The sequence below is a fragment of the Chrysemys picta genome, chromosome 1, assembly GCF_011386835.1.
Source record: "Chrysemys picta bellii isolate R12L10 chromosome 1, ASM1138683v2, whole genome shotgun sequence".
NCBI lineage: Eukaryota > Metazoa > Chordata > Testudines > Emydidae > Chrysemys > Chrysemys picta.
This window is the reverse complement of record NC_088791.1, coordinates 169,286,335-169,394,101: the sequence shown is the minus strand read 5'-3', so window position 1 is coordinate 169,394,101 and position 107,767 is coordinate 169,286,335. Positions and strand designations below refer to the sequence as shown.

Genomic DNA, 107,767 nt, shown 5'->3' with positions numbered 1-107,767 from the left:
TTTCAAAGGGGCTTATGGGAATCAATGGCAGTTGGGCACGCAGGCTGCAATCCACAAAAGTACTTAGGCACCGAAGGCCTATTTTTAGGGATCACTGTGATCCACAGAACAGCAGCCTGGCTGCTGCCTAAGCCTGTAGGTGCCTAATCTCACTTGGTGCCTAATTTTTTTCCCTCTGGGGGTGTACACTGCAGCATCACTCCAGGCACCTATCTCCTGCCTCAGCATGTGCACTACTGCCTTGTGGTAGGCACCCAGACGCCATCTCCCGCCTAAGCCCCAGAGCGATTAACAAGCTGGGAAAGATGTTAAATAGGCATTCGACTGTCTAAGTCACCAGGGGGCAGATCCAGTTAGGCAGCCGCTAAGTATGCCCTACTGGATTGACCCCTTCAGGCTAGTCCACACAAAACAGCCAGGGGAGGGCCTCACCCAGGGTGAGGAAGAGCCTGGTTCAAGTCCCTCCCTCTTCCTGAGGGGGAGAAGGGGCTTGAACAGGCCTCAGTCAATCCTGAGGTGAATGCCCCAATCACTAGACTGTAGACTATTCTAATGGGGGCTTCCTCAACCTCTCTTATTGAGGTTGTTCCCTGTTAATTAAGCAAGAGAATACATAAATATTAACTGAGCCAAAAGTTAGAATAACTCTATAATCCTAGTGGTTAGGGTGCTGAGCTGAGAGGTGGCTGATCCCTATTCAAATCCCTTCTCCCCATCAGGAGGAGGGGGGCCTTGAACTGGGTCTCTCCCACATTGTGCGTGAGTATGTGAGGCTAAAGGTTATAAGGGAGCTCCTCCTCCTTTCTTTCCACCCCTAGCCATTTTGTTTCAAGCCCTGCATACACCTTAGGTGGCCAAATGTCTATCTTCTCCCTGTTGGTGGGTTTTTAGCAGACATGAGCACCACACTGCAGCCTGGACTTAGGTGCTTATCTTCAGGAGAAGGGTTGGGGCTTAGCACACACCTCTCTCATTAGCATCTCCATTAGCTAGCTTAGGGGGCTCCCCTCCTAGCATGCTGGCTTTGTGGATTGCATTCACTGCACAGGGAACCTAGGTGCCTAACTCAGGCTTTATAGATCCCAGCGTTGTTGCTGTGATTTTCTAGGAAACTAAAAGTTAGGCATCACGACACTCATCACCGTCCATTTGTGAATCTCACCCTAACGTCCCGTTAAAGCCCCAGCCCATATTCTGCATTCACTGTTACACTATGGTAGCTTGTTTGAAGTGTGAGTCCCTCCTAAGCACAATGCAGTTGTACAGGTGTAACTGAGGGCCCAATTTGAAGCCCGTTGGGCTATACAGGTGTGAGGGAGGAGATAATTTGGAGCTGATTGGATTGCACAGCTGTGACTAAGTGTATAAATGGGAGATAATGCACTAGCTTGACTGTTATTAAGGGCCTGATTTGGCCTGCAGGATCTTTATGATGGGGAAGGGGAGTGATGGTTGACTTTCAGAATACATGAAGCGTTTGCAGATGTGGTAGCTAGGGGGAAACAAATTTTTACTTATGAAGTGGGCAGATTTGACCTAAAATTGTTGAGAGACAATAAACATGAAGTCCCCTGCAGAGTTGCTTTTGTAGACCAGTACTGTACTTTTAAAAGGAACCTGTTAATTTAAAGTTCATCCTTTTTAAACCCATTACCTTCTCTGTTACTAATAACATCTTAGACTCTAGTTGCTTTCCATGGCATATGTCATTGGGTTTCTTTTTAATATATCTCTGTGTGGGTGATGAAAATCTATGAAGTGAATTTCCTTTTTTGTGTTTAGTTATTTTCACTTCAAGGTTCTTAGTGCAACAAGATGGGTTGCAAATGGTGCTGGAGAATGCTTATGTTTCAAAACTATGTTCTGCATGGATTTTTAAAGTATTAATGGAAAGTTTCCTATTTTGGTTGTTTTTTTTTTAACTGTTTTGGGGCCAAATCTAAGCTGACAGTGTTCCCTTAAGTGGAAGATTGAAGGTTTAACTAAGGATAGCAAAGAACAGAGGGGAGTGGGAAGAGAGAAGACAGGAACCAAAGAAGAGCTTGAACAAAAAGCTAGAACAGTAGAGGAGTGATGTAGGTGAATGCCTCTCAACCTGTCAAGGACCCAAAATGGGCCACTAAGCATAACAAGGGCCTATAATGAGGGTCACACAAAATTATTTATGCAGGAAACTTGAAAGGATGTGGGATTGATTCATTTAGTGTCAGCAACACTTTCTATCACCTCAACTTCATGATCCTTTATTTCTGATACCAGTAATTTTAAATAATAAAGGGGAAAGAATATAAGATGTGTGTGGAATGTAGGGAACTTTGAGCTGTCCTCCAGAATGAGGGACAGTTGAGAGAAAGTGGTGCATGAGACTTATGGGCTCAGGGGCGGAGATCTTCACCCCCATTCTATTGTTTACTACAAGGTAAAAGAATCAGAACAGTGGTAAGGGGCCCTAAAAACCCCATATCCAGCGGAGAGAAGATTCTCCTGGCCCAGCCACTGCAGAAGTCAGCCATAAGTCTGTCCTTCAAAGCCCCATTCAGATGTCCTGGCCTACCAGGAGTGGGGATTCAGCACTGCAGAGATTCTGGGTCATGCTGTAGCTTGCTGGGATTGTTACCCAGGGTTTTCAGAACCCAAAGCAGTGGTAATTTAACTGTTTCACTCCAGGTGGTGTCAGGAATAAATCAATGGGAATGCAGCAATTCCCTGTGATGAAAGATTAACACAAGTAAGTGAGTTAAAACTACAATTTATTAGATTCAAGCACACACAGACATAAGTAATAGGTTTAGAACATCCCATATAATTACCTAGAATCTGAGATGATATTGAATAATTTACAGCAGGTTCATGATGGCCGGTTGCTTCCCCGCCGGGGAGTATGGTGTCAGGAAAAAGTTTCTCAGGATAGCTTCAGAGAACTCCTCCAAAGTACACACTATTACCTAGTCTTTTGTAACTAACGTTTATGAAACACATAGCTCATGGTGACCCCTACCGGGTCATCACTTCTCCTAACTTCAATAAACTACTTGGCAACAAACATTCCTAACAATCTTAGTCATAAATAAGCTTCTATATCAAAGGCACCCAAAACTCAAGGTTTCAATCCACCTATTTTCTTTCAGTCTCAATTTGTTGACTCTTTTCTCCCCTCCTCCTATTCTGATTAGCAGAAACAGCAGGCATGCAGCTAGCATTTGACCTTGCCTCCCAAAGCCTTGCTTGTTCAAATTAACCCTTAACTATGTGGTGTTCTATTTTATTAATTCATGGTGGCTGAATGCACATAATATGGTTGCAATTAGTTTAATTGAATTCTGGAGTTCATACACCTCTCAAATCTAGAGCAACAGGATGGCTGCTGTAATTTCCACAGACCCCCGGCTGTCTAAATCATGCTAGGGGCCTCTCTGACCCCGTGGAACAATCCAGAATTGGGAGGATTCAAAAGTGGCTTAAAATCACTTTAGCCCCCCCCACCTCCTCCTGAGCTATGAGTTCTGTGCTGCACCTCTTAGAGGCACAGAGCAGAATTTCTTGAAATCTTGTAGGCATTCCCAGGAGAAAAAGGAATATTCATCCAGGTGGTTGTTTCTCAGGAAGATAATCTTCATGCTATGTGTTTGGTTTTCCCCTTCATGAATTTTCAGCATAACATATGTAGGGAAAATACACTTTATTGGTAGATTTAAAAATAATATAACAAAATTGATAATATTTTGTTTTAAAGTATCAATGGTCACCACTTGTCAGTTGGTTTGATTTTGATAGCCCAGAAACTATGCTGTGTCTCCTTGGAGAAAAAAGGTTTTAGAGTTCAAAGGGGTGCTAGAAAAATAATCACCACTGAGTTTGACACATAAAAAATTAATTTGTCTAGGACCAGCTGGAACTGCAGGAGCAAGCTAGAAAGGGAGAATTCCAGCTGCAGGGAAACTTCACCCAGCAAAACTCTCCAGCAGGATATCAAATATCGTACAAACTTTCATTGTCTGGTCACATACCCAGTGGGGAAAGCATGTGTGTGTTTGTAGCTAACTCCCCTAAACCTTAGTGACCAAAGGGCTTTTGCTCAACGTTCTTGAAAAATGTCCCCTCAGAAGGGATGAGTTAAGTTCCGATCCCCATTGCAGTGACTGTAAACTTTTTGTGCTCCCGCCATCCCTCTATCATTCTATCTGTGACTTAGCAACCTGCTGATATCACCAGCTTCCCCCAGAAAGATCTTGAAACCAATTTTACTATTTCTTTTAGTAACAGGCTGGGTTAAATTTTCTTGTGGTGCTGGGTTTGACTTACTACTGATCAAGGGCTTGATCCTGTGAGCTACTGAGAGTATCCCAGACTCCAACTGACAAAAGTAGAAATTTTGAGCATGGAAGGCCAAATGGATCGGACAAAGTGCCAAATACTTTCAGCCTAATACTGAGTGACATCAACACCAATTGAAATCAGTGGGAATTGAGAGTGCTCAGCTCTAGCATGATTGGGCTCTTATTAGGGAAAATATTTGAAGAGGGGTAGAAAATAATAAAAGGAAGGGTCACACTACCCTCTCCATTGACTCAAGTAGTCCAGGACAAGCATTAATGGGCTAGTTCTTAAGATCTAATACACCTCCATTAAGGAAAGAACCCCAGCCCATTGTGGTGTCTGGGAAACTCATAAAGCTGATGCAGCTTTTGAAAATGGAACAACTCAGCTCAACGTTGCTATTACCTGTCCTACAAGTTCAAGCAATGGGAAATTCCACTAGTTTAAATGTAACTGACTGTTGGTCTTGTGGTGGTGCCCTTGTCCAGCATGGGGCAGAAGTTGGATCCAGTCTCTATTTCTTCATTGCTTTAGGCGTGGGAATCAAGATTTTTTCAAATCTACAATATATTGGTTGGAAAAGGAAAGTGAAATGTAAACAAAATAGGCCTCTACAAAGCACCACCAGGGCTACGTGTGAACATTAAGTGGGGGCTGTGGACATATCCCATGCCAGCAAGTGTCCCCAGAGGCATTTGGCTGATTCACAGCCAGAATTCCTTGAGTCACTGGGAAAGCACAGGTCAGAGTGAGAGCTCTGATACCTTTTAAAAGGATGTGCCATGGTTCTGCTGACTGATACAGAAGGGGGAGTGGAGCTGTGGCACTGGATTGTCTGGCCCTTGCACTAAGGGCCATGATTGGCCTCTACACAGATGATCAAGGGACAGGAGGTTTATTTTAAAGTGCCAGTCCCTCTCCCTCAGTTACAATGTCAGCATAGGACCTGCCACAATCATAGATTATTAGGGTTGGAAGGGACCTCAGGAGATCATCTAGTCCAACCCCCTGCTCAAAGCAGGATCAATCCCCAACTAAATCCCCAGATGGCCCCCTCAAGGATTCAACTCACAACCCTGGGTTTAGCAGGCCAACGCTCAAACCACTGAGCTATCCCTCCCCCCATCTTTCAGGAGACACTCGCAACTGTTTCCCAAAGTTTGTAGATATTCAAATGCTTGATCTGTTAATTTTCAATTTCAGTTGTCTGGGAGGTTACTCATAAATCATCCCTGGACAGGTTTACAAAGTATTGCAGAGAAATGCTGATGATCACTGAGAAGTCATTTTCATTGCTAGCTAAAGTATATTTTCTCATTCCATTCCGTCAATCTCCCTCAGCAGCCCAGATCACATCTCTGTCAGAACGAGTGGATTGACTGCCTACAGTTGATCCAGCTGCTGCTCTAAAAGTTTAAACATTTTAAAAGTATTCTTCTATTGTGACTCTTGTCTTAGCTAGTCAACACAGTGATGCTTCTGTAGAGGGGCCTCTGAGCTTAATTGTGGGAGTGTTCCAGTCAGGAAGGCCCTGAGTAGTGCAAGCCAGCCTTGGAGACTACAACTTCCATTGGGAAAAAAGAGAGAGACTTCCATTTCCAGGGGATGCAGAGGGAGCATGCGCTGGGCTCTATTTTGGTGAAGAGCTGGGATGCTGGTCAGGGGAGCTGAGATTGCTTTGTGGAGCTCTGTCCAAACCAGGAGCTGCTGGCTCTTTGATCAAGCAGGAAGGCTCACGGAGGCAACTGCTGGGCTTCACAGCAACAGTCCAGTGCCCAGAACTGACTGAGGTTGGCCTTGAGTGAAGGCAGTATGAGTAACCACCACCTTTGTTGTTTGGGAAAGTGCTTGCAGGGGAAGGGGGATAGCAAAGAGACCTTAAGGGGTTTCCCTGAGTCTGAGAAGATATGAAGTGGTCGTATTGTCTAACCAGGATCTGGGGTTACTGACCTCTGGCTATAACAACTCCGATCTTCAGAGGGGTTGTGCAGCTTGAAATGATCCCAAGTTAGAATTGCTCTCCCCATGTTGCCGTGGCTGGACTGGTTTACTGGACCAACAGAGTGCTGTCCTCAGCTTCGACAGCAAGCACGCCCACGCAAGCGTCTAGAACTCCGAAATTCAGAGGAGTGCACACTCAGGGGGTGGGGAAATGATGGCAGTGTAAATGTAAATTGGTGAAGTGTCATTTACTGCTGTAAACTGCAGTTAACTGATTTATTGAAGTGCCCCCTGCTGATTTAAAGTGGTTGTGGCATTTTCATTCTCAGTGTGTTACATCATGTGTTTCTAAATTGTTGAGTAAAGGTTTGTTAACTCTAATCTAAGTGCATATTGGGTGTATATTATTTAAAATTGGTACTTTTGAGTTAGACTTTTTGCATAGATTAGCTCAGGGTTACTCCTGGAAGCTCCCAAGGCACACCTTTGAGTGTGTACAGGGCCCCAGCCAGGTGGAGGCATCTCCAAGATTAATTTCCTTTACAAGTAAAACGACTGCAGCAGAGGGGTGGATAGAGGATTCCCATCTGTCCAATATCACCACTGGGATACTCAAGATCTCCTTTACTGTTGACATCATCAGGCACCTGGGCACACAGGTGACTGTTGCCTGCTCCCAAATAATCTAGAAAGGAAGGGGGGGTACATTTCATGTTGTGATTATAAAATATCTGTGTCCTTGATATGACTCAGATATCGACATCCTGCTGGGAAAGGATCTTAATTTTATGCTAGCTATAAAATTGATCAATAGAGAATTTAGAATTTTAGATCCTTGTCACTCCCAGATTAAGTGGAATACTTAGGTTGGTTTATTTTACAGTGCTGGTCACTCTACAGATGTTCTGACAGATTAAGTGGATAAACACTTGCCATTTTTCCTCATCTGAAACAATGACAAGTGAATCTTCCCAGCACTGTATCAGCCCATGGGCTAGAATAGCACTGCTGATGCTGCTTTTCAGAGTTTATGGGACAATGGATCCTTGTAGCTATAGAAACCACAGTTCCCTTTCCCCCATCCATCCTATGAACTGTTCTATTTGGAGCTGGTGCAGAGATCCCCCTCCCTACTGGAGAAATAATCCAGTCTACAGCTTGTCTCAGTCACCAAGTGTATAGAACTTCATTTGCATACAGAAAATATTAAACAGCCAGGCGGGGTGTGTGTGTGTGTGTGATTATAGATTAAGAGTGGAATAGCATGGACTGTGCAGTGTCCTAATGTGGCTTTGGGAGCGTGGTCCTTTTTTGAGACTGGAATGTTGTGTGTCACCCAGGAAAAAAATGTGCCTGGACTCTAGTCCTGGTGCATTTCCAGGTATAATTATCCTGATCAGAAACATCAACACTTTTTTTTTTTTTTTACTTTCAACTCTTTCCCAGTCATTAAAGTTTGAGTGTAATGTAAGACACGTGGAGAGTCAGACAGAGAGGATATAAGTATGTTACCAGGATATCCTAAATCAGGGGTAGGCAACCTATGGCACGCGTGCCGAAGGCGGCACGCAAGCTGATTTTCAGTGGCACTCACACTGCCTGTATCCTGGCCACCGGGTCCTGGCCACCAACTCTGCATTTTAATTTAATTTAAAATGAAGCTTCTTAAACATTTTAAAAACCTTATTGACTTTACATACAACAATAGTTTAGTTATATATTATAGACTTATAGAAAGAGACCTTCTAAAAATGTTAAAATGTATTACTGGCACGCGAAACCTTAAATTAGAGTGAAAGAACTTCTGAAAGGTTGCCGACCCCTGTCCTAAATCTAAGAAATAGTCTATAAATCTGCATTTATCCCATTCACAACTGTGACTTCATCCTCATTAACTAAATGGCAACCTTATACAGCCAGTATTCAAATGTCCTAAAGCATCAGCCTCAGATGAGTAAAAGTGAACCAAATACATGGTGAGAGGTGTGTTATTTTTAATATATAGGTTAGATTCCTGAGGGTTTGATCAAATGAACCAGTGACTGATTTAAGGAGGAGACACAACTCTATTACAATTTCCAGAATGCTTTGGGAAATACAGATTTCCAAGACAACTTTAAATCCCTCTCTTTCCTCCCTCATGCTATGTTACTGGCTGACAGAGCTCTTTCAGATCTCCACATATAATGGTCTCTGGGGTTGTTGGATGCCACGTAGAAAGGACACAATGGGATGAGTTCCTTCAACCTCCTTAGCTCTTCTTTGGGAGGCTCTGGTGCTGGGACTTTCCAGGATCACACACTAATGAGGAGCAGAGTATGAATTTATTCTGTCTGTCTAACAATAACACAGAACAAACCCAGAAGGATGGTGTGTGCTCACAAGGTGATCTCTCTCTCTCTCTCTCTTGGATTTACAAAGATACACTCACTAGAGTGGTGAGGGAGAATGGGAATGGATCCTTCCTCTAACACAAGGATTCTCAACCTTTTTCTTTCGGAGCCCCCCGAACATGCCCTAAAAACTCCACAGCCCTGCCTGTGCCACAACTTTTTCTGCATATCCAGTAGATTAAAAGCCAGGGCCAGCATTAGGGGGTAGAGAGCAGGGTGGTAGAGCTCGGGCTTCAGCCCCGGGCCCCAGTTAGTCTAATGCCGGCCCTCCTCTCTGGTTTACTTTGGTGGCCCCCCTGAAACCTGCTTGTGGCCCCCCAGAGGGCCCCGGACTCCTGGTTGTGAATCACTGCTCTAACACATGGTCCATAATCCCCATTTCCCACTATGACTTCAAGTGACATCAGATTCTTGGGGATTGTCCCCCACCATTCTGAAGCAAAAATAGGGTACTGAGTAATTCCCGGTATATGGCAAGGAAAGTGCCAAGTTCAATGCAAATCCAAAGAGAAGTTTGTAACAGTCATGGAGCACTGCAGCTATGTTAATAAATAGGGACAGAGAATCATACTGCTGCAAGGTCCAATCCTGCACTAGCGCCCAAAATAGCATTGTTAGAGCATTTAGCAACAGATTTAAGACCAGATACTTTACTAATTTTTGGAATGGAAAGAAAGGCTGTATGTCACAGGGGAATGCTGGCTATCCCACTGATATAAGGTGCCCATTAATTTCTAGCCCTGGCAGGTGGAAGTTAAAACCATGTTCTGATCACCATCTTACTTTTTTCCCCCTCCACATGAATTCCAACATGATTTTAGCAGCTAAAAATTAAATTAGAGTGAGAAATGACTATATTATACTCTTTGAAAGCAGAAATGTCATGCTTCCAGATGGTGTGAAGCACGCATTTCTAAATTCAGCTGTTCCTGAGACATCAGCCACTAAAATCATGTCAAGATGGAAGTGGGCGACCTGGAAGTAACTGGAATGAGGTGATTTTTAAGCGTGAGTTTCAGCCAAGATATTATTTTTTTCAGTTTTTGTTGTTTCTCTATCGGATGTCCTGGACTGGTAACCAGAAAGGGATAATGCTGATCCTTGCAGAAGGAAGAGCCATGGCTTCTCTCTCACACCAAGATTTCTCCTTCTTGTTTCTTTAGAACAAAAAGCCCACTGTTCAGAGCAGTGTGATGACACCACAAGCAGAACAGTGATACGGTCGAGCTGTGTTTGTCATATGATCAAACAGATTACCCATCTGAAGCTTTATATGGTCATATCTCAGCCTCAAGGAAATGCACACATATCGAGACAAACAACAGTGAGAAGAACCATGTTATGTTCTCATTACAATAAAATCTACTTAGATCCACTTTTAAAACAGTACATAAAATCTCACTCGCAGTTCCCATCACTGAATGAACAGGACTAAAAATATCAAACAGACCAACCCACGCTTGTTTCTCTCCCTGCTCAGCCCTTAGCATAGTGACACGCTCAGCGGTTTTTTGTTAGAGATTTTCTTTCAGAACTTTCAGGGGATGGGGCCTTGCCATCTTGAGGAAACTTGCAGTTCTTAGAATGAGGCCTCCTCCCAGCATGGAAAAGATGGGACATGGAGACTCCTCAGTGTGATGAGTGTGAGAGGCAGTCCCCAACTCCTAAGGCGCTGAGTGCGAGAGGCGTGAAGACAACTTCCTTCCAAGTCTAGGCCATGGGAAACAGTGAGAGCAAGCAGTATGGAGAAAGGCCTATCCTAATGTGGGATGAGGCATTCTGGGGTGAGAGGCAAGAAGCCAGCCTCTCTTACAGTTTGGGACCCTTGGGACACAGAATATGGTGACAGCTGCCTTGCAATGTGGAACAGAGTTCCAAAGAGAGCCCTATCATAGATTTTCCTGGAGGACTCTCCCACAGCAAGTGGGATGAGAGCTATTCGTTGGAGTCTGCCTCTACAGATGGTCTTCACTCCCATGGTGAAACAGACAGTTGAAAGAGAATGTCCATGGCTGGTGGCTGCAAAGGTTCATTGGGACTTGTTTGCTCAGGGCTCTGTATCTCAGCCTCACGGCCATCTCATGGTACCCAGCCCATCAACACGACTCTTCTGTGACAACATCAAACCACAAGGGACATCCTGGTTGGGAAATCATTCTGAGGGAGAGAGAAGAAGAAATGTAAACATAAAATCACATGTGGAACCAGGAGAAAGAGGCAGCTTGGGCAGGGGGCCTGCACAACAGAATGAATGGCATTAGCTTCACCAGAGTGTGCTGAATGCACCTGCTGCCAAGGGGGCAGCCTCCACCTCCACACTAAGCTGCAGGGCCCCCCGTTCTCTCACACACACTAACTAAGCTCAGAGGGTATTGATCACACTACCCAAGTTGAGGGATGTATCCCACTAAGGGGACATGAAGGGACATTCAACACCCTGACCTACCAAGGCCTTTGAACAGATTCAGTGACCCCCACAAACCAAATTGGAGCAGGAATTTGCTCCTCCCCACTAACCAGTCTGAGGAGCAGCGCATTTGGCACATGCATGCACACACAGACACAGAGCAGTTCATCTCCACATAGACACACCTTTCCAAAACCATTCCTCTGAGGGCTGTTACACAAGCATTCGCCACTAAATACATCCCAGCCCACAAAATGGATACCCCACCCCTCATCTAGCATGGTTGCCATGGATATGGCCCGCAATTCCTCTAAGCCCCAGATAATGTCTCATCCCTACCATGTTTCCCCTGACCCTGATAACCTCCCCTCCCCCTCGCTCCATCCTGATCCTCCTATGCCCCTAACCTTCCCTCTTCACCTACTCCATCTGATCCCAAATATAACCTCCCCTCCCCAGTCACTCCACCCTGACTGCTGTATCCCAGATAACCTCCCCTTCCTGCCCCACCCACTCCAGGATGATTGGCTAAATGCAAAGATCACAACCCCTGCCTCTCCCCGTCATGATCCCCTAAAATTCCCCATAGCTGCCTCACCCTCAGGATCTCCTAAATCTACATGTACCATCTCTGGCAAGGTCCCTCACACTCTATCCCTTGCCTGGGGTTCCTCCACCAAGACCCTAAACTCCATCTCTTGTCTGGTGATCCCCCAGACCCTAGATAGCATCCCCTGCCTGGTGTTCCCCGCTCATCCCATTTGGATCAGGAGCGCCAGACACGGCCTCACTGTTTTCTTGGGCTCCTTTTTCCTCTTCTTGTCCGAGGCGTTGAGGTAAGCCTGCTCCCTGGTCCTGTACGAAGGGCCCCGGCTCAGCTCCCTCTCGCTGTATGGAGGAAGGGTGTCTTCTCCTTCCTCTTGCTTTGGCGGCTGCTGCTGCTGCTGCTGCTGCCCTGCTTTGTAGGTGGACGGCGGTGACCAGGCGTAATACGTTCCCCCTCGCTGGCTGGGCTGCGAGCTCAGCTTCGAGGGTGTCTCACTCCGTTCACCACTCTCCTCATAGCTCCGGGACTTCCTCTCTAGAACGCTGCTGAGGTAGGAGTGGTCATACTTCTGACTCCCTCCAGGCGTCCGGCTCACCAGCCTGGGCAGGTGCTTCTCATCATGGGCCCGTCTCCTGGGTGGGCTGTATGACCAGCCCCGATCCGAGTCTGTCAGCGGCTCGCGGTTTCCCCTGCGCTTGCCATAGTACTCCTCCGAGGAACTGTCCTGGTGCTGTGCCACCCCGCCACGTCCCCCTCGTGACTCCGACCTCTCGAAACGCCTGGGCTCCTGGCCAACATCTGTCCGGCGGGTGCGCTGGCTGTAGGACTCTGCAAAGGCCGCCAGCTCGTCCATGGAGACGGCCGGCACGCCCACAGAGAAGTTCTTCCTTGACAGCATTTCCGACTTCGATCTCTGCTGGCTGCAGGAGAGAGGAGGGCAGAATTGTGAGATGCAGTGTGTGCCCCCCATTGGAGCTGGGAGGAGGAAGCAAGAGCTACTCCCTAGCACTGAAGCCTGTTGGCACAAATATATGCCCTGATGGGGAAACTAAGAATCAGCCTGCAATAGTGCAGTCACCAGCAAGCTTTGAGTGAACAATGTACATTGTACCAACAGACCATCTGGGGAGGGGAACCCTTTAAGGGACTGAGCTGGACTTCCTACAGGCTGCTCCACCAGAGACACTAGGGTGAGATTCCCAGGCGATGAATGTGTGGATTAGTGTGCTTTAAGGAGTGGAGTGCCATTCCCTTGGGCCAGCACTGCAGACCGCATGGCACAGAGAGACTGGGGTGTGGTTCCTGCTAGAGTGCACTGTATTTCTTAATGCATCAGAGAGACTGGGGTGCCATTCCCAGGAGTCCCACTGAACACAGGGGAGGGGTGTGGGTTTCTTGGCCTTATAAATGACTATCAAATATTTCACATTATCTGGCTTTGCCTGAGTGGATGGGCTAAGGAGAGCTGTGGGAATCAGATCAATTCTATTTTTGTCCAAGACAGGCCCCATTTCCATCTTCCCCCATTCTGCATCCCCTCTGCTCTGCCAGCCGGGAACAGATCAGCAGGAAAGTGAGGACAGCTGTGATGTATAAGACCTTTCTTCCTTCACCATTCCCTGGCCAGGTACAGCTGTCTCCTGAGCACTGCGCTCACCTGTGCTTAAAGTTGTCCCTCTCCTCCCTGTAATCAGAAACTGCCTGTGTCCTTGATGCACCACCTCCGCTGATCACCCCTGCCCAGTACTCCGCATCACCATCCAGGTCCCCCGCAGGAGGGAGGGGTTTCCTTCGCACCTGCCGGTAAGGCTGACGGAAGTTCGAGTCCTCGTGCAGGGAGCTGAGTTCAGAGATGGTGTTGTTATCTGCCAGGACACAGGGGAGAGAAACAGATACTACAGAGGAGATGTGTATGTGTGTGAGAAGGGACAGTGAGACCATGGTGGGACTAGTTCTGATACATTCAGACAGAAGCCAAGTCCCCCTCTATTAAAAATAATCAGAAACAGAATCCAAACCCCTTCTCAGAATGCTGGCCTTGGGCCCCTCTTACCCCAGGAGGGTGAATTTTAGATCTCAACTCTCAACAGATTGGAGAATGCCTCTGGTGTGCAGCCCTGTCCAATTTCAGCCTTATATGGGTGTTCTGTTTTGTATAAGTGTGGCATAACACATAGGCACACACGTACCTCCTCTGGTGTCAGACTGGCTGGCCGTGGGTTTGGCCTGACTAGCCAAGCTAAAACAAGATCAACCCCCTCAAAAAATGATCTGCACGCTCCCTGCCATCTCTCGTCTGCTGAATCGCTGTCAATCACTACCCCGTCAAGCACAATGACATCTGGATTCCAGACGCTGCAATCTGGAGAGAGTCTTTTTATAGTAGATCTGGTGGGTGTAAATGGCAATGCGTTCCGTGATGACTGTTTTAGAACTACATGTAATTTGTTAGTTTCTCCTAATCAGTACAGAGCTGTGATTAATGCCATTCCCTAAACCTTTATCGTCATTGATTGAGGGAGCTCGTACATCTGTGACTGCCAGGATCTAAAGCCATCTTTATACAGACACCTACTCGTTGGACCTATTGGATGCACAGGCTAATGATAATGGGCACAAGTTTTTTGGAAAATGACCTGTATCCACCACATGAATGTCAAGACCCCTCATATCATTGGGTTGGATGAGTCAGTTACTAGGCTACCTCAGGCATTTGATCTCTCTTGTCTTCTTCACCAGCAACGTTTTTAGGTCTGTTCGTCTATTTTGAAGTGTGCTGGCAGAAGGCATCAGCGATGTGAACCCTGGCTTGGTGGGTAGAGCCCAGCAAAACAATGAAAGGCCTGGCCCTTCAGATGAGGGAGGGGCCAGAGAACCCACAGATTATGGGGTACAAGGAATGAAAAAACAGGGATGGGTGTGCAGGTTTTAGGGTCAAAATGAGGAATCCTCATGGGCCCATGGAGAAGAGAACCCTGCACAGCCCTCACCACTTCGAGAAGGTGTCCTAGAAGTCAGTGGAGGCCACTCAGAGGAACTCTGCCTTGATGTTTGCCAGCCCCACAGACTGATATCCTCTATATATGTCAACCAGCCCCTTGACCCCCAGTCAGTGTACTGCCATGCCATGATACCTCTTCCACACTGCCTGTGGGAATTCTATCCCGCACCCCCTAGACTGTAAATACCAATCTACAAAGTACCTCTGACCCATCCCATATTGTCCAGTGTCACAAACCTTCCTCCACTGTAACTGCCCACACATTGACAGCTAGAATCCCTGACATCTCTTCTCCTGGTAAATGCAAGAAACAACCGTACTGTTTCAGATCCACCATTTCACTGAGGTGGCCAATACAAACTACCTCTCCATCCCCCAAAGCATATTGGGGCTGTTATACCAATAACATAACATATACCTTAAGAGACTTATTACAGACCCACATTTCCTCCTAAAACTATACAGACACCACACTGTCTCATACACCCACAGTTATATCATAGCTATATGACAGAGAAGGCAGGAATGTGGGCCTAGATTTTCAAACATGGGTGTCAAAAGTTAGGGTCCTAACTCCTTATTTACGTTTTTACATAAACAGGGCTGATTTTTAAAAGTGTTGAACATCGAACGGCTCCTACTGACTTAAGTGAGAGCTGCTAGATTAGCCACACCTTTGAAAATCATGCCACAGATTTTGGTGCCTATTTATGTTCTGAGCCTAACTCTAGGCATCATACATTCTTGAAAAGCTAGGCCATGGGGTCTAAGTTCAATTTGTTTGTGGAACCTTCACTATGAATTTCCAGACTATTAATCATAGAATCATAGGACTGGAATGGACCTCGAGAGGTCATCTAGTCCAGGCCCCTTTGGGAAGGGTCATACAATGCCTGTTTCTCACATCGCTCTCGCATCCTCCTGGCTGGGTCAAACTGTGCCAGTTCTTTCTCGACGTAGTACAACACCTTCATGGAGTCCCTCTCCTTGTCGGCCTGGATCCTGTACCCCTTGCGCACTGCTGGGAGAAGAAAACATTCGGAGAACAGCACTTTCAAACCAAGCAGTGGCTTTTGGTGTACACAACTTCTGTAGCTAGTTGAGCCCACATCATCAGGCAGGTGGCCTACAATTCCCAAAGCCTGTGGATTGGTCATTTTGTCTTTGCTTCGGGTGAAATTCAAGAGCAACATGATATGAGGTTGAACAACTATGTTGTTTATAAAGTTTGCAGTAATAGCAAAATGGGTTTGGATGAGACCACTATATACAACAAAATAAGCTGACGTAGTGTCATTGTGACAGGGTGAATCTACCCCACCCAGAGACTGGCAAAGGGTAAAGTAACACCCTTGTCAACCTCAGGAGAACACCCCCCATTTCAAACCCTCAGGAAAGGATTTGTCAAGGCAGCAATGGGGTGAGTGGAGGCATGGCAGAGTGGAGTCCTGCTATGCCTGGCCCTCTACTAGCAGAAGGACCAGTGGCATAAGCTCCTGAACAGCACTATCTTGCACTGAAGCCAGGTGGCTGAGAATCAGGGAGCTGCAACTGGCCCGCTGCACTCTCCCACTCGCCTACTCAACCTGAGCTCTGCTCGGACGCGGTGAAGAGTATATTCCATGGGGTATCAGAAGTTCCAGGGAATACAGAGGGAAGCCCATTAAGTGTCTTCAGATTTAAGACCTTTAAGTGCCTTAAAAGTAAATAATAAAATTCTGACGTTTATACTGAAGGTACTGGTGAGCCAATGGCAGAATCTTAAAAGAGATCCCATCTGTTCTATTAGGTACCTGCAAAACTGCAGTCTGCTGCAGTCTGTACATACCGTATTTTATACAAAATGTAGGGCTCAGTCATAACTAGTAAGTTACCTCACCTGCAAGGGGAGTGTTATACCCCTTCGTGGCATATGGCATACTTCCCCACCTGTGTGCCTGGACAGCTCCATGCTTTTGCTTCCTCCCTGCTTGCTATACGTGCCTGGAGCCACAGGGACTGTAATTATGAGGGGCTCTTGCATAGGGTATATTGTGTGGAAGGCTCTTTGTGCATTTCCTCTCCGTACCCTCTAGCCCACAAAAGGGCCTATGCCAATGTGGCCCATACTCTGCAAACAGAGAATTACAGCACGCAGATCTTTGAAGAAACTAAAGCATTTACCAGAGATGGTTAAGCAAAGGCCCCAGTCTCATGCTATTCCAGAACTGGTCTGGTTGCAAAATGTGACTAACAATCTAACACCCAAACTCACCCCACTAGGAGAAAGGGGCTCAGGGAAACAAGCAAAGAAATCCAGCTGGGAACTCTTAAATCATCTAGAACTTGAAACCAACCAATCCATTTTGTTTGGATTTAATATGCTTGCTCATATTTGTGCATGCACCAGACATTGCTTGCACACTTATCTGATACTGTGGTTTTCAATAACGTGGGTTGGTGTTTTGTGGTGGAAGATTCTCAATTTATTCCACATCCTGATACAGTAGTGACTAACATATAGATTCCATGTTACGTTGCCTGGTGTGCACTGGTTGGACTATAAGGGCTTGTCTACACAGGACATTACTGCGCAGCAAGCCAGGTTGTGAATCTACAGCGCACAAGCTTGCCATGCAGTAACCTGCCACATGGATATGGCTACAGCACATGAAAGTCCTGCAGTGCAGCTTAGCCTACTGCTACTTGAAGATTTTCACTGCACTGTAGCCATGTCCACGTGGTGAGTTACTATGTGGCAAGCTGGTGCACTGCAGATTTATACCCTGGCTTGCTGCACAGTAACTTGCTGTGTAGACAAGTCCTGAGTCACCTTCTGTCCTAAACTGCTGTGCAGTGCTGCTATGCTCCACTCCAAAGATGGCTGCATTTCAGCTATGGGTAAATCAATTCCTATAATTAGTTTGTGAAGTACTTTGGTGTGAAAGGGCTTTATTGTATGTTGTTACTGTACATTTGTAAGGTAAATAACCCTATTAAACTATGACCTTGTATATGTGTACTCAGTAAAAACAATTAGATGCGTAAGATATAGTGTGGGGCTATTAGAATAGTGTCGGCAGTTTGTCTACCTTAAAAAAATCACTCTTAAATAGCTCAGCTGATGGAAGTCTAGAATTTTGTTCTTCCATTGTGCTTTGTTATTGTTAAAATTATGTGCATATAAGCCCTGCAAATGTGCAGATCACACAGAGGTACTATCCCTACCCTACAAAGCTTATTACATTATATCTCTATATGTGAATTTTGTGCCAGTGAAAGGTGCTGGATTGACAAATCTGGAAAGTAAATTCTTCCACTGCACTGACAGAGCAAGTACAGCAGTGTGCACTTCCTGCTCTGCCTTGCCAGTGTGCCTGAACTCTAGCCTGGACGCTGCCAACAGAAGTGCCAATTATGGATATTTTTTCTGACATATCTACTTGGTAGTGCTGGAACTAGGGTTGTTGGGGATGCTGCTGCACCCCTGGCTTGCAGCAGTAATACCAAATACATGGTTTCCGTCATCAGCAACCCCATTATACGCAAAAAGAACAGGAGTACTTGTGGCACCTTAGAGACTAACAAATTTAAGCTTATGCTCTAATCAATTTGTTAGTCTCTAAGGTGCCACAAGTACTCCTGTTCTTTTTGCGGATACAGACTAATACGGCTGCTACTCTGAAACCCCATTATAAAAATTGTTCCAGCACCCCGGTATCTACTAGGAATTGGATTAACCCCCGTCACGCTGGCAGGCCAGATGCCACCTCTTGCCCAGGCTACAGGCATTAGCTCAGAATTGACAACCTCGTAACTGGAGACCTGACCAGGTCACCTGTATGTTAGTTTTGCTCAAAATAGGTATTAGTCTTATAGGAAGATATTTAGTGTTTAGACTCTATGAAATGCTTGTATGTTGCTCCGTGCATTAATCTAATTGATAATAGCTATATCCCATGTTATAAGGTGATATTTACATGTTTGCTCTGTAACTGTAGAAGTGTTTGCTCTGAAACTTCAAGCCCCCAGAGTCAGGAGAGAAACATTACCAAGTGTGAAATACTAGTTTGCCACAGGAGGTGTTAGCGCCTGCTCAACAGAAGAAGGCCCATAGACACCAGACAAACCATTGTGGGACATCAGAAGACAAAATATTTTGTTGATTGCCCTCCACCCCCTCTTACCCCACCCATGAAGAGGAGATGTGCACTTTGACTCTGGGGGAAGGGAATAAAAATCACTGACAGGAAGAAATTGCACCTGCTGGCTGTTTGAACTCTGAAGGGCCAGAGATTCTAAGCTGCAGCCAGATATCCCCAGGGGTTGCCCCTTGGATCTGCCCTGAAAGACACTTCAGGCAGGCCCAGATCACTACAACTCTGTCACTCTTAGGATTTATATGGTAACTCATTGGTGTGTATATGTTTGCTTGCTTTAACCTGTAAATAACTCTCTTATTCCTTTGTTCTAATTAATAAACCTTTTGATAGTTTATTAGAGGATTGACTACAGGCGTTGTCTTTCGTGTAGGATCTAGAGTACCAATTGATCTGGTGTAAGTGACTGGTCTCATGGGACTGGAAGCAACCTAAATGTGGTGTGACTTTTGGTGTAAGTGACCACTTATCACTAAGTCCAGTTTGTCTGGGTGGCAAGATAGACTGGAGAGTCTAAGGGGATTGTCTGTGACTCAATGGTGTAAGACTGTTAGAACAGCGTTTCCCAAACTTTTTTGGCCACGGAACACTTTTTAGCCTATTACGGAACACTTATAATATTATTTTGTAGTCGTTTGGTTTTCAAATAAAAAATTTGTTATTTGTGCTCAAATATATTTTATTTTATAAAACAAAGCAAAAATACAAATTTAAAATAACTTGAACTAACAATTTCTAACTGGAAAGCGCGTATAAAGTAGTACAAAAATCAAGTGCAAGAGTCAAAATTAAAAACAGTGTTCTACTTAAAAAAATTGTTTTTATATATACACAAACACCAAACAAATTAGATTTTTACTAGGAAAATCTATTTTATAAACCGAAATACAAATTTGGATTTAATGGGATTGGTGTTTCTGTGTTTTTCTATCACAAATTCGCTTAATATTAGGAATAATGCTGGAAAGTTGAATCCCCATGTCAGGTGCAGCATCAAGTCTATTCCTATATTTGGTTTTTGTTGCAGTATAATATGAAAATCCCATTTTAAACAAATAAGTTGTAGCAAAAGGAAGGAGCACTCAAACTGCACGTTTAGCCACATTAGGGTACTCTTCTATTAGGCTGCTCCAAAAATTATTCAGCGGAAGATCCTTAAACTTTTGTTTCAAATCAGAGTCAGAATTTAAATCAATTAGCCTTTCATATTCGTGCGCAGTAAAGCCGACTGGTTTGGCTGTAATTACAAACGGATTTTGAACCCAAGCATTATCATTAGTAGTTGTATGAAAATATTCTAATAAAGAGGCCTGCAAGTCATGTAAGTGCTGGAAAATGGTGCTGGAAAATTCTTCATGGACTGTAGAATTTATTTCAGTCAAAAATTCATGTACTGTAGGGAAGCAGTCGAAGTTATTCTGTTCAACAGAAGATGCCCAGAATTCCAGTTTCTTTTTTAACGACAAAATTTTATCCATTGTAGTAAAAATGGTCATATTCTTTCCTTGCAGCAACAGATTAATTTCATTTAATTTTGCAAAAATATCTGCAAGATGCGCAAGTCTCATTAGCCATGAGGAATTTGTCAGACAGTCATTAAATTTTCATCCTGAATTATCTGAAGTGAAGAATACCAGTAGTTCACTACGAAGCTCAAAAAGCCTCACAAGCACTTTTCCTCTGGATAGCCACCTCACTTCCGTATGTAAAAGAAGCATTTTGTGCTGACTACCCATTTCCTCGCACAAAATTTTAAATAACCTGGATTGAAGTGGTTGAGATTTGACAAAATTGATACTTTGTACTGCTTCATCGAGCACAATTTTCAGATATGCTGGTATTTTTTTAACTGCAAGTGCTTGTCTGTGTAGAACACAATGGCTCTCAGTGCTTTCTGGTGCCACACTTATGATTCGCATTACAGCTCCCTTCATCTTCCCGATTATTGCCCGAGCACTGTCAGTACATACATCAATACATTTTCCCCAACTAATTTCATGCTTTCTGATAAAATTGTTGATGCAGTTGAATATTTCTTCTCCAGTCATGTTGCTTTGCAGAGATTCACATAAGAGCAGGTCCTCTTCAATAATATTATTAAATCTATATCGGACAAATACTAATAGCACAGCAAGTCCTGAAATGTCAGTGGACTCATCTAGCTCCAATGAATACTCATGGCAAATTTTCAGTCGGCAAACTAGCTCTTTTTCTATGTTATCAGCAAGATCTTTAATACGGTGTGCCACAGTATTATTTAACAACTGTACGGCATCAATTTTTTTACCAGACTGCTCGCTCAATATGCACATTACAATATCTTTCGCGCAAGGCTTGATAAGCGTTTCTCCAATAGTGTGAGCTTCTCCGGCAAGCGCTATATGGTAACTTACTCGATAAGATGCCTCTGTTGCACCTTCGTTGTCTGTTTTAGCAATTTTAATCATTGAAAGTTTACAATTTCCAAGTGAGTCACGCTGCCTCTCGAAAAAACTTATATCTTTGTCTTTGTATTCAGCATGCTTGGTTTCCAAATGCCTACGAAGTTTAGCAGGAGCCAATGAACTGTTTGCTAGTATTTTGTTGCACACAACGAACGCACTGCGCATGAGGAACATCTTTATTTCCAACACAAGTAAAACCGAAAGACAAATAATTTTCATCATACTTTCGTTTCGGTCTTTTAACACCTTCTTCTTCTTGTTTTTTGATATACTTCGGTGGAAATTCTTTCACCTTGGATAACTCACTAGTACTAACAGATTTTTCGGCAACAAAAGACTGTGATTGTTCATCCTCACTTTGAAGTGTCACAATATTTTGCTCGTTTATTTCGGCCACAGTTGGAATACCAGAAGAACTTGCTTTTCATTTCAAAGTTCCTTCTTTTAGCCACAGATCTATTGTGATTAGGTTTAGTAACAATATTTAGAAATACTGATTTTTGTCAAATTTTGTTTGTCACAAATATTTATACTGTTTCGAGCGAAGCTAGTTTAGTTGTGCTTATCGCTCACACGGTAAAGCAGGGTTACCATACGTCCGGATTTTCCCGGACATGTCCGGCTTTTTGGGACTCAAATCCCCGTCCGGGGGGAAATCCCAAAAAGCCGAACATGTCCGGGAAAATCTGGCGACGCTGGGCCGGGAGCTGGCCCAGGGCCGGGAGCCGCGCCGGGCCGGCGGTGCTGGGTGGCCGGGGGGTGCGCCGGGCCGCCGGGGGCCGGCGGTGCTGGGCGGGCCGGGGGTGCTCGGCCGGGGGCCCGGGGTAGTCGGCCGGGGGCCCGGGGGCCGGGCCGGGGGTGCTCGGCCGGGGGCCGGGAACCGGCAGTGCTGGGCGGGCCGGGGGTGGTCGGCCGGGGGCCAGGCCCGGGGCCGGCACCCCAGGGCCCGAGCCGACCCAGGCTGGAAACGCCGGGGGGGCCAGCCTGGGCCGCGCCTCCTCCCCCCACACCCCCCTTACCTGCTTCAGGCTTCCCACGAATCAAATGTTCGCGGGAAGCAGGGGAGGGGGCGGAGACTTTGGGGAAGGGGCGGAGTTGGGGGCGGGGCGTGGGCTGGGGGCGGGGCTGGGGGCGGGGCTGGGCCCCCGTGGAGTGTCCTCCTTTTGGAGGCACAAAATATGGTAATCCTAGGTAAAGACCCACAGGTTTGAACGTGTTGCGTGAATATGTTATATTCAACATGGCGTAAAAAGAATGGTGTGTGCATACCACTGCAGTTGGCACAGCCTCGAGCGGAAGGGGTACGACGTCACTAACTGAAACGTGCCCAAAAGGGGTAAACGTCAACATGCTTGTGTGCCACGTTCAATTTACGCCATGATATTCAATACGAGATCTATCAATAACCGGAAAAAGAGTTTTATGTTAAATTATAGTCATTCAAAAAGAGTTGTAAACTACACTTCAAATATGCCAAATTTAAAATTAAAAAAAAATTTAAAGACCCTTTTTTTTAATTACGATTCTTTCACGGAACACCTATTCACATCCTGTGGAACACCAGTGTTCCGCGGAACACAGTTTGGGAAACGCTGTGTTAGAGTGATCCAGAAGTTCACATTTGTTACTGGTTTGGTGAAATCTAATTGTAGCACTTACCACCAGTTTGGGATGTCTGCCCTCACGGAACCACTCACAGCTGTGAGCCACTCCAGACAGTGTGACACCCCCACACCGCGTTTTACATAGGCCACTGAACAACCATCAAGTGGAAATGACTTTGAGTCCATAGCAACCTTTGTGAAATTTGAACTGGTGGTTTACAGGCTCCATCTCACATTCCAGTCCCTTGAGCCATTATTCATTTTGAGGTTGTGCCAGATATCTATTTGGGTTACATCTACAGCTCCTGGAACCGATAGAAAATTAGTTAGGCTTAATAAACTTCATGCTTGGCTTGCTATTGCTGCTGTGTATCAAAAGGAAAACTAATTTCCTGGTTAATTCTGGAAGCATCTAGGAACTAATACTGGCATTATATCTGTTAAGATGATCGTGGGAAGTGCATGGAAAATATTTTCTATTACAGGTGAAGCCTAGTGTCTATGGTTTGACTTATCAGATCTTATTACAACAATGCAAAATGCTCCACTTACTGAACCTTTTTATTATGCCTCTGTATGGTGCCAAAATACTAGTACTTCACACTTGTTCTCTTCATCTGAAGATTGCCATGCCCTTTTTAACAGTGGAGTAAATATTTTTATTCCTGTTTTACAGATAGGGAAACTAAGGCACAGAGAAGTTAAGTAACTTGTCCAAGATCACATGCCAAATCAGTGGAAACAGAGCCCTTCCTAATCGTTAGACTGTACTCCATCCTCATGAACTGCTAATGTGTTCTTACGTGTTAACTGTGTCCCTTGGGGCACTGCTTTTTGAACCTTCTAAAAGACAATGTCCACACTGGCAACAGAACCATGCTAGCTACATGTTTAGACTGTGTTCATAAACAGCTTGCAGTGTTTCCCTCACCAGAATGGAGGATTGCTTTTTCTGAGCACTGTTTGCAAATGACATGACTGCCCATCGTCCCTCCCGCCATCCCAAACACCTCCCGCTCCACAAGGTCTGTAATACACCTCTTGGGCAAAAAAATCCTTGACCTCATTGGTCAGGAAAACCATTCCAGAGCCTCACTAGTAACAACTCAGTTTAAAATGGACACATTGCCTTAAAAATTACAACTACAAACGGAACAGCCGAAAGTCTATTTCTTGTTGACTTGCCTGTCAAGCCTTGAGTTTAGGGCTACCCTACTCAGAATGGCAAACTGGGGATCCTGACTTTGGTTCTATTCCTGGCTCTGTCACTGGCTCACTGTGTGATACTGGGTAAGTCACTGAATCTCTCTAGGCCTCAGCTTTCTCATCTATAAAATGGGGATAATCATATCAACTCACCTTGCAGGGATCTCATGATTAATGTTTTCTAAACATCTAGGCTGTTTGGGACAGGGACCGTCTTTTTGTCCTGAGTTTGTACAGCACCTAGCACAATGGTGTCCTGGACTATGACTGGGGCTATGGTAATATAAATAAGAAAGCTTTTTAAGATCCTCAACTGTCTTTTTATTATTTTATATGTGCAAAGTCTATATAAACTGGGGTCTTGGCAAGTAAAGAGCCTTTCCATTCAGCTTTAAATTGTACCTGAGTCATAAATTTTAATTTACACTTGTATTGTGCTAATGAGCTGGGATCTCAAAAGAATCCTAATTCTTTTGAAGAGCCTGGAACAAGGCCTGAAACCAGGTGCTCTGACACAGTGACGTGCAGTGAAATTTTTGAAAGCACGCATTGACTTTTTGGGGGGAGGCTATGCTCCCTAACTATTCAACATTCCCCTGATGTGCCCAAGTCCACAGACTACGTCCAGTGCTGCATTCTATGTGCAGTGACATTTTACAAAAAAATAATATTAAGCACTGGGCTGGAGTCCAACATGTTCTGAAGATGATTTTTTCATTGGATATGTTTCTGCTTTGGGTCAATGGCTGATTTATTTCCTATTTCTAAACACTCTGTTCCAGATATTTCCTTCGAAGATGAAAGTTTGTTCCACCAGCTCATTAGTTCACCCATTCTGATTTCAGTGGAAGAGCGAAGAAATATACAGATTGTTGAAGCTGAACATAAGAATGGGTCTAACCTATGGTCCATATCGTCCAGTCACAGCTTCTGGCTGTCAGAGATTTAGGGACACCTAGAGGATGGGGTTGTGTCCCTGACCATCCATGAACCTATCTAATTATTTTTTGAACCCAGTTATACCTTTGGCCTTCACAACATCCCCTGGCAACAAGTTCCACACGTTCACTGTGCGTTGCATGAAGAAGCACTTCCTTATGTTTGTTTTAAACGCACTGCCTATTAATTTCATTGGATGTCTCCTGGTTCTTATATTATGTGAAGGGGTCAATAGCGCTTTCGTATTCACTTTCTCTACACCATTCATGATTTTATAGATTTCTGTCATAGCGCTCCCACACCCACCCCCTTGGTTGTCTCTTTTTTTAAGCTGAACAGTCACAGTCTTTTAAATCTCTCTTCATATGGCAGCTGTTCCATACTCCTAATCATTTTTGTTGCCCTTAAATCTATAAATTTACCATTTATTCCTACTGTTTGCTTCCTATCTTTTAACCAGTTCTAATGTATCTTTTACAAAATGGAGTGACCCAAACTGCACACTGTATTCAGTGTGGCTGTACCATGGATTTATATAGTGGCAATATGATATTTTCGGTCTTATTATCTATCCCTTTCCTAATGGTTCTTAACATCCTGTTAGCTTTTTCGCTGCCGCTGCACATTGAGCAGATGTTTTCAGAGAACTACCCACAATGACTCTAAGATCTCTTTCTTGAGTGGTAACAGTTAATTTGTATAGTTAGGATTATATTTCCCAATGTGCATTATATTGCATTTATCAACATTGAATTTCATCTGCCATTTTCTTGCCAAGTCACCCAATTTTGTGAAATTCCCTTTGTAACTCTTTGAGTCAACTTTGGACTTAACTAGCTTGAGTAATTTTGTATCATCTGCAAACTATGTAACCTGTTTACCCCTTTTTCCAGACCATTTATGAATATGTTTAATAGCACTGGTCCCAGTATTGATCATTGCAGGACCTTGCTATCTACCTTTCTCCACTGTGAAAATTTACCATTTATTCCTACTGTTTGCTTCCTATCTTTTAACCAGTTACTGATCCATGAGAGCACCTTCCCTCTTATCCCATGACTGATTATTTTGCTTAAGAACTTTTGGTGAGGGACCTTGTCACAGGCTTGTCTTCCTTGAGTGCTCCTTTAGCACCTTGATCATCGAGTGGCCCCAATACTGTTTGGCAGGCTTCCTCCTTCTGATGAATTTTTTGGTAGTTCAAAAAAAAAGCGAATATGCTGATAAGGGAGGTGGAAGATTATTTCAAAAGTCTGATTCCCTGCTTAAGTTATCTAATTGCCTTCTCAATGGTGTCATATCAATGTGGTGCTGTGATAAAATTCAACTTTTGATAATTAATGATTACATTCCTCCTCCCCGAATTCCCTGTGCAGTTTCATATGGCAATAGTGCTCTTCCCCACTTCTCACCCTAAATTGTTCTGCAATGTGGCTGTGTCCTGTTAAGTAAATGTTGTGTTCCTCCCCAGGGGTGGCTGTTTCTCAGTGGTGGCTGAAGTAGGTTGGGTAGACACATCACACCGATATTGTAAACTTGCTACCAGTCCATTCCCAGATCTAATTTCAAAGTTAAGTTCCACATCTTTAAAGCCCACAATGGTCTATGGCTTGGCTAAGTCAGAATGCCTGTCACTGTGCTCTCTACCATGTCATTCTAGGAAGCTGTGGCTGACAGAGCCCAGGGTCTGATGTGTTGGGGCAAGGGACAGGTTCCGTGTGTCTCCGTGTCCATCCAGGGGGAGGGTCCCTAGCCACAGAACTCCCTACCACAGAAGATCATAATTACTCCCATTTTACAGATAGTGAAGCTGAGGTACAAAGTGACTTGCTTAAAATAATTAAAACTCATGATTCAAATTCAGGCTCTCAGTCCTGTGCTTAGCTCACACCATTCTCTCCATGGAGCTAACCCTCCTTCTCCCGCCCCACTCCCTTCAAGGACTCTGCTGACTCAGAATGCTCTGACAAGCTGACAGGAGAGACTGGGTGCAGATTACCATTTTGGCTTCCTCCACTGGAGTCACTTGGTGCTAGGGGAGGGGGATGCGACTTCTCCATCAGCACAACAGGAGATGGCACGCCAGCTCCCGGAACAGTGGGGATGTAGTAAGGACCTGGGATGGAGGTGACAGCAGATGGGTATCCAGCTTTTGCAGCCTTGCCCGCTTCATACACTGAAAAGAGAGCAATAATTAGCAACCAAGTGCCAGCCCTTCCCCTCCAAGGTGCTCCAAAACAGCACTCCTGCTGCTGCTCCTGCTTCGGATTTTGGTGACTGCCCAGCAGGAGGCGTCTGGTGTGTTATGAATGGAACTCAAGAGCCGGTGGATTTCTCTGAGCTTAAAAGGAGTTCCAAAAATGGTAAGGGGCAGCTTATTCTCTGCTGAAGGCCCTCAAAAGCCTGGTTAGTCAAGGGCATTCAGCACATAAATCTAGGCTCCACTCAATTTCTTGTTTGGGTTTGTAGCAGTTCATCCTGAAAACCAGAATGGGACTCTCAAGAGGCAAGCTTACTTCAAAGGCTCATGAACCTCAGCAAACCTGGCCTGAGGTTTGGGTTTGCAATGGAACCTGGCTTTGTTGCAGGTGTTTTGCATGACTCTAGTAGGCAGCTGCTTTGCAACGTGGGAAAGACACATACCAGAATGCTCTCTGCTCTGCAGCCACAGCACTTTCTACCAAACATACCTGACAGGACTGCAGCTTCGGGATGGGGAATGTGACACTAGAGGAGCAGGCACAGTTTGCCAGCACCTCGCTGGCAGGAAACTTCTGGAATTACATTCTTAATTAACTCAGAGCATTTGGCCATTAAACTATAGGTTGGGTGCTTCATTCTTAGTAACGGGCAATCTTTAGTCAAGTGGGGCACTCAGGTTGGGGAAGGGTATGAGCAGATTTCCCTCACACATAGCAAAAGGGATGTGGGAGGAAACTTCGCACTTTGGTCCCTGCTTCGCACTTTGGTCCCAAATCACTCACATGCCCGTGGACAGCAGCAGGAATCTGGACAGCAGGGGCAGCGGACGTAGCAGCAGCAGCTATGTGGGCAGCACTGGCACCAGCAGATCCCAACCAGGAGAAAAAACAGGAAAGCCCCCAGGATCACCAGGCCCACAAACACCCACTCTGGAAACCAAATGAGAACAAATGGTCAAAGGACACAACACCTGTGAAAGACAATGGCAAGGTCTCCAGCCGGAGGGGTAGGGAGAGAACAGGCATGAGGGCTAATAGAAGGAGCAGGATCTCTCCTGGTGAGAAGTAAGGAGACAATAGGTCCCTCCTACACTCTACACTGCAATCAGAGGTGTGATTGCAACATGTGTAGATATACTCAAGCTGGTTGTCATCTAGCTAGCTCGAAGAACAGCAGCAGTGAAGCTGTGGCAGCACGGCTGTACAAGCCCAACCAGGACCCTGGGTACGTACTCGAGTGGCTAGCCCGTGCTACCACAGCTTCACTACTGCTGTTATTCAAGCTAGCTTGGGTACGTCTACATGTCCTGCAGTCACATCTCGGAGACAGAGGGTGAGAGGCATGGAGACAGGCTCCCTCTCACTGTGCTGGACAGAGGAGGTGCTGGGGGGTGAACAGTATGGAGGCACTAGCCCTACTCTGTTCTTGTGGGACAGAATCAATCCCCTTTGGAGGGTTAGAGGCAGAGCTAGACAAATATCATAAAACATGTTACACAAACATTTGTTTTCCCCAGCTGCGTTTGTGCCCTGTTTGTGCATGCTCTACCCCAGCATTCTAGTTTTAATTACACAAATGGTGGCAGAAAACACACTATAAATAGCCCGGTAAATGAACCAAACAAGGCTCTGCCTGCCCCTTCACTACTAGGCCCACGCACACAATTATTATTGTGAATGTACTTGGAGAATATTACATTCAGTGCTGCATCCAGCCAGGAAATCTGACAGCAGCCACATTTTTCTACCATCGATGCCTCAGGAGAACTTCATGTGGCCCAGAAAGTAAAAGGCTAAAAATGTGCTAACATTCCCTAATCTCCCTTATCCATCCCTCTCTAAGAAACTTAAAGGCACAGTGGGCTTTTTCAAGTCCTCATCCTTTTTAAAGGAATGACATTCATCCAGTCAAGGAAAAGAAACAATATTACATGACACAGGCAACCAATCGCAGCTCAGCAATACAGCTCAAATTTAAAATCTCTAACAGCAGTTGCCCTCAGTGTTTCACAATCAAGCCATAAAGAAAAAAAAAGCCTGTGGGGAAAAAACTCACCAAATCAATGTGAGAAGACTGGGATCTGCCTGCAGACATTCCAGGAGCAGGAAAAGAGGCTAATATTTTATTTAGGTTGCAACTCAGCCCTAGCAAGTGGGTGTTTGGAGTCAGTGCTCCTGTCACAGGGGCCTTGGAGTTATAGGGAGGTCTTTGCTGCGTACCAAGTTAGGGTCTTGCTTAAGTAATAAGTATAAGGAAATAGCAAAAGATGCTGCTGGATCCATAACAGACACAAATCAAGGCATTTTTCCAGTGAAAAGTGTGATTCCATAATCCTTTTCCTGATACAGCCAGTGTTATTTCCTCACACAGCAGTTCTGAATATGATCAAATTCATATAAACATTAAGGTTACTGTGGTTACCATGTCTGAGTTGCTTAGTGTCCTCACAATCAGGAAACCTCTCCATAAGTTGTGTGTGTGTTTCTCCACTGCCTTCCAGCTGTTTTTGTCACTTAAACCTGTGCAAAGCAGGTATAAAAAGCTACCTAATGAATATGCTAGCATTTTACATCCACTTTGCACAGGTGTAAATGGTGACAAAAGGTGCAAGGAATTGGAGAATCAAGCCTTGTTGAGTATATTTGTTGAAAAGACTCCTCCTACTACACTGAATCCTCTGCTGGCTCTAATGTTATGGCTAACATTAGGGGTCTTTACCCTCCTTTCCATGTGTGTGTCTGGGACAGATTATTCCCCCTTCATGTGTACTTAGAGCTGCTCTGATGTATGAAAGTGGGTATGAGAAATCTATTTTGTGGGGAGAGACACACTTTGGTTTAGTGCCCTCAGGCTACAGTCATTTCACACGTACCCAGAGCCGAATGCTTTCTCATCTCTTCCCTCTGAAAGACCATCTGATATAGAATCTTGGACTACTAGAACCTCTATGGGGTTGGGAAATGCTTAAAAGTGGGATCCCATTAGTTTGGATAGTAAGGGATTTGTGCAGTCCAGAAAATCCTCAGGCCCCACCCCAACTATCTGGCTGTAGCTAGATCCCCCAATAACGTAGCGTTGCTGCACAGAACAGCTCCCACAGCCAGGTTTGGCTTAGTATCCCTCCTTTAGCAGGGGTGCCACATATGTGCAACCTTTGGTGGCTGATTTTCATAACAATATCCCATAATATAAAGTTAGGCCTTTGAAGAGTACTTCTTGAGGGCATACAGGGGTGCATCCACACTGTACTTTGTAGACATACAAGGGTGCCAAGATATTACAGTATGGTTAAAACGGAGTTGCCACAATCATGGTGGTGTGTGAGCACACAGGCATACAGCTTGATATAAAACCTCCTGTAAATAGACTTTTCCATTCTAGTGCTGGGCCTGTCTCTCTCCGCTATTTCTGTCTTTTGCATCCCTGTGTTACAGCCCCTCCCTATCCCCAGCATGAGGTTTAATATTTCTCAGTGCAATATGCACTTCCAACAAGCGACAGTTTATCACAGAATACAGGAGACGCACACAAGTAAGAAGGAAATTAATGTGCACTGCAGCAGAGGGATGGACAAACAAGGTGAGAGAGAGAGTGCGTCAATAAAGGGTTAAATGACTGAATACCTGGCATAATCTCCGCAGCAAAACTGGGCAAGAGATCAGCAAGCAGCCCTGTCCTGCCTAGAAAAGACAGAAGGAGGAGAACATGGAGAGAGGTTACTGCAGGAAAAACACACTCCCCAGCCCCTGCCTGAGCTTTCAGCCCCCTTCCTCAACATGGGATCGACCCACATATGCTCTGTGAAGTGAACTATATGGTTCAGGGATTTCGTCACCTCCATAGTAATTGGCCCTGCTCAATGCATGGTGGCTGTCTATGTATCTGTCTGGCCTTGATTTGACCAACTGGGCTGGGGGGGAGGGAGAGAGTCAGGAATGGAGCCCCTCCAATCTAGGCAGAGGCTTGCAAGAAGGGGGTCCGTGCAGCATGATTACAAGGTGAGGCCTGCAGGGTATTGTTCTACACGCACGCACACTACACGTAGGCATGCACACTCACACTCAAACACACTCATCTGGGGGCTTGAGTGATTCAATTTTTAAAGAATCATTTTACTGGCATAAAAAAGAGAGAGCGTGCAAAAGACCGCAGCTGTCTGGATTAGAAAAGTGTTGACCCCAATGACCCCTACAAGTAAGCTACATACATACAGCACATGTACGTGTGATGTTTTTCCATATGGGACACTGCAGCTGCACAGACAGGTTCACAAGAGATGCCATAATGTAGGGTTACCATACGTCCTCTTTTTCCCGGACATGTCCGGCTTTTCGGCAGTCAAACCCCCGTCCGGGGGGAATTGCCAAAAAGCCGAACATGTCCGGGAAAATGGCGGCTCTGCTCCTCCCCGACTCTTCGGCTCTGTTTAAGAGCCGGGCTGCCCGAACGCTACCGGCTTCGGGCAGCCCCGTGCCTCCAGACCCTGCGCCGCCGGAGCCCGGGAGGGGAAGTGCCCGGCTGGGGGCGCAGGGTCTGGAGGCAGCGGGGCTGCCCGAAGCCGGTAGCGCTCGGGCAGCCCGGCTCTTAAACAGAGCCGCGGCGGCTGGAGCCTCCAGCCCCCGGGGCTCTGTGTAACTGACACAGTGTCAGTTACACAGAGCCAAAAAGGAGCAAAGCCTCCAGCCACCGGGGCTCTGTGTAACTGACACAGTGTCAGTTACACAGAGCCGCAGCCGCTGGAGGCTCTGTTTAAGAGCCGGGCTGCCCGAGAGCTACCGGCTTCGGGCAGCCCCCTTGCCTCCGGACCCTGCGCCCCCAGCCGGGCACTTCCCCTCCCGGGCTCCGGCGGCGCAGGGTCCGGAGGCACGGCGGCTGCCCGAAGCCGGTAGCGCTGGGGCAGCCCGGCTCTTAAACAGAGCCTAAGAGGAGCAGAGCCTCCCGCTGCAGGGGCTCTGCTCCTCTTCGGCTCTGTGTAACTTATACAGTGTAAGTTACGCAGAGCAGCCGGAGCCCGGAGGGGAAGTGCCCGGCCAGGGGCGCAGGGTCTGGAGACATAGCGGCTGCCCAAAGCCCGAGCGCTACCGGCTTCACAGTTTGCTGGGCAGCCTCCAGACCCTGCGCCCCCGGCTGGGCGCTTCCCCTCCCGGGCTCCAGCTGCGCTGGGGAAGCGCCGGCTGGGGGCGCAGGGTCTGGGGGCTGCCCGGGAAACCGTGAAGCTGGTAGCACTGGGGCAGCCCTTTCCCCCTGGCTGGGAGTGGGAGGGAGGAGGGGCGGAGTTAGGGTGGGGAAGGGGCGGAGTTGGGTGGGGCTAGGGGTGGGGGAAATGGGCGGGGCCAGGGCCCGTGGAGGGTCCTCTTTTTTTATTTATGAGATATGGTAACCCTACCATAATGACTCTAGGGGGTGGGGGTATGACGGGATGTCGCTATAACCGGGAGATGCTTTGAGATATGGAGCCGATATTCAAGTGAAGCAAACCAACCAGGAAAGGATTTCTGTAAAACCTCACTGCACCTCTTGCTTTTTCCATTTGAATTTACAGTGAATGCGACAAACAAAATCCAAGCCCTAAGGGCAACTTGGTACCTATTTGTTTTGGAATTGCATGTATGAAATGTTGCTAATGCACAGCATATGTCCTGAATGTAGGTAAAGTATACTACAGGCATTTATATATATATATATATGCCAGAACATATACAGAATGCCCCTGCATGCATCTGTGCTGTGTGTATTTTTATATAGCAACAACAGTTTGCTAGGTTATTTACAGATATGCAGGAAGGAGAAGAGCTCGCAATCTGAACAGACACACATGGGGGATGGAAAGTAAGGCAGGCAACCAAGTGTAAGTCAGTGAAAGGTGGTATAAAGTCATCTTTAACACCCCTGCCCCCGGGTTTTGCACTGAGCAGAGCTCAAACACAGTGATTAATTGGACCCAAAATCTTTGGTTTCTAGTCTCTCCCTGAAGCATGTTAAAATCAACCAGAATCTCACTCTCCACTTTCTCATTGCTTCAGCAGAGTGTCTAGAGAGATCAAAATCCACACAAATGGTTGCTGGAGCCACAAGTAACATTCTAAATTCAGGCAGTGCTTTGCAACCTGTTGCAACTCATCAAAGCTGGTACTCACTGTAAAACCATCAGTCCCAATGAGCTGTCAGAGACTTAGCAGAAGATGTAAAACTGATCCTTCAGATGAAGTGTTCTTTATTTATTACTTTAAAATAGGGTTCTATCCATCAGTTTATGGCAACATTTTCATCAGTGTTTCCAAAGAATTTCATGGAATCCAGGTAGTCCATTCCCTGGAAGTACTAAATGTCCAGACTACTCTCAGCCAGCATACCCATATATCTGTGTCATGTACACAAGACATGGGCCATGCATCGTATGTGTCAGATGCCTGCCAGGTAACTCTTGCATATCACAGGCATGCTCTACACATGCATACCGGATGCATGGCTCCCATCACAAGAATGCTATACTCATACTTGCGCCACATGCACATCAAATATATGCCTTATTTACACACAAGAATCACATGCATGCAAAATGTATTTGCAGGTACAAACACACATTAACATTGCACGGCTGCAGAAAGTGTCTGCCTCCTGTTTGTTTACTCTGCATGCAGGCAGACTGTGTCCCTTGCAGAGACATCAGAGGTTCGAGGATGGTAAAATATAAAGAGATAAGAGGGCGATACACCAGTTGGGAGCAGGCACTGGCCTGGGTAACCCCATCTCACAATGTAGTGCCTCTCATTTCAAGCCCACCCTAAAACCTGAGCTCCCTACAGTAGTGCTGGGTTTTATAGATAGGTGCTTCATGGTTCCAAGAATGTCCTGGTAAAACCACAGCTGTAAGATGTGATATGTGGGGGGAAGCAAATGTCAGAAACCATGCTGCTGTTGGAAATCCTAAATTGTTGTGAGGACAAGCAGGACAACATTCCATGCAATCTGTACAACAGTTTACTCAGTTAGGCCCCTTCAATAAGCACAATGTGATGTGTCTGGATTTAGGAGGAGAATGGATCTCTTCACCATGCCAGAAGGGCAAATAAAGCTGGAATCTTGAGAATTCAGCAGAATTCCCACCTTCTCATCAGCAGATTCTGCATTGTCTCTGCACTCAAGGCTTTCTCCCCACTCCTCCCTGTCTTTGTAAGGGATTCAGTCTGTGAAGGAATTCACAAAGCCCTCTCAGGAGAGGCCAATTCAGTGAAACCCAGGGCAGAGGCCACATCTGAACCTAAACATGTTGACGTGAAGAGCCCAGCCAGCTACCAGAAAACAATACACTGAGTGACTGTGCCTCATCTAGCTTTCAGCACTTTGATTCTTTCCCCGGGCTGAGTTAATTCACTGATAACCCGTCCCCTCAGTGCCATGTAACTTCCCCCCTTCACAGACCCTCCCCCTGCTCCTCATTTTTAATAAGGGCTGTTAAGTAGGCTAGGCTGCAGAGAAACACTTCAGCTGACCCAGCCGCTCTTGTTCATACCAGCGGTTACCACAGCAACGGCTGGGGGAGGTAGCACACAGGCTTGTCATGAATGCTCGCTAATTGAAGGCCGACTTTCCTCCCACAGTGATGAGCAACAAGTGAAGCAAAAATATACAGCAAGAGGGAGAGATTAGATGGCTCAAGGGGGAAGGGAGTGAGGTATAAGATTATTTCACCTCTAGGTTTAGCTTGATTCAGGCCCAGAATGGTACTGACAAAAAGTGTCGTGCATGAAATGGAATGGGGGGCATCAGCCTAGTTCCTAGGGAACAGGCCCCCTAGCAGGCCACCCCAATTGGGATTAGCTGCCTGCCGTTCCCCCCATGCTCTGAAGTCTCAATAGAAAAGCCAAGGACTGAATAGGCCACAGAGCTGTACTCCCCACTGCACCCCTAGACTAAGTGGTCAGTCTGGCCCAGGTCAGTGAGGAGAAAGCTCACTGTCCCTGTCCTGTCCCTGTCCCGTGAATAAACGCCAGCGCTCCATATCACTCTAGCTCCTTCCATTGGCACCAAACTCATTTTTTTAAAAGTAAGCTTGGAAGAGGGAGAGTGTGGGCTAGAAAAGAGCTGTCAAGGAGAAAACAGTTTATTCAGATACCCTGATAAGAGGTCATCCTATATTGTTGCCTATTTATTATTGCTTGGCCTGTCTCGGAAAGCGGACTGTGGACATTTTGATAAATGGATTGAAATGGCTGTCTAGTTTCAATGTCTCTTCTGTAAATGCCTCTATATACACAAGGACTGTAACTTCTTATGCTAACACCCCTCAGTGAATCCCAGCAGACACCTCTATGTCTAGATGGCCCAATTTTCCAGGATTGTCCCGGATGGTTTTATTCAAAATAGGAGTTTGTCCTTGTGTCAATAAAAATCTGGGACGTGTTGGCACTGTCTCTATTCCTGCCGCACTGCTGATTATGCTTTCCACACAAGCAACTCCAGCAGCTGCCTCTCAGTTGTTCCCCTAACATGCACCTGCTGCCTCTCAGGCACAAGCGGAAGTTATGGCCACTCAACTGCAGCTGAGAGGCACAAAGACTAGAGTGGCAGCACAAGCACAGCAAGGCCCATCACCAAGTGGGAGGAGAATCTTTAGCCCTATAGACAGGCTCTGATGTAGAAGGTCTGGGGAGGGAGAGGAAAATTGGAAATGGGGATAAACCAAAAGAAAGCAGAGCAGACCTGGAAGATGGAGAAATAAAAGGGAAGGAAAGAGGAGTCCTAAAACCAGAGCGAGGAGGGAGAGAGAAAACAAAAGAACCTAACTTAATATGCAGGGTAGACGATACACCCAGAAGGAAAGGAGCAAAAAGTTAGGTCTGACTTGGAGCCAGAGGAGACAAATAGCTGAATGGAATGGGGTCTATAGAGAAGAGGGTAAAAAAAAAAATAGAGTTGGAGAAAATAATGAGGGAATGCAGGGGTAAGTACATTGAAGAGCAGGAGGAGTCAGTGATGGAAGTGAGTGGCAATATGTTCCCTTTGGGGGGACTGATGCTCTAGTCCCCCCCAGCAGTGGAGGGCAGTAGGGGCCCAGACAGCTATTTCCTTCCCAGTAGTGGATGAACATGCTATTATCGTCAACCTGTGTTACACTCAAGGGGCCCTGGTACTTGGAGACTGACCCAGTAGGAGCATCAGGAAGCAGAGTGGAGAAAGCGTGGCTCTCATAAATTGGAGGCTCTTCCAAGGCTGCTGCTGGGAGATTTATTGGGAGAGTGTGGCCTTGTAATGAGTTCCTCCTTGCTCCCTCTGCGAGCAGTAAACTTTTCTTTTTCCCCCGTCCCTCTTTTCTCTGTTTGTCAGTCGGAGGGAGAAACAGAGGCAGCCGTTCTTGGAGATCAAAGCTTTAGCAGGCAACAAAGACCTCCAAGGAGGCTGTTGTCATGGAAACCTTAGTAGCTGAGGCCTTTTAATCGGTGCCATTCTCCTTTGTTAGCAGCGTGTGGCTGGGGCTGGCAAATAAGAAGGAAGGGGGGGGGGGGAATCCTTGGCAACAAGTAGCATTTCTAAATGGCATGAAATAAGTAACTGGGAGGTGAAGGGGGTGTTGGACAAGGTCTCAAGAGAGAGGTATGGGTGCACAGCAGAAGGATCTATGGAAAAGCTACATCACACAGGAGTTTAGCAGGAGAGGACACCCTTGGTGCCCTCCTGGCACCACGGCACTCACAGATGCGAGTACAAACTGGTCTTGTTTGTCTTGTCCTTTGTAAAATAATTACTCCTTGCTCCTGCCCACTTTATGGTTCTCTGGCCCAGGCAGAGCTGTGGGTAAGAAAGTCTTGGTTATAAAGCTGTTTGTGGGCCTTCCTGGGCTGAATTCTGGGCCTCTAGCCCCCTGTGTATGCCAGTGACACTAATACATCTGCCAACTACTGTGGATAAGTAGGCTGGGATGTTATTGGCAGCTCTTCAATGGAATAAAATGAAATGCTACAGCTGTCATCCTGTCAGGGCAATTTCCCGCCATGAACTCTCCCATCTCTGGATTATAGAAACTGATGTGGGCTCAATCTCTCTTGGGGCAGAAGAGACTAAAGCTGGCACTGCTTATATCAAGTAAAATAAGTCACCTTATTGACTGAGAACATAGCACAAAGGTCCAGCCACACACACACAGCAGCATGCACTGATTTATACAACAAATACATTATTATTACAATGTATGTAAGTATACAAGTAAGTATATATATCTACAACTATGCCTCTCTGTGTGTATTAGGCTAGGAAGAATTTGATTTTTATGCTTTATGAATTTTGACAGGTAACGTAAATTGCCAAATTTTCATTTATCAACTTTAAATGTTTGCTTACTAACATGGGATTAAGAAAACCTCAGATGCTAATTGTTTAATTTAAAAAGTAATGATTGGAGAAGTCTAGGCTTCTAGGAGATTCATTAATAAAATACTATCTGATAATTGTGTAATTCATGTTGTGTTAATTGACCTGCCAAATGGAACAGAGAATAAAAGATGTCAACGGTTGTCTAGCAAAGCAGTGTGGTCCATTAGCTAGCGCACCAGACTGTTAGTTAGGATTCCTGGGCTCTACTCCTGTCTCTTCCAGAAATTCACTGTATGTCTGAGAGCTAGTCAACTTAATTTAATCTTTGCCTAAATTTCCCCAGCTGTAAAATGGGGATCATATTTAATAACCTGGATAAAGAGCTTTGAGGTCCTCAGATGAAAAGAGCTATAAATAATAATAATTTTATTACAAATGTAGTACATTCTGTATGTTTAATAGAGACAGTGAGCTTGAGCTACAGAAGTCACTTAGCCTAGCTAAAGGGTCCTGATCTCCAAGGAAAGAACATCAATTAAGCTAGCATCACCAAAACCCCAAGATGTCATTGCGAGGCACTATATTAGCCCTGACACTGCAGTATGTACAGTGCCTAGAACATTGGGACTCTGATCTCTGGTTGGGGATTCTAGGCGCTATCATAATACAAATATTTAATAATAATTTGTATTAATACTCTTTGAATAGCATCCTGTCCTTATTCTAGAGTGGGTTCACTTGCTCCCAATCTCATTCTTGCCCCTATAGCAAAACACTTTTTCCCCACTGATCCCCTAAGATGGGGTAGATAAAGGCCCTGATTCAGCAGTCCATGCCCATAAGTGCTTTGCTGAACTTTAGGCACATACTTAAATTCCACTGGCTTTGCTGAACAGGGGATGGATTTAAGCACATGCTTAAATGCTTTGCTGAATTGGGATCAAAGTGAGAACAGCTAGTGGAATTCTACAGTGCAACGAGAAACTACCCTTATCTTTGATATGGAAGTGTGATCCAGGGACACGAAAAGTCCCAGCCGGGCTGCTCAGATCAAGATGGAAGATTGCTGATGCAACCTGCAGTCTCCATGGGCTGTATGTCCATATAAAGACATGCGCAGCTGCAATCTACTCCATTTTATTCAAATGATAGTACAGGTCTGTCTCATCTTACGCTGGGGTTAAGTTCCGCAGTCAGCGCCTAAAGCAAAAATCGCGTATAGTCAAAATTACATTGAGTGTAATGGCGGGTGGAATTGCCCGCACTACAGAAACAGTATTTAAATTGTTATTTTTCTCTTTTGTTGTTGTTGTTGTTGTTTTTGCCAACCGCGTAAAGCTGGAATCACACATGTTAAATGCGCCTAAGATGTGACAGACCTGTAGAAGCAGCTCCTGAGCTTGCTAATGAAGCCCTTGGTTGGGCAAAGTTTGGGACCCTCTGCCCTTAACTATGTAAATAACACTGTATTTTTGCTCCCTCCCAAATCTTCCACATGTTGTTATTGATGTCAAATTATCTTGCCAAGCAGCATCCTCCCTTTAACCTGCATACTTCCTATGCTTCTGAGGTTCAAATCTGAAAAATGTTTCCTATTTCCTCTTAAGCACTCATTGGTCTCCTCTCTTATTCTGCCCTCCCCAATTTCCATTTTCATCGATTGATATGATAAAGAGGTAGAACTCCTGCTCCCCTCACAACCTCCAACCAACATTTTAAAAGATGCAGTGACCCCCAAAATAAGCAATGTACAGTGTATTTTAAAAGGACATGTCAATAGGGAGTTGACACTGTGCATGATGGGAAACTCAAACTCTCTCAGACATCATCCCTTTACTGTTTCAGCTGCTCCCAATAGGGAGTCAGCCTTTCATCTGATAAGCAAACAGCAAACAAAAATGTCTCATTGAGCATCCCCTAGGATTGCAGAAGTTCTCAAACCTACATTGAGCATCCCCTAGGATTGCAGAAGTTCTCAAACCTACATTTATATTCAGTCTGTCCTTGCAATTCACTAATATCCAGAAGAGAAGTGGGATGGAATCAGAATATCCCAGGAAGTTCCAGAATATTAAAAAATGATATTTCTTTATTGCTGGCTGCCTATCTCCTGCATCAAAGGGCACTGTCTTGCTTTCAGTCATCACCACATTGAGAGAGAGAGAGAGAGAGAGAGAGAGAGAGGCAGGAAAAAGAATAAGAAGTGTTGGAAGGACAAGGAGACAGGGAGAAGGGAAGGTAATTGAGATGTCACTGATACTCATAACTAATGGGCTTGATCATTCTGTCTGATGACCAACACCCAGGACAGGAAGCGAATGTAAGCTGCTCCAGCCAGCCTATGAAGCAGAGCAAAGTACACCCAGAACAAGACTGCTCTCATGCTCTTGGAGAACCCATTGAAGTGCACTCTCCTGATGTGCAAGTGCCGCAAACAGTCAAAGTGCAACGACAGAAAACGAGCTGCCCGAGCTGCAGGTTCCCTCCCAGTAAAAGCACAAAGGACTAGGGCAGTGTGATGGGATGTATCAACTCCGCACTGGTGAGCTGAGGGTTAAGCAGCTAGTCTGGACGCAGGAAGTCAGGCCCCCTGGCCTTTTTTGGGCATGCTCCCAGTGACAGGAGCATTCAAAAGGGAGCAGCTCAGCCCAGTCTGGGCTGACCAAGGAGGAGAGCAGTTGGATGCAGTAGCATTCTGCCAAGAAGCTGCCAGGACTGGGCCTCCTAGCCAAGCCACGGAAGCCCATTGACCGCAAGAACTGAGGACAACGACTTGCTGCCAACAGGGGAAGGAGCCCCAGAGATGAACCTGGGAGAAAGCCACTGACGGAGGTTCAGGAAACAGTGGTAGGAAATGACCCAGGGAGCACATAATAATACCAGACCCTAGGCCATATATATGGCCTATGCCTGGCTTTGAAAGACACTGGGTCAGAACCCAGTGGACCAAGGTTCCGCTACCTGGCCTTGGGAATTATAGCCACTAGGCAGAGGAGCTCTTGACTCTCACTGTGGGACACTACTGCCAGCCTGGGGCACACAGGCATCCCCCGACAGCCAGTACAGCAGGACAAGGCTCTCTTCTCCATATAATCTTTTATACACCGGTCCCAAGATTTGAAACAACATCCATTTATTTAGGCTTCTCCTGTCTCCATGGTAGCACATTGCTTCACCATGGTATCTGAGAAGCAGTGCAACCAGGTGGATAGACCACTGGACTTGGGCTCAGGAGACTGGATTTTATTCTAGACTCTGCCACAGTCCTGCTGTGTGACCTTGGGCAAGTCACTTTCCTTCTCCGTGCCTCAGTTTCCTCATTTGTAAAATGGGACTAATGATACTGACCTTCTTGTCAAAGTGCTTTGAGAGCTACTGATGAAAAGTGCTATATCAGAGCTAGATATTCTTAATTATATTATTATTATTTATTATGATACTGAGATTTGGTGGCCAGCTAGGTGCCTTTGGGGTGTGAGGATGAGGCACAGTTAAATAGCCCATTACCCAGTAGCAATATCCGTGTTGGCATCACATAATAAGACCCGTGGCTAGTATCTGGCAGAGATGGCCCTAAACTGAAAAGTGTGGATCCAGACCTGGATTTAGAGCAAACCAAAGTTCAGAGGGGTTCAGGCTTGTGTCAAGTACATGGTGCACGATAGTGCCATGGGACTGGACGAGGATGTGCCAGTGGTTAATGCTGATTTCCCTTGTCCAAGGGCCCACTGTCCACCTCCTGTCTGTAGAGGGGCTTTGGCAGTGCATTAAAATACATCACTGTGCTTATCTTCCATATTGGTTGAGTGGTTTTCCTCCAGCACTATCACTTGCTGCACTGTTCTCCTCTGTTTAGATGCCATCTAAGTACTCCTTTGACCTAGCAGGCCAATATATATGTTCCAGTGTGTGCATGTACAGCCTCTACACAAGTTATCTATCCATGTGTTTTAACATGACCTTCACCACAGTAGCAATATATCAATATACAACATACAACATTAAGGAAGGTAATATTTCTCCAGAGGGACTATGCCCTCATCACCTGCCACTTCTCTGATTTCAGGTTTTAACTTCTGATTTCTAGGGGATTAATTTAAGGCAAACTATGGCTCACACTTTAAGAGAAAAAAGTTGGTTTTGGCTAATGTTTAAAATATTGTTTTCCTTGATTTTACTGATATAACCCCCCATGATTATACTGATATAAACCCCCATGTGGACATTCTTATTAAGGTACAAGAGTGGCTATGCTGGAGTTTACTAAACCAGGGGAAGGGATAGGACAGTACTGGGCTAGAGAGGCCCCACCCCTCAGCAGCTGTAGGGCATGCTCCAGGTGGACGGATAGTTTAAAAGGACATGGGTGGGCCAGAGAAAGGAGATACAGGTGATATCAGGAAGTGAGGCTGATGCCTGGAGCTTTGAGAAGAATGGCTCCGGCACTGTTAAGGCCACTCTGGAAGCAGTGATCCAGATCCCCCTTCTCTTTGGGAGTTGAAAACTCACAAGAGACTGTGAAGAACTGGGCAATGTTCCATTGGCAGACTAAGCAGAAGTGACCTGTGGGGAGTATATCTGGACATGGACCAAACAGTGGTCTGGACACTGTAATGCCCTCTTGAGTCAGGACCTGGTGGAGTGGATGGGCTGGGTCTCCTTACCTGGCTCCTCTGCACCTCTCAGATGACAAAACCCTAAGGGGAGTGGAAGGGACATTCTGGAGAGAGATTGAGACCTGCCACATATGACCCAACTGGGGCTAACGTGGCCACTCACACATAGGTGCCGACTCTGTGGGTGCTCCGGGGCTGGAGCACCCATGGGGAAAAATTAGCGGGTGCTCCGTACCCACCGGCAGCCAAGCTCCCCTTCCTCGCCTACTTCTCCCCAGCGTGACGCGTCCATGCTCCTCCCCCTCCCTCCCAGCGCTTCCTGCCCCCCTGCCGCCTAACAGCTGTTTGGCAGCACTTAGGACTTTCCGGGAGGGAGGGGGAGGAGTGGGGACGCCGCGCGCTCAGGGGAGGAGGCAGAGAAGAGGCAGGGCAGGGGCGGGCACTTGGGGGAGGAAGGTGGAATGGGGGCAGGAAGGGGGCGGGGCTGGGGTTGGAAAAGTCAGGGTGGGGCGGGGACTTTGGGGAAGGGGTGGAATGGGGGTGGGGCGAGGGCGGTGCAGGAGTGGGAAGAAGCGGGGCAGGGTCGGGGCCAAGAGCAAGGGGGGTCAAGCACCCACCGGGCAGATGGGAAGTCAGCGCCTATGCACTCACATGTTCCTGGAATACCGGACATTCTGGCGCTTCCGGGAATGGTGTGGGTCCACCCTTGCTTGTGTGACCTTGTACTCATGGTGCGTGAGAGGTCACACTGCACAGGGGATGCCATTTTCAAGAGCACCCTATGCTGCTGCGGGCGGAGTGGCACGCACTTCAAAATAGAGTCCCCTGTCCAATACCAGACAAAAACAACTCCGGTATTGTCCCAGTACTGAACAGGGGACAAACCAGCCAAAAAGAGGACTGTCCAGTATAAAACCAGACGAGTGGCCTTCCTAGCTGGGGCCTGCTGTAGAACGATCAGGCCAGAAAGAACCACAGAGCCATTGCCTGATCACTAGGCTGGCTGGCTATCAGACTGACAAGCTACAGGGGCCTTTTCCCAGTTTAGTTTATGTTGCTTTGGAAGCAGTTTCAGTTAAACCAGAAAAGGCCATTCTTATTCCAGAATAAGTGTGTCCACATGAGGAAGTGTACCAAGTATAACTATAGAAGTTGAACTATAGTGATATAATTATATCGGCATAACTGGAAAAATTTCCCATATAGACAAGCCCATATAGCAAAAACTGGTGCCCTCTCAATTCTTCTTCAGGGATGAGCCTCCAGACAATCTGGGAGAACGTTAGGGGCTGCCTGCTCCCATTACAGATCGCAATGCAGCAAAAACCAGTGCATTTGGGATCTATTTAGTGTATATTTTTAAAAGACACAATTTCAGATTTTTTATTTGCTGGCACTTTATCACTTTAAATCTTAAATAGGGGGCCAGATTCTCCACTGCCCTGCCCCTTAGGTAACCACCTGCCCATGTGCCAAGTGAGGCTATGTGGATGTGAAACATTCCTGTTCTGGTTTGGCAGTGTTTGACACCCACTTTCCCCAGTCACAAATGACCACCCAAGGTGGGGGGCAGGGGAGAATCAGACCCAGGAAATGTAATATATGTATGTACTACCCTCACAATATACTGCATAAACATACTCAGAGGGAGACAAAGCATGAGAGCTTTCCACTGGAGAAGAAGCAAATTGTGAATCATGGCTCACCCAGAACCAGCAGCTCCACTGACTCCTCATTCTTGCCCTCCAAGTCGTCAGGGGTGATGATGAGACAGTAATAGAGCCCACTGTCTCCCCACATCAACTTCCCAATATGGAGGTCTGCATCTGAAAAACAAAAAATGCAGAGGGTGGGGCCATCCCCAGCCCCCTCAAGAAGTGAAGGGTTGAAAACACTGGCTCCAACTCCAAGTGCAACCCCCTGGGAGCTGTCACTGACGGGAGTAGATTTTTGTTCCCTGGTGGTTTGCGGGGATTACATCCCTAGCTAGTGCTGTGTGACAGGTCAAGCCTCTAGGAACCGATCCAGCTCCCCATTAATTCCAGAGGGAGGTGGGATTGGACCCTAAGAGAGTAACACAAGCCCGTTACTCTGAAAACAGATGTAGCTCGGTAAGCTGTGGTGTTGAATGGGGAGTTGGAGAAACACAGGCAAGGCCCACAAAGAGAGTGCAAGGCAGAGGATGGAGCCCTTGGACAAACCACTAACTCCTCTTCCTTTTGCCCTCCCTACTGGCAATGGCCCAGTGTCTTGACAGTACTCCTGCTGGGCAAACGGGGTTTAGATGCTACTTCCTCTGGAACACATCAACCATCTCCCAAAGGCATCACTAGAAAACAAAGTAAAATATTCCCTCCCCTCCAAGAGGTGAGTGTGTTTCCGCCACACCAGGAAGCAAGGGGCTAGTAACGCCCGACCAGCTAGCTGGCTTGTTGAATTAGAGAGGATGACATGTATTAAGGAGTCCTAGTCTCACATGGCCTCTTCCCGCAAAAGATTGAGGGAAGTCTCAGCTCCCCCCAGTTGACTTCACACAGCTTAAATCTCTTCCTTTTCTCCCTCCTGAAGTGGGAATGGGTTTAGGTCCCTATTGGAGTAGGTGATGAAGCCCAGAGTTGAATAAACATGAGATGCAGAATTACTCCTTCATGTTGGCAGGGCAGGAGGAGAGGAGGTCTGTTCAAAAGGATAGGAAGAGTTGTGAGCGGGAAAGCCCAGCCATGGAGACTGCACTCCCTATTCTCTACCGATTCTCTACCACAGGAGAAGCTGGCACCTCCACGTCAGCATTTGGGCCCATCGGTGGGAGCAGTGTGGAGAATCCCAGAACTAAATGAACATGAAAACAGAACACCCCTGTTGACCCAGGAGAGAGTAACCCCTCGGTCAGGATTGGAGCCCCTTTGTGGAGCAGGTTAAAAGTCCAGGAGGAATGAGTTTAAACTCCCCTCTCTGGGTCAGATTTAGTTGGTAGAGTCCATTGTCTAAGAATAAACTTGTACCATTGGGTCCTGGTACATGACTGGGGGTCCCTAGGCACTAGGATTATGCAAAAAATAATAATTAATACCCCTGCCCCAGGTGGAGTTAACTAAACAATTTCCAACAGCCTGCAGTATTCATAATTGCCAAGGAATGATTCTAAACAATACTAAAGCAGCTAGGGGGGCATTACCATGGACAATGGTGACATCTCTTTCCTTATAGAAGTCCCCTATTGTGACCGCGGATCCCTGCTTGGAGGCTACGACACGGACCGTCCTTCTGCTGTCCACGCAGTCCAGGTAGGGATCCCACTCCAGGTTCCTTTTGCTCACCGCTTGTATCCCTGAGGTGGCCAGACCCAAAGCTTCTCCCGTGCGGTCTTGGCAGTAGGATTTAAACCTCCATTGCACCACAGCCGGCTGCGTGGAGGAAGTAGAAAAGTGGCAGCGAAGCAGGGCAGGCTGAAACAGCATAGCAACCTTCTTCTTTTCAGGCACCGTGACCTGCAGTCCCTCAGCAAGTGCTACAAAACAAAAACATTGGTGTCATCCCCCAGCGTGGTACGGACAACATGCTCTGGGCACAGATGGGATTAGATGTTTTACAATGGTGTCATTCTCACATAGACTTATAATGACCATCAGATTTTAGGTACTGGGGTGGAATTTCCCTCAAGGTATGTTAACAAGGATATTTGGGGAGTAGGAATAAGACCCCCCAGAGTTTGGCACAAGGGTCAAATGTAACATCTTTGGGGAGCAACCACATTTTTGTTCTGTATTTGTACACTGCCTAGTACAATGGGGTCCTCGCCCACGACTGGGGTCCCTAGGCACTACAGCTTATACAAATAATAACAACGGCCGCACTGGGATGAGAACAGAACTGGACAACTGCCTTTATTATTTTAGGTGAACTTAAAAGCAGTTTCTGTCCACCCATTGAGGAAGATCCAAGTACGAGAGAACAATAGGATTATGTGAGTTTAGTTTTAATATTAAAAAAGAAAGTGGATGAGAGGGGAGGGCATATTAGGCACTTCTAAAGGACTAGGCACTTTATGGATAAGTATACTCCATGCACTAAAGATATTCAGTAAGTGGGCCAGATTCTGATCTCACTCATATCAGTGCAAATCCAGAGTAACTCCATTGATTTCAATGGAATTACCCAAATTTAACTCCAGCATAACTCAAGGCAGAATCTGGCTCCTTGTAATGTGCATTAACACAGTCCCACACCCATATTGAGACACAATAGGTATGAATCCAGATCACACAACTCTTGCTGCAACTGGAGTGCAGACTGGGCACTAAGCAAATTCTCTCTATGTGAGAGGAGCAAAGGATAGTGGCCAGAATTCTTAGGCTTTTGCATTTCATGGAAATTTGCATTTCATGCATTTCATTTCATTCGATTTATCTGCCAGCTGACAGGAGAGCTGCGTCCCCGCCTGACATATTGGACCTCACAGCAGACACATGGGAGTGAATTACATGTGTGACTGCTGATGCACCCTTCTTGTTTGGTAGTTTAAAACAGTGGTCCCCAATCTTTTTTGTCTGGCGGGCACCAGACGATGAGCCACAGAGGACCGTCGCAGCGGACGAGCAGCCGCCAAAATGCCGCTGACAAGCGGCAAAGTCAATAGGCGTCGCCACTGAAATGCCGCGTCATCCAGAGGCGTTGCTGCCGAAATGCTGCCAAAAATCGCTGCTTGTCGGCGGCATTTCGGCGGATGCTCGTCCGCCAGCCAGTACGCCGGCACACTTAGATGCCCCAGCGGGCGCCGCGTTGGGGACCCCTGCTTTAAAGTGAGAAGGGCAGAAGGGGAGGGGATGGGGGCTAGCCTCCCGCAATGACTGATTCACCTGCCGCCCATGATTGTGGGGGGAAAGGAGGCAAAGGGAGGAGAAACATTGGGATGAACACAGGAAGTGTAAGGGTGAGTAGGAGGAAATGAGATCTAAGGTATAGAATGGTTAAATGTAGCTGGAAGGTAGTCTTTAGTGACCCCAATTAAGGTATGTTTAGCAGTGTGAAGAGAGTAGAAACCAGACTGTAAGAAATCAAGGAGAGATATGGAGGAGAAGAATGAAGTCAGCAAGGGTACTTAAAGATCTTGGAGGTGGGAGCTAAGGTAGTAGTTACAGAATGAAATTAGAATGAAGGAAGGTTTCTTTAAAATGGAGAAACAAGAGTGTGCTTGAAGGGAGAGGACAATGAAGCAGAGGAAAGACCAATTAAAGATAAAGGAGAGTCAGCCAGGACATAGTAGGTGTGAAGGTATGAGGCCACAGGAGGCGGTTTGAAAGATTAGAAGCAGAAAATAAGCAGAGATCTCAGAATTTGGAGCAGAAGCAGAGGGATTGGGGAATGGAGAGTCTTGGACTAATGTTGTGACTTTTCTTTTTGAAGAAGTTAGCAAGGCACAGTGTACAGAACCAATTCAATCACTGGATTGTGAAGAGATTGCAACAAAGAAGCCTATTAATGCCAGTTTTGAGGGATAGAGATACTTGTCTACTAGGAGCTGGGACTGAGACCCACAATTTATTTCACTTGGACACCGAAACCCATGAGATCTGGTAACAAATAGCAACTACTTCTGCTTTGGGCTGGATTTGAACTGGTCAACTATTGATTAACGGCACCATTTCCCATTCTCAATACCTTCCCTCATCCCAGCAGGGCCGGCTCCAGGGTTTTTTCCACCCCAAGTAGCCACCGCCCCCCCCCCCAAACAAAAAACAAACAAAAAAGCCGCGATCGCGATCTGTGGCACTTCGGCAGGAGGTCCTTCGCTCCGAGCTGGAGTGAGGGACCCACTGCCGAAGAGCCGGACATGCCGCCCCTCTCTGGTGTGGCCGCCCCAAGCACCTGCTTGGTAAGCTGGTGCCTGGAGCCGGCCCTGCATCCCAGTGCTCTGTAACAAAACTGCCGTGGGAAGTAATATGCATGACTCCACACTATCTGCACCCAGCACAGTGTGTGAAATTATCTGACCAGATGACCCGTCATGTTGCTGCAGCTCAGCTGATAAAACAGTGACTCTGCAGACATGGTGGGAATTTAAATCTTTCCCCTGTGAACTAAGTATTTGCTTAGCAAACACAATTACTTTCAGTGAATTCTACAGGATAAAGTCCCTTCCCTGCATAGCCCACTTTCCTGTTAATGAGATTAAGGGCTTGGGCAAGCCAGGGACTGCTTTAATAAATGATTAGCAGAGCTTTAGCAAACTCTTATCTGACCAACCACCCGCATGCCCTTCTGGAGGTCCACATAGGGGAAAACAGAGTGGGAATGTGTGGGACAATACAGTATAGGGGTTCTGTTTCCATCAGACAGTGTATGGGAAGCATATGATGAGCAACTTGGCATCTTCCATGCAACATCCCAACTCTTCTCTTATCCACTTGCTTTTTGATATTCTTTAATATTCAGTGTCCAGGGATGACGTTCAGCAAGAGCAATGTAGCATTAGGTTGAGAAGCTGGAGCAATGGAAACCCTAGTTCTAGTTAAGCCCTAATACACACACACACACACACACACACACACACACACACACACACACACACACAGTGTGGAACTGGGAATTATAAACCTGTTATTTCTTCTGCTAAAAAATCTGAATCTGTTAACTCATTATGCTGCTTCTGCTTCAGCAGTAGCCATCAAAAAAAGATATCTGATTGCTAGGTTCCATTAAAACACAGTGAAAATATGATGGTGACTTCATATAAATCAATGGTGCAGCAATAATCTAGATGCAGCTACCAGTTTAAGATTCCTCACCTGCAAGAAATGTGGCTGAACTTGAAAGAATCATGAGGACGGAAAGGACGTTATGTGTATATGAGGGTGAAGCACAGAAACCTGGGATGTTTAGAGAGAAGAGCAACAAGAAACATGATGGAGGTTTTAAAAATGATGAAAGGTTTAGTCATGAGTGACTGAGTGTGTCCCCTTCATCTAGTTTAATACAACTAAGACTAGAGAGGGACTGAATTTTTCTATGTTTGGGGCTTGCTCTTTGAGCTCTGGTCAAGTGAAAAATTCCTCTTTTCTTGCTGATTCCTTTCTAAGCTCCCTCTAGGGTTCTAAATTATGTACTGCATTTACTCACTCCTGTACTATGCAATCTGCATTAGACACAAGTAATGACCAGTAAATTTAGTAGTGATTAAAGAAAATTTACAGGAAATGATTACATAATGTAAAGGTAATCTGAGGCACTTACATTTGCAAGCAATGAGTGAATCAAATACATCAGTAGAATTCAAGAATCTGCTGTGTCCGTTTAGCAGTCATTTATTGTAAGAGAGGAGCTTAGTCCAAACTGAATAAAGAATAAAATGAACTTTATTCTTAAGGTCACCAGATGATCGTGCACAGAGGTCTGTCTAGTACTTATGGGCCCACACCATCAATTGTCTGATCTAGTATGGCTAATGCTATAAAACCATAGAACCAGCATTCCTTGGTTTTACATAACTTTGTGTATATGAGAGAAGGATGATTATGTATGTATGAAATCAGGAGTCCTTGGACTCTGAACTACATGGCTTAGGAAAATCTCTGTAAAAATTTAAATCAGGAGGCCCAGGAACCTGAGTTTTGAGAGAAGGAAAGTGGAGTAGATGAAAGTTTATGATGATTAACAGATGGTTCAGGCAATGGTGCTATAAGGAGGGCTATGGGATGTTCAACCACTGGGTGGCATTCATGGACACAGGACTGTTTCTCATGGGATGGACTCTGCTTGAGTGGGGGGAAACAGACTTCTGGGAGGTTAGCACAACTGATTAAAAGAGCTTTAAACTAGTAATTTGGGGGAGACGCTCAAGTAATCTCCATGCCTGATTTTAATATTGAACAGGAGGAAAATCAATTAAAAGAGGATACAACAATGGAGAAAAGAACAACAGAGGATAGGGGATTGGACATCAAGAGGAAAGATAGTGACAATACCACTGACCGCAATTGTCAGGTAGGTGACACTGGTAGTAAAATGACTGTACCTGAGCGAGGAATCTGAGTGAAGCCAAGCAGAAACTGCTAAGATGACTGCACACCAATGCAAGAAGCCTGGATAACAAAATGGAGGAACTGGAAGTCATAGGGATAATAGAAACATGGTAGAACAGTAGGCATAACTGCAATACAGGTATTGAAGTGTATGTGTGTTTAGGAAAGATAGAAATAAAGCCAACAGTGGTGAAGTAGCCTTGTATATTAATGACAAGGTAGATCATAAAGAAATTAGAAGTGATGGAGTCTGTTTGGGTCAAAATCACTTTGGGGAAGAAAGAAAACAGATGCTCCACTAGGATAGTCCTTGGGGTCTGCTACAAATCCCAAGGATCTGATCTGGATATAGATAGAAATCTCTTTAATATTTTTAATGAAATAAATACTACTGGGGATTGTGTGATTATGGGAGACTTTAATTTCCCAGTACAGATTGGAAGACAACTGCTACTAATAATGGTAAGGCCCCGGTATTCCTGTATGTTAAAACCGTTAGATTTCTTCACCAAACCAACAAAAGGTGATGTCATTTTAGATTTGGTGTTGATAAGTAGCGAGGTCCTCACAGAAGAACTGGTCGTAGAGGACAGCCTTGGTTTGAGTGATCATGAGTTAATTCAGTTTACACTAAATGGAAGGATAAACAGAAGTAAGTCTGCAACTAGGGTCCTTGATTTCAAAGGGCAAACTTTACAAAATTAAGGGAATGAATTAGGGAAGTGGACTGGACTGAAGAATTTAAGGATCAGAATGCAAAGGAGGCAGAGGCTTGGAATTATTTAAAGTCAAAATTGCAGAAACTATCTGGAGCCTGCATTCCCAAGCAAAAGGAAACAATTCGTAGGGAAGGAATGCAGACCAAACTGGATAAAACAAGCATCTCAAAGAAGTTATGAGAAAGCCTACAAGGAATGGAAGAAGGGATGGATCAGCAAGGAAAGTTACCTCTTGGAGGTCAGAAAGTATAGGGAAAATGTGAGAATTGCCAAAAGCCAAGCAGAGTGGGACCTTGCAAAGGAAATTCAAACCAATAGTAAATGGTAAATCCAAATCCAAAGTAAATGGTTCTTTAGACATATAAATAAAAATAAAACAAGGAAAAAGGAAGCAGGATGCTAAGCACTGAGGATGACGTGGACATTAAAGACAATCTAGGTATGTCCTAACACCTAAACAAATACTTTTCCTTCATTTTTAATAATGGTAATGAGGAGCTTGTGGACAGTGGCAGGGTGGTTAATGGGAAAAAGGGTATGGAAGTATAAATTACCACATTTAAGGTGGAAGCCAAACTCAGACGGCTTAATGAGACCAAACTGGGGGCCTGGATAATCTCCATCCAACAATATTAAAGGAATTGGCACATGAAATTGCAAGCTCAATAGCAAGGATTTTTAAGGAATTTGTCATACCCTATGACTGGAGGTTTGCAAATATAATTCCTATATTTAAGAAAGGGGAAAAAAGTGAACTGGGAAATTATAGGCCAGTTAGTTTGATCTCAACTGTGTGCAAGGTTTTAGAACAGCGGTCGGCAACGTTCGGCACGCGGCTTGCTAGGGTAAGCACCCTAGCGGGCCGGGCCAGTTTATTTACCTGCTGACGCGGCAGGTTCGGCCGATCGTGGCCCCCACTGGCCGCGGTTCGCCGTCCCGGGCCAATGGGGGCGGCGGGAAGCGGCGCGGGCCGAGGGATGTGCTGGCCGCTGCTTCCCACCGCCCCCATTGGCCTGGGACGGCGAACCGCGGCCAGTGGGGGCCGCGATCGGCCGAACCTGCCGCGTCAGCAGGTAAATAAACTGGCCTGGCCCGCTAGGGTGCTTACCCTGGTGAGCCGCGTGCCGAACGTTGCCGACCCCTATTTTAGAACAAATTTTGAAAGAGAGTGGTTAAGGACATAGAGGTAAACGTTAATTGGGATCATATACAACATGGTGTTACAAAAGGCAAATAGTGCCAGACAACCTGAGCTCTTTCTTTGAGAAGATAACCTGAATTTTAATAAAGCATTTGATACAGTTCCACACTGGAAATATTAGTTACATTGGAGAAGATGTAGATGAATATGAGAATCAAAAGGTGGTTAAGGAACTGGTTGAAGGGGAGACTACAATGGGTCATGCTGAAAGGTGAACTGTCAGGCTGAAGGGAGGTTACTAGTGGAGTTCCTCAAAGATTGGTCTTGGGACCAATTTTATTTAACATTGTCATTGCTGACCTTGGCACAAAAAATGGAAGTGTGCAAATAAAATTTGCAGATAGCAGAAAGTTGGGAGGTATTGCCAACACGAGAAGGAACAGAATATCATGCAAGAAGATTTGAACAACCTTGAAAACTCGAGTAATAGAAATGGGATGAAATTTAATAGTGCAAAGTGCAAGATCGTGCACTTAGGGACCAACCACAAGAATTTCTGCTATAAGTAGAGGACGATTCATTTTGAAGCGACAGATGATGAGAAAGACCTTGGTGTACTGGTTGATCACAAAATAACTCTGAGCTGTGAAAAAGGCTAATGTAAGCCTAAAATTCATTAGGGTGTATTTCCAGTAGAAACAGAGGAGCATTATTACCATTATTCAAGGCACTGATAAGACCTCATCTGGAATAATGTTTAAGGAAGATGAATTCAAACTGGAACTGGTACAGAGAAGAGCTACTAGGATGTTCAGAGGAATGGAAAACATACCTTATGAGGGGAGACTTAAGGAGCTTGGCTTATTTAGCCTAACAGAACGAAGGCTGAGGGGAGATATAATTGCTCTCTACAAATACATCAGAGGGATAAACACCAGGGAGGAAGAGGAATTATTTAAGTTAAGAGCCAATGTTGGCACAAGAACAAATGGCTATAAACTGGCCATCAATAAGTTTATTTCCGAAATTAGATAAGAGTTTCTAATCATCAGAGGAGTGAAGTTCTAGAACAGCCTTGCAAGGAGAGCAGTGGGGATAAAAAACTTAACTGGTTTCAAGACTGAGCTTGAAAGGTTAATAGAGGGGATATTATAATGAGATTACTTACAATGACATATGACCTGCAACTGCTATTAGCAAATATCTTCAATGGCCGAAGATGAGACACTAGATGGGAAGGGCTGTGAGTTACTAAAGAGAATTTTTTTCCAGGTATCTGGCTGGTGGGTCTCACCCACACGTTCAGGGTCAAACTGCGGCCATATTTGGGTTAGGAAGAATTTTTCCCCAAGTCAGATTGACAAAGACCCTGGGGTTTTTTTCACCTTCCTCTGCAGCCTGGGGCATGGGTCACCTACTGGTTTGTACTAGTGTAAATGGTGAACTCTCTGTAACTTGACATCTTTAAATCATGATTTGAGGCCTTCAGTAACTCAGCCAGAGGCTAGGTGTGTGTTACAGGAGTGGGTGGGAGAGTTTCTGTGGCCTGCAATGTGCAGGAGGTCAGACTAGATGAGCACAATGGTCCCTTCTGGCCTTAAAATTCTATGAGTAAAGAAGATGAGAGCCAGTGAGTACATAACTAAAGGGATTTGGAATGTTATATAGAGACTTTCACCTCTTGATTGCTGGTTTGAATCCAGTCCAATTAAGTACCTTCCAAAAGTCATTACTATCTGATTGATGGCTGGTAAGAGACTGGAAAGGAAAATTGAGTAGGCCTAAACTCTGGTCAAGAAAACTGTGTACGTGCTAAAGTCTGGTCAGGCTGTGTGTACGTGGTCAAAGGGCAGCAGGAGAAAGAAAAAAAAATTACAAGTGACACAATTGCAACAGCAAATTTTAAGAAATATAAGCTTCAAAAAAATAAACCTGTGAATAACAGGAAAAGCTTGTTTCCTAATAAAGAAAAAGTATTAATGAGGAAGTGTGCTTGACTAAATGTGGTTCCATGGACAAAGCGAGAGCCACAGCCAAATCACCACTAAATTCACAGGACAAAGAAGGAAAGGTGGGCAGAAGAAGGCACAAACTGTGGAAATCATGAGTCCCAGGCCATGGAACCCCACTATGAAAACATTCGGCCTAGAATCTAATCTGGATTCTTCAACCTAACAAATGGCAGTAGACACTGGCCTTTCCTTGACTTTCCCCATTCACTTCGATGTGGCTCCATGCTCCTGACTTCACTGGAGGGTTGCACTGCAGCACGAGCTTGAACAATCCCTGCAATGCTCAGGATTATCCCAGACCTTTTACAAGAGTCAGGGATCCACCAGGGGTCACCCTCTCATCAATAATCTACCCACCTCATTAAACTCTCTGAATCATGTGACATTCACTCCTGACAACTTCACACTGCTGCCCCTTTGTTATATTCCTCAAACCCATGGGTATATGTTCAAGTAAAATATTAATACAGGTCTACTCACGGGATCAAATACCACCCATCCCATTACTGACTGAAAGTCACTACCATCTTATAGTAGTTTCATGGCATCTGCTATGTGGTCTCAGCTCACGATCACAGTAGGTTCCCAACAGTCCCTTATTACAACAGATGTCCTTTATTTTTTCATCTCTGTGAAGCAAGATTGGGAGTTTTTGAGTGCTGCAAAACACAACAAGAAATACCCTTGGTGAATGTAGGTGAGTGGTGCTTATTATTATTATTATTATTATTAATAATAATAATTAATTAATGGTGATGAAAATAATGATAACAATATCGGGAAGAGGGGGGGTGAGGGTGCTAAGAAAACAGTCCCTTGCTTTTGAAATACAATGTTGGCAACCCTACATCATAGAAACCACTTTCGGAATTGCCAATAAATGTTAGTCCCAACCAGGAGCCTGAGAACTGAATAGGCCATCCATGACCGCTATTCTGACGGAGCACTTGAGTACACTAGTATTTTCCACCAGTGCTAGCACCACTCACGTGCAACCCGTTGGGTATAATAGGTAAGAAATGCACACAGGTCAGTACCCAGCTGCACTTAGCTCATGCTTGGCACAGCTGAGTGGGGGAAGGCAAAGCTGGCTAGAGTGCTGTTCTAACTTACAGCAGCTAGAGCAGTTCCCTTGGGGCCAATCCAGCACTGCCCCCAACCAGCCCTAGCACACCCACCCAGCTGGGGTTGGAGAAGCAGAGAGAGTAAAGCCAGCTAATGGTGGCTTTATACCATCCAAGGATTCCTCCATGTTAGGGGAATCCTCCACTGTCCTTGTAGGGTAGCATTAAGGGACAGCAATGCAGTGATCTTACAGGGAGCTGAAGATCAAGTACTTAGTTTGGACGCTCTCCTAGATGTAGTCCCTTTGCTCTGTTGCTGCCCATGTCGTGCCTGTTCTATAGATAAACGGAGGACCTCAGTCTCAAAGGCTGCACCTTTCACCAGCACCAAATTCACTTAAAATAATAAAAGAAACAAATCTGACTGCAGGATGCTAACTCCATAACCCAGTGACAGCCAGCAGGTTTACAGTACCTGGGCCAAACTTGCTAATGAGCTCAAAGGTGTTCAACAAATTGTACCTGTCCTTCCAGAATGTGGGGAGAATATCCTCACTACCACCTTCAGGCAAAGAATAAACAAGAAACGACCCTTTATTCTTTCAATGCTGTCACTAAAACACCAGCTGTCAGGCACTTGGGGGCAGGAAAAAAACAACCAAACCCACTGGAATTGACACAGGATTTTTTGAAATTGCAGTAAGAAATCACAATGCACAGAACCAAACAAAAGATAAATGCAGGGGCCGAAAATGAAAGGCAGACAAAGGACAGAGAGGAATTAGCTGCTGGGAGGAAAGGAACTGTGAGTACTGATTTGAAATTTCTCAGCCCACCTAAGGGAAGGAGGTGGGGAGTAGAGGGGGCGAGAATCTGTTTCTCTCTTATGTTTGTCTCTCTGCATCCTCTCTGTCTCACCCGCTCTTTCTTTTGCCCTTCCCTCTCCTTCCCCCACTCCCACTCTCTTTTTCCAGAGAATGAATTTGCTGATTTGGCTGAATTGGAATTCCTTACCTCGATACAGACCTTTAATTCCTCTGCTTGGCCAGTGGGGAGAACTAAAGCTTGCATCCGTGTTTGTCAATCAGTCTCTCTCCCCCCCACACTCTCACACACATCCCTTTGCTTTCTCCCCACTGAGAGGAGACTCATAGGACCTGCACAAGCACTGGGAGACAGTGGATGGAGGGCAGGAGGGAAGAAAGCTGATATTGAACTCATTCACAGAGTCCAGCTCAGCAACAAAGGATGCACTCAATCCATCAGCGCACCAGCAACTGCTAACCTGTTGCCTGTTTTAAGGCCTTTATCTACTGACAGTCAGCGCCAATCAGTAACATCTTGAAAATCAAGCACCAGACAAGCTTGGAAGGCCGTCTTACTGCAGTAGTAACTCTTGTTCCATACCAGTCTCACTTGCTCCAAACTGCAGTCAGTGCCCTTTAAAAGCTCCTTTAAAAAAGGGAACTTTGTCAATTGCCCAGTGTTAGATCATTGGGAATGTCCTGCTCTGGAGCTCCTTGAGAAGGAAGAAATATCAGCAAACTCTTATGGTAGCAGCTGGACTATCCTGATCTGCAGGTCCTTCAGAAAGGGGAAATCTATTCCATGGTGTTAGCCAGCAGATCATGCCCAGATAGGAAGCTCTTTGAGAAGGGAGAAAATTTAATACCTTGTTGTTAACTACCAGGCCGGGGCTCCTTTAGACAGGCATGGTGGGGGGGGGGGGAGATATCAGTACCCCACTGTAAGCAGGCAGGCACTAGTGTAGTGGTAATTTTGGAAGTGCAAGAGCTCTAAACCCACATATTGAAATGTTAAACTACGGCACCAGCTGAGAGGAGGAGGTGGAGGATTGGAAGCTGCCTAAGCCCCAACTGATGCAATGGAGACATGGTAGGGAGCTGTAGGAAGCACTGGCACTGAAATGACTCAGAATGAAAAAGGAGGGGGAAGGGACGGAAGGTGGGTGGGTGAGGGAGAGAGAGGTGCTGTAAGGAGAGGCTGTTTTTGCTGTCTGAATCCTGAATCTGGGTAGGAGTGGGAAGTCTGAGGGTCCTTTCATGGGAAAACTTCGGAAAACCAGATACCACCTAGAAGCATTTTAAATTAAAAAAATGTGACTCCTCTCTCTCTGACCTCATTTTCTTTTCTTTCTTTTTACTTCAGTTTCCCTGATTAGGTCAGGCAACGGTGGCCTTTCCCTACTACTCCTGCAGTTGCCTTTGCCTGCATTGGCTCCTTGAGAGGCAGCACCTCCTACCTGTGACTGACAAGGGGCTGCTATTCCTCCATGGCTTGTTATGTGACTATTCGGTTAGACTCATCCTGCTGTTTCTCCCTTCTCCTTTCCCTCCCTAACTAGCCTTTGCTCCTAGCCCCATTTTCAGTCTGTTCTTTGTTGTCTCTTTCTCCCCTTGCCCATTCTGCCCCTTCTCGAGCCCCACTCCCCCTTTGCTCTCAGGTTCTGTTTCCCATTGGCTCTATGTAGGCTAGACTATGCCAACTAAGTACTGCCCTGAGGAGGACAAGCAAGAGCCACCCATCCCATGTGAAGTTGGGAGAGGGCTTGTGCAGTCATAGTCCCTCCCCAGTTCATAAGGGAAGCATGCAGGCTGCCCTGTCTTTGGGTGCTCCCTACAGCAGGCCTGGACCCCTGCGTGAGCCAATGAGAGGGTGGACGCAGCCTTGCCTCCTTCACACCCCTTTGGACTGGTGTGTGTGCTGCCAGGAGCGCCGGAAGGGAGCAGTTCCTACAATTGTTCCTGGCCCTAGCGTGGGCGTGTCCACTGGGGAGCAAAGGCTCCCTGTGCTATCCCTCTGGCACAGCAGCCAAGGACAATCTGTTCCTCTGAGTTCACACTGTCTCCTCCCCAAAGCCCAATACTTCCCTTTCATACTCCCACACACCAACCCACTGAAGCAATCCTCCGCCACCAAACACCCCAATTCCTGCTCACCCCAGTTAACAGTCATCCACAGTGGCACCGTCGTCAGCATCCTAGGACAGAAGCGCCTGAGCGTCGCTCTGGTCCCAGCCACACACATCAGACCCAAAGTTATCAGACAGGGAACGTCAGAGGGAATTTCTCAATCTAACACTGTCTGGTAGGGAGCAATCTCCCTCTGAGTCCCTCAGCTCAAAGTGAGGTGGGGAGAGGGATGCAGCAAAAGCAATACCAACCTGAGAGGAGGGTGATGCCACCCTGGGAGGAAGGAGGAAGTTGGGAGCAACCGATGTCCCCTAGCCAGGAGGAAGCAGAAAGAGAGCAATACCTCCCTGGCCCACTCACCTGGAAGGCAGAGAGCTGCCACTCTGACCCATTAGCCATGCACCATTTCAGTGTTAGGACCACAGTATAACCCTTAAGCCCCAAATCTCTGTGACCACTATCTTTTGGGGGCATGCAGTGAGGCTTTCAGGATATCAGAAGCCTTCTCCCCATAGATATTGCTGATCACTCTCACCTCTATCTGTCCTCCTGTAGGCCCCCAAGGGACTTCTCAAACCTTGGATTTTGGCCAAAGAATACAAACCACTGCAAAAATATCAGAGAGGACTCCCCCAGGTTTCTCCTTTCTCCCAGTGGGAGGTGATCACCCCAGTTCTCCTGAATCGTTCTCCAACACCCTACACCCAAAGCCCAGCTGCATTCGAATTTCATGTTGAAGTTGGGAGGGAGAAGGCTGGGGGTGGGAGGGAATGTGTAAAAGAGAGAACGCTGGCAGGGAGCAGCACTGACTGTGACCTAACAATGCATTCCTGCCTCTAACTTCCATGACCCTGATAAACAACACACCAGACTTTGCTAACTGAGACAAACACACATTCACCCTGCATTTCTCTGCATGTCTCTTACTCACATCATCACCAGATGTAATCCTCCCCCCACCACTGCTCCGCGTCGCCAAGGACTTTCACACACAGGCTCCAGGAAAAGACACAAGCGGCACCCCATGGAATCCAAAAAGTTATTCATCTTTGTGGTAGGCAAACCCTTACCTGTTACCCACAGCAGAACGATCCATCCTACCAAGAATCCATCCATCGTCCTTGTCTTTCCATGCAGGAAAGAAAGACAGACGGGGAGGAAAAAAAACTGGAACCACAAAGAAAAATAAAGAGCCCTCCTGGTATGAATCAACTGGCACCTAAGTATTCCCTTCACCGTTATCTGCGGGGCTCAGCAGCCACCCAGTGTGTGAATCGTAGAGACTTCTGAATGGAAGCTACCACTGTGTTGGGGACGAAAGGAAAGGTACTTTTAGGTCCCAGGTTTCCACTCCCCCAGTGGCCTCCAGATCAATCTCAGATGAGATTGGAAACCTCTACTTAGCAAGCTATATTTCCACAGATTGAGCCCAAACAGCAGGAAAGCTCTTTTTTTTCTTTTTGCTCCACTCCTCCTCCTTTTACCCCCCCCGTACTGCAGGCTGCTGTGGTAACGGGAGTTTCTAAATCACATGGCTGTCCATTGAAGCTGTCCAGGAGCAAAAAAGAGTTCATCGCTGAGCAATCCAGTGTCTAGTGGCAGGGAGCGAGACAGTGGGTGAGAGACAGAGAAGAGCAAGCTGAGGAGAGAGGCTGTGTGTATGTGCGACAAACTAGATCTAAGGTGCAGAGAATGCATGCATGAAAATAGAACTGCGGTGCATAGAATGCATGTGTATGTAACAGGAATCAAGGAGCACTGTGCCTGCCTACACACCATGGAGGGGCACAGCATTGTGTATATATGAACAGAGCTAGAACAGAGGAGCATGCAAACAGCATTGTGTGTTTATGACTAGAACTGAGGAGTGCACACACACAATGTTGTATGGTGTGTATGTGTGTAATTGAAATGTACTAACTTCCAAACTTAAGTAGACCCTAAAATAAATAAAATTCAGTAACATGCCAGCTGCACATCATTAAGAAAGCTCTTGTTTTATTCAACTATCTTCCTGTATACAGAGACAGATGTAAATTGGCTGCCACCAATTGAAGGTAGATTTTTAAGGTAGACTCTGGTTTGATTTGCAAAAAAGGTCTGCAAACAATCAAGCACATTTAATGTGTGTGTGCAATTGCTGCAATTCAGCATCATGTGCAACGGGCCTACTATGCACCCAACTGGCTGCTTATATGCTTAATTATTCGTGTTACATTCACAGTTGTGATAATTGTGCACACAAAATTAAATGTGCTTGCATTTGCTACGTGCACAACTTTGAAAATCTGCCCATTAAATTGCACACCTTATGCTATACCAAGCCACACAAAATACCAACCCTACACATATTTCTCCCCTTAATTAACGAAATTTATAAACTAGAAAATAAGTGTAGATTACTGTACTAAAATCCTCTAAATTCTGACCCAAAACATGGTGGGGTGACTAACAACTATAATTTCAAGTATCAGAGGGGTAGCCGTGTTAGTCTGTATCCACAAAAACAACCAGGAGTCCGGTGGCACCTTAAAGGCTAACAGATTTGAAAAAGTGCATCTGAAGAACTGGGTTTTTTAACCCACGAAAGCTTCTGCCCAAATAAATCTGTTAGTCTAGGGTTACCATATTTTGTGCCTCCCAAAGGAGGACACTCCACGGGGCCCCGCCCCCCGCCCCAACTCCGCCCCCTCCCCAAAGTCTCCGCCCCCTCCCCTGCTTCCCGCGAACATTTGAGTCGCGGGAAGCCTGAAGCAGGTAAGGGGGAGTGTGGGGGGAGGAGGCGCGGCCCAGGCTGTCCTCGGCCCTGGGGTGCCGGCCCCGGGCCCGGCCCCCGGCCTGGCCCCCGGCCCCGCCGGCCCGGCCCTGGTGGAGCCCCCGAGCCCCCGGCCGAGCCCCCGAGCCCCCGGCCCGGCCCCGGCGGAGCCCCCGGCGGAGCCCCCGGCCCGGCCCCGGTGGAGCCCCCGAGCCCCCGGCGGAGCCCCCGAGCCCCCGGCGCGGCCCCGGCGGAGCCCCCGAGCCCCCGGCCCGCCCCCGAGCCCCTGGCCCGGCCCCGGCGGAGCCCCCGGCGGAGCCCCCGAGCCCCCGGCCTGGCCCTGGAGCCCCCGGCCAGGCACCGCACCGCGGGCCCGGCCCCGGAGCCCCCGGCCCGGCCTGACACCGCCGGCCCGGCCCCCGAGTCCCCGGCCCGGCCCCGCCGGAGCCCCCGAGCCCCCGGCCCGGCCCCGGAGCCCCCGGCCAGGCACCGCACCGCGGGCCCGTCCCCGGAGCCCCCGGCCCGTCCCGGCCCCCAAGCCCCCGGCCCGTCCCAGCCTCCAAACCCCCGGCCCGACCCCCGAGCACCCGCACTGCCGGCCAGCATGTCCCGATTTTCCCGGACATGTCCAGCTTTTTGGGCTTTCCCCCCGGACGGGGATTTGGAGCCCAAAAAGCCGGACATGTCTGGGAAAATCCGGACGTATGGTAACCCTATGTTAGTCTTTAAGGTGCCACCAAACTATAATTTCAGATGATCAGGATGCCTTCTAGCTCTCACTGCATGATATCTGGGTTGTGGGGTTCTGGGTTTTCATTACAACATGATATAGTATAGAAAAGGACTTCTGAGTGGAATCATTACTGGCGTGGAAGCAGAAGCTGACCGAAGATCATTTACTAACATTGAAGATGAAAGTGGCTCTGAAATAGAAGAGTTATAGCAAAAAAAAAAAGTGCCCCATTCACACGTTTAGTACCTAAGGCTCTTGAACTTTCTGTGACAGCTGAAGAGGGTGGTATAGTCAGTGGGGCCATTTATATGTTTGAAGTTAAGCGTGGGCTTAAGTGCTTTGCTGCATCAGTGCTCAGCACCTTGCAGTTTACAGACTACTGTTTGCAGCTGAGTCAGCACAGTTTCAATTTGAACTTTGCTGACATTTGGAAGTTTTTCTTCATAATCATAAGGGCTAGATTTTTTTTATTACGACTTTGAGTCTGTAGATGCTGATGAACCACATCGGAGAAGGGAGTGGCCTTCAACTTTGTCCTCTTCTGGATCTTCAGATATAAAATATTCTGATTTTCCTATGCCACATCAGGTCCAAAACTTGGGACATACTGGACTGTACACTGTACTATAGGCAGAGTGCATTGTAATGCCAATAGTTAGGATTGCATTAGCATTTCCATTCTAAAGGGTATTTTCCAATTGCCTATAAACTGCACCTACGTTTGCCTTTCAGAGTGAAGAAGAAGAAGAAGAACTCCACATGGACTCCTCCTGAGGGTCGAAATGACAGTCTGGACCTATACATAGAATGCTTCCACTGACGTGCACAGGCAGAAATTGTGGAAAAACAACATCACTTGCCTCATAACCTAAGTCGTGCAGAATGCAATGCCATCCACAGCCTTAGAAACCACCCTGACATCATCAAAGAGGCTGATAAAGGAGGTGCTGTTGTCATCATGAACAGGTCTGATTACCAAAAGGAGGCTGCCAGACAACTCTCCAATACCAAATTCTACAGGCCACTTCCCTCAGATCCCACTGAGGAATACACTAAGAAACTGCACCATCTACTCAGGACACTCCCTACACTAACACAGGAACAAATCAAAATACCCTTAGAGCCCCGACCGGGGTTATTCTATCTACTACCCAAGATCCACAAACCTGGAAATCCTGGACGCCCCATCATCTCGGGCATTGGCACCCTCACTGAAGGACTGTCTGGATATGTGGACTCCCTACTCAGACCCTACGCCACCAGCACTCCCAGCTATCTCCGTGACACCACTGATTTCCTGAGAAAACTACAATGCATTGGTGACCTTCCAGAAAACACCATCCTAGCCACCATGGATGTAGAGGCTCTCTACACAAACATCCCACACACAGCTGGAATACAAGCTGTCAGGAACAGTATACCTGATGATGCCACAGTGCAACTGGTTGCTGAGCTCTGTGACTTTATCCTCACACACAACTATTTCAAATTTGATGACAATATATACCTCCAGACCAGTGGCACCGCTATGGGCACCCCAGGGCCCCACAATATGCCAACATTTTTATGGCTGACCTGGAACAATGCTTCCTCAGCTCTCGTCCACTCATGCCCCTTCTCTACCTACGCTACATTGATGACATCTTCATCATCTGGACCCATGGGAAGGAGACTCTGGAAAAATTTCACCACGATTTCAACAGCTTCCACCCCACAATCAACCTCAGCCTGGACCAATCTACACGGGAGGTCCACTTCCTAGACACCACGGTGCAAATAAGTGACGTTCATGTTAACACCACCCTATACTGAAAACCCACCGACCGCTATGCCTACCTTCATGCCTCCAGCTTCCATCCCGGACATACCACACGATCCATTGTCTACAGCCAAGCACTGAGATACGACCGTATCTGCTCCAACCCCTCCGACAGAGACCAACACCTACAAAATCTTCACCAAGCATTCTCAAAACTATGATACCCGCATGAGGAAATAAGGAAACAGATCAACAGAGCCAGACATGTACCCAGAAGCCTCCTACTGCAAGACAAGACCAAGAAAGAAACCAACAGAACTCCACTGGCCATCACATACAGTCCCCAGCTAAAACCTCTCCAACGTATCGTCAGTGATCTACAACCCATCCTGGACAACGATCCCTCACTTTCACAGGCCTTGGGTGGCAGGCCAGTCCTCGCCCACAGACAACCCGCCAACCTGAAGCATATTCTCATCAGTAACTACACACCGCACCATAGTAACTCTAGCTCAGGAACCAATCCATGCAACAAACCTCGATGCCAACTCTGCCCACATATCTACACCAGCGACACCATCACAGGACCTAACCAGATCAGCCACACCATCACCGGTTCATTCACCTGCACGTCCACCAATGTAATATACGCCATCATATGCCAGCAATGCCCCTCTGATATGTACATCGGCCAAACTGGACAGTCCCTACATAAAAGGATAAATGGACACAAATCAGATATTAGGAATGGCAATTTACAAAAACCTGTAGGAGAACCCTTCAATCTCCCTGGACACACAATAGCAGATTGAAAGGTAGCCATCCTGCAGCAAAAAAACTTCAGGACCAGACTTCAAAGAGAAACTGCTGAGCTTCAGTTCATCTGCAAATTTGACACCATCAGCTCAGGATTAAACAAAGACTGTGAATGGCTAGCCAGCTACAAAAGCAGTTTCTCCTCCCTTGGTGTTCATACCTCAACTGCTAGAAGAGGGCCTCATCCTCCCTGATTGAACTAACCTCGTTATCTCTAGCCTGACTCACTCTTGCTTGCATATTTATACCTGCCTCTGGAAATTTCCACTACATGCATCCGAAGAAGTGGGTATTCACCCACGAAAGCTCATGCTCCTATACGTCTGTTAGTCTATAAAGTGCCACAGGACTCTTTGCTGCTTTTACAGATCCAGACTAACACGGCTACCCCTTTGATACTTGACACCATTAAGGATTGTGGCCCATTGTGCTAAGCACTGTATATATATATATATATATATATATATATATATATAAAAAACAAAGTCTCTGCCCCAGAGTTTAAAATTCTATGTACTTTGAATAGAATTTCTCATTAAGTATACTATCTCTCAGAGTTCTGTTGCCTCTGTACATGCACACAGAAGGAAATGGAGTGGAATTTTTCATTCAGGGCCAGACCCCGTTTAGTGTAAATTAGTGTAGTTCCACTTAAGTAAATGGAGCTATGTTGACTGACATCAGCTTTTTTCCAGTCTCTTTCCCTTCACTGTACTCCTGACAATCCTCTCAAAATTTGTGGTAAAATTCTGGCCCCATTGAATTAAATGGCAAAGCTCCCATTGACTTCATGAGATCAAGATTTCATCCCCGATCCACAGCCCCTTGTAACAAGGCTGTTGTTGATGATCTCTCTGATGATAAACACTGGGATCAGTACAACCTCTTATGCGTCACTGGTGTTAGTCACTCCTGAATTTTTTTTCCTTCACCAGTATTTTCAAGTAAGCTTGGCATAAGTCAGTTTAAATAAACTTTTGACTCTGACTAAGGAAGGAAAGAGATTTTCAATACAAGGAAGTGTTATTGTTCTGGATGCAACATTGGATTTATAATCACTTTGTACCATCCAAATATGTGGACATTTCAATCCTTTTTCACTAGACAGGAAATGCTAATTCATTATGCATGACAGATGACAATACCACCGCTTCAGCTAATGTTCCAGATCTGCTTAGACCTTTGGTCTGAATGTCTATGGTATTATCTTCCCCTTGCAACTTTTAGGCTGGCTGCCTGGCTTAATAGTTAACTTTTTAGTGATGACTTTAATTTTGTCCAGTTCTTGAAAACAGAATAGGGTTGCCAACTTTCTAATTGCACAAAATCAAACTCCCTTGCTCCGCCCCCTGCCTCACCCCTTCCCTGAGGCCCTGCCCCTTCTCCAAGGCTCCGCCCCCACTTACTCCATCCCTCCTCCCTCTGTTGCTCGCTCTCCCTCACCCTCACTCACTTTCATTGGGCTGGGGCAGGGGGCTGGGATGCGGGAGGGGGTGCAGGCCCCGGGTTGGGGCTGGAAATGAGGGGTTCAGGGTGCGGGAGGGGGCTCAGGGCTGGGGCAGGGGGTTGGGATGCAGGAGGGGGTGTGGGGTGAGGACTCCGGGAGGGAGTTAGGGTGTGGGAGGGGGTTCTGACTGGGGCAGGGGATTGGGGTGTGGAAGGGAGTTCGGGGTGCGGGCTCTGGCTGGGTGGCGCTTACTTCAGGTGGTTCTCAGAAGCTGCCAGCATGTCCGGCTCCTAGGTGCAAGGGCAGCCAGGGGCCTCTGCGCGCTGCCCGCACCTGCAGGCGCTGCCTCTCCCCCCCCTCCCGTAACTCCCATTGGCTGCGGTTCCTGACCAATAGTAGTTGTGGAGCTGGCGCTTGGGGTGAGAGCAGCACGCAGAGCCCCTGTGGCTGCCCCTGCGCCTAGGAGCCAGACGTGCCAGCTGCTTCCGGGAGCTGTGTGGAGCCAGGGCAGGCAGGGAGCCTGCCTTAGCTCCGCTGACTGGACTTTTAGCGACCCAGTCAGCAGTGCTGACTGGAGCCACCAGGGTCCCTTTTTGACTGGGCATTCTGGTCAAAAACCGGACACCTGGCAACTCTAAAACAGAAGCATGTTTCTGCCACATTGCAGTTAGGCCTGTTTCACTTTTCATCATTATATCAGCTTCTGAACAATTAGCAGGACCTTTTCAAGCCCAGCCCAGCACGTATGGTTTCTCACTATTCATTACAAACAGTGGCAATTTAAGCCATAGAATTCTACCTTGCTTGCTCTAGTCCCCCATACTGACGACTAATTAATTCCCCTGTGCCTGTCCCCAGCACAATTCTGATAAACTTAGGTGGAAGAATGCCATGCTATGATACACCATATCTGCTACAAAAATATACTGCAACTCTATCTGAAATGGCTATCCTTTCAATAATGGAGTCACCCAAAGTCATGTGAACATTAATGACTATATACAAGCTAATTTATTTTCCGAATCCCATGGTGTACTGGTGTACTAACACTCATTAGCCATTTCCCCCCCCCCCCCTCCTCATTTTCCAATACCAGTCTTTCTAGCAGTCATTTCTTCTGGTTACAGACATATTCTACATAGCTCTTTTTAACAAATTGCTGGCATCTGACATCTTTACACCCGCACTTCACTTCTGAATGATCCACTTTGGTAACATTCCTGAAAACTTGACATTTTTCTTGGAAATTCCAGTTTTCTTATGCCCTTCTGCACATCTGTTCAACCCTTTGGATTCTCCTTGCAGCAATTTCCATAGAAACTGATATTTCAACAGTCTTCTGGGATGTGAGGTCAGATTCTGCCAATAGACAATGCTATATTGCTTCAGTATGTAGACTAGAGACTGGCATGTCATGAAATGTGTTATTTAATACACCATCAGAGTCACCCTGTTCAGACACTGTTCAGCCAGCCATAAACTGTGAAACTTTCTCCCTTTTCTTGGTTTCTTCTATTGGAATCTCTCCTTGATCATTGGTAGCTTCACAGCAAACGTTACACAAGTACATGCACCATCTTTGTATACGTTTTTGTTCCTGGGCTGTCTGGCTGCACCTGATGGCATAATAGTGTTAAGTTTTTACTTCTCATCCAACTCAGGAGAGAGGGTGCTGTGGATACACTAAATCTATTTCCCAAGTATGCCATTTGCAGTAACAAAGCATTCAATATATTCAGTGGAAAACCGCTACATTCTTAGCACAATAGACCGTAGATTTTATAATATGATTTTTTTTTAATTCACTCTCGTTGGTGAGTAGTTGAAAATCACTCCGTTACCTTTCTGTATAAACTTCCCCATCCCACCCTTCCTGTAGTTCTTTCTCAGATGCCTCAGTCATAGTGATTCTTTGCTGCTGTTCAGGTGGGAATTTAAGATTATCACCTAAAATAACATGCCAGCTGCAGATCAGCAATACAGCTGTGAGTTGTTTTTCTCCACAGACATACGGACATAAGATGGCTGCTCCCAGTACAATATTGTTTTAAATTATTTTTCATTGTACTCAAGCCACAAAGAATATCAATACAGGACATAAAAACCCTGGTGTATGTGTAATTGCAACAGAGGAGCAGAAAGAGTTTTATGAAAGTGTGTGGGTATAGTAAGAACTGCAGGCAGTGCAGGTTCATATCTATGTATAGTTGAAATTAACAGGCAAAGAAGTGAATTGTTAAACGGTGTGAACTCCTGCAGACAGCTATACAGGACACTGGGGAAGATGTCTGATGATCAGGCACCCTGAAGATGATCCACTGCCTCCAATTTTTCTCCAGGAACACCCTTTTCCCTGAGCTACTTGTGAATTTTATTTTCCAGTCACACCTCCATCCTAAAGAGTGTCATTTCTGGAGCCCTGTCTTTTTTAATTATCCACATCATATTATTTTTAATTTGTCCCTAGGAAGAAGGTTTGTCCATGAGTGGCTAGCACTCCCTGCCGTGAGATTTCTGACAGGTGTCGTCCTCTTATAAACAAGGTTGTCAAGGTAAGGTTGCACACAGGAGAACAGTATGTACTCAGAGAGGAAGTGAATTGAACATGCAAAAATGCACTAGTTGCAACAACACTTACAATAATATAGCAGAATCTTGTGAAAGACATAGTCAGGTTGGCAGGGCCGGCTCCAGGCACCAGCCGACCAAGCACGTGCTTGGGGTGGCACCGTCTAAGGAGTGGCCAATCTTGGGGTGGTGGGGCAGCGCTCTGGGTTTTTTGTTTTGTTTTGTTTTGGCGGGGCAGCGCTCAGGGTTTGTTTGTTTGGTTCGGCGGGGCGGCGCTCAGGGGTTTTTGGTTTTGGTTCGGCGGGGTGGCGCTCGGGTGGGGTTGTTTCGGCGGGGCGGCGCTGGGGGAGATTGTTTCAGAGGGCAGCGCTCAGGGTTTTTTTGTTTGTTTGTTTGGGCGAGGTGGCACTCGGGGTTGTTAGGGCGGAGCGGCACTCATTTTTGTTTGTTTGGGTTTTTTTGCTTGGGGCGGCAAAAAAGTTAGAGCCGGCCTTGTTGTCAGATGAAAAAATGTGCTCTGTGCACAGGTCTCTTTCCTTTACTCCCTCTCTAGCTATTTAGTGTTGATGTACAAGGGACTAAACCAGAATATAGGTAGTTTTCCACAGCAATTAAAGGGTTAAAAAAAATACAAAATTAAGCCTTTTTTTATTTAATTTACATAATGATTTTGAGGTGCACAAACACTGCTCATCACAAAAATACCTGGGTCCCTGACATAAAATAAAAACAAGCAATACATTTTAAAAGGCCCACAGCAACATAGAATAGCCCCTAATGCTCTAGCTGCCAAGTACAGATCCAGGCCTCAAGGAGGCTCTAAATTGTGCCATCTGCAATGGCCCCCAAAAGGAAATCAGCCACATATCACTGGGCAAGGACACACTGATCACACCCCCTATGCCACTGGCTGCAGGAGGGCAAAGCATACTTAACCGGGACAAAGATCTGGTCCTATGTGGTAGCCTCCACCTTCAGCCTCAAAATATAGCAAGCTGCAATAATTCAGTCTGAAGGTGATGAATGAATGGATCATTGTGATTAGATAGATCCTCCACTGAGATGAAGAGGCACAGCGTCCTAGTGAGCTGGAAGTGGAAGAAAGGATTTATCTTTAGAGAGACAAGGTGGGTGAGGTAATGTCTTTTATTGTTGTTACATACATGGCTAGGATTAGCAATGAGTCCGATAGGACTTTGAGATTTCATTCTAATTTGGCAAATGGATTACACAAGCTTTTGACAGAGGAAGAAATTAGTAGCACAATGTGGGAGCAGCTCACTCTGCCCTCCAACGTGAGAGAAAACTGATCAAAACAATATTGATTGCATTGTTTCCGTATTTTAATCTGAATTAAAATGTGAATGGGGTAGTATATAGACTTTCAAGAGAAGAGTATGGGTGTTGTGTTGAGGGAGAAGGAGAAAACAAAATTCTGAAAGAGCTGTCATCTTTGGGCGAGAGCCCAGAGCCTCATTGTCTGAGTGCTCCCTAGAGTCAATTGGAATTCCACCTGTGGGGGGGGGGGGGGAGGGGGGCTTACAGGGTCATGCATCTCACTTCCACCATGACTATTAATATTATACACTGGGTACAGTGCAATCCCTACGTTCTTGCTTGTGTGAGAGAAAGAAACAGTGTGGGACAGAGAGAGACAAACAGAAATTCCATTTGGTTCTTAATGAGGTTCTTCAAATATGCCTATATCAATTAATGTCCCCTTGCAGCCAACTACAGGGGCACTGGAACAATTTGTATAGTGGGGGTGCTGAGAGCCATTGAACCAAACTGTAAAGCCCCTGCACCCTAAGTTCCAGCACCTATGGCCAACTATAGCTAATACACAGTATTTATATGTATTTGCAGGTTGGCAACTGAGGTATTAGGCACCTTTCAGAATTTTGTCCAGAGAGGCTGTGTGACTGGCCTACACTCTCACTGGAAGTCTGTGGCAGAGCTGTTTCCAACCCCAGCAGCCTAGAACCTCCTGTGTTCTCACTGATGTCCTGACTCCTGTAGGTGACAGTCAAGTAAGCAGCGTTCAGTTAAACTAGTAGTAAGCACAGGAGGCCTGTCAGGTTCTAATGCAGCCTGCAGTTGCCCTCATCCTCATTACTGAGCTGGGGCCTGTAGGCCGACTAGGAAAGCACTTGTGCTGGTACTCGGACTAATGTCCTGTTGCCCCTTACAGGAGTTAACTCCCCACTGAGCAAATAGAGCTGTTGACTCCTCTCAGAGCTACTGTCTCAGGGAGCCATTGCTGCATCAGTGACACCCCACTCACTGCTAGCTCCCTTTGCAATGACACAGGGCTAGAGGCGCAGGCTGTTCATGGAGGGCAGCTCAGGCTCCAGTACATAAGGCGCACACCTGCGTTGGTGTGGGTAGTCTGGTCCCCTTGTGCCCAGTAGCGGATTTACCATGGAGCCACTGGCTCCATGGAGCCGGGCCCACACTCCAGGGGGGTCCCGACCAGGCCCACTCTTCTCTGCCCCCCACTCTCTCCTGCGGGGGCAGAAGCTTGGTGCTCCTGGCACTGAGTTTTCTGCTGCAGTAGGGCAGCCACGCTCCTCCTCCCCTGCCTCTTCTCACAGCTTGCTCCCTTCCCGCCCTCCCCCTCACTGCTGCTGATCAGCTGTTTGCCGGCAGGAGGGTGGGGGAGGAGTACAGCCACAGCATGCTCACCTGGGGAGAGGAGGCAGAGAAGAGGTGGGGAGAGGAATGGAACGGGCATACCTACTCTGACTGCAGAGCTGCACAGCTGGGCTGAAAAAAGAAGGTGCTACTCAGCTCCCCAGACGTTGCAGCAGGACACCACCTTCTGGGTCCTAGTGCTGGTTGAGCTCCCTTCTGTGTGCTGGGAGCCATCCTTCATCTTGTACAACAGTGAGTGCCATGGTGGGGCAAGCAGGGCAGGGGGACAGAGGCAATGGGGAAGGAAGGGGCATGGGATGGGGAAGAGAAGGGGATAGGGCAGGGATCGGCAACCTTTGGCACGCGGCCCACCAGGGTAAGCCCGCTGGTGGCCCAGGCCAGTTTGTTTACCTGCCGCATCCGCAGGTTCAGCCAATCGCGGCTCCAGGCAAATGGGGGGCTGCAGGACGAGGGATGTGCTGGCCGTGGCTTCTCGCAGCCCCCATTGGCCTGGAGCGGCAAACCACGGCCAGTGGGAGCCGCAATCGGCCGAACCTGTGGATGTGGCAAGTAAACAAACCGGCCCGGCCCGCCAGGGGACTTACCCTGGTGGGCCACGTGCCGAAGGTTACCGATCCCTGGGATAGGGGAAACGGGGGCACAGCATGCAGATCCCCTTGGCAGCAGCTGGGGCTCCCCTGTTAAGCAGGCCCATCAAACCCTCACCCTGACAAGCCCCACCTCCCCTGCATCTGTACCACCCCAATGAGCTCCCTCAGACACCCTCCCCACTAAGCCCCAACCACCTACACCTAGACCGCCACCCAAATGAACCCTGTAGATAAATCTCTGTATTAAGCATCTTCACATAACTTTCATATGACTTTGTATTATGCCTCTCTATATAACCTTATATTAACCCTAGCCATATATAACCTCTAACTTTTATATGACTAAAAAGCAACAGAGGGTCCTGTGGCACCTTTAAGACTAACAGATGTACTGGAGCATAAGCTTTCGTGGGTGAATGCCCACTTCGTCACACGCGTCTGATGAAGTGGGCATTCACCCACGAAAGCTTATGCTCCAATACATCTGTTAGTCTTAAAGGTGCCACAGGACCCTCTGTTGCTTTTTACAGATCCAGACTAACACGGCTACCCCTCGGATACTAGACTTTCATATAACTTTGTATTATGCCTCTTCATATAACCCTGTATTAAACTATTTTCATACAACTTTGTATCAAGTCCTTTGATACAGGAACTTTGTATCAGGTCCCTATGTAGAAAAACTTAGAAAACTTTGTGTTAAGCCTTGGTATAATGTTATAGCCCCTAAGGATAGTTAAAGTAGAAGAAAAATGTCTTTTTGCTAGGAGTAGAATAAGATTCCCCCTCCCCACACTCCCTTAATCAATTGGCATGTTGAATGAATGAGGTATGAATGACCAAGGCGTGGAAGGCAAGCACCTCCAGACAGCTAGTTGGAGAGGGGATGGAAGCCAGACCCAAGGACAATCAAACTTGTCAAGTGGGCTCACTAAAGAAGAGCAGACATATTGAGGCCTTGTGGTGGGTGGGGGGGTTTAGAATCAAGCTCCTTCTTTTGGAAACACCCTCTTTGAACAGTATTGGGACAACACCCAGAAGGAAGCAGCACAAAGGACCAACGGACACAGATTTTGAATCTGGTATAGATTTGCATGAGAGGGAAGCTGCTATAAATGTGAGGTGTCTGGCAGAGGACCCTGGGTCCTGTCAACATCGGAGCATTGATCCAGATCGGCAGAAGCCCGGCTCCACCCTTCCCCTATCTAACTCACCTGGCCAGTGAAGTTAAGGGGAGCAACTAGTTGGTAACAACAAGACGGAGTGTGTTTGTGTGTATGTATGTGAGTGCATGAGATCATATGCATATGATACAGTGTTGATTGATGCATGTATTACCAATGAATGTGGCGTTTGCCTTATTCCCCCTGAAAAGATCCCGTGCAGTACTTTAAGTACAACAACCCCACCTCCCCTGCACCCAGACTCCCTCCCCCCCCCGCCCCGGTGAGCTCCAACCACTTTCACTTGGTCCCCCCTGCAGATTCCCATTGCCCCTGCATCTGGCACCTCCCTGTGCATCCAGATCCCCCACTGAGCTGCCTGCACCCAGACTGCCCCCCACAGAACCCTCTTACCCCCATCTGGATAACTCCACACTAAGTCCCTCTGCACTTGGATCCTACTGCTGGGCTGAGCCTCCCTGCCCACATCTGGTGTGCCTGGCACAAAAGGGGCAGGGCCCCAGGGTGTTTCTGTGGCAGGCATGGCCCTTGTGCTGTGTCAGGGTCAGGTTCAGGTTCAGTCTCACTGCCAAGTCCCTGTCCTAGGGGAGGGGGAAGGCTGCAGGGTGATCTCCCACCTCCATGTAGCCAGGGGCCTGTGCTCCCCACTGCCATGGTGGAGCTTCCACATTTATTTATTATTAAAAAAAAAAGAATTTTAAAATATTATGCACAGAATTTGATGCAGAATTCCCTCAGGAATATGGGGCGCTGTACAGCTGTGATGGTGGGACAGTGAAGGGGGTGCTGGACAGTAGGGGATCTGTGGGTGGGGGAGCTGGGCAGGGGGTATGGTGTGCAGGGTGCTGTGCAGTTGTGGTGGGAGGTCAGTGGGATGGGTGTCTAGGCAGGGGGTGCTGGACATAGGGATCTGTGGGGGAAGTCTCTGGGTGAGGGGACACTGGCATAAGGGCAGGGCACTGAGCAGGGGGCAGTGTGGAAGGGGCATGCTGGCAGCGCAGGGCTGGGCAGGCCAGTGTGTGTCTAGCAGTTTGGGGTTTGTAAACAGTGCCCTTGTGCTGGGCTGAGTGGGGCCACTCCTGCTGTGCTGCTTCTCATTGCCCCCAACCGGCCCCTTGCTCTGCGGACTGCCCCCCATCACATGCCCTATTTCCCCAATGAGGGCCCACAACTATGTTTGGCGCCAGGCCCACAAAAAGTTAATCCAGCCCTGCCTGTGCCAACCAAGCCCCTTATCCCCCCATACTGCATGTCCCTGTGTGCCCACCCCACCGCAGCTGGCACCAGCAGCTCCTGCTGGCACGTGCCCTCGCTGGGTGTGGGCAAGCCAAGCAGAACTACCGCTCCCAGCATGCCCTGGCCCCATGGTTCGGAACCGCACATCGAGACTACAAGTCCCAGCGTGCCCCGGGGCGAGAAGGCGTGTCCCCTGCTGGCGCCGCACTTGACTCGTTCTCTCGGAAGGCCGCGGGGCGCGCACCGCCGGGGTTCTCTCTCACCGCTCAATAGGAGATTGGCGCACGTGCCGCCTCGTGGCTCCGTCGGGCCCATGCCCGCGCGGGCTGCTAAGTGATACGATTGGTTCTTTCTTCGCGGAGGGGGCGGGGCTGAGGGGATTCGGTGAGGCCGCAGCTGCAAAGGCGATAAAGCAGCGGCCTCCGGCCCGGGCTCGGAGGCCTAGTCGGTGTGCCCGGTCCCGCCCTCCCGAGCCATGCCGAACCGCAAGGGCGCGCGCAACGCCTATTACTTCTTCGTGCGCGAGAAGCTGCCCGAGCTGCAGCGGCGCGGCCTGCCCGTGGCCCGCGTGCCCGACGCCATCCCGCTCTGCTCGCGGGACTGGGCGGTGAGCGGGGCCTGGCCAACGCTGCGGGACCCCCCACATACTCTCACCTCGGGATGTCCATTGCACCTTCCCCCCACCCGTCAGCCCCGGGCGTGCATCCCCTCCCCCAGCACACATCCTCCAACCCTGGGCGTGCATCTCCCCGCCCCCAACAGACACCCTTCAACCCCGGGTGTGCATCCCCCATTACCCACCCCCAATCCTGGGTGTGCATCCCCCCGAAAACACCCTCTAATGGGCATGCATCCCCCCAGCCCTGGGTATGTATTCCCACCCCAATACATTCTCCAACCCCAGGCATGCATCCCCTTATTACCACCCCCCAACTCTGGGCATGCATCCCTTCCCTCCAACCCCAGCTGTGCATCACCCCCATACACACACATACCCTCAATTCCAGGCATGCATCCCCTCTGCACATCCTCCTCCAATCTTGGGTGTGCATCCCTCCATACACACCCCAGCCCTGGGGTGTGCATTCCCCCCTACACTCTCAGGTGTGCATCTCCCCCATACACACACATACCCCCAACTGTGAATGTGCATCATCCCCATACATACACCGAACCCTGGGTGTGCATTCCCCCATACACACAAACCCAACCCCAGGTGTGGATCCCCAACCCTGGGTGTGCATATTTCCCCTACGCACACATCCTCCAACTCTGGGCATGCATCCCCCTCACCAATGCACACCCTGCCCTGGATGTGTATTCCCCTATTACCTTTTCCCTACACCTACTGCTGGGCATGCACCCCATCTACAAGTCCTCTCCCCCCCTCCCCCCCCATGTACACACCCACCCCATCACTTTCCATGCTGCACAGAGATCCTCTCTGGGGTGAAGTGTCTTCCTCTTTAGCTAGAGAAAGGCAGCAGGAAATGCTTTTTCTCTTTTCTGTTTATGGTGTTTGCATGTTTCCTGACTTAACTCAGTTTTAAAGGGACTCTCTTGCAGGGAGTGGGTAACTGGTTTGAACTGCCCAATGTAGATGTGACACTGTTAAGATGTAAATAGTAGACAGTTCTTTGATCTGTTAAGTAGAAACCTCTTTAACTATTAAAGGGATTTAAAATCCAATTTTCTTCACTATTTATACTATATTTTAATTTTTCCATGTTATTGGTGAATCAGTGAGGTTTGTCTCTTTTAGGTTTTCAATGTTGAAGTTTCTAAATTATAAATAGTACAGGATAATGAAAGATTATTTCAGTTAGAATTTTTTTAAAAGGACACTTTAAACAAAAGTTTAAAAATGCTTATTACCAAATATAAAATTTGGGACAAATATACCATTCTTTAAAGGGGAACAAATACAAGTCTGAATATAGAAATGTAATTTTGCATTTTTAAAAATTAAATCTTATTTAAAAAAAATTAAATTTACAAATTTAAGATCTTGATCCTTAATTTTAAGCATGTGCATCAGTATTTGCTGGTTTTGATCTGTGGGAACAAAACATTTTGCCAATACCTAAAAACCAGTAAATGAAACTTCGACCAGTCTGGTGGCATAGTCCAAGTGGAAGAAAAGGCAAAATGTTAACAAATGGCATTAGTAAAAGAGTGAATTAGATTGCTAAAATTCTTATATTTATTTATGCTAGGGCAGTGTGTCTCAAACTTATTTAATCGGGGCCCCCTTTTTTGTGTCTGTAGTCCTTTAGGCCCCTGCTCCTGCCACACTGGTACATATACTGCCGCCCAGCTCTGAAGGCAGAGTGGATGCCACCCTTACTTCTCTGCTGCTGCTAACAATGGTGCTGCCTTCAGAGCTGGGTGCCTGGCCAGCAGCTGCCACTCTCCAGCTTCCCAACTCTGAAGGCAGAGTGGCTTCTCAGCCCCCACCCTCGAATACATTCTGTTCCTCTTGACCCCCAATTTGAGAACCTCTGTGCTAGGATGTGGCTAGTAGCACAAGATCAGTCTGTTAAAATGTTCATTAACCTGATTTTGGCTCTTGCAGTTTTATTAATAGTGCATAATCTCTCCCCCAGTGCCCACTTTAATATTAAAAAAACCCCAACAATCTCTTCCTACTAAGAAATTCACTTGCCAACTTGCCCTTATAGTGTTTAATATGGTGTATCAGCCAGTACTGGCTCAATCCATCTCCATTGCTGCTTTATCTCACCTTCTCTCTTATTTACAGTTGCTGACTGAGGATGAAAAGGGGAAATACACAGAGATGGCTCGTAAATGGAGAGCAGAGAACTCCACCCAGGCATCAATGAAACAGGTAAATGGGAAGGTAGAAGAAGAAACCTGGAATTTGGAGTGGGCTGAATAAGAGGAGTAACACAGTTGCAGGGGTTGGTCAAAATTGTGACACACAGGGCCACCCCAAGAACTTACGAGAAGCCTACCTTCTGTCCCTTTTCCTTTGTTAGTGTAGAAATATGCATGGCTATAATATTAGTTTGTAATTGTATCCGAGAGTGCCTACCTCAGGGCAGACACCCCAAACTGGTGGTGTGTTCTAGAATTAGATGTCACCAAGCCAGTATTAAATGTGAACTCCTGGATCACTATAACAGTCTTATCATGGAGTCACAGTCTCACACACTCTCAAGCCTGTCTTGCCACCCAGACAAAGACACAATTAGTGATAAATGGTCACTTATACGAAGAATCACTGCACATTCAGGTTGCTTCCAGTCCCAAGAGATCAGTCATTTACCCTTAGATCAGTTGGTACCCTAGATCTTACACCAGAGACAGCCGCTGTAGCCAATCCTGTAATAAACTGTCTAAGGTTCTGTCTACTCTAGCACTTTTATCGGTATAACTTATGTCGCTCAGGGGTGTGAAAAAACACCCCTCTGAGTGACATAAGTAACACCGACAGAAGCGCCAGTGTGGATGGCTCGTTGAAGGTGGTTTAATTATGTCGATGGGAGAGCTCTCTCCCGTCAGCATAGAGTGGCTACATGAGTGATCTTACAGCTGTGCAGCTGCATCGGTACAGCTGCGTCGGTGTAAGCTCAGTAGAGGAGACATGGCCTATAGGTTTGTTAGGTAGGAAAAAGCAATATAAGAGTTGTTTGCAGATTAAAGCAAGCAAACACACACCAATGAGTTACCACGTAACTCCTAAGAGTGACAGAGTTGTAGTGATCTGTCAATTCAAAGGGTCTTTCAGGGCGGACTCAGGGTAACCCCTAGGGATCTCTGCCTCAGTGTAGGACATCTGGCCCTGTCAGAGTTCAAACAGCGAGGAGAGAGATCGAAATTTTTCTGTGACTTCGTTTTATTCCTTCATTCAGCTTCCAAGTTAACAGGAGGAGCTTCCTTCCACATAGCATTTCCCAGGTGTGAGAGAGCCATTAACCAGTCCTTTGTATCGTGATGGGCCTTGATGACCCATCTGATTTTGATAGTCCTTCTGAATGGGTGGGGGGTGATTCCCGGGACTGAGTTTGCAAGTTCAGAGCAAACTTTTTTAAAGTTATTCGGCAAAACTTACATAGTTTCTTATTGCATGGAATACAGACATTGCAAATGAGATTAATGCACGCAGCATCTTACAAGCATTTCATAGAGTTTTAACGCTAAATACATTCTTATAAGACTAATACCTGTTTTGAGCAAAACTAACCTACAGGTTACCTGGTCTGGTCTCCAGTTACAAGACTGTCAGTTCTTATCTAATGCTTGCAGCCTGGATAAGAGCTGGCATCTGGCCTGCCAGTGTCAGACCCTGTTAAAAAGCTTTGGTGTCACATAACAAATATGATCCTGAGAAAGCTAAAGAAAAGTTCCTTTTGAGCCTTTCAGTACTTGGGGACAGAAGTTTTGTGATAACCATCACCAGGAAGTGTACTATCTCTACTCCTAGGATGTGTTCAGGTTTTAATGACTAATCCACCTTATATTAAGTTTTACAAAGTTATAGTGGTGGTACAGAATCTTCTGACAATTTCTGCCCAAGAAGCCTACTTCCACTTTCATCCTGCCTACATTCTTCCCACGCATGCAACCCCATCCCAGCGAGGCCCTTCTCTGCATGCTTGACTTTCACGATCCTGGGCAACTTTACTTGGGGGGAAATGGAACCCTTAGGTAAACTTAACTCTTGTTGTTCTACTAATTACACATCTCTGAGGTGTGTGTGGGGGGGAAATCTCTCTTCAGTCATACTGAACTCTTTCCTAAAGTAAGGAGAATCCAAACAATTCCATTGCTTATAATTTCTCTTTTAGGATGTCTTTACTGAAGTTGACCAATTTTTGGAGGAGTTCTTCAGTGATATACATTCTGGTCATGTTAATTGTTAAACTTACTATTTCAGGACATCCCTTGAACGTACCTCCTCTCCGGGGTTGGGAATCTGTATTAAATAATATCTTTAAGGAAGGGAAAACTGCTTACCTTGTAATTCTGCTTCTCCAGCAATGTTGTCATGCTGTACCCCTCAGAGTTTGAGGGGTTCAGATGATAATGTAACATGTCCTTTGTTCACACAGTGAGCACTCACTTCTACATTGTTGATTACATGTTCTGAGAAGGTTAACTTCCTCTGTACTGTTTTTTGTTGTTTTAAGAAAAGATTATGGGCGTAAGGGAGAAGTGTGTAGGTCTCTTACATATAATTGAAGTTTGGGGAGCCCTTGCTTCCACATTTTAAAGGGAGCTAGTTTAAATGTTCTGGGCCCTCTGATGTTCCTGAAGTTAGAGCATACTCTGGGGGCCAGAGCTCTGAGGCCAGTCTAGAGGTGTATCCGAAGGTAAAAAACCCTAAGAGGAATGAGAATTTTTTCGTGACTTGTACTGGAGACGCAAGACCCAAGATTGCGAATCCTGCATGATGATACCTTCAGAGAAGCAATAAATAGACATTACTTACCCTGTAATTCTAACTTCTGAAATATTGTGTAATAATGACTAATAAAGTAGATGTGAAAGAAATTGTCTTTAGCCTGCTCTTTATAGGCTTTTTAGTTAGGGGGGAAACTGTGTTAGTGACATCCTAGGGGAAGGGACGAAAGTCTGTAGGCTTGGAAGATATGTGACAAACCTAAACATGGATGAAGTGTCCTTCTGTGGATGTTCGTTTTTTTAATTCAGAGGCTTGGCTCTAGTTCTTTCCATGTGTTGGTAAATTGGTGTGGGCACCGCTAATATCCTTTGTGTCAGAACATGCCTGCTCGTAATCGGCAGGTTCTGCCTGCATACTGCAAACTGTGGTTAGGTGGGTTTAGAAGGAGCGGTGCTGCCATCCATTTATAGAGGACAAAGGAGGAGCTATCTTATGGTCCTTCTCTGACTTTGGAGGAGCAGACTATAGATTTAACTCTATTTTGTCTTCTGCAGCCTCCCAGTCAGCTTTCTCCGGTTCCTGCACCACTGCCCATGCAGATACAGAGACACGCTTCTTTTCCAGATGCCATCAGTCTTTCTTGGAAGAATGATCAGGGTAGAGTAAACCTAAAGAAGCTTAATCCTAAGGATCTTGTAGTGTTGGATGACTTCCATAAGGAGCAGAATTGCTACATCTGGCTTATAGGCCTTAGCTGGGGAAAGTGGGAAATTCATGTTTAATTTAGATCTGAATATATTTAATATGTCAGACAAAAACTAACTTAGTTAAAATTACTGTTGTAAGTTGTCCTACAGTAACAAAGGATTTCATAATAGAAATGTAGTTCATAATGTTCTGGGGGCAGTTTCTGCCCACAGATGTGTGGCTGTACCTCCTTTTAAACTTAATGGGAGTTGCATGTACATATTTGAGGACAGAATAAGGCCCTTAATGTCTGTAAATGATTGGAGATAAACCGAAGTGAACTGCTGCAGGAAAGCATTTCTATTGTAACTTCCATTTCATTAGGGATATACAAGACCTAGTCCAGTGCTTATGTCAAGTATAACAGGGTGGGGAGTTTTTAGATGTCCGAGTGCAAGCTCAGAACAACAGTATAGACACTGGGTAACAAGAGAGCCTAGCAGGGGAGAAAGCTGTTGTGTCAGTGCTGTACTTGCACATTGGCTGGCTAGTGTCTTACTAAATAGAACCCTGAAAAGCCAATCTGTTCCCATCTGCATTTCCGTGTAAAACTGATACTTTGATCAGCATTGACTAGCAGCAAAGGAGACACTCAGAGCACTGCCACAGTGCACTTCACCCTGCCTCCGAGAAGCACTAGTATAATATACAGTAGCACTTACAAAATGCTATAAACAGTCAAGCCACCAGCCAAGATACATACAACCAGTGCAAGCACTAAATAAAATATTATTGAAGAGAGAATGGGCTAGGCTGGGGTGAAGGAATACCCTTAGTTGTCACTGAAACACAGACGATTTGTACAGTGTTCACTGACAGAAGTCAGTATTTTAGTAGTTTGGACCTGTTGCTATGCTAAGTCTGAGCATTGTTTCTTGTTTGTATCAGACATAACCTGTCACATGTTCTTGCTCTGTTATTTTAGAGGTGAGCTCTCTTAAAGGGCTCTTTGATTCTTTTCAGCCCTCCAGTGTAAAAGCACTATCTCCTTAGTTCAGTCTGCCTCCCACTGGATTTGGTTGAAGCTTAATGTGCTGTTTAGAGTTCCTGGTATCGGTGACATTTCCCATCCCTACTTAGAGACAAAATCTTGGAGAGCTTTATTGGAAGGAGGCATGAGTGGTGGTAGTTGATGGACCCCTGGCATTTTTGTTAACCCGTGCTGTGATATTTACAAAACAGTACCATCTGAATTAAGCTGGAGGTGAACTGTGACTGCAGAATCTCCTGATTTATGCAAGTGTCCTTTTAACGGTTACCTTGTCCTCCCACATGCCACTCCTTATTTGTTTCATCCAATTGTTATCCTGTGTCTTTACTCGGTTGTGTGACCTAACATAGTGGGGCCTTGATCTTTGACCGGGGCCTATAAGTACTGCTGCAATATAAATAATAATGTTCACTGGATGGAAAAAAACTTGCTTGCTCTCTCCTCTAGTGACCCCTGCAAATTTATCCTTCCAGATGTGCTTGGGAACATCTTCTGCTTCCTGAACATTTACAGTCATGGAGAGCTGCCCTCTCCCTGTGAGCAGCGCTTCCTCCCTTGTGAGATTGGCTGTGTCAAATACTCATTACAGGATGGCATAACAGCAGATTTCCACCGCTTTGTAGATCCCGGTGAGCCTTAAGGGACAGATGGAGGGGAGGAAACTCATCATTTCAGTTGTGTGGAAGGACGAAGACTTTCTAATCTCACTTCTCCCAACCCAGTTCAAGTTTCTAGCATAAGACACGCTCCTGTTGAGAATTTTAGGTAGATAGCAGCAGCATAAATGCCTGTGGTTAATGCTGCCTTCTACTAAAGTCTGCAGAAAGGTGGCCTTTGGCATCCAACTGAGTGAGAACTTGGAAGGTAAAAGAAATCTTGTGAGAAAGTAGTTGAAATAAAATCTTTCTTCCAGCTGATGGCTAGACAGCTTCGTAAAAAACTACTACTGTGTAGGTGGGATGCTGCACGCTTGTGTGCGTTGGATTTAATAGTAAAATGCATTTGCCTAGATAGTGGTCGAAACAGAGGTATGCAACAGGTTGTAAAACGTGTGTATTGTGCAGAGTTTGTGCAAATGAATATAGCTAAGAAAATAAGTTTTAAATAAGTGAACATTCATGGCAGTTATGGAAGGATACACGATGGTAGATAAAGCTGTTAACTAAACTGTTAGGGGATAAGAGGGAAGGTCCTCTCATGGATTGGTAACTGGTTAAAAGATAGGAAACAAAGGGTAGGAATAAATGGTCAGTTTTCAGGATGGAGAGAGGTAAATAGTGGGGTCCCCAAGGGGTCTGTTCTTGGACCAGTCCTATTCAACATAATTTATGAATATCTGGAAAGAGGGGTAAACAGTGAGGTGGCAAAATTTGCAGATGATACAAAATTACTCAAGACAGTTAAGTCCCAGGAAGACTGCAAAGAGCTACAAAAGCCATTTATGGAGGGAATGGCTTAATGGTAAAACATATTAGCTGAGGAATACCAAGCAATGGTAGGTAAACAGTATAATGGCGAACAAGGGTCAGGCTGGAGACTCTTGCCTACATGCTCGGGGTCTTACTGATCGCCATATTTGGGGTCGGGAAGGAATTTTCCTCCAGGGTAGATTGGCTGAGGCCCTGGAGGTTTTTCGCCTTCCTCCGCAGCATGGGGCAGGGATCTCTAGCAGAGGGTTCTCTGCCAATTGAAGTCACTAAGATACAGGATTTGGGGACTTCATCAGCAGAGTCAAGGAAAGGGTAGGGATGGTTTTGTGGCCTGCAGCATGCAGGGGGTCAGACCAGATGATCATAATGGTCCCTTCTGACCTTAAAGTCTATGAGTCTATGAGTAAAAGGATCTCAACAAAACTGGGTGACTGGGCAAAAAAAATGGCAGATGAAATTCAGTGTTGATAATTGGAAAACATAATCCTAACTATACATACACAGTGATAGGGTCTAAATTAGCTGTTACCACTCAAGAAAGAGATCTTGGAGTCATTTTGGATAGTTCTCTGAAAACATCTACTCAATGTGCAGCAGCAGTCAAAAACGCGAATAGAAAGTTGGGAATCATTGAGAGGGATAGATAATAAGACAGAAAATATCATATTGCCTCTATATAAATCCATGGTACACCCACATCTTGAATACTGTGTGCAGATGTGGTCACTCCATCTCAAAAAAGGTATATTGGAATTGGAAAAGGTTCAGAAAAGGGCAACAAAAATGATTAGGAGTATGGAACGGCTTCCATATGAGAAGAGATTAATAAGACTGGGACCTTTCAGCTTGGAAAAGAGATAACTAAGGGGAGATATAATAGAGGTCTATAAAATCATACTGGTGTGGAGAAAGTAAATAAGGAAGTGTTATTTACTCTTTCTCATGACATAAAAACTAGGGGTCACCAAATGAAATTAATAGGCAGCAGGTTTAAAACAAAAGGAAGTATTTTTTTCACACAACACACAGTGAACCTGTGGAACTCTTTGCCAGAGGATGTTGTGAAGGCCAAGACTATAACAGGTTTCAAAAAAGAACTAGATACATTCATGGAGGATAGGTCCATCAATGGCTATTAGCCAGAGTGGGCAGGGATGGTGTCCCTAGCCTCTGCCTGAAGCTGGGAATGGGTGGCAGGGGATGGATCTCTTGATGATTTCCTGTTCTGTCCATTCCCTGTGGGCATTGGCCACTGTTGGGAGACAGGATATTGGGCTAGATGGACCTTTAGTCTGACCCAGTATGGCCGTTCTTCTAGCACGACGAGATATTGTTCATTATTTAGTGTTCATGTATCTGTTTCTTGCTTGATAAAATGTGTATTCTCTCTGCCCTCTTGCAGGAGAGGTGCCACGTGGCTTTCGGTTTCATTGTCAAGCAGCAAGTGAGTATCAGAGAAGGAAAGGGATGGGATGCAGGGTTTGGCAGTTTCACTGGCTTATGTACACCAGTCCTTCAAACATTTTCCTTGCTTGTGAGAAGTGATGCGTCTCTAAGAACTGAGCATCTCGCATCCAAGAGAGAGATGGGCACTAGAGCAAACTTCCTGAGGGATTTCATAATGCTGTGTCTTCTGTAGACCAAGAGCTCTTCTTTCTGAATAACTAGTCATTAAAGAACCTCTGACACTTTTCACTAATGATGGTGTCTTGCCCAAACGTCCATTGTGGGTAATCATGTCCTGTTGGCTATGATCTGCCCTCCCACATGGAATTCCAATTAGCTTCAGTATTTCTGTCCTAAACGTCTGTGTAACTTCAGTGTGTGATGTTTCGTAGCTGTCGTTTCCATCTCTGAGGTGGCTGCCTTTCAGTGGTGGGTAAAGCATCTCCCCCGTGTGTGTGCGCATAGCTTGTAAAAAATAAATAAATGGGTAAAAAAAATACACTGGAATCTTGTTTTTTCCCAAACTGGAAGATGCTAATATAAAGTATCATTATTAAAGAGGAATCTCTAGAAATACAAATCTAATACTTCTCCATGCAGCATTGACATTAAGCAAGTTAAAGTATTCCTACAACCCTGTTGGTTGGCCCTCTCTGCTATTTTGACTTGCACTGCTTTGTTTTTACCTTTTCCCTGTATCGCCATTTGAGCAGTGTTTATAGATTCCAGTTAGTGGACTTCCTGTCCCTACACACACTGCTAACTAACACAGCTGCTGCTTCCCTTTATCAAAATGTTTGGGTAACTCTCTTTAAAGCAATGTAGGGCTCTCACCTGAGATCATCCCAGATCTTTGGGGAAAATAAGTAGGTACATGTTAAAGATGAGGTTCTGGTGTGTGCATGAATCTTGCAGATTTTACTTGTGGATGGTAGGTGGGCCTAGGAGTAGAGAAAGGAGTGCGTGTTTCTTTAAAAAAAAAAAAAAAAAAAAAAAAGGACTGCTCATATCCCATTTTTCTCTTTCCTCATTAACCTCCATTAGGCGATGCCACTCACAAGATCCCCATATCTGGTTTTGAGCTCTCGAATGCTGGTCACCCTGTTGTGTTACGTGAACTTTACTCGTTTGTTCGGCCAAACCGCGGCAGGTGGCCACCTGTGTACTGCAAGGTACAATCCAGCCCCCTCCAAGTTAGAGCAGCTCTTCAAAATACACAGTCCTATTGTAGTTGCCCAAAGAAGCCTTTATAGCAAGGGTGGGGAACCTTCAGCCAGCTGCTTAATTTCATCCGGCCTGCAGCAAGCCCCGAGCCTCAGCCCCCACCCCCACCCTCTCCACCCGTGGGGGGAAGCTAGGGTTGCTAGGCCATTAAAAGTCTGGTTGGCTCCACGCAGCTCCCAGAAGCGGCTGGCATGTGCTTGCGGCCCCTAGGCGCAGGGGTGATCAGGGAAGCTCCGCATGCTGCCCCCGCAGTGATGGTTCCACAGCTCCCCTTGGCTGGGAACTGCGGCCAATGGGAGCTGCGGGGGCGGTGCTTACTGGGGCGGGCCTCATGCACAGCGCAAAGCCTCCTGGCCATGCCTCCACCTAGGGGCTGGACAACATGCCAGCCACTTCCGGGAGCAGCGTGAAGCCACGGCAGGCAGGGAGCCTGCCTTAGACCCGCTGTGCCACCGACCAGGAGCCACCCGAGGTCAGCGCTGCCCAGCTGGAGCTCACACCCTGAACCCCTTGCCCCAGATCGGAACCCCCTCCCGCACCCTAATTGCCTCCAAGAGTCCGCACCCCCTCCCACACCCCATCCACAGCCCTAAGCCCCCTCCTGCACCCAAACTCCCTCCTGGAGCCTGCACCCCGAACCTCCTCCCACACCCCAACCCCCCGTCCCAGCCCTGAGCCTCCTCCTGGACTCCAAACCCCTTGGCCCCAGACCAGAGCCCCCTCCTGCACCCCAAACCTCTCATCCCCAGCCCCACCCGAGAGCCTGCACCCTGAGCCAGAGCCCTCTTTAGGACACATGGAGAACTTTCAGGAAGAGTGAAAATGGCTTTGTGCAAGAATTAAAGTAGCTGGAGAAGATGGTTTAGGAGTGGCGGGGGAGGGGAGGCGGAGAAAACTAAACTCCACTCCATAGCTGTAGTTGTGTTCTGGAGCATGTGACAGTGAAACCTTTTTCTCTGTAGTCTGATGACTGGTACAGAGTCAACTGGTGTCTGAAATGGATGGCTAAGGAATCAGGTGAGAAGTTAATTTTTTAAGATTGTAAGGAGCAGCATCTCCTCTGTCCCACCTATATTTGTCAAAGTTTCTGCCCTTCCTTCTCCTCTTCTTGACTCGGTCTTCTCTGAATAACAGGCATTGAGAACCAGCTGGAGCTTCTCAGTGTGGAAAACCTGGTGGTGGAACTGTACCAGCGGAAACTTCAAAAGGAGCCTTCCAAGACCTGGGTGCGCAACCTGCTGGATGTCTTCATGTGGGATTACTCCAGTAACACTAGGTATGCTGTCATTGGCTCTTCCCTATTTCCTGAACAGGAAGATGTTATAGTGGTAACTATCTGTTAGCCAGGTGCTTTAAACAGGCTGCACACATACACCTTTCTTACTTCAGTGTTAGGTTAGCTGAAGACTCTAGTCTCATCATTAAGGCTGGTCCTCCTTGGATCATGGCTGAGATGTGGCTGGAGGAAATGCGCTCTTGGACAGTATGTCTCTGTTTTTTCAAGCATAAGCATAGGTTTGAAGGCTGTGAAGCAGAGGCTTGTGGGTTTGACTTGAGAGTGGAAAAGGATGGGGTGAGATAATACTTCCATGTGCTTGTGTTCGGGAGGTATCTCAAAATATGAACGTCTTTGCTGCTTTGAATTTCATAAACCCATTAAAATTGCATTAAGAAAAGGTTTGGAAGAATGTTTGCTTCATTAATAATCCACTGAATTATAGTAGTCAGATGTTCTTATTTGTACCCCATAAATTAAAATACAGGTAAGTTGTCAGAATTATCCTGCTGGACTATATATCCATTTCTGTCTGCCAAAATAGATTTTTTTTTTAATAGAGGTGCTTAGATTAGAAATCAGAGCAAGTTCTTTTGTTTCATCCATGAAAATCCATTGACTTAACTGGGTTTTCATGGATATGTCTGAGAGCAAAACACCTTATATTTGAATAAGATTCAGTCTGAATATATTTCTCGCCTTACGTTCACTTTTTGAATGTGTATCATGGACAGCAAAGATAGACTTCTTGGTTTCACTTTCAGGTTCTCATGCACTAGCACAGTGCTGCAACATCTGGGCTGCAAATGCTACAGGAGAAATTTAAAGTGACACTGTCCATTTACTTCTGATATTTTACCTGCTATTGTTATAAGTAACAACTAAGACTGTAAATTTTTTGTAACTCTAAGATTATAGGAGAAAAATATCTGTCTAGTTTTGAGTTTTTGACAGCACTCTGTATAGTCAGTGTCACCATTTCCTTTGTATAGTCATTTCACCCTGTTTGTGTGGGTCATTCACACACCAACAGGGAAAAGAAACTGTCCTTTTAATAATAATAATAATTAATAATAATTAAAAAAAGGGGAACCTTGTGACTACAAAATCACAAATTCCCAGGGAGAATCTGGGGCAGGAATAGTACCAAAAACTACTTTTAAGTCTTTGAAATTAAAGAGACTTCAAGTGGATGGTTTTCCTTAAATTCACTTTTCTTTTTTCTTTTTTTTAAGAAAAAGAGAATTTCTATTAGGTTTTATAAAATTACAACCTCTTAACTAAATGTAAACTTAGGGGCCCAAGCTATGTTACTTTTGGGCACCAAGACTGTGCCAGGAGTTTTCTAGATCTGGGTGTAATTACATTGAAAGTGACTAGGAGAACGGGAGGTTAGCATCAGCCAAGGAGTTTCTAATCCAACTAGATTAATTATATCCATCTCAATTAAGAGTGTAGTTTTGTTTTCATTATGAACTCAGAAGAATTTCAATCTGCACTTAGGTGCAAGTGGCATGAAGAGAATGACATCCTGTTCTGCGCTTTAGCATCCTGCAAGAAAACTGCGTGAGTACCATGAAGGAGATGTGTCTATGTTGCAGACAATTCTTAGGGCTGGTCTACACTGGGGGGTGGGGAGGGATCGATCTGAGATATGCAACTTCAGCTATGCTATTCATGTAGCTGAAGTCAAAGTATCTTAGTTCAACTTACCTGGCCATCCTCACGGCAGCAAGTCAACCGCCGCGGCTCCCCCGTCGACTCCGCTTACTCCTCCTGCCGAGGTGGAGTACAGGGCGTCAATTCAGGGATTGATTTATCGCGTTTAGACAAGACACGATAAATCAATCCCCGATAGATCAATTACTACCCGCCAATCGGGAGCTGCTCTCCTGCCCTTCCCTTACACAGCTCACAACTGACCTGGACACACACAGGGCCTGGTGTCACCACTTGCGCCCTTCCCAGCCCTCCCCCTCCCCGAACATTTCTCCGCAGGGAGGAAGCAGGGCCAAATAGAAGGGAGAAATCTGGGCGTCCCCCCCCCCCCCCATGCATTACCTCTGCAATATATCCAGTTTGGGGGGGGCAGTGCTACCTCAAACCCCCAATCTCTGCCCATGAGTACCTGTGCTTTGGTGGGTGTCTGGTGACTCTGATTGCTGTAATGTATTAGAATTATATTGAGGATTGTGCCATCTGCATTAGAGTTCACTGTGCTTTATTAATAGCAGCTTAGAGTTCCTGTGTTGAGATGAAATATAGTGAAGACTTTCTACCAATTTCTATCCTAGAAATTCATGTATGACCCTGTGCACTCTGCTTTTTGGAAGTAAAAGTAGGGGTAATTTAGGCAAATATCCATTTAAATAATTGCATTATCTCCCTAACAGTTGGATATAGTAGCAGTCTTCCTGTTCAAACTGATTTAATAATGCTGTGTGCCATTAAACAATTGTCATGTTTCACCCTGGGTGATGGGGGCAAGTGATTCTTGTAGCTACATGGATAATTTTTAAAGAAGGTTGGCCTTTTTCTGGATGAAAGGATGTTATTAGGGTGTAGTCCTCCTATCTCACCTTCCCTCCCTCCCCCCCCAATCTCAAAGTACTATATTGGTGATAGCAGCTATTCCTTCTGTATGTCTTTCACTGTAAAAGAGGCTTGGGGCTATGTTGCCTTTGTATATAAGAAATACAGTACAGAATTCTTATCAGAACTTTTTTTTTTCCTTTGCTCAATGTAGTTATTGCATCAGTAACACTCTGGCAAGCGTGTATGGAGTCTCGCTCACAACAGCTCACCTACCTCTGCAAGACTATGATTCCAGCAACAATATAAACCCCAAGGTGGTGGTACTGGATGCTGGACGTTTCCAGGTCATCTTCTTTGAATTTGTGCTGAATTATTTCAGGCTGCTATGACTACTCTTTTCCTGCAGGTGGCCTCGTTTCTTTCTGGGGCAATGGAGTTGACCTTCCAGTGTCAGATTGGCTATATTCACTTGTACAGCAGGTGACATTCTTGTTCATAATGCACAACGGGTATTGGGAAAGCCAACCAGGAAAGTTCTCCACTAGCTGACTAGACATCTTTCTAAAGTTTGTCCCAACCATTTGCTATATAAGCTCTGATCTGACCATCAGGTCCTCCAAAATATACCTGCAAAAATGCTTCTTTTAGAATAAGAGGCAGGGAGAATTAACCTGTTTAAATCCTATGCAGATAAGCAGCCAGATATTCTGTCTTGCCTAAATCTTTACCCAGCACTCTCGGGTATCTTGAGTAGGTGTGGTGGATGCTATGTGAAAGAGAACACTTTCTGTTCTGAGAAGGGGGCTTGAATTTTTTCTGCTACAGAAGCGGAGGACTCAGAATCCTGGTTGTAATGGATACTTCAGCTCTCCAGTTGAGAAACAAGGTGCTGCCTCTTCTGCTGGTGAGTTTGAGACTTTCAGATTTGGGAAAGGAAAGAATGAGAATTAAGTCTTTATCAGATGACTGTGGCACTGTCCTTCTTTGCCCCCCCCCCCTCCCCCCCGTCTCTGGATACAGTAAATGGCCAGATGATCATCACAATACCTCCCGTGGGTGGTACAGCTTCAGCTCGTTCATGTATACAGTTGTAGATTTGGTTGAACTCTTAATGTCTGACCTTAACCAGATGGGCCAGTGCCAGTTTTACTGGAAAGAATTCCCAGAGCCAAAAAGGACACCTCCAATTCACTGTGTTCAGCACTCCTTGTGTGCTGTTACCTCCAGCTTCCTGCAGCCCTCCTTTCTCTCAGCATACACCAGGGTTGAGAGAGGACTTCCTGGTGGGTATTTGGGGTAGGGTTGTCTTCCCAACACGTCGTCTTGTATAAAAAGTACAGTACATACAAACTCAATGAATACTGGTTGCAGTGTGACTTCCATTATAAACTTGACTCCTTGAAAATCTGCCTTTTTGGAGCTAAAACATTCTTTAGTTGGTCAGAGCCCAAAGATAACGTTTATTTTATGGAAAATGAGCTGCATTTTCCCAGGTACTTCTGAGTTAAGTGAGCAAGGGAAACAGATCTTCTTCCTAAGCCACAAAGTATGACATTTTCACAAGGGTATCTGAAATGTCAGATCATGGCTAGTCTTCAGTGAGGGCTAGTAGCTGTGAGTTTGCAAGGAAAACAATTTAAATAGTCTTTCTTTAAAATCTTTTTTTACTGCACATACAATCTTGCTACATTTCAAGTTGCAGTATTGTGGAGTTGGAGCAAACGCTCTTTACTTAGCTCATAAAGAAAAGCAAATCAACTGAGAACTTTTCCTTTGTATAAATACTCTTGGCAGTATTAACCCACATGTACAGCATGCACTGTGCCAAATTCTGCTCTAGCTCTGTATAACCTCACTAAAGGCAATGGTTTGCTTGGAGCAACAGACAGTGGACCAGTTTCTGCTTTTCAAGTTCAATAGCTGTGTGCAATATGGGTGGACTGACATTGCTAGGAGAACCTAACTCTTGCCTTTTTAGACTTTGTCCTTAAATGCTCAATTTTAACATTACTCTGATGAAGCTTTACATTTAACTTGTAACTTTACACATGTGCTCAGACATCTGAATGCCTAATAGAAAATGTGAAAGAGCAAAAAGATTCCATCAAACTAAGTTTCCATACCAGTCTAAAGAATCCTACTAGCAGCAAAATAGTTGTCAATAGTGTGTTCCAGCTTGGGTCTACACCCAGGATGAAAGCTGCCATCCATTCCTCCCTCAGATCTGGTTTGTCAGCTGTCTGCAAACTCTAGCACACATCACTGTCTCAACACTCTGTTCACACTTTTAAGACTGGTTTCCTTTACATCCATAAGGGCTAGAGAATTAGGCTTTGTGTACCTCATTTGCCCTGTTTCCAGCCAGTGCATTGATGCAAACCCCTAGTGTAGATAGGGTAAACTAAGACGTGCTGTGTTGCAATTTACCACTGATTGAAACTAGAGTAGACTAATACTCATTAGGGTTTGAATAAGGGCAGTCAAAACAGCGACTAGAATTGGTTCAATCCTTCCATGTAGACCAGGCTGGGGCGGGGAGGGATTTTAAATGAAAATTTAGATTCTGGAGCACAAGATGGCAAACAGGGAAAAATACCAGTTCTCTGACCTGCCTAATCCAACCCCTGCACTAAGACCAGAAACTACAAGTCATGAGCCTTTGCCAGAAGGACATCATTGATGGACTTGGTGTACTTTGAGGACAGCATTTCAAAGTCCAAAACTCTGACTCTTGGTTAGGTCAATCAAAAGGTGCAGTCCCACTAGTTTTCAGCTGGAGCAAGGGGAGATAGGACAGCAGATCTCTTGAATTATGAATGTTTTAAATGCTGATTGACTTGCAAAATGTACTGGTTAATTTTATAGGTGAACATCCCTCTGGAGTGACATCGTCATGTAGCACAAGCATCATGCGAGGAAGAGGAATCACTCGCTTGCTGGAGAGTGTCTCCAGACTTTCCAAATCCTCCAGCAACTGAAAGCCCACCTGCCCCCCTAACCTTACCAGGAGAACTGCACATCCTGCTCTTCCTTATCCCCATTATAGTCTGGGACTTTACCAGATTGCAGTTGCTTTGTCTGTCCCTGTATGCAAAACCCTAAAATACATTCCCCTTCCCTTGACCCAATGTAACAGTTCCCTTAGAATGATGACAGACTCGTTGACTGGAGGGGAATTTTCTTTCAATTAGAAGGAAATCCTGGTTTTATCTATAGAACTACTTATTTTGAAGGGAACTGGCAACTTCTTGCTCTCTTGACTAAATGCAGTCTTTGGGCTTTTCTTTTGTTAGCTAACGGGAGGAGAAATGCAGGGAAGAGAGGCTGGTGGTCAGTAACTGCATGTTAAACGTTCTTCTCGTGGTTAATATAGCATTAAACATGTTGTTTGAATGGTTTAGTTCTTTAATTTCCCTATCACCGTGGTCTCTTCCCCACCTCCATCCCTCTGTTAGATGTTGGAAGACAGTTGTCTCCGCATATAGCCATATAAAATAACACGTGGCTGGGAGGCATTCTAGTGCTGAAAGACAGGGTCGTGGGAGTGTCTCAAAGGGGTACTTCCATAAATTCTTCATGAGTGGAGGGATGGATTGAATAGTTGAGTTGGGGAAGTAAATAGACTAAAATACTTGTTGGTAGAAAATCTTCCTTTTGTCTTATACTTACTGTGAAAATATGGTAGGAGTCTTGTCCAGCTGTTCATGTTCTGTTGGGCATTGACAATATACCAGGGTGACAGGGGTCTTGCCTTTTCTGTGTTGCTGTGCTGGTGAATACTGGTGTTACAAACTATCAGCTCCTCAAATCTTGAGGTTCATAACAATATATTATAACCTCTCCTTTTTTCAAAGGAATCCCCAAACCATTAGTCTGTTGTACATGTCTGCAGGCACGATTTCAGACACCTAGCAGGGCTGAAGTGACTGTCGACTATTAGTATTTTGGAGTACCTGTAAGAATGAGAGTAAATGTGGAAACTGGGACACTTTATCACATTTTATTAGAAAATTGGATGCCAGACCTCTGGGAAAAGAGATGTCTTACCAGTTTCCTGAAAAGTTGTCTGTCTTCTGTAAATTACTTTTTTTAATCTTACATTTTGAGGCAGTTGCCTGTAGAAATAAACAAGCTCTTTTTTTCCCTTTAAGTTCCTCTGAGCTGCTCCACAGTTTACTCCAACTGAAGTTGCCGTTTTGGGCTAATTCCACAGCAATTAATGGTGATGTTACAAAATGGATTGCATCCCTGGTAGGAAGCAAAATGCTGATGAATTAGCTCATTCCATCAGGCACTTAAGAAATCTTTAATGTGTTTACGCTTATAATTATAAGGAGCTCAGATACCACGGTGATAAGTTAGGGATAAGTGCCTGGATAGGTATTGTTTCATCTGGAAATTAGCTTCAGTTGTACGGCGACTATCCCTCCAATACACAAGATCACTGAACTGCCTTAATACCTCCTACCCGGCAGACCAGCCTATATGCCCATGAAGCTTCCTTGGATGATTCCAAAGTCCCATGACTCCTTCCATAGAGGCCACCCCTCCACTTGAAAAGTCTCCCGGTTTCCAGTATTAGTGATGAATTTTCACCAGGCAGGAGATCAGAAAGCCTTTGAAACTGAGTTTTTGGCAGTGAAATATCTGGAAATATTTGATGTGATCATTGTGAAGAAGAAACAAGACACCAATCATCTTTGGGTGACACTAAAGGTTTGTGTCTATTCAGAAAACTTGAAGTGGTGATTACATCATTGTAGTTACTGGCCCAGATGTTTTTTTAATGAAGACAAACCTTTAGGCCAAGATCATACTTGTGAACACCACTGCTCCTCCCCTTCTCCCTCAATTCACTCAAAAATTTAGATAATCATTTGGTTATTTTGAGAATTGAAAGTTGTAATAAAAATGTGTTTTGGTTTTGATTATGTTGCTCATGCAGAAGACAGTGTATTTCTCTTTATTTAAAAAAAAAATAAACTTTCTTGGTTCGTAGCGTCTGTTATAGCAAGCCCCCAAATTAAAGCAATGAGTACACTAATGTGCTTTTTGGCATGACTTCTAGATGCTGTGACAGCTGAGATGTGGCTGCCCAAAAAAACAAAAATTCAGAGTTAAGATTCTTCCAAGTGTGCTTCTCTGCATCTTTGTATTACAATAGTATGCAAATTATACAATATACATTTATACACCATAGGTAGTGGACTGTAAAGTCAAGACCGTGACTGTTTTATTGTAGTGTCCAGCAAAATGAGCTGCTACTGAAATACAAATATTAAAATGCATGTCTTAAACAGTGTTTTACACTTAAGATGGATATAGTACACTTTGCCTTACTAGTGTACATGTGTTGTGTAAAGGAGGATCATGTTAATAGATGTGAGAGCATGTAGTGAATGGTCCCATTGCAGCTGGAGCTTGAAATTTCAGCTTTTCAAATTTGACTTTTGCATTTATGTGAGGGGGGAAGGTAGTTGTGTCAACTAAATCACAATCATTATGCTTTTTATTTAAAAAATTATGCTGAAGGTCACCATCACATGTAGTCTGTTAATGCACAGACTATTGTAAGCAGCAGCCGGTCCATGTGAACTTTCAGTCAACTTGCCATGGAAATGTCCTGGGGAAATAAAGAACAAGGCAAAGGGAATATAATGTCTGGGAAAAGTTTGAGTGATAAAACCTGACTTTTAAATGTTGTTCTTCACCATGTGTAAAGTACATGCTTAATATTGTGTGGGCGTGTGGATGTTCAGCCTCTCTACAAATTAAACTGTCTTTAAGTGTCTCCCCTCCAAAAGCCACCTTTAATTAACTACTTTAGTCAGACCTGACTCATTGCCTTCCTGCTAATGTGGGTTGTCACTTGGCTCAGTCCAGTGACACTGATGGGGTAAAAATCACCCTCTTTTAAGCTAAGGCTGTATCAAAGAATTCACTCTACCAGGATAAGTTGCTTAGTCAAGTATAACATTGCTCTCTGCTTTCCCATACAGCAGTATTGGCCAGAGAAACTACTACTGTCTGAGGGTTATGAAAATGGAGTGAAGTAAGACAAGCTGGTGCTTAGTTAAAGAGTAATTACAGTGGTTGATATGATGGGCACTTATATAGCAATCAAGGCATCTTTGAAAGAATTTGAAAGGAAAAATAAAAATGGCTGCTGTTTTAAAAGAAAGCATGTTCTTGTGGGAAATGGGAGAAATTGCCCTTGTACAGGGGAAATTGTTAATGCTCTGGTAACATCTGAATGTTGCTCAGACCCATTTTTAACTAGCTTACCAATGGTGTGGGGAAATTACCACGCGTTGTGTTTGGATCAGAACAGCCTGAGGCTCCTTTATTACAAGGAATGCAGGGAGAGACAACCAGCCTGGCTGCTCTCCCGAACACAGGAACACAGAAGCTTATATAGCTTAAAACCACAATTAGTCAAGCACACTTCTTCATTCATAATTTTCCCAAATACAGAAAATTCCCACCTTATTAGGAATACAAAATCCTAATTTTTTTCCCTGTATGTTAGCGTAGATCCCACTGTAAGTGCACATGGGCCTCGTGTACATAAGCAAAAGAATATTTTGAACAGTAGGGTCCACTGGGGCTGCATAAGCACCCTATGCCGCCACATGCTCCCATGCCAGTGCATGAAGAGTGGAACAGCTGCGACCCTCCCTCAGTTCCCTCTTACCACCCATGGCAGCAAGGTAGAATGTAGCAAGTGCCCTCTACTCTCAGCCACTACTCTCCTGAAGGCTTCAAAACCTGTCTCAAAAAATTGTGAAGAACTTTATCTTTTCCACTCCTTTAAATTGGATCAGAGGGGTAGCCGTGTTAGTCTGAGTCTGTAAAAAGCAACAGAGGGTCCTGTGGCACCTTTGAGACTAACAGAAGTACTGGGAGCATAAGCTTTCGTGGGTAAGAACCTCACTTCAGATGCAAGTCTGAATCTGCATCTGAAGAAGTGAGGTTCTTACCCACGAAAGCTTATGCTCCCAGTACTTCTGTTAGTCTCAAAGGTGCCACAGGACCCTCTGTTGCTTTTTAAATTGGATGTGTCTGAAAAAAAGAACTACTACGCTTAGACAACCCCTCCCCCACACACACTCCTCCACACAGTGGCGTAAGGAACTTTGTGCCAGCCACCAGACTTTATGGTGGACTCTAAGCTGTCAGGGTTCAAACTCTGCCCATCCTGTGATGGGCTCATCTCCCCTATGGATAGGAATAGTTGATGCCTGGTTTGCTTGGGGGAGAGAGACATCCCAGATAAATGCTCTGTGTGCCAGACTTTCTCCTTGAGAACTTGCAAGTCTGGGGATGCTCAGATGACATCTGCTAGAGCAGGGGTAGGCAACCTATGGCATGCATGTCGAAGGCGGCACGCAAGCTGATTTTCAGTGGCAGTCATGCTGCCCGGGTCCTGGCCACCGGTCCAGGTGGGGCTCTACATTTTAATTCAATTTTAAATGAAGCTTTTTAAACATTTTAAAAACCTTGTTTATTTTACATACAACAATAGTTTAGTTATATATTATAGACTTATAGAAAGAGACCTAAAAACATTAAAATGTATTACTGGCATGCAAAACCTTAAATTAGAGTGAATAAATGAAAACTCAGCACACCACTTCTGCAAGGTTGCTGACCCCTGTGCTAGAGACATGAGACTTCCTATAAATGTCCTGGACCTCAGAGACATCAGGCTAGCCCATATGGTGTTCCTAACGTCCTCCAAAATTCCACAGTGCAGATGATGATAGCCCACATATCCATGATGCACAACAAACAACGATTCGTCAGCTCAGCACTCCTGTCTTTGGAAGCCATCAAGCTCTGGACATGGGGCTGCCAACACAGAGTAACCCCAGTGGCTCCTGGGAGTCAGCAGTGACTTGGCAGACTTCCTGAACAATCAATGACCAATCATGAGTGCTCCCTGCTGAGATCCATCATAGACCCAATGCTCCTTCTATGGAGGATTGCTGTGACAGACCTGTTTGCCACCAAAAACAAGACCAAGTGTTTAGTTTTGAGCCCAAGATCATTACTAGATGCCATCCTTCTGCCTCCTCTATGGTAGAATAGATGCCTCCTCTATGGCTTTTTGCTGACTCATCTAGGGTGATCTCCAAAGTCAAACGAGACCAAGCCATCTGTGATCATTGTCATAGCTTCCTCCTGGCCGAGGCAGTTTTAGACTTGTTACTGATGTCCATTCACCTGTTCAGGTCCCACCCTGCTGAAACCTGATTTCAAAGCACCGTGGTCAGATACTTCATCCAAACCCACAGTCTCTACATCCGACAGCCTGGATGTTGGCTAGTTGAGTACCTCAGACAGGGACTGTTCTTGACAAGTCCAGGAAGACCTTGCCCAGAAAGAGTTACTTGACAAAATGGAAGAGATTCTCAATATTGATGACCCAATATAGCTTGGATCCTTGGCAGGCTGTGATGCTAAAGATCCTCAATTATTTGCTGCGCTCTGGCTTTTCATTCAGCTCCGTTAAGGTCCCCGTCACAGTGATCTCAGCTTGCTGTCTGCTTGTGCTGTCATGCTTGGTCTCTTACCCAAAAATATTGAAGTTCCTCAAGGCTCTTGATATACTTATCCACCAGTCAGAGAACCTACTCTTGCCTGGGACCTCAACATTGTCCTCTTGACACTCACCCTTCCAGCCTCTGTTAGAATGGTCCTTATTTTGTTTTACTCTGAAGATGGTCTTCCTGGTTACTATTGCTTCAGCTAGGACAGTGGATGATCTCCACACATTTATGGCTGACCCCCTCTGCACCATATGTCACAGGGACAAAGTGTTACTGAAACCTCTCCCTAAGTTCATCCCCAATGTGATCTCAGAGTTTTTTTCTGAATCAGTCAGTTTACCTGCTTGTTTTCTTCTCAGAACCCCACTCAACTCCAGGAGAGCAGTTATACAAGCTGGAGGTTTCCAGAGTCTTACTGTATTATATTGACAGAACCAAACTGTTCAGGCTGTCTACCCATTTGTTTCTCCCCCCTTCCGAAGGCCAAGCCCTCTTATCACAAAGGACATCGAAGTGGATACTGCAGTGTAGCTCAGAGTGTTACCACTTGGTTGGTGTACTCCTTTTATGTTAAGGCTTAAGTAACATCCTCCCCCTGCTTCAGAAACATGCCAGTTTTTTAAATCTGCCAACATAGAATAGTAACCCATTGAATTTTGTCAAACATTATGCAATGGACTTAACTACCAGGGCAGGTGCCAAGTTTAGAAAAGCAGTATTACAATCAAATTACTGCTCAACGGATAAAGCTGAAACACTTTGTTCTTCCCTTCCAGAGGGGATACAGCTGCTGGTTGTATTTGGGGGGATCCACACTGGCATATACTTGAAGAAAAAAGAACTGTTACTTTCCCTATAGTAACTATGAGGCATCCAGGTGTTTGTAGTCAGTGTGGATCCCACAACCTGTACTCCATCGCTGCTTTTCATAGTCTGCTGTCATGGACTTCTGTGAGGGAACTGTGGGAGGGTTGTGGCCACTTTGCCTTTTGTGTCCTCACACAGGAGCACAAAGAAGCATGTGTGTTTGGGTAGCATGGATGGACATGGCTATTCAAAAGATTCCAGACTTGTGCGTGTGAAAAACCTGTGCTCCTAGAGCAGAGGATACACACTCACAGCAACCTCTCAAAAAAACCACAATTACTGTAGGGTGACATCTTTACTGCCCCCACTTCCAGAATCAAACCAAAAGTGAAATGCTTCATCTCCCATGGTGACTAATCCCCTGCCCTATCCCAAAGTGTGACCTTTCCACAAAAATAAGGAGTTTGGAGTAGTTAGATTACAGTATGTGCATGAAATTGAGCTTTTTTAATTTTTAGTCTCATAGACTCATAGACTCATAGACTTTAAGGTCAGAAGGGACCATTATGATCATCTGGTCTGACCCCCTGCATGCTGCAGGCCATAAAACCGTCCCTACCCCTTCCCTCGACTCTGCTGTTGAAGTCCCCAATCCTGTTTTTAGTGACTTCAATCGGCAGAGACCCTCCTGCTAGAGATCCCTGCCCCATGCTGCGGAGGAAGGCGAAAAACCTCCAGAGGCTCAGCCAATCTGCCCTGGAGGAAAATTCCTTCCCGACCCCAAATGTGGCGATCAGTAAGACCCCGAGCATATAGGCAAGAGTCTCCAGCCCGACCCCGTTAGCCATTATACTATTTACCCACCATTGCTTGGCTTTCCTTGACTACTATGTTTTACCATTAAACCATTCCCTCCATAAACTTATCTAACTTTATCTTAAAACCAGACAGGTCCGTCGCCCCCACCGTTTCCCTCGGTAGGCCGTTCCAATATTTCACCCCTCTGACGGTCAGAAACCTTCGTCTAATTTCAAGTCTGAACTTCCCCACGGCCAGTTTGTATCCATTCGTTCTGGTATCCACGTTAGTACTAAGCTGGAATAACTCTTCTCCCTCCCTTGTATTAATCCCTCTAATATATTTAAAGATAGCAATCATATCCCCTCTCAGCCTTCGCTTTGTCAGACTAAACAACCCAACCTCCTCTAGTCTCCTTTCGTACGACAGCTTTTCCATTCCTCTGATCATCCTAGTGGCCCTTCTCTGCACCCGTTCCAGTTTGAGTTCATCTTTTTTAAACATGGGAGACCAGAACTGCACACAGTACTCCAAATGAGGTCTCACCAGCGCCTTGTACAACGGAAGCAGGACCTCCTTATCCCTACTAGATATACCTCGCCTAATGCACCCCAAGACAGCATTGGCTTTTTTCACCGCCACGTCACATTGTCGACTCATAGTCATCCTGCGGTCTACAAGAACCCCTAGGTCCTTCTCCTCTTCTGTTACTTCTAACCAATGCGTCCCCATCTTGTAACTAAAATTGTTATTAGTCATCCCCAAATGCATCACCTTACACTTTTCACTATTAAATTTCATCTTATTTCTGATACTCCAATTCACAAGCTCATTCAAGTCTCCCTGCAGGATATCCCTGTCCTCCTCCGAATTTACAACGCCTCCCACCTTCGTATCATCCGCAAATTTTATCAGCCCACTCCTGCAATCGGTTCCGAGGTCAGTTATAAATAGATTAAATAAAATGGGTCCCAAAACCGAACCTTGAGGCACTCCACTAGTAACCTCCCTCCAACCCGACAGTTCACCCTTTAATACAACCCGCTGCATTCTCCCCAGTAACCAATTCCTTGTCCACTTCTGGATTTTCATATCGATCCCCATGTTTTTCAGTTTAACCAATAATTCCTCATGGGGTACAGTATCAAACGCTTTACTGAAATCCAGGTATATTAGGTCCACCGCATTTCCCTTATCTAATAAATCCGTTACTTTCTCAAAGAAGGAGATCAGATTCGTTTGGCACGATCTGCCCTTCGTAAAACCATGTTGTAATTTATCGCAATTGCCACTACCCTCCAGGTCCTCAACTAGTTTCTCTTTCAGAATTTTCTCTAACACCTTGCACACTACAGATGTTAGACTAACAGGCCTGTAGTTACCCGGATCACTTTTTTTTTCCCTTTCTTGAAAATAGGAACCACATTAGCTATTCTCCAGTCTAACGGGACCACCCCCGAGTTTACAGATTCATTAAATATTATCGCTAACGGGCCTGCTATTTCCCGCGCCAATTCCTTCAATATTCTCGGATGTAGATCGTCCGGTCCTCCCGACTTAGCCCCATTAAGGCGTTCAAGTTTTGTTTCTACCTCGGATACGGTAATCCCCCATCCCGAATGCCCCTCTATAGTGGTGCTAGTATCCCTAATACCTTCATTGGCCTCATTAAACACCGATGCAAAATATTCATTAAGATATTGCGCCATGCCTAGATTGTCTTTAATCTCCTCTCCGGCAATAGACTTCAGCGGTCCCACTTCTTCTTTCTTTGCTTTCTTCCTATTTATGTGGCTGTAAAACCTCTTACTATTGCTTTTAATTCCCCTCGCTAGGTCCAACTCTACACGGCCTTTGGCCTTTCTCACTCTATCTCTACATTCCCTGACTTCACTTAGGTACATTTCCTTACTGATCCCTCCCCTCTTCCACTCTTTATACGCTTTCTGTTTTTTCCTAATCGCCCCTTTGAGTCGGTCGCTCATCCCAAGGTACATAACTGACAGGCATAGAAATGGTTTTGTCAGTTGAATAAAAGTTTTCCATCCTATATGTGCTAGCTGAAGGTGCAGTGTAGTGGGGCTGAGACGATGAAAGAGGAATGAAGATATTATCTAGACTTGGATCCCTGCATAGTATCCTCCCCTCACCCCTCAAACCCATCCTGAAGTAGGGTGCTAATTTTTAATAAAGTAGCTTAATATAACTAAAAAAAGAGCAGTGAATGCTATTATTAGTCTAACCCTGTATTATCTCTGTTCCCTCACTTTTCCTTGATTCTATCTTTGAAACTCTGGCAAGCTGCTGTAATTACCGCTTTCAAATGATTCTCCAGCCCCCAATAGAACAGGTGAAAAGTTGTCTGGGAGATTACTTCCAAATTCCCTTATGTGGGGACACGCACATGTGGTGTTAGTCCTGATGCACCCTGAATTAGCTTTGGTGGTTTGCTCACCATACTGTGAGCTTCCTCAGATGATAGTGCAGCAATGTCTCTTTCCTAGAACTGAGTAAATAGAAAAGTACTGCTGTAACTATAGCAACCAGCATTGTGAAATAATAATGCCAACCCTTCTGTAGCTGGCCAGTTCTGAAGAGACGACCACCCACCCTGGACTTGGTCATTCAGGGCTCCCTCCGTTCCACCCCCCAAAACAGATCTGGGGTGTTGTGCTGGATCTCAGGGAGGGTCTCCAGCAGCAGGACAGGACTTCTGCCAGGAACAAGTCCTGTTCCTACTGCTGGAAAGCCCTTTTTGATTCCTGGCATGTACTCCTAATATGACTCAACTTCCTGTTGATGATCTTCAGTCTGAGTCTTGGGCCCAAGTGGGGAGGGCACATCTGGGGAGAGACATACAGAGCTGAGTAGGGGAAAGGAGGGAAGCTCTAAAGGAGAGGGCTGGACAGGAGCGAGAGTGGGGTTAATATGCCAAAGGGGAGAAGGCTGCAGTAAGAACTGCAGTAGTTGGTGGGAGACGGTGATTTTTCCAGTGGGTACAGCAAAGGATGGAGAGTCAGGACTCCTGCCTGGACTGTGTTGATGACTGTGCTTCTAAATTGCCTGTGATCTTAGTCAAGTCACTAAACCTCTGTGTCTTGGCTTTGCCATCTGTAAAATGGCTACAATGCTCCCCTGTTGTGAAGCTTTTTCCTTGGGTGAAAGGTCCTTATATGAGGGCAGAGTTATAAAGGGTATGTCTACACTGCAGTTAGACACCCGCAGCTGGCCCATGCCAGCTGGCTCGCAGGGCTCGGGTTGTAGGGCTGTTTCATTGCAGTGTAGATGTCTGTGCTCGGGCTGGGTGATGTGGGAGGGTCCCAGAGCTCAGGCTCCAGCCTGAGCTGAGATGTTTACACTGCAATGAAACAGCCCCTTGGCCCGAGCCCTGGGAGCCTGAGTCAGCTGGCACGGGCCAGCTGCAGGTTTTTAATTGCAGTGTAGACGTAACCTCAGGGAGCTATCCAAAACTTAAACACTGTAGCAGTTAACTTTACTTGTTTACCCAGGTCTGATTGCTAATGTGTGTTTAGCAGATAGCCATGCTGTGGTGTGCAGCCCATGCTCCCTTCACAGGCTAACAAAGAAGTAAGGATTCTGATGTATTTGCATGAAGCAACAGGGATGGGAAGGGAGAGAGCAGGTCTGTCAAGCTGCACCACCTTGAATGAGGGACGCTTTTTTATTTTAAATGTCACAGGGAAACATGCAGTAAAATCCCTGTCTTGTCTAAGTCCTTTTTAAAACTGCCTTACTTTTAAGTCCCCATGAGAGTTTCTCTGCCCCCCACACCATCGCTCCCAAACAAGTGAGACTGGTGGGCAGGACTGTGGGAGGGAGGCTCAAACTCCTCTAACATGGATATAATTTACTTGGGTGACACAAGAAATGGCCTCACAGCTGAAAGTGGGGGTACTGTTAGGAGAAGGTTGTTAGCGTTATGTTATTTTTAGTGTGCTTGCTGAAGGAACGTGCACATAGTAATGAAGCATTGCTGTCTCTGTTCCACTTCTTCCCATTTGAGTAGCAGATTGTAGCAATGCTGCAGATGGGGAAACAGTTTGGCGGGGGCTTGAGTATTTGTCATCTGGCTCTTCCTATACCTTACACAGAAAAATCATGTATGTCTCTTCCGGTGTGTGTGAGTCATGTATAGCGGAGGGTCCTGAATATGATGTACCATACACCCTATGGGGTGAAAGGGGAGTCTAAACTCCGGCCCATTCATTCATTACCTACCTCATTGAGAGGCTCACCAAGGGAGACAATGGCTATGTCTATGCATGGAGCTAGGGGTGTGATTCCTAGTTCGTATAGACATACTTCAGCCAACTCTTATTGAGCTAGAGTGCTAAAAAGAGGAGTGTAGCCCCACTAGCACTGGCAGGGGCAGCAATGGCACCGGCTAGCCATCCTGGACCCTGTTGGTATGTACTTGGGGCGGCTAGCCCATGCTGCCACTCGCAGTTGTTCAGGCTACTGCAGACACACTACTACTTTTAGGACTAGTTTGAGGAGAGCTAGCGAGAGTATGTCTGGGCAAACTTGGAATAACTTTTCTAGCTTCAAGTGTGGGTGTAGCCAATGAGTACTAAGTAAGATAGTGAGTTTACTGATGTGGATATACCACCATTAAGAAGTGAACCATGTCTTTTTCTCCTCCCCCTCCCAAAATACTATTACTTTTTTTAAAATAATGTGCTTATGCTGTATGTTGGGGGCATAGTGCAGTTCCCAGGGCTCTGTGTTTCTTAGCCAAAAATCCCCCGTGAGTATGAGTAGTTAGGAGCTTGACTTATGTCAAGAGTAGGATGTTTAGTCACAGAGCAGCTGGGGAGGAAGCTACGGATTTGAATTGAAGGTATTTCTGGCTGGTTGAGCTTTGGCTTGCTTGAAACAAATCAGTTGAGAAAATATATACCGCCTCTCTCTAAAAACAAGTATGTAATTCCAAAATCCTAGTTCTATAAATAAACTTATTGTGAGGAATAATAAACCTAGATTATCTGAACCTGCAGTGTGCTATCACTTGGTTTATTTCCTAGTGTAAAACTGAGATTACAATATCACTGAATGTAAACAGACACGGTCCTAGATTCAGTCATGTTACAGTTGCTCACGATTCAGGCTATGATTTTGGCGCCGGTATTGTTTTTCTGTTAAAAGTCCTGGACAGGACATGGGCAATAAACAATAAATCATGGAAGCCCAGAGTCCCGCCACCTGGGACTGGAGCCCAAAGCCCCGCTGCCCAGGGCTAGAGCTGAAGTGCTGCACAGTCCCTGACCAAGATCAAGTTGCAGAAGTCTAATAAAATCATGGAAACTGTGACCTCCATGACTGACTCCTAACCTTATTCATGATTCATTTTTTGCTTAGTCATCTGGTAACTATATGGAACTTATTTTCAGCATCTTGAACAAGTATTGCTGCTTCTGTGAAATCTTACTTAAAAATATGATCTCAGAACTGTGACCTTAGTTTCTTGTGTGTCTGGTTTCTGCTCACTTCAGGCAAAGCATTGTTAGTGCAGAGCAGAAGCTAAGAGCATGGGAGAAGAAATACAGTAAAGTTAAACTATTTTAAAGGCCAAAGCTACGTCATGTGTCCAAGCAGCCACAAATATACTGCTGGCAACTGTCTTGCTCTTCCATTGATTTCTCCAGTTCAGAACCTGTATGAGTGAGTCCACACTAGGAGTCGAAGGGCCCTCTTCAGCTCAGGGAGAGCAATGGACTTATGTGATAGGTTGGCTGGACTTTAAAGGGAGTCAGACTCAGCCTTGCTTGTGATAATCAGCTACCCTACCAGCTGATCCTTCTCAGCTGGGGATCAGCTGGACTTTCATAATCATTGGCCCCAACCGAGAGAGCGCCGGGGGTTGCACAAACAGCTGAGAGAGCGCTCAGTTGGTGAAAAGAGTTTTGGGAGGGAGTTTACACCTTGGGATGGTCCCTAATGATAGAGGGCAGCAGGGCTGAAGGAGACTCCTAAAAGTGGGACTGAGAGAGGGCCAACCCCCAGGCAGATAGCTTTGGAGTTGAGGATCCAGACTAGGGGTAAGACGCCAGGGAGACACCCTCTGAGTCAGTGTTCTGCAAAAGAACAGAGAAGTGGGGAGGACCCAGGATGGATTAAAAGTTCAAGTTTCGGGGGTAGAGAGGAGAAGTTGTTGTTGTGTTGTGATTTGTTTCACTTTTGAGTTGGTTAATATGTCTACACCAGAGGTGGGCAAACTACAGCTCGCAGGCCACATCCGGCCCGCAGGACCGTTCTCCCCGGCCCCTGAGCTCCTGGCCGGGGAGGCTAGCCCTGGCCCCTCCCCTGCTGTTCCCCCTCCCCCACAGCCTCAGTTCACTGTGCCACCTGCACAATGCTCTGGGTGGCAGGGCAGCGAGCTCCTGGGGCAGCGCAGCTGCAGAGCCCGGCCTGACCCAGTGCTCTGTGCTGCGTGGTGGCGTGGCTGGCTCCAGCCGGGCGGCACAGCTGCCTGTCATGGTACTCCAGGCAGCGCGGTGAGGGGGCAGAGAGTGGGGAAGGGGAGTTGGATAGAGGGCAGGGAAGTTTGGGGGGTGGTCAGGGGCCAGGGGTGTAGATAGGGGTCGGGGCAGTCAAAGGGCGGAGAACAGGAGGGTTGAATGGGGGCAGGGGTTCCAGGGGCGGTCAGGGAGAAGGGGTGGTTGGATGGGGTAGAGGTCCCGGGGGGGCAGTCAGGAAGGAGAGGAGGGGTTGGATGGGGCGACGGGAGGCAGTCAGGGGTGGGGGTTCTGGGGACGGTCAGGGAGCAGGGGGGTGGATGGGGCAGGGGTCCCCAGGGGGCAGTCAGGAATGAGAGGAAGGGTTGGATGGGGCAGCTGGGGGCAGTCAGTAGTGGGGATTCCGGGGGCGGTCAGGGGACAGGGAGAAGGGGGGGTTGGATGGGGCAGGGGTCCCGGGGGGGCAGTCAGGAAGGAGAGGGGATGTTGGATGTGGTGGGGGGGCATTTAGGGGCGGGGGGAAGTTAGGGATGGGAGGTCTGGGGGCGGTCAGGGAGAAGGGGTGGTTGGATGGGGCAGAGGTCCTGGGGGGGCAGTCAGGAATGAGAGGGGGGATTGGATGGGGCGGTGGGGGGCAGTTAGGGGCAGGGGATCCGGGGGCAGTCAGGGGACAGGGAGCAGGGGGGGTGGATGGGGCAGGGGTCCAGGGGGGCCGTCAGGGAACAGGGGGGGTTGGATGGGGCAGGAGTCCCAGGGGGCGAGAAGCAGGGGGGGTCGGATACGGGGCGGGGGCCAGGCCACGCCTGCCTGTTTGGGGAGGCACAGCCTCCCCTAACCGGCCCTCCATACTATTTCTGAAACCCGATGCGGCCCTCAGGCCAAAACGTTTGCCCACCCCTGGTTTACACAGCAACTAGACACCTGCAGCTGGCCCGTGCCAGCCGACTCGGGTTCGTGGGGCTCGGGCTGTGTAGACTTCCAGGCTTGGGCTGGCACTTGCGCTCCAGGACCCTGTGGAGTGGGAGATTCCCAGAGCTTGGGCTCCAGCCTGAGCCTGTAACTGAGCAATGAAACAGCCCCACAGCCTGAGCCCAAGTTGGCTGGCACAGGCCAGCGGTGGGTTTTGCTTTGCTGTGTAAACATATCCTAAGAGACTCCAGGGAGAAGCAGTAGGGCCACTGCTCTGACAGGAGAGTGGAGTGGAAGAGGATCCCTGAAGGGGCAGAAGACATCATATGGCTGTCTAGTATCACTTGGGACACTGTCCATTTGGGACATTGATACCCTGGAAGGTGTGGGAAATGTAACTGACTTTGCCAGAGGGCCAAGTTACAAGAAGAAGTGGACCACCAATAGGCATGAACGGCTGTTGGCAGGGGACACTAGACAGGGAGAGCCTGTGATGCCATGCCCAGCCATGAAGGGGTGCACCAATGGTGAGTGCACTTTCCTACAATCTGTCTGAGGGAAAATAGAGTGGTGATGTAGGTCTGTAGCAGCAGTGGGATAGATAGCTTTTCTTCCACAGGAGGCAATGCCAAAGTACATAGGTAGCTTGTTATATAATTTGCAGCATTCTTTCCTGTTGAAAAGGCAGTTGTAAACGGTTATTGCCCATGAACAGAAACAACATTACAATGGCAAATTCACTTAAAAGAAAACTACAGTTTAATATAACAATTCAAGCCACGACAGCCAGTCCGTCAGCCTCACAGCATTGCCTTCGACTCCTCTTCCCCCCCCCCCGTGTTTGTGCCTTGCTCCAGCCAGACTCACTAGATCCTGTTGCTACTCCCCTCCCCTCCTCTCCCCCCCAATATCCCTAAAATCTGGCCTTCACATTCTGCCCTCTACTGCTAAATAATTGCTGCGAGCTTTGGTCATTGTTTGACTACTGTAACTGTATGCGAAATGCTACTGCTGTAGTTTTCCTTCTTTAGTTCCTTCATTGGCTTCCTGTCTCAGTGCATCAAATTCAGATACTTTCTCTTCACCTTGTAGGTTCTTTGTAACTCTGCCTCACCTACAGTTCTGCTCCTGTTTCTTCTTAAGCCCCCTCTTCTTTCTACATGCCTCTGTATCCTAAAACACCTTTGGCATCTCTTCTGAGCTTCATGTCTTTTTATGCACCTTGTGCTTGAAATAGTTTCCCAGTTCCTGTGTGCAACACCCTCTCTGCAGTTCTCTCCTTTAAAACCCACTTTTAAATGAAGCCTTCCTGTGTTATGCCCATGTCTTATGTCACTGGCTGTCATGCATCTGAACTGTACATTTCTGAGTTAGACGTTTACTTCTTCAGTGCAAGGAGATGGTTTTGTACATATTTTGAAAACAGCTGTGGTAGGTACACTTATGATCTAATAATTGCAAAGAGTACGTTGTAAATTTCTGCCAAGTATCAGATATAAAATAAATGCCAA

The 107,767-nt window shown here is 46.2% G+C and overlaps 2 protein-coding genes and 1 long non-coding RNA gene across 24 annotated transcripts; 2 read left to right on the top strand and 1 right to left on the bottom strand.

The window, feature by feature from the left end:
* Positions 1–9,904: 9,904 nt before the first annotated feature.
* On the bottom strand, positions 9,905–59,161 carry ILDR2 (immunoglobulin like domain containing receptor 2). Of its 16 annotated transcripts, XM_065589509.1 has the most exons (11): positions 54,438–54,564; positions 49,298–49,396; positions 45,243–45,575; positions 43,774–43,893; positions 30,764–30,820; positions 27,923–28,069; positions 26,938–27,114; positions 15,511–15,627; positions 13,263–13,470; positions 11,850–12,525; positions 9,905–10,808 (listed from the first exon to the last, which is right to left on the bottom strand). In XM_065589509.1, exons 3-11 carry the CDS (start codon positions 45,523–45,525, stop codon positions 10,773–10,775), a joined length of 1,821 nt encoding a protein of 606 aa, XP_065445581.1. In that variant the 5' UTR covers positions 45,526–45,575; positions 49,298–49,396; positions 54,438–54,564; the 3' UTR covers positions 9,905–10,772. The 16 variants fall into 16 exon arrangements, with proteins under 16 accessions (XP_065445581.1, XP_005283753.1, XP_005283754.1 ...); XM_005283696.5 differs by lacking the exons at positions 49,298–49,396; positions 54,438–54,564 and adding an exon at positions 59,025–59,161 and having other exon boundaries at positions 11,797–12,525; XM_005283697.5 differs by lacking the exons at positions 49,298–49,396; positions 54,438–54,564 and adding an exon at positions 59,025–59,161.
* LOC112059295 (uncharacterized) lies at positions 54,515–65,487 on the top strand. Its single transcript, XR_006175375.2, has 4 exons — positions 54,515–54,654; positions 55,722–55,826; positions 55,996–59,637; positions 62,175–65,487. It is a non-coding gene; the product is annotated as an uncharacterized LOC112059295 (long non-coding RNA).
* Positions 65,488–73,870: 8,383 nt separating this feature from the next.
* Positions 73,871–93,717, top strand: MAEL (maelstrom spermatogenic transposon silencer). Of its 7 annotated transcripts, none has more exons than XM_005283692.5 (12): positions 73,871–74,304; positions 76,459–76,545; positions 79,620–79,722; positions 81,277–81,432; positions 83,636–83,677; positions 84,724–84,851; positions 85,866–85,920; positions 86,038–86,179; positions 87,683–87,745; positions 88,926–89,058; positions 89,540–89,618; positions 91,580–93,717. In XM_005283692.5, the coding sequence occupies exons 1-12, from the start codon at positions 74,173–74,175 to the stop codon at positions 91,690–91,692; spliced, it is 1,233 nt and encodes a 410-aa protein (XP_005283749.2). In that variant the 5' UTR covers positions 73,871–74,172; the 3' UTR covers positions 91,693–93,717. The 7 variants fall into 7 exon arrangements, with proteins under 7 accessions (XP_005283749.2, XP_023959533.2, XP_005283750.1 ...); XM_024103762.3 differs by having other exon boundaries at positions 73,904–74,081; XM_065575156.1 differs by lacking the exon at positions 73,871–74,304 and adding an exon at positions 74,343–74,564.
* Positions 93,718–107,767: the final 14,050 nt, after the last annotated feature.

What these genes read in the sequence shown, in the direction of transcription:
- ILDR2 (XM_005283696.5), bottom strand. Translation starts at nt 59,070, where the DNA reads ATGGATGGATTCTTGGTAGGATGGATCGTTCTGCTGTGGGTAACAG. An exon ending in AGATGTCACCATTGTCCATG is followed by an intron (nt 43,894 to 45,242) that starts GTAATGCCCCCC and finishes TTTGTTTTTCAG; the next exon opens with ATGCAGACCTCCATATTGGG. An exon ending in TGCTGCGGAGATTATGCCAG is followed by an intron (nt 28,070 to 30,763) that starts GTATTCAGTCAT and finishes TTTGGTTTCCAG; the next exon opens with AGTGGGTGTTTGTGGGCCTG.
- MAEL (XM_065575156.1), top strand. Translation starts at nt 74,358, where the DNA reads ATGTCCATTGCACCTTCCCCCCACCCGTCAGCCCCGGGCGTGCATCCC. An exon ending in ATGGATGGCTAAGGAATCAG is followed by an intron (nt 85,921 to 86,037) that starts GTGAGAAGTTAA and finishes TCTGAATAACAG; the next exon opens with GCATTGAGAACCAGCTGGAG. An exon ending in GCATCCTGCAAGAAAACTGC is followed by an intron (nt 87,746 to 88,925) that starts GTGAGTACCATG and finishes TGCTCAATGTAG; the next exon opens with TTATTGCATCAGTAACACTC.